This window comes from Neltuma alba, unplaced genomic scaffold, assembly GCF_004799145.2.
Source record: "Neltuma alba isolate B1F8T4 unplaced genomic scaffold, ASM479914v2 tig00011322_pilon, whole genome shotgun sequence".
Taxonomy (NCBI): Eukaryota; Viridiplantae; Streptophyta; class Magnoliopsida; order Fabales; family Fabaceae; genus Neltuma; species Neltuma alba.
Genome location: NW_021636029.1, coordinates 4,511 through 128,474, shown reverse-complemented (window position 1 = coordinate 128,474; position 123,964 = coordinate 4,511). Strand labels below are relative to the sequence as shown.

The 123,964-nt window shown below is 33.2% G+C and overlaps 11 protein-coding genes, 1 long non-coding RNA gene and 1 pseudogene across 14 annotated transcripts in view; 8 read left to right on the top strand and 5 right to left on the bottom strand.

The window, feature by feature from the left end:
• Nucleotides 1–10,103: 10,103 nt before the first annotated feature.
• Nucleotides 10,104–17,941, bottom strand: LOC114711913 (uncharacterized). Of its 3 annotated transcripts, XM_028896343.1 has the most exons (11): nt 17,573–17,939; nt 16,240–16,283; nt 16,006–16,138; nt 15,587–15,710; nt 14,750–15,180; nt 14,582–14,650; nt 13,600–13,933; nt 13,016–13,283; nt 12,156–12,248; nt 11,436–11,879; nt 10,104–11,076 (listed from the first exon to the last, which is right to left on the bottom strand). In XM_028896343.1, exons 1-11 carry the CDS (start codon nt 17,748–17,750, stop codon nt 10,729–10,731), a joined length of 2,466 nt encoding a protein of 821 aa, XP_028752176.1. In that variant the 5' UTR covers nt 17,751–17,939; the 3' UTR covers nt 10,104–10,728. The 3 variants fall into 3 exon arrangements, with proteins under 3 accessions (XP_028752176.1, XP_028752175.1, XP_028752177.1); XM_028896342.1 differs by having other exon boundaries at nt 14,582–15,180; nt 17,573–17,941; XM_028896344.1 differs by having other exon boundaries at nt 14,582–15,180; nt 16,006–16,151; nt 17,573–17,940.
• Nucleotides 17,942–21,624: 3,683 nt separating this feature from the next.
• LOC114711854 (protein Brevis radix-like 2) lies at nt 21,625–25,740 on the bottom strand. The gene is made up of 5 exons (XM_028896281.1): nt 25,265–25,740; nt 24,680–25,056; nt 23,144–23,279; nt 22,441–22,841; nt 21,625–22,056 (listed from the first exon to the last, which is right to left on the bottom strand). Exons 1-5 carry the CDS (start codon nt 25,388–25,390, stop codon nt 21,978–21,980), a joined length of 1,119 nt encoding a protein of 372 aa, XP_028752114.1. The 5' UTR covers nt 25,391–25,740; the 3' UTR covers nt 21,625–21,977.
• An 18,875-nt stretch (nt 25,741–44,615) lies between these two features.
• LOC114711875 (disease resistance protein RML1B-like) lies at nt 44,616–48,297 on the top strand. Its single transcript, XM_028896305.1, has 4 exons — nt 44,616–45,112; nt 45,379–46,453; nt 46,561–46,860; nt 46,951–48,297. The coding sequence occupies exons 1-4, from the start codon at nt 44,616–44,618 to the stop codon at nt 48,295–48,297; spliced, it is 3,219 nt and encodes a 1,072-aa protein (XP_028752138.1).
• Nucleotides 48,298–50,511: 2,214 nt separating this feature from the next.
• On the bottom strand, nt 50,512–69,409 carry LOC114711874 (phosphoglycolate phosphatase 1B, chloroplastic-like). The gene is made up of 6 exons (XM_028896304.1): nt 69,385–69,409; nt 68,698–68,768; nt 67,238–67,242; nt 51,604–51,701; nt 51,154–51,253; nt 50,512–50,793 (listed from the first exon to the last, which is right to left on the bottom strand). The coding sequence occupies exons 1-6, from the start codon at nt 69,407–69,409 to the stop codon at nt 50,583–50,585; spliced, it is 510 nt and encodes a 169-aa protein (XP_028752137.1). The 3' UTR covers nt 50,512–50,582.
• Nucleotides 69,410–72,147: 2,738 nt separating this feature from the next.
• Nucleotides 72,148–75,908, top strand: LOC114711873 (disease resistance protein RML1B-like). The gene is made up of 4 exons (XM_028896302.1): nt 72,148–72,649; nt 72,909–73,983; nt 74,103–74,405; nt 74,496–75,908. The coding sequence occupies exons 1-4, from the start codon at nt 72,153–72,155 to the stop codon at nt 75,906–75,908; spliced, it is 3,288 nt and encodes a 1,095-aa protein (XP_028752135.1). The 5' UTR covers nt 72,148–72,152.
• Nucleotides 75,909–83,617: 7,709 nt separating this feature from the next.
• On the bottom strand, nt 83,618–84,163 carry LOC114711872 (protein Brevis radix-like 3). The gene is made up of 2 exons (XM_028896301.1): nt 84,029–84,163; nt 83,618–83,815 (listed from the first exon to the last, which is right to left on the bottom strand). The coding sequence occupies exons 1-2, from the start codon at nt 84,152–84,154 to the stop codon at nt 83,618–83,620; spliced, it is 324 nt and encodes a 107-aa protein (XP_028752134.1). The 5' UTR covers nt 84,155–84,163.
• Nucleotides 84,164–90,001: 5,838 nt separating this feature from the next.
• LOC114711871 (disease resistance protein RLM3-like) lies at nt 90,002–90,843 on the top strand. Its single transcript, XM_028896300.1, has 2 exons — nt 90,002–90,498; nt 90,765–90,843. Exons 1-2 carry the CDS (start codon nt 90,002–90,004, stop codon nt 90,841–90,843), a joined length of 576 nt encoding a protein of 191 aa, XP_028752133.1.
• Nucleotides 90,844–90,929: 86 nt separating this feature from the next.
• Nucleotides 90,930–93,761, top strand: LOC114711869 (TMV resistance protein N-like). Its single transcript, XM_028896299.1, has 3 exons — nt 90,930–91,832; nt 92,349–92,460; nt 92,593–93,761. Exons 1-3 carry the CDS (start codon nt 90,930–90,932, stop codon nt 93,759–93,761), a joined length of 2,184 nt encoding a protein of 727 aa, XP_028752132.1.
• Nucleotides 93,762–94,723: 962 nt separating this feature from the next.
• Nucleotides 94,724–95,704, top strand: LOC114711905 (uncharacterized). The gene is made up of 2 exons (XR_003737177.1): nt 94,724–95,231; nt 95,321–95,704. It is a non-coding gene; the product is annotated as an uncharacterized LOC114711905 (long non-coding RNA).
• A 7,477-nt stretch (nt 95,705–103,181) lies between these two features.
• On the top strand, nt 103,182–106,283 carry LOC114711868 (putative disease resistance protein At4g11170; the record flags this gene model as incomplete). Its single annotated transcript, XM_028896298.1, has 5 exons — nt 103,182–103,732; nt 103,999–104,067; nt 104,250–105,063; nt 105,176–105,469; nt 105,564–106,283. Coding segments are annotated over exons 1-5 (2,394 nt in total), but the record flags the coding sequence as incomplete, so codon positions are not given.
• Nucleotides 106,284–113,659: 7,376 nt separating this feature from the next.
• LOC114711867 (phosphoglycolate phosphatase 1B, chloroplastic-like) lies at nt 113,660–114,722 on the bottom strand. The gene is made up of 3 exons (XM_028896297.1): nt 114,596–114,722; nt 113,958–114,058; nt 113,660–113,848 (listed from the first exon to the last, which is right to left on the bottom strand). The coding sequence occupies exons 1-3, from the start codon at nt 114,720–114,722 to the stop codon at nt 113,660–113,662; spliced, it is 417 nt and encodes a 138-aa protein (XP_028752130.1).
• Nucleotides 114,723–114,791: 69 nt separating this feature from the next.
• On the top strand, nt 114,792–118,485 carry LOC114711866 (disease resistance protein RPP4-like; annotated as a pseudogene).
• A 2,767-nt stretch (nt 118,486–121,252) lies between these two features.
• Nucleotides 121,253–123,964, top strand: part of LOC114711938 (disease resistance protein RML1B-like) — a 3,129-nt gene continuing 417 nt past the window's right edge. The window contains 8 exon segments of the mRNA XM_028896373.1: nt 121,253–121,547; nt 121,549–121,752; nt 122,005–122,096; nt 122,232–122,708; nt 122,991–123,067; nt 123,180–123,327; nt 123,444–123,474; nt 123,566–123,925. Of these exon segments, the coding sequence (XP_028752206.1) occupies nt 121,267–121,547; nt 121,549–121,752; nt 122,005–122,096; nt 122,232–122,708; nt 122,991–123,067; nt 123,180–123,327; nt 123,444–123,474; nt 123,566–123,925 (1,670 nt within the window). The 5' untranslated portion in view covers nt 121,253–121,266.

Sequence of the window (123,964 nt, the reverse complement as noted above, 5' to 3'; positions counted from 1 at the left end):
TGGATCAATATGAAAGATCTATTACCAATTGGAAAAGAGTTCAATTTTTAATTCGTTGGCATGAGAAAAAATCTTCTCAAAAATACATAAACAAATGAACACAAAATTTGAGATGGAATAAATTGGGAGGCATCACTAGGGGGAAAAAGGGCAATAATGAAAAAATAGAGAGTGGGCATACATAATTGAGAAACTTTATGACGTGGCATGCGTTAATTCAAAACTTTATGAATTGGCCAGTAATGACAACAGAAACTCCAATTGCTCCATTCATGTTTCTATCAATTAACCAGATCAATAACCATTTTTATTCCACGTGTCACTCAACCATGCCTCCATCTTATGAGACCCCTCCCTCTTTAATTATATTTTTTTTGTGACAAAATATATATAAAGTATATAAAAAGGGCATTTTTCAAAAATATAATAAAGCAATAAATAATGCCCCGACAAACCCTCACAGAGTGACTTACATATATAGTCACATTTATTTTAAATCATAAAACTCTTTTAGAAGGTAACTTGCCTGAAGTACAATAGGTAGTGCTAATGAGAAAAAGGGAAAATGAGAGAAAATACATATTGAAATTTAAAAAGATAAATAAGTCATACTGACTACTCTTGTAATAGTTTTTAATAAGTCAAAAATTGTCAAAATCTTTATTTGTCATTTTAAAACTTAAGAGGTATTTTTCTGTCATTTTTAATCTTGCTAATCAATAATAAAAACCATTATGCAAGTACTCTTGACTTGTAAAGTCTACCTTTAGTTTTCTTATTTAGTATATATAGAAAAAATGAATTATTTAGTCTATACAATTACAACTTGGTAACAACTCAGTTATAGTTATAACCCAATCTCTCAAGTTTTAGTCATTAATTAAACACCCAGTTCTTACACTTTTAAAAAACTAATCTAATCCTTCAAGGACTGATTAATTGTAGTCAAATCGTAAAAGTTTAGAAAGTAACAATAAATTAAGCAGCTAAATTTTAGAAGTTAAGTTGTATTGAGTTAAACTTTATAAATTAAGTTGTAACTGACGTAAAAGTAAATGGACAAAATGATTAACTTTTCCTTTTTCATATTTCAATTCACCTAGGCATTTTTTGAATAAATGAAAAAAGAAAAAAAGAGGGACTGGATGCATGTATGTGCTTATTTCCACAATGATTGTTCTCGTTGATGTTAATGGAGTTTTATTAGCTGCCACATGAAAGAGCACAAGAGATTATGAAATCACATACCCATATCGAACAAAGCACAAAAGGAATAATAAATTAATAATATATGTGAGAGATTTGGTTAACCCTAACAAGGAAAATCGATCACAACAAAACAATCACAGTACTAAATCCAGATTACGAGATCCATTTATTGACCTTCTAAGGTCTAACCTTCAGATAAAAGCCATTGCCTTCTACCACTCCTCCTCTTTTGACTTCCTCCTTATCTCTTTCCTTCGCCCTCAAGTTTATATTTCATAATAATAACGATATATATATATATATATATATATGCGTGTGTGTGTGTGTGTGTGTTATAGCACATCGATCCGAAAGTGTCTATGACAATCATGGCATGCCATGATGACGCACGAGGGTTCTTAGGCTTCATTGGATTAGCTTCATGTAAGAAATATTAATTAATAATAATTACGTCTATATATATGTATGAGGATGAAGCACTTATAGGCAGGGTTAATAATGATTTTTAATAATTTTTTTCTTGTCAAACAAGATGAGAGATTACCATTTAAGATAGGAACTGATGGTAAAGTATAAGTGCGTTATCACTTCGAGCATTAATTGATTCTTCATTATATCGAGCATAGATGTGGATCATATGAGTGCGTTAATTATAATTGATCAAATCTTATCAAGTATAAACCCTAGCATATGAAAATTAATTAATAGAGAGAGAGAGAGAGTCGATAGAGATTGGCAGCTAATGAAGTAATTATTAGAGTAATATTGGTAACTAAGTTAGAGTAATACGTTTTGACAAGGGAAGCCCACAATCGATATATGGTGGCCGTTATTATTATTTGATTTAGACAATTCATATCATTCTGTACAAATTTGTGGCCAATTTATATTGGAAGGCTCTCTTTTTTAGGAGTAACATTATTCTGTAAAAATCATTGTGTTTATTATCTCCCAATCTTTACTTGCGGCATCACACCATTTTTTCCAATTTGAAAACAAAGTTTTTTTTCTTAGCTGATTGTATATATGACCTTTAAAGATCCATACAGATTGATACATTCACTTCCACATGGATTAAGTGATGCTAATACTACTTCTAATTCTTAATATAAGACCTAATCAATTTAAAAAGATTAATGGAGCTAAATAAATTACTTTAAAGTATTTATATTTATCATTTTTTTAAATTAATTTATCTGACTTATAAACTCATATATACTTTAATGATACATATGAGTATTAAATATCAGAGGTACTGCTAGTTATTAATTTTTAATATTAATATAATCTTAAGTCCTTCAAGTTTGCTTTCATTTTGACTTTAATCTCTCAAGAGACAAAATGCCAAATTTTTATTGAATTATAGGACCAGTATTTTGAATGGAAAAAAACTTCAAAAACCAAAAGCCAAAATAGAAACAAACTTGAGGCATCAAAAATTGTAATAATCCATTTTTTATTTTTTTGTTAATCTTTCCAAATTAATCAACCAGCTCTTACATTAATGACCAAATTAATTAAGTAGCTGTGCGTATGTAAATTACTCTTGATATATCATAGGACAACTTGGCCAATTTAATTAACGAAAAAGGCTAAAGTTCGTTTCAGTGATAAAAGGTTCTTGTGACAAGAAAAATTTCTGGGGAATGAAAGATTCCATTCAAATCATTAGCGATCACACCGTTCCATGCACCAAAGAACCAGTTGTACATAGAATATTGTCACAATATATAATATTAAACGAAAATGAGAGGGGGGGAAAACCATGTTCATCATATATAATTCCCATACGATCATCATCCCTTCAAAGAATGATGTATCGAAGAAATATTCCATGGGCTTTCGAGGGTACAAATACTCCATCTCCATCAACTTTATGTAACCGATTCCACTAAATAAGATTAGACACTTCTCCACCATATACGGTCATGGACAATACTGCGTCGTGTGTGTGTGTGTGTGTGTGTGGGTGACCCATACAGGCATACCCGAAAAACATCACCATACGTTATGTTTTTTTTTTAAAATAGTGGTTCTTCAATATTAATCATGATAGCATTCTGTGCTTTCACTTAGTAATAATAATAATGGGAACTTGTTACTTCTTTTTATCTTAAATGTACAAGAGCTGGTTGAGAATTTTACTCTTCTTTGTCTTGAATATAAGACTTTAGTCAATGGCTTTATAAAATATAAGATCATAATTTATTTTGTTTTTCAAATTATGCGGCTAGTTTTAATGTAAATTCTTAGAAGGAGTATTTAAAAAAAAATCAACGTACATTTTTTGTAAATAATTAATTTAACTTTTTTTTTTGTTGGTATTTGTGAATTATTAACTAACTAACTTTTAAGGACTAAATTAAAGGAGCATGTTAGGAACACAGGTTTAAAAGAAAACCCAAATTCCAAAAGACTAGCCTAGAGAAAAAATCCCTAACTTGTAAACCACACCATACTTGCGAAAAGCTTTTCGATATAGAACTCATAACCTGGCACCATGGCACTTCCTGGTGATCAGAATCTTCCATGGTTGGCCCTTTCCATGAACACTACTAGGCTCTAGGTTCTCAAGAAAAGCACATTTGTTATGAACATAAATTTAAAATAGGGAGTACTCAATCTCAAAAAACTAACCTATTCAGGCAAAAGAGTTTCCCCACTTATAACAGACTATATGGTTTTGTTTTGTAGCTCATGAAAGAAACGAACTGTACATAGCCTGATCCTTGGAAGAAGCCAATAAAGTGATATAGACCCACGATAATACAGCTTGTCGTTGAATTTGATTAAAGCAATAAGCATATGGCATGACATTCATTTCAACATAAACATTATGAAACAAAGATATCTGCAAGGAGATTACATGTACCCAAGTTTCTGCAAAATTATGTTTCCGTTTTAAGATCATGACAGATACCTAAAAAGGTATGAGATAATTACATCTTAACTAATAATCCAAACAGCATCGATACTGAACAAATTAGGATTATTTACAACTACTTGTATCCAATTGACCAAGTTAAACGTACTAAAATCTCCATTGCGGATTCTGTATATATATATATTTGGTTTCATTATGAAATTAAATGGGTGCGAATTGAATTGCTAAAAACAGAAGAGACATATTGATGAGATTGCATGATTTGTTGCGTGTGTTTATCATCACGCTTTGATTTGAGGCCACCTTGTGTGTAGTACACAATGACAAATTTTGAGTGGCATCCACGTACATGTTAGTGGATGTGAAACTTTGATCGTATCATCATTAATCTTCTCCCTTTTTCAAAAGCTTGCATCCATTTTAACGTATCATACAAATTACATCCATCTTCTACCATACCATGCGATCACATGTCTCTCTCTCTCTCTCTCTATATATATATATATATAAAAGAAAAAATTAAGAGTTCCTATTAAAGATCAGCGAGAAGAACTGAATAAATTTTCATTTACAGAAATTACTGATACTTTACTAATTTTATCCAATGGAGTACCCATACTATGACTTAGGTCATTCTTACTTATAAAATTTTTATTGAGGGATTTTTTCCTAATTTTCATTTTAGACAAGGGATAAAACCTAGCTTCACTTATTATATCCATTGGGTCCAATTGTCCAGTCAAACCTTTTTTTTTTTGGGTTAAATTCTCCAATCAAACCTTAGCATCTGCACTTTTTTTAATGATAAAAATTAACATGAATAAGATTTGAAAATTCTGTTGCACCATTATTATTAATAAAAATCACGTTTGTCAAGATTCAATTCAAAATTAAAAATTGCACTTAGTCATTTGCGGAATATAAACAAATCGACCTAAATTTTATTCTTAAAAATAAGATTTTACGAGTTATTATATATATACCCATATATGTCTGGGTTTTTTTAAGCTCAATTATACTTCATACGAAACTTTTCTACTTCACTCCACATCGACTCAATACATCTTTTTAATTTATTTTGAATGGAATTCACCATACGCAATTTTTCAAAAAATTATAGGTAGCGAATTAATTCAAGTCTGAAAGTCGCGCCTACAAGACAATAGGTACATACAAGCACCGCAAGAGGATGGGCATAGTAGCCAAATTTAGGCAGGCCATGCTTCGACATTGGAAATGTCTGCTCAAATTTCTTTTCAAAATCGTGGGGGTCACGCCCCAGAAAATCAAAGATTGCTTTTGCCGATTTTCATGATCACTTCAAAATCAAAACTTTTTGTAAGGGAGATTATTTGCAAAACTTGATCAAATTAGCTACTCAAGCTATTATGTCGTCATTGAATTTTTCTCCTCTACTGATAATTCATTTATATTGAATCACAAATTGGAAAATGAGGTAAGACTTTTAACTAATTAAAAGTTAAGGTCTCCCTGTATATGACATTGGAATTTTGATAAATTATGCAAGAGTACTCAAGTATTCGCATGGAGACTTAAGTTATTATTGCATGAATGATTCAATATTAGGGTTATACACTTCTAGTTAAAAAGTCAAGTTTCTTTTTTTTTTTTTTTTTGCTGTCTTCAATTGTTTATAACTTTTTATCTCTAGATTTAATGGAAGAAGAGCACAACTAATTAATGGTTAAATGAACCGTGTATATTAGGTTTTAATCATTAGGAAGCAAAAGTAAATGGATAGAGATAGACCAGTCAATGATTGAGGCATTACATTATATCAAACTCAATGGGATTGCCCCTATTTCATATGAAGTAATTGTCATAAATATTTAAAACTGTGATTTTGTTGTATTTAATATCACTGTAGAAGATAATTTTATAAGGAGTTCCTTGCATATTCATAAGTTATAAGAAGTGTATTTGATCCAGTACAATTGAAATAATTTTTTTCTTCTTGTAAGATATCAATTATATTATAGATGAGACTTGATATCGGAAGAAAGTACTTATATAAAGCGTAGACTCTCAGCTAGTTATATATGTCTGTAAGTCTATTTAATTTTCTCTTTCGGTTAACAAATCAAAACCAAATTGGACAAATTAAATTTATTTCCTTGCAACTGCGGGGTCGGCATTTTTTTAAAATTAAGTGTCATATTTATTATCATATGCTTTTTTATGTTTTTTAATGGATATTACTTTTTTTACCATAATTATTAATATTTGAAAAAAATTAATTAGTTAATTTATAATTAATAACTTGTTAAAATCACGCCAATTGTTTTTGCTTTCTTTTTAAAATGAATGAAAGAAAAAACATACTCTAAACTTCCAAAACCAAAAAGTAGAACCCCTCAATTGTCAAATTCCATGAAGTAGGTAATTTTGTCTATTTTATTTGGATTTTTGAATCTTGTCTTGAAAAGCAAAGTATCCTGTTCATTCAAAGGATAGAATTGGTCACAACAACTCTAATAATTTTTATGTGTATTCTTTTTCGTCTTGTTGATCTCTTCGTTTTCTTTCTATTGAGGAGACATTATATTTTATCATTTTCTTAATTGAGTTTGTTTCCATTTGTTTTATTCCAAGTCGAAAAGGAAAAATTTCAATTAAGGACTATTGCAGCAAATTTATTTCAAACAGCCTCCAAAACAATATGAAACTTCACTGCAGGACTGAGAAGGGAAAGTAAAATTAATTGGACAAAAAAAAGAGACGCAAATGCCCCTGTTAGCTGTTGCTCCTAAAATTGAATAGAAGAGGACTGAAAATTAGGAGAAAGTTTCATCCTACTCTTTCCTCTTTCACTCTGAAATCTCTCTCCCATACTCTTCCCTTTCGCATCTCAAAACTCACCATCTATCTGTTGGCTATGGCATTCTGAAAAATCATAAAAGTCATCCAAAAGAGATTCATCGCTGTCCGTTGTGCTGGTTCTCTCATTCTCAAAACTTGCATATGGATCTATTATTAGGCTTGAATAAATCTATTATTTCTCAAATATGAAAAGTTTTAGTTCTATGAGATATTTAATTGTTGCTTATTATAGTAATAATAGGTATTTTGTTTGGCATAAGCTTGAGAATCTTGTTGCCTGAATAGGTTATATGAAAGCTAAATGTACAGAGAAATGGTAATTTAATGTTGTCAAAATATATATTTATATTGTAAATTTGTAAATTCGAGTTTTCTAAGAAAATGGCTATTTAGTGTTCTGAAAATTTGTATTTCTATTATTAGTTCATAAATTCCTATTGTAAACATATACAGTTAGGATGTTAACAATAATAATTAGTGTATTTACAAATAAAGTTAGTAATTTTACAGCCTGATGTTCTGGAATTTTTCTTGTCATCGATAAGGATGGTGCAGAAACATAGAGCATGGCAAGTGAAGAAACACCTGAACCAAGTTCTAGAATATGAAGTCAGTTGCTGTTACCAAACTACTTCAATAGATAAAGACACAACTAAAAAGAAAGCGATGACATAGCAAATTGTTATATTTTCTATTTATAACTGAAATTAGGGAATTTGCCACAAGAACACGTCTTTTTTTTTTTGGATTACTTGTGCAACTTTTTAGAGTACCACAACTAGCAGACAGATGGCAACTTCTGAGACGGGAAAGGGAAGAGCATGCGAGAGAGATTTCAGAGTAAGAGGGGGAAGAGTAGGATGAAACTTTCTCCTAATTTTTGGTCCTCTTCTATTCAATTTTAGGAGCAACAGTTAATTAGGGCATTTTGTCTTTTTTTTCCAATTAATTTCACTTTTCTCCCTTATTCCTACAGTAAATTTCAGATTGTTTTGAAAATTGTTTGAAATAAATTTACTATAATGGTCCTTAATTGAAATTTTTCCCATTAAAAATCGTGATAATATACTTAGAGTAGTGACTTTTTCGAAAAATCAATCTTCTGATTTGTGGGATCGCATCTTTTGTCCTTCTTGTTTGTTGTATATATATACAAGTTAAATTAAATGTCATCAGAATATGAAAATATATGAGGTGTCTAGATTTATTTCATACAAACTTTATAATTTATGTGTAGTATAAGTAACAAAGAAAGAATAAAACTTACGTCCATTTACTTATAATTGTTAGGTTGAAATCTCTAATCAAATCTATGTGTGATTTTTAATATTAATAATGGTTCAACAGAACCTTGAAATGTTATCATTGTGAACTTTATTATGAAGAAAAGTCTATATGCTAAGATTTGATTGGAGATCTTAGATTTAATGAAAATAAGCAAATGGACGTAAATTTTGTCCATAAAAAAAATAAAACTTTAATATATGTGAATTTCTATTTTTTATGATTACTTAATGCCACAAAACTTGTGGACTGTGATTGTATGCCTAAGTATAAAATTCTTTTATGCTTAGAACTCAAGTGAATTCTCGAAATTTTTGGAATTGTGCAAGTCGAAATAGTTTAAACATGGAATCATATACCAAAAATTATCTTAAAACTTTAAGCAATGTAATTCGAATGGCATAGCCCACGATAGACAAATCATAAATTACCTCAGGTTTTAATTATAAGACCTCATTTATAGTCTATAAATTAGGTTTTATAATTAAGATAGTGTGTAATATGAAAAGCTCAGGAGGCTTATTGCCCAATTTTGAACGTTAAGAAATTATTCGGGAAATTCTGTCCATTCTGAAATAGCATTTTAAAATAAACAAGATATTGGAGATGCCACAAAAAAAATACTCCTCCGGTCTTTAATATAAAACCCATTTAACTAATTTGATTAGATTAAGGAAATTAGGTAAATTAATTAATTACAAGAAATGTGACACGTTTTTCCTAAAATACCATAATCATCTTTCTTAATACCCCCTTCCTCTTCTACTTGATTATGGTTGAGGGAGTATATATAGAGGTAATTTAGAGAAAATTGATAAATATGATAAATAAGTTTCATATTTAGAATCAAAACCAACTCAATAATTAGGTCTTTTACTAAGAACCGGAAGAGTAATTGCCAAATATCAAACAAGTTCATACTAATTAATTACCTTTGCATTACCAACAAGAGTTTTTTTTTTTTTTTCCAAATCATAACTCACGCACTCATATCATCGTTTACAGAAGATTCAAACTTGCAACTTCATATTTAAAAAAGACTTAAATAAAGACGATTCACATCACTGTACTACAAAACCCCGACTTTTAACGAGAGCTAGAGGAATGATAAAAAGGCAGATATATACACACACGCACCTTGGTCCTTGTAGTGCATTGAGAATTAAGATAGATAGAGGAGAGCATAAATATCATTTTAACCTAACCATACTCACTGAATACCTGCATATAAAGAGAGATGATCCCCACCAACGAAAAAAATTCAATTGCTTATAGTCTTGATTTTGTCAGGATCGATTAAATGGTAAAGAATGAACTGTGATTATTGACGGTTAAAAGTATAAAAATGCTACTCATTGTAAAGAGTTCCAGTTTTTATAGAGTAAGACAAGATTAGAACTTTGTGCATAAAAAATTCTTATTAAAATTATCACTCTCAATTAAATCTGATAACGTTAGAATCTTATCTGCGGTTTTACAAAGACACAAATGATGTGTGTAGGAAAACGTTATGCTGCCGACTGAAGTTTTGATACGAGGAGCATTGAGCAGTCGGCGTGGGGGTGAATTGGGATTGGGACTTGAAAACTTTTTAAAGAGAATGATCAGATTCAGATCAGATCCCTACTCTCATTATTATTAATTTAATAAAATATTAAAAACTATGCAAAAAAAGAAAAAGCTACACCGATCCCAATGCACAACAAAGCTTCTTCTCAAGTGCCCCAATAAAGCTGCTCTTCTCTCTCTAATAAAGCCTCTTATACCATCTGCTTTATTTCTCTTTCTTTTGGGGCAGGCTCTTGAACAAACCCAGCAGGGTCTAACCTTTTTCAGAATATTGACAACAAAGCTAAATAGCCTTATGATTCATTGGATGAGTGGGAGACTAAGAGTTTGATTTTATTTACATCTTTGATCTGTTGATGTCTGTAGCTTTAATTGTTTTATTTCACCTTCTAAACTTCCAACCGACTGGGGTCCAATGCTTGTTTGCCTCCTTTTCCCATTTTTCTTGGGCAGAGAGGAACTGATTACATAAAAATTGCTGTTTGCAAAACCTAAGGTTTTCATAATTACAAATACCTTTTAAATAGCAGACATTTTTTAAAGACAGTAATTATGATATAGAAACGGGCACTCACAGTCAACACTCAAGCCGCTACCCATAACAGCATTAATTCATCTTTGTTGACCGTAAGGACTTATTCGATTTTGTGAAGCATTTTACGCCAGGAATTTGAGGGAGTTCTTCGAAGGCATGGTTACTTTCTCTTGTTTTTTCGTCTGAAGGCATGGGCACTTGAGAATATTTAAAACTTTACTTTCCCAAGTCAAACTCAACAATTCCAGAGCCACCGCAGATGGACAAGATCAATGAATGCATCATGATGCGGCGGAAAAAATTTCAGTAATACCCTGCCGTTTTTTTCTCTATCTACTTCAGCCCCTTACACGGAAAGGGTTAGGATTCCCATTTCTTTCTTTTTTTCCTTTTTCCTTCTCTCCTTTCAGAAACTTGTCGTCCAATTGAGGTGACCGATTTGGGGTTGCTGATATGCACCAACCTGAGCCCCCGGTGCGGCTGCAGCCACTCCCACTCCAACATTGTTGCCTATAGCAGGTCCTAAATGGTGATGAGGACTAGGCATGGCAGCAGGCTGCGGAGAAGCATGGTACATGCCAGGAAACTGCATGTGCGACGATTGTGTTGCTGCTCCATTGAAGGAGGCGTGGCTGGCTTGAGACGGCATATAAGCCGCATGATGCGGTGTTTGCCCCGGCATGTTGTAGTATTGAGGAGATTGCATGCTGGGAAGCTCCCTTGGATTCTGTATCCAGATTTCTGATGTCTCAGCCTGTGAAACGCAAAAAATGACTACTGAATTATAGTCCCAAAGAAAAGGCCACTATTGCCATATTCGAAATAAAATTGTCACGGTCAAGATTCAAATGTTAGGAGAAGGACGACATCTTTAATTGACAATTGAACAAGATCCTGAACTGGACAAGGGAGAGATATAAAAAGTAACGGGCAAGATTATCGAGAACCACAAGTCCATAACTTCATCGTGATTAGATATTAGGGTTTGTTGAGTAAACATTAAAAAGCATTGACAGTAAGAACTTGCTGACAATCTTGTTTAGCATTTTCTCTATTGACAACCCCAACAACATTTTCACGCAAAAGTCAAGATAATAAACAAAAGTGCATTACCTGAGGATTTGGGACGTAGAGATTATCTTTGTATTTGATACGAGATGAATCTTCTAGAGCAGTTGCACCTCCAACCATACCAGGGGCATTCATGGCATATCCAGTTGGGTTTGTAAAATTGCCAAACCCAGTAGGGCTGCCAGAAGGAACAGGTTTGAATTGCTGAACCCCGTATTTAATGCTGTTGGCATTAAGATGAGAACCACCTCCAGGCATCAACAAGTAACTGCTGCCGTTCGATGGATGTGGGTAAGGAGGATTGCTTGAATATCCAGGCATAGGCATTGGTGGAACGTATACTGGAGATAGAAACTGACGATATGGCATAAGATTAGAGAAATGCGAAACGTGAACTTGCGGATATATCTGTGCCACGGGAGGTTGTTGTTGCACCATCGGAATTGTGGAGGTAGAAATATTATTGGAATTATGAGAACCATAACCCTGCAATCATCCAAAAAATTTAAGCAAAGTCATGGCTAAAGAATGAATCTCTAAAAGTGAATAGGATCAAAATATAGTAACACTTGGGATTGAATGAGGAGGGAAAAACACACAAACAGTTGGAGCTGAAGGCATGAAAACATGTTATTATCCACAAGACCACAAAACAAGACCAGCTTGAACTAACATTTATATAACGCAGAAATATAGAGATTAGAGAAACATCCCTACTTTTTTCCAAAACTAAAAACCCGTGCTCTTATAATTCAAGCATACCTCCTGAGCAGATGGCAGACCCTGGCCTCGTACAGTTTCATCTGTTGTCTGTCTCAAATAGGGTATGTCATACCCAGTCGGTGGATCATATGCCTGTTTGCGAAGTCACTAGTGAGAATGCAAGCAAAACAGCATGCAGATATTTGTTACATCATAACGCAGATGTTTTATCCACGAACAGTGCTTAGTTACTGGACAGACACCAGTTATAGTAAAGAACATAAGATTGCCATTCTTAGGCCACTAAATATCATTTCAACGCAGCACAAGCTCATTATATCTTGCAGATTTATTCCTGATCTTTCACCTTTTTCCAAATGACATGAATCTGTCCATCGGTTTGTGTTAGGTACCACACAATTCTAATAGTCTAAATACATTAATTTTCTAATTTAATCAAAATTCAGTGCTTGCAATTTTCTCCCATGTTTACAATTTTAATGTCTTTCCCTATAATAGTCATCATTTCTCCTCCAGTACGTTTGCCAAAGTAATCTTAGAAACATGCTTCATAACAAATTTTCCACAAGATTTAATTCTAGACTTTATAACTATAATAGAAAATATAATACAGTGCAACAAAGATACCAAAAGGGGAAGGGAAAAGAAAAGGAAAAGAAAAGGCCCACCAGCATTTACTCGAAGAAGTCTTAATATTGAAGGCTTCCTAGTCACATTCAAAACCAATGTGCAAAAATCACAAGTTCTAATATTGAACTAGTTCCACACAACATAAATAGACGTATCATGTGTCAAGCACAGACCCCTTGTCGCAGACAATTAATAATTGATAACTTTAAATACAACACTACAGGGAATTTCATTGACCAATCAGAGAGAGAGAGAAAGAAAACACTCACTGAGAAGCCCGGCATATCATGTGAATCCTGCTGCCGCTGCAATTCTGAAGGTGCATATGACAATCTATTATCTTGTACCAACCCAATATCCGCATAATTGTCAAGATTGTGAGGTCTTGGAGATTCCTTGTTGTCTGGTAATTGTTGCTCAGCAGCAGCAGCAGACGCTGGTGAGTCAGACCCAGTGCTTTGAATGAGGTCATCCTGTAATTCCAACTGCTTGCTTCCAGAAACATCGCTGCTCAGCTCTGGCTCTGGTACTGACAAGCTGAGATCACAAGTCAAACCACATCATGACTAGCCATGGGAAATGCATAGACAAATTCATTTGTGCATGTTTTCCCACTATTTATCAAGATAAAATCTCATCCACCCAAAGATTCTTCAATTTTATTACTTGTTTTCTTAGTTGACATGCATCTCCCAAAATCTTTTTTCTCAACCACAATATAGCACAATAACAACATGAAGACTCAATCTCATGCTTCACAAATCCCAATCTACAGCTCTCCGACAAAGTGTCCTTTCAACACACCAGAATGATGAGATTAATTATAAAGCTATCCAATGACAAAAGATCAAACCTTGCTACAGGCTCCTCATTTGATTTTTCAGCAGTTCCTACCGGTTGGCAATCAGATTGATGCCTAGAAGAATCAACTCCGCTCCCAATGGTCCCAAAAGTCAACTGACAACGATCAGTCTCTGGAACACGAATGTGCTTTGCTATGATCACATTTTGGTTCTCAAATATATTTACTTGTGAAAGTTTATCATTAAGCTTTGCCATGTCTGATTCTATATCTTCAGATTTTTCAGCAGGTGAGGCTGGCTTTTTAGGTGCTCCAATCACTCCAGGACTGCTAACATTTAGTTTTTGGCTTGACTTGGGTTTCCACTCTTTATTGTGCTGTGATACTGCATTAAAACTCAAAACTAATACAAATCAGATGCATATCCTGGGATCTCATATTAAATTAAACATTTAGAACAAACAGTAAAAATGAAATGGTAAGGATACATCCGTAATAAATATAAAAACCATCTCATAGAAGAGAGTGAACAAAAGGCAACAAATAACATGTACAAACAAATTAAAAGCAATAACAATCAGTAGATAAACTGGAGTGATGTAGGACAGTAACCAAAGAATCAGCTATAAAAGCAACTGAAACAACAATAAAAATCACAACTTTTTCACTGAATATATCATATTCGTAATAGATGGCAATCTCCCAAGGCCAATAAGTCCTATTGTAAGTAAATCACAAGAAATCATTGCGAAACCTACACAAAAACTAGACTCCAAATTCTCAGATAACATTGCAAAGAGATGAAAAGTCACTAAACTCCAAGCCTTCATTGATAATCCATAATTATTGATTATTTGTGAGTACAATCACATCACAAAACCACAAGCCCCACTCCAAAATAGAAGAAATTTACAATTCAGAAGCATTCTAACAATCTAACAAAGCGATCTCTTGAAGATCTTTCCCATTAAAAAAAAGTCACAATCACAATAGAATGGGCACCATGACATGGTTGCTCCAAACAGAAATATACCTCTCTGATGCCCCACAGATTGCTGATGTTGCCTATTGTTATACTGATTGTTCAAGAATGATCTGCTAACTGGCATGCCGGGGAATGAAGGTTCAATTACATTAGTTTCACTAAACTGTTCAGTCTTTGAGATAGTATTAAATGATTGAAATGAATTTGTAGAGGTACCATCTTTTCCCACAAGTGAATTAGCAAAAGAACTACTAGGAACAGATGATTGTTTCAATGAGTTGTCTGAAGAATGTCGCCGAACACCAACAACCCCTACTTCACGCCCAATAGCTCCAACAGCACCTGATGCTCTGGAATCAGGAGAAGGAACATGAACTGGATCTGTGGAAGAGGAATATACTCCAACAGCAGAACTAGCTGATGCCACTGTCACAGAATTTTGATGGACATTGCTGGGCTTAACTGGTTGCGACTGCAGTGCTGTATTTGGAGTCATACCTTGCTTCTCCTCAGATGAACCTTGTCTGTCAATGGCATTAGAAACAGCATCATCTGAGTATCGAGTATGTGAATCAGAAGGACCATTTGGAACCTGAGATGACTTTCTAGCAACATATGACTTTCGATTGCTGGAATCTGCTGATGAGCTGTCAAAAATATAATACAGAATTAAGGCACAAATAACTTCCTTATAAAGTGAAATCATGTGGGCAAATGGATACATCAGAAAAGGATAAAAGAATATTGGCATCTAGACATTTAGTGATATAATAGTTAATTAAAAGCAGTTCAAGACAGTAATCCACTGTTAAATACAGCCCATGAAAAACATTGTTGTAGTCTTTCTTCAAAAGACCTTTCTTTGGTAAAAATTTTCCTCACAACTGAGGTGACACCACAAGCAGAGACGTAGCTCCGGACATCAAAAATCGTAAACCAGACATAATTGCCATGCGCAAGGCAAGGGATTCATTTATGCATTATTAATAAAATCAGATAGGCAATCAAGACAGTTAAACAACATAATCCAGCCCATTTAATATTAAAATGTACCCTTTCTCGGATGAATTTAATTGCTTGTTGGCGGATGTTGAAAGTTGAACTGAAGGAGGCTTCACTTCTTTATATACATGATTTGCTCTATTGTCTCTCACAACACGAAACTCTCTGCTGATGCCTGAACAGTTAGTAGGCATTTAATCATCAGCTAGAACACTGATGCTAATGATCACACAGATATAACATAACCAAGGATCCCTTATTTATTTAAGAAGTTATAAAGATGAAAATTTGCCGCGGGAGATTATATACACAAAATATGCAATGAAACTCAGTGATACATAATAAAAATATTTAACTAACTCATTAGATTTTAGCCTACAAAACTTCAGAAACACTCACATTTCCATGCATGTTCTATGAACTCAGATAGAATGATGATTACCTCCCAAAAAGTGAAATATGAAGATTACCAGGTAAAGTATTTCGAGAATAGTTTATTCTACGAGCACCACGTTCAGGAGGAGCATGAGACTTCATTCTGCGACCAATGTCATCAGTACGTCTTTGTGGTTCAGATGTAGCCTTGAATCCAACACTTTGAGGCTGCAAATAAATTCTTTTCAATAAACTATTCATCAAGAACCATACTCTCTACTGTGCATCCTAATATAGTAAGAAGCAAAAATAGGTAGAGGAGGTTATACCTCTTTCTTTCTGTCTCTTCTTCTCTTCACTTCATGGAATGTATCTGAACAATTAAGTCACAATGTACTTCAGACAACAAAATATCAACTTTTAATTTCTTTCAATCAATTATTACTCCAAGTCATAATCAAAAAACAACTTGAATAAATAGGAAGAGGCACATATGACATAACAAGTGCAGTGTTATAAAAAATGTTAAGAACAGGTGTCCAGTGTTATAAGAAACAGTTACAATGAGATACATAAATTGATACAGAGCAGAACTAGTGTAGCACAAGCTACTCACGATCATAACTTTGTATGAATACTGGTAAGAATTATATAACCACGAACAAATTGCATTAAATGCCATAACACCCAGACCTCATAGTAACATAATGGAAACCTAGTTCACTTACAATTACGAAACAAAACAGCCCCACATAATTATACCTATTGGTATATACGCATAAATGAATCACTAGAAATATTATACTATTTCAAACTTCAATACTGATCAACCTGAAACTTTTATACAAATTCAACAATTACTTTTGGTCTTCCCCATCCATAAGAATGTAAAAGCGTGACGACATCTTATAGTGATTATTGAAAACAAGCTTAGACCAACAGGGATATCCAGGCTGCAGCGCAGGGAGGTATAAGTATTAACTTACATGTCTGTTGGCATGAACAAGATAAAATGCAATATACAAATGTCTTTCAAAAGGTTCATATAGCATACTGGGAAATTTAAGCAATAGAAGTCAATGATTTTTTACCTCACAAACGTAATATAACTTAAAGCAGCATATTAATGATAAAATCAAAGGCTTGAAGTTCAAAAATTCAATCACATCAAACACATGCTAGGTTACAGAGGATTCTATCCTTTCCTTATCAAGTTTTTAGAAGGGAAGAATTGTGAGCAAACGATCAATCATTACTTAAAGAGGATAATGCATAGGCAATTTCAGCGCCCAGACTAAGTTACATATATATAAACATTCACATATGTACAATAATGAGCAATCAAAGAACATTGCTTTTGCAAAAGAAATACTTCGCCACAACAAAAGGATGTCAGATACCGAAAGATCAAACTCCACGGCATTATATAACTGTCAGATAATAGTTGTTGCGTCGCTAACTTCGATTGGAAAATGTGGCTGATATATGAATGTTTTTTAAACACGACAGCCCCTGTATCCATTAAAGTACTACTTGATAACCCCAAAAACCCGTCAGTCCAGAAAACTAAGGTAAACAAACAAACAAAAAAGACCCTCATTGACCTAAAATATTAATGAAAGACAAACCACTTGAAAGCTCAGCCAAAATCATCGTGCCCACCTTGGTTGAGCAGTTTCTGCGTGGTTTCATTAGGATCCATGTTGGCCTCCTTAAGGGCCACATAAATATCAGCATCAGAATGGTTACCCACAATTTCTTTAATGGATTGGATGGTTTTGCGCAGTCTGGCAGAAAAAGCTGGTGGTGTGCTACTATCCATTCTGGAGCTAGACACCATAGCAGGCAATACTGCGAAAACCTAGAGTAAAAAACTAGGCGCCTAGCTAAAAATCAAACCTTGAAACCGAAGAAGATAATATAGATAAGAAAGAAGAAATGGGTAGGGTTCGCATTCGAAGGCCAAAGACTGGAAAGCGGCTTCAGAATGGAAGAGAAGGGGTTTGGGAGCGAAGAGGGACGAGGGTTTTGAAACCGGTTTACCTCTCAGAGACTATCGAGGGAAAGTCTCGTGTTTAATAAGTTAATATGCCCTCGGGGTTTCATCGAAACCACGAAAATGCCATTGCTTTTTCCATTCATGAACTGAGTGAGTAACAAAAAGTGAAGGATTTGCTAAGAACTGGCCCATGATCTAAACAAAAGTACATGTGAATCTTACCCCGCGAATCCCTTCGGAGTTCGGAGATAGCAAATTTGGAATTTTATGGTATATACATTTGGTATCTACCACATTTTAGTATATCCTTCCACGCGAATAAAGGAAAAGATAAAAAAAAATTGAAACAATTTATAAAGTTGATAATTTTGCTCACTTAATTGTAATTATTTTTTTGCCAAGATTTAATTGTAATTATTTTTTTGCCAGCATTTAACTGTAATTATTATGTCCATAATTTTTGCCGGTGTGAGTATCAATAAAAGCGTTTAACTTGTTACTCCCTTGAATGCTATTTATAAGAGAATTTTTTATTGTTGGCAAAAAAGGAAACAAGAGATTGTATCTACAAATAACATGGTATTTTTAAGAGTTAATGTAAATTTTGGTCCCTCAAATTTAGACCTATTTTAGTATTGGTTCCTGAAATTTCAAACACGTGGTATTGGACTCTGAAATTATATCTATTTCAAACTATTGGTCCTTGGCCTCTTGAAACTTTTAAATTCTTCTGAGATGAGATGGCATTAACACCGTTATATGAATGAAAAATGAAGGACGACCTCCCATGTTTTGGCATTAAAAAAAAAAAGAGGCATTTCCACATCTTATTAAAACATTGTTTTGTAGCGTATGGAATTTTGTTGCAGACTAGTTTTAGGTGCCTCATATTATTCATTGTCATTCTTTATTTGTAGAAGCGTCCCAACAACCATTTACGCTGGCAATATGGTGACACCGTCGTCACCATCCATTACAGCAGTGTTTCTTTCTTTTAAACCAGTCAAGAAATAGGTCAGAATTCTCTACATATAATTTACTTTGTAGATTGTTTTATTAAGGTAGGAATAGCTCAGTATGAGAAGATCACCTAGTGTGGCTCCTTCGAGCTGCAATCCTATCTTCTTCTCAAGTGCATCTTTGCCGGATTTGGAAACATCCAATATATTGGTCATTCGCAATAATACAAAAAGATGCCTAGTTGTTGTAGAGGACCCAGGGCTCTTCTTCGGGGATAGACTGGAGAGTATAAACTCCATCAGCTCTTTTTGTTCTGCCTCTACAGCTACGGACAAGGACGAGAATGATTACGACATTACTGACCTTTGACTCAGTCTTAAAGCACTTGAAACGTAGTTGAAACGTAGTTCTTTGCATAATACATGAGGCAACTCTCTGTATATCTGGGGTGGCTTGAGCGAATAAGAGAGGAAAGCTTGCTTAGATATGGTGTTAAAAAACAGAACACAATTTAAACAAAGTAAGAGCCATACCCATTGTTCAGGAACAACATTATACCCACAGACGAAATCACTTGAACAAACAGCAACACAGAGAAATCATATACACAGTTTCTTAAACCTCATACCAATGGGTTCAACAAACAAATCAAAACAGAGCACCCGCAAAAACTGACCACAGAAGCATTTAAAATGAAATATTTACTCGGTTAAACTCAAATGCAGAATATAACCCTAATGTGATGACTTTTTCGAACAGGATGCCAGATGAAGACGAGGGAACTTTCAATCAATATTATTTACAGGCTCATCTTTCTTTGAAAATTGTAGCACTTACCTTTCAACACAAATGGTTCGAACACAATGCTAAACAACGGTTTACGGAATCTTCGTCACCTTTCAAGGGAGAGAAGTAAACAAAAATTACTCGTACAACTTCTTCCCACGATAGCCGTTGGTTAACCCACTCGTTTGACGACGGCCACGTTAGTAATCACCAGCACCAAGGGAGTCCTCTTGACTTAGCCCTTTCCCTTATGTTTTTTCTTCAAGCATCTGTGCGCGTGGGTGTGTTTGGCTCTATTGTCAGTGCATTTAGCATCTTTTGGTGGTTTTTTTTTTTTTCCTTTCAACTTTAATACGTACAGGTCATCAAGACACATATGAGCGCCCTATGTGCCCACCTCATCAATTTATCAGCGTTAATGTCATCTCATAAGAATTTAACAGTGTCAAGAAGCTAATAACCAACAGTATGAAACGGACATAATTTCATAAACCAATATCACATGTTTGAAATTCTACAAACTAGTATCAAAATAGACCTAAATTTAGGGGACTAAAATTTGTATTAACCCTATTTTTAATAGACACTTTGTAACTTTGTTTTTTAATAAGTGCATCTATCATGGGATTCTAACCTTAGAATATTATATTATGAGAGACTAGTCTCTTTTACAAAACCTAACTTATTGATAATGCCGGTAGTTTATTTGAAATTTTTAATTTTTTTATTTTTCCCCCAGAAAAATTGTATGCTTAGTGCTTTAACTCGAGACCATTAATTTAGGCCACATCCTTCTCTTAGTCGTGTAACCTAGTTTTTAGCTTACATAATAGATTTTAAATTTGATATTATCTATAAGATTATTTTTATAATATTTATTTTAACCCTTCGATAATTATGCAATTTTACACACATATAATCAAATTTGCATATTAAAAGAGAAGAACAAAACAGTCCAAATCCCTTCCAACAAGTAAAAAAATAGGAAAAATCCCAAAAAAAGTTCTTGGAATATGGGAAATTCCAGATTGGGTCCTGGAATTTCAGAAATGACAGAATGGGTCAGTGACCCAATGTGTCATTTGTCAAATTAAGAGGAATTGACAACTTTACCCTCATTTGCATTCATTCACTACAATGATTTAAGGAATCACCATAAGGGTTTAAGTGTTACCTAGATTCGTGTAACGAATAACTACTCACTTTTTCATAGTCAGGTGTTTTGTTATTAATTACAACTAATTTTGTAATCACTAGAACAATATAAGCATTACCTAGATTTGTATAGAGAATAACTACTCATTTTTCATATATAGTCAGGTATCTTATTATTGTCAGGTACCTTATTATTAACTACAACTAATCTTGTAATCACTAGAACAGTGTAAGCGTTACCTAGATTTGTTTAGAGAATAACTACTCATTTTTACTTAGTCAGGGGCAAAATTGTCATTCGCCTTAATTTCACAAATGACAGATTGGGTTAATGACCCATTCTGTCATTTTCGAAATTTAAAGACCCAATCTAGGATTTTGTATATTTCAAGAGCTTTTTCTGAGATTTTCCCAAATAAATATACCTTGCTGTAAAATTTATAAGAAATCATATTATTTACAATTATATTGTTCAATTATTTTGACATCCGACTTTGATTTTATGATGAGAAATTTATTGGATGTGACAAGCTAATCAGCACAGTTATGTTTGTTATTACTTTGTATGCGCTGAGAAGCTTCTCTATGGGTGAATTGGAGAAAGCACAGGTTTGTATTTTCCTAGCGACAACAAAATCGCACTTATCTTAAACTTATCTTTCGGTCTTATAAATGAATGATTAAAACATCCCTATATGATATTAGAGTCAAATCTTTCTCATACCATGTTCATACTATTAGCAGATTTCGCAGCATTAAGTGCTTCTCCGAAAGACCAATATTTTGGATGAACATATTTTTCACCAAATGAAAATGAATATACCAGAACGACAAAGATTAAAGTTGATGATATATGATGAAGAGAAAGCATTTAACCATACCCACACAAGTTCCACTATTGGCTAAAATTTCACTGTGCTGCAAGTTATTTTTCCTGCTATCAGCATCTTGTCATAGCCACAGTGAAGTACAGATTCCACTGTTAACTAAGTTACAGCGACTAAGTCACTTGCTCAACATTTTTTATCCACCGAAGAATATAAAAAGAAAAAGTAACAGGACCTAAGAATACACAATACGCCTCTATCCATCCCCCCAACATCTATATGTATTTGGTTTCTTGCTGTACTTCCTCATCCTGTTAGCCTGCTGAAACTGCCTGTATGATCACAAATATTGCTCCTGTATCCTTGCCCGGTTCTCCTCCCACCACAACCTCGCGTGCATTTCTCCAAACCTTTCTCGGCTGCATCAAAATAATGTACAAAGCTAACTAAAGTTTAAATTATCATGATTATGCATGATGCTGATTACTTTTAAAGATATTAATGTGATCACTGCTATGATGATTCTTAATTGTTCTGCCAAATACAAGTAATATGCCATGGAAAGAACAGCCAAAACGACAAAAAATGTTTAAGGTGGAGTCACTATTTACATCCCAAGGAAGGAATGTAATCATCCAAAAGCACTAATAACAAGTCCACAACATGGACCTGTTGCCATTTTGTGTACAGGAACTTGTCATTGCATTATGCTCTTGTGGGACTTTTTAATAATTACATTCCTTTCTTGGGACCTCAAAGTTATTCTCCCAGTGTTTAACCACCCAGGTAATGGATTTGTATACCTGAACCGGACACGCCTGAGTTCTCTGGCACCCCCTGGCAGTGCTCTGATGGTGATGTATACTCCTGGTTCATCCTGTTCAACCCATTCAGTCTCCATATCACTGGCATTGCTGAGTGAAAGCTCACCCGACTGGTCTCCCTCTCTTGATGAACTAGTCCTCACAGAACCATCTAAGGATGATGTTTCAGTCTTTGCTCCACTGATGCCAGAAAGTTTAGGTGTCGAAGCTAAGCCACTTGTTTCATAGCATGGGCGTTGTAGCATTGTGTGGTGAAGATCCAGTGAATCCGATGAAGAGTATCCCATTCCCATTTGGCGGTGAAGAAGATGATGGGGTGGACGCTCTTTGTTAAGAGGAGGCGTGACAGGGCTGTCCCTAACAGATTCAATCTTCGAGCTCTGGGGGAAAAATGGAGGTTCTTTAATTACAATGTAAACATTATCATTCTAGCTAATTCCCTAACATACAAGATTTCCCACCAACCGCTAGAGTAAACACATAAGGCAACAATCTAGTACCACAATTAACAGGGTCTGTTACAGGAAGCTGAAGTTCACTCACTTCCCAATCATTCAAGATCGAGGTACTATCCTTTTTTATGGATATCACAATTAGAAATGGCTTCGAGCTTTGCATGAAACTAAATGCCTTAAGGCATTTGTTTACTCATTCATCAAAATACAGAATGGTGAATGCTCACCTCATCCTCGGATCTCGGTGGGGTTGGCAGAGGACCTACTTGTTCATTGAACCTTTGAACGTTGTATAACTCCATGACCTTGTCATAATTCTCAGCCCACCACCTCTGAGCTTGCCATTTATTAAACATTTCCCGGCTGATCAAATTTATAAAATGATAATTAGTAATCCACCACTGAACAAAAAAAAAAAAATCAACTGAGATTAGGTATTTCTTTGCATAAATTTCTAAGCCTCATTAATCAGCTTGAAGACCCACTACCTAGGGTCAATAGATGACCAATACTCAATAAAAGTTACCACTTAAATCATCGTTATGGATCATGTCATACCCTAAAACTTTCAAGGAGGATAGAAGAGCCAAAAGGTAAAACAACAAACTTCTAGATGTTGATCCTTTAAAAGCACCCCAAAAAAGAAAAATTGCTTGCTCTTCCAAATCATTCAAACAGTACTTGAATTAAGTTCTCATCTCTATTCAATTATTTCACGCCATGAGTGCTACTGTGGTACAAAACCAACCAGGCCTCTCTCTCTTTTTTTTCTTTTTGCATAGCTTCCTTTACTTTTTCTTGTCCTCTTTCTTTTCTTCTTTACTTTTTCTTTTCGTGGGCAGAAAAGAGTGAGTTTAAATCACCACGGCTAGAAGATAACAAAGCTTTTTGCTTTTTCCCATTTCTACTACAATAATTCTAGAATGACTTACTGATAATTGAACAAAGCCAAAGCCACACCAAGAAGTTACTATGCAAACAAGACAGCTTCTGCTAGTGCAGAATCTGAACAGGCTTTAAAAGCATGTGATCATCACTCTCAAACAAACTTGTCCTCAATCGCAAGATCAACAAGAGAAAGTTTATAAAGTACCGCAAAGGACAAAGTTACACTACTTATTAAAAGCTAGTTCGCCTCTAAGGGATCCCAAGGCATGTGATAAGCCAATAAAAACACTTCACAGATATTGGACACGTAGAACATCAAAACATAAGCAAATGTAGATGTTGAGTAAATATCAGTCCCTCAAAAAATTTCACCAGGCACTACCATCAATTTAGTACTTCAAATTAATTACCAACATATCAATCGACATTTTAAGACGTACATCAAATAGATCATTCGTTAACTTAACAGAGTTGCCTATGTAACCCAACATGCCCTCAGATGGAATATCAGTGACTGACTTGGTCATTTGCCATAGCTTTGAGTCTGCTCCTAACAAGCTCTGCTTCAAAATGGTAAGCTTCTTATGCTAATAAATAAACTCGTTTTTTATTTTTCCGCGTGAAAACTCGCCAAGTCAGCCATATATTTCCAAACAGGTCGAGATACTGAATCATGCTGTCAATTCTAATAAAATTTTGCTCTCAGAACTGACATCAACATCTTTTTGATATACTTCCTCAAAAATCAGTTAATGATAATTGGGAACTGATACGGATAGATTGTTTATGATATAAAGTTTAATTTGAAGTACAGGACGTTGGCCCAAAAAAAAAAAAATTTTAAGCCTAGGACAACAAACAGCAAGACAATGTACCTGAACCGTATTCGTTTCAGATCATTCCCACCTTGAGGCAACGAAACGAAAGTGATAAGCACACCAGGCTCTACTTGAGCAACCCATTCCTTGGGCTCATCCTCCTCCATGAACACCACCGACTCAGTCCGGCCACTCACCGACGCCGGCGTTCCTTCCCCACTAGAGAGCCCCTTCAGTCTCGCCTCCATCTCCTTTCCCCAAAGCCTGGGGGTTGAGTTGGAGCTACCAGTCCTTTTGTACGCCCAGTGAAATCTCGCTGATTCTGAAGCCATATCAGAATCAGCATAGTTATGGTTCCTGTTACCATTTGAAGATCCTGAACAAGGCTTGCAATTTCTATATGCCCCAGAAGCCTTCACCGCCATGTCCTTGATCTAAACATCAAATTTGTATAAAATCGCCAACAAAAATATATATTGGGTTCAGCACTAGATTGAAATTTCAAGAACTAGAGAATGGAACAGAAACCACTAGCTCCGAAAGTGTGTTTTCGGGTGCCATTAAGAGCTTCAAGAAAAATTAAAAAAACGAAAAAATACATGATTCAAGAGTTGAAATTTTCGGACCACTTAAGAGAATTACCTGCGCTGTGAGGGCCTTAATGGCCTGCTTGGTGCTGGGTGTATCCACAGCTTCTTCGTGCTCATCTTGTTGGGGAAGAGATCTCTTGTCATTAAGCTGCTTGGAACACGCAATGCAGGTCAACATTTCTGATCTCCTTTCTAGAAAAAGATTTTGATATCACCCTTCAGATATCAAAATGATGATTAATGGGTTGCCACGAAGCCAGCTCTCAGTCAAAAAAGGAAAACACTTTAGCAGAGCCAAACAAATTGAAGATCTGGGTCAACTTGATCGAATCGAGAAAACTCCATGGCTGCTCTGAACCAAAGCACTATGCCATTGAAGTTGAAACCAGCAAACCAAAGAGAGAGATGCTGATGAGGGAAAGAGTAATATGATCTATGAAATATTAAAATATACTAATCAAAGGAGTTAAAACTGAAGCATAAAACAGCAATGTCAAAACTTTTCAACGGAGTAGAGGGAGAGAGAGGGACAAGGAGGGACGGAAGACGAACGTTAGGACTTGGGGAATAAAAGATGTAGCAAGTTTCAAGGCGAGATTTGTGAGGGATTTCGGATCGAAACGCCGTAAAAATCAAATTTTCCCCCCTTTCCTTTAGCTGTAGCAGTAAAAATCTCTCTCCTCTTGCTCCTCTCAAATGGCTAACCCCCTATTCAGATTTTGGTTCTCCACAATTTCACTCTAGTGGCTTCCATTTATAGTGCAGGCTGGCTAGGGTGGCCTAGGAGCATGACACTTCAAAAGAATGGAGCTACTGTGCAAATTTGCTTATGTGATGGACTTTGTGAAATGAAAGGAAAAGGAAGGAAGAAAAGAAAAAGACAAGATGTGAGTGAGGTTCTGCATTCCCTCGGCTGATCATTTACATTCTTTCATCTTTATCTTTTATAGGTCACGCAGAGGTCTGCACAGAATCCAAATCCGTAAATTAGGATTAGGCGCATTCTGTATTTACTGGCTTTCTCATGGAAAGGATTAGTATGAATTGAATGGTTTGGATATTGAGTCAGATAAGTTCATGCATGTATTTAATTTTAATTGAAGGTGCTAATAAAATTAATATATTTGTTATTTTATACATTAAAATTTTATATTGAATTTTTTAAAAAAATTGTTACTAAGAAGTGTTATAATTTAACATTTAGATATTTTTTATTATAACTAAGGTATGTGTATGGTGTTTGTTTGGCTAGAAGTTCCGACAATTTAACACTAATATTCAATCTTAATGAGTATTGAATTTAAATTAATTAACTATAAATATATCACCATAGTATTTATTAAGCAAATATATAATTGTTAATAATAATGTGTCAGGATAATGGTTGTACTCCATAATATTTAAAGAAAAAACTATCCCTCAATGATGTTATTTTGTATTGACAATTAAAAAATTAAAAAAAATCTTTGAACTGGACGACTAAGCGCTGGTTCTTCCAATATGATGGGTGAAATTATACACATCTAACATTTCAAAATTTCAAATACTGCAAAAATATGTTATCATTTATTTTTTAAATGTTGTCAATTATTATTAAAATATAATAAATAATACTGATTTGAAATTTTAAAATTTAAAGATATTTTTAAAATTCTCCCTTGTACATAACTCCCCACTTTATGTTATATATAAACTTTGAAACTTTAGAATAAATTTCCTAAATTTTTATATGTATGCGGATACTTTTTTTACTAGTAAATTTGTTGATCATTTATCCGCGCATATATTAAAGTTTAGGAAATTTATATACACAAATCAAAGTACGAAGAGATTATGTACACATAAAAATATAATATTAAAGGGCACATTATTGAATGTTAGGATTTATCCACATAAATTTAAAAGGTCATGTAAATTTATTATTACGTTTTAAAGATCAGAGAAATTATTTGTATATGATTTAAAGTTGAGAGAGGCGTGATGTAATTTGACCTTTTGATAATCATGTAAAGTTCAGAGCAATTTTAACAGTCAAGGTAAAAAAGAAAAGAAGAGCAATTTTAACAGTAGGCCACAAATTGAGTTCGATTTCACTAGTTAATAAAAAATATTTTAAAAAAAGATTATAAAAAATTATACAAAAATATACTCCTCTGGTCCTATTTATAAGACATTTTTTACATATTTTATATAAATCAAGAAAAACCTTAAATTTCAATAACTCTCATTTAAAATACTACTATAACAACTTTCCAATTTTATTCATATTTAATATACATTATATCTCATCTAAACAAAGTCAATATAATAATAAATGAGAGATAAAATTATATATTTATATAAAAAGTTTTTATAAATAGAATTAAAAAACATCTTCACTCTATTTTATAAATAGCACCAGATGGGTATTTATTTACAGATAATGCTGCTGTGTTCTCACACTCCACAATATACATACACCTCTCATTAATAGGCCCACTCCTTTTTAAATGCTCATTATTTCTGTTTTTTTTAATCACTTTCTTAGTTATTCTTTTTATCTTTCTCTTCAGCAGGTCTTGAAATTGTTGTAAAGAATATGTATGGTATGAAAGTTAGATTTTTTTTTTTTTTTAATGTTCTTGCCCTTCACAAGAGAAAGCAATATTGATATTAATATAATATATAAAATTCATTTAAAGTTATAATATCTGAAAAATTATAAATGGTAAACAGAAATATTAATTACAAACTAAAAGTTATATGTAGAACCCAAACGTCTCATTTGCAATGAAAACTCTTAAGTATTTAATTATTCAATTGGTTCTTTTCCATAAGAGACAATTAACTGAATCATGTTAATTACAAAATTGATTAAAATCAATTGAAAACAGTGAGAAACTAAAAAAAAAAAATGGAGACAACCTCAAAATATCTCTCACGAATACAGACAAGTCATAATTGCGACTAATTTTTCAAAATACAATTGTGGAAAACTTAATTAACATTAATTCACTCTGTTTTTTTTTTTTTCCGGGCCAACAACGTTAATTCAGTCTTTTAAAACCATATGACTATTGTTATTCATTTCTTTTCATACTTCACACCCACACTCCCTTCCCTTCCCTTCCCTTCCCTTGTTTCATTATACCTGTCATTTAAGACTCTGCACACAAATTAAGAGATGCAATAAAAATAAGATATTATCGCAAAAATTGTCCCTCATTCAATGCCTCTAAAAATATTATTACCTCCTATCTTTAATATAAGATCTTATTTGATTTTGATTTTAAATATAAGATTCCAATCCACTTTATCTTTCATATTTATGTATTTTTTATAAGATAGTCCTTCTAATAATAGTAATTTAACCAATACATTTAATTAGTAAGAATATTTTAGGAAAGATACTACCTATTTATGACAAATAACTAACTTAGCTTCTTTTGTTAATTTCTTCAAATTAGTCAAATAGCTCTTATAATTAGGACCGGAAGTAGTACAATAATAATAGTAAATTATTCCAAAAATACTTTCCTTAAAAAAGAAGGAGTACTATAATGTGCATGAATGGCATGGTGAGCTTAGTAAGAATAACTCGAGCAGAACTGATTTCAATAACGCGATACGTGCGCCTGGCGAAAAATGGCACTAGCAGAGAAAATGGAGGGGAAGGTGTGGTTGCGTAGGAGCGCCACCCGCGCCACCCTATGAGTGGGCTACAAACAAGGCGCCGCAAAAGGCATTCACATGACAAACATTAAACAGAGACAGATAATAGCACAGACTTGTTTTCGCTTTAGCTCCTTCCATTCCTTCATTCCCTTTCTTCCTTCAGCCCCCCGTGTGCTTCTTTTCTTCCCTTCTTTTTCCTTTTTGTGTTTTTCCTCCAGTTCTCCTTTTATTTTCCTCTAATTTTTATTTATATATCAATATATATTTTCCTGAATCCTCACTTTCCTTTTCTGTCTTTTTCTCACGTAAAAGTAATTTCTCAATTTACTAAAAAGTGAGAATATATCTAACATGCTGAAATATTTTTTTTTAAGTACATTCAACACTTCAAAATATTTTGTGATGCATTTAATACTCTGAGATATTTTTTGCGTGTGTTCAGCATCGTAAAATATTTTTTTCCCTTGGTATTAAATGCACCAAAAAATTATTGTTAGATATTAGATGCAACTAAAAAGAAGATTCTCCGAGTGAATGTGGGGTTTATTTATGCAAAACAGACACCTAAACATGCGCACTATAGGAATATGTTGACTTTGATGGTTTATAATTATAATTAAGGAATGGAATTATTAGTATTAACTGGATTTACGGCAAATGAATCAATTTCTCCTGAACAAGGTTGATGAATCAAACTTTATGGATTAAAAAGAGACTGTGAGAGAGCTGCTCTCAATTGAACTTGATATGATTCATATATTATGATAATATTATATACTACCTCCGGTCCTAATTATAAGACCCAGTTGACCTATTTGAGGAGATTAAGGAAGTAAGTTAAGTTAGTTATTTGTAATAAATAAGTGTTGTCATTCCTAAAATATCCTTGCTAATTAAGTATATTGGCTAGAACTATCATTATTAGAATGATTATCTTGGAAAAAAATGCATAAATATGAGAGACAAAATGGATAGGGGTCTTATAATTAGGACCAAACAAAAAGTCAAACGGGGTCTTATAATAAGGACCGGAGGTAGTATCAAATAAACACATAGAAAGGGAAAAATAACTCATAAATAACTGTTTGGAGAATTAATTACCCAATGATCCTTTAAATTTGAAAACTTTACGACATAAAAATATATAATGATGAATTCAAGGGCGGTGAACAATTAATTCTCTAAACAGCCATATGTGGGCAATTTTTCTTTAAAAAAATTGGATTTGTCTTAAAATTTCAAGGCCCAGCGTCTTAACATTCTAAATTAAATTATGGTGTAAAATTTACAATAAATCTGAAAATTGTATGAAATTTGCGAGGAAAACATTTTATCGTAGAGCAAAAATTCTGTGACATGTTTATTGTAAAATACATTATGAATTTTATTTGGAACAAGTTTTTCCTTTTCGTCTGTTAAAAATCTAAAGAAAAAACTCCAATAGAGTTTCTTCTTAATTAGTATTTGGCATTGTGGAAAAATGACAGAAAAATAATTCATAAATTTTAAAATTTCTAAATGATCACTTAAATAAGTAGAATTTCAGTTTAGATATAAGTGACTAAATTGGGATATATAAATATGCTAAAATAATAATATTGCCCTTTTTTAAAACAAAAAAAAAAAACCAAGCACCTTCACCGGCTAGCCAACAGCTGGTAATTATTTTTTGGGGATTTTTGCAATCATAGTAATAAAATTAACAAGTTCTTTAATACTGCTAACAAGTTTAACATATAGTAGTTAACAACACTTTTTTTTTTTTAAATTCAAAAAGTGATATCTTTAAAACTTCAATAATATAGTTAACAAATTCTGTAATACTATTAATAAGTTGATATAGTAGTTAATAACAATTTTTTTAGGAAATTTAAAAAGTGGTACTACTTTCGGTCCTAATTATAAGACCCAGTTGACTAATTTGAAGAGATTAAGGAAGTAAGTTAAGTTAGTTATTTGTAATAAATAAGTGTTGTCATTCCTAAAATATCCTTACTAATTAAATGTGTTAGCTAGAATTATCATTATTAGAAGGACTATTTTGGAAACAAATGCCTAAATATGAGAGACAAAATGGATTGGGGTCTTATAATTAGGACCAAACTAAAAGTCAAACGGGGTCTTATATTAAGGACCGGAGATAGTATTTTTATAACTTTAGTAACATGGTTAATAAGTTCTTTAATGCTATTAACAAGTTCGATGTAGGAGTTAATAACAGATTTTTCAGGAAATTCAAAAAGTGATATGTTCGCAACTTCAGTAATACAATAAGTCATGTAGCAATATTAACGAGTCTCGTAGTGCTATTAAAAAAATTTCCCTACGAAGGTTAATGTTTTTAATTTAGCTCCCTATAAAAACTGCACATCAAAATTTGTTTCATTTATTAGGCCATTATTATTGTTATGAGAGTTGTTAATGTTAATACATGACTTGTTATTAGAGTTGTTAATGGTATTATAAGAATTGTTAATATCGTTATATAACTTGTTAACAGAACTAATGAAGCTGTAAAAACATTACTTTCTGAAATTCTTAAAAAACTTGTTACCAACTGATATATCAAATTTGTTAATAGCATTATAAAACTTGTTAACTGTGTTATTAAAGTTGTAAAAATGTCATTTTTGATTTTTTTAAAAAACTTGTTTTTAACTGTTATACCGAACTTGTTAATAGCATTAAAAAAATATATTAACTACGTTACTGAATTTATAAAAATTCAAAAAAGAAAAGTGGATCCACTTGGATTTTAGCAGCCGTCAGTGTCATCGGTGCTCTGAGGACTGGCCAAGATGCTTGGTTTTTATTAAAAAAATAAATGACCATATAATTATTTTACTAAATTTTCTTATTTAAATGATCATCTAGGAATTTTGAAATTTAGGAATATTTTTTTGTCTACAAGCATTTTTTTTTAATTATTGTTACCATTATAATAGGGTGCTAATAAGCGGCAAATAAGAACAAGAGAAAAAGGAGCGGTGTGTCCGTCACGTGCGGAGTCAAACAAGTTGTCTCTATTTATTTTGAACTGAACCGAACCCAAAGCCCCAGGCCCCCTGTGTGTTTGCGCGGCTTCTTGTGGCGGCTTCTGATCCTTTTCATGTCACACAGTCATATTTCTTTCAATTATTTCTCTTTCGTACAATTAGGGGCTCACCCACCTATTTATTTCCCCACATGCTCCTTCTTTTTCCTTTAATTTAATTTAAATTCTTTCCAATATTTAACAAAAAAAAAAGTAAATCCATGCCACTTGTTTGGTTATAAGAACATCTCCAAAAGGCCAAAGGCAGGAGTCATTTTGAATTTAAAAGTTAAAAAAAAAAATGAATGACCTTATATTATTTGAAAAGGAAAAAACAGTAATATTTGTCTGATTTCATTGATTGATATCAAGGTCTTCCGAATCTCCATACACGAAATCCTGTGTAAATTATTAGTAAACTCTGATGTGATCCTATAATAAGCCAAGTGGTTATTATTAATTTATTATCATACCATTGTTTCGTTATAATACTAATCCAAATCGTTGAGATCTTACAAATGCAAGTTGTCGTGTAGTACTCTTTCAATCTTTAATATAAGACTCATTTAACTAATTTAATTAGATTAAGAAAGTTAAGTAAGTTAGTTAATTATAAAAAAAGTGACATATTTTTCCTAAAACACTATAATCATCCTTTTTAATACCCTCTCTCCCTCTTTTACTTGATTATAGTTGAGGGAGTATCTATAAGGGTGATTTAGAGAAAATTGATAAATATGAAAAATGGGTCTTGTATTTAGGACTAAAATCAACTCAATAATTAGGTTCTATATTAAGGACCGGAGGAGTATTGTTTTAATTAAAAAATAGTCAATATGAAATAAAATGATGTTTTAGATATTTAATTTGCATTAAAAAATTTAAATGGATGGGGATCTTTTCCTCGCTGAATGTCCGGTGACAAGACGAGATGAGGACATATCTGACCAGCATAAAATATACATGATTACAGTGATTTTAGTATATCAAATTCTATTTTGGAATCAATCAATATCAAATGACGTTATATTTTAAATATTAAATCAACAGTTAAAAATATTTTAGACACATGTAAAACATATATTTGGAATAATATTTATATGTTGATTATATCCCCGGACCTGGATCCTTAAATTGAATTAGAGCTATAACCTTGCTAGCAGGGATTTAGAAAAAATTGGAAATAAATTCGTTATTACAAATTTAATTGATAAATAATTTATAGGATGATTGATTGTATAAGGGAAGACTAATTGCATACAAAGAAAAGTAAGTTGCACAAAAGAAAAATTATTTGGACAAAACATTATTTAGATATAAGAGATTAGTTTGCACATAGGAAAAATAACTTGCATGTAAAAGAATTTTATTTGTATAAAAAAATTGAGTTGCATATCTCACAAAAAACATTATTGTACACAAAAAAAGATATATTGCACATGAAAAAAGTTAAATTACACACAATAGAAACTAAGTTATACAGAATTCTTATGTCTCATTTGCTAATTAAATTTTTAGTGATAGATTTTTCCTCAATTTTTTCCAAGAATTTATAAGCAAGACTGATGAGAGTAGTAAAAAGAGATAGAAGGATACGTGCGAATTGAGAATATTGATGGGAAAAATCCCTCATAAATTTAATCAAAATTCTCACTCTAAATTATTCTTATTGTCTGATTAAAAATCTAAAAATATTCTACTATTTTTCACCAACTGAAAAGATCGTACAAGAAAACATTTGTAAATTGACTTTGTGAGATGCGTCGGTACAAGTTATTCAAAACAAAACTTAAAATGAACCACCTCGCCTGATTATATGCTATTTACAAAGTTACTTCTAATATGTTTTATTAGAATAAAAAATCTTAAATTTTATTAACTTTATTCTAAAATTTAACTATAAACTTTTCCAAAAAAATCTACACAATAGTAAAATAATATATTTATACTAAAAATTTAATGATATAACCTATACATAAGACAAAAAAATCTTACGTCTCCTTCCTCTAAGTATGACCAAGCAAGTAGTATTTTTTTTATTTCCAAATAATGAGTTTCAATTGGAGCTCTTCAAAAATTTGTTCAGTATGCATCTCTTTTGAAAGGATATATCCTCATACCCAAAGATTAAGCCCTTGCTTTTCTGGGATGCCTCGTGTTCCTATCATTTGCATCGCTGAAAAAGAGGAGAAAAGAAAAGGTTAGGGAAAAACAAAGTACTCAACTTCAAAGCATGAAATTGTGAAAATTATATATTATAAAATATTATTTCTTGTTTTCGTATGGTCAATAGAAAACAACAGATACAAGTAACTTGACTTAAATTTTTTTTTTCCCTTCATAATATACAATGTTTTATATGAAGTTGTGGACTGTGGAGCATTAATTTTTTCACCGCGTATTTCTATTTAATCCTTACCCTTTCTAACTAATTAGCCTCTTCTGAATTCTGATGGATGCTTTTATGCTTTTTATTGAAGGTAATTTTGATATTTTACAAAACAAAAACTAATTTTATTAAGTCATGTAAAACTATTATTACTTACTTATAATATAACCTCTTCTTTCTTTTTTCTTTTGCCGGCACGTACTTATAATAGAACTGGAGGAAGCAAGATGCAATAATTAGGAAAACGTGGGGACATTCGTGTACCAAGGAAGGCTTTATAGTTTATATTGGCATGTTTTGTGGTGCGTTTACGTACAATTACGATCCGTGCATTTGTACCTAAAAGTAGGGATTACTTAAGAGTTAATCTTTCTTTTTTGAAAAACAGTAACAAAGATCTTAATTTAATGATGAAGATTGTGAAGAGAAAGCCAAAAAGACGAAAAGTTTTTGTACTGTGGATCTGAGTTCCACAAGGGCCTCAAATTCTGCGATTTTGTCACATTTTGCAAAGGAAGTTCTGATCCAATTTTGCTAATAAAAAAGCCAGCACTTAACTCTTTCCTAAAAGAACCATAATCCCCCTTAATCTTATGCCAAAGCTTTGCATCTATATCCGATTTAAACAGGACAGGTTTACTTTTTCTAAAGTATAATATTCCAACTTTTGTAGAATCTAATTGAGATTGTGTGATTCTTTTCTATTTTCCTAAAGATATACAAATATTCTCTAATATAAAAAAGATGCTGTAAAATTTATTTTCATTTTTTAAAGTTTTTGTAACCAATATATCCAACATTAAAGCATATTAGACTTTGATCAGTTTAGATTCAAGTCAGGTTGGAGCCAAAATAAAGATAATTTTAAACTAAGTCAAACCACAAATAGAAGTAATTTTGTCAAAAATATTTTCTATTTTCGTATAAATTTAAACACGAGATCTTATGTTTAAACAATCATAATTATTTTTATTGGGACCGATATGTGATAATAAAGTTTTTTCCCCTTCTTTAACGAAAATAAAGCCATCTATGATGTGCATTAAAATATGCGCCTGCCTTCAACTTCAATAGGACAACATGGGATGATAGACTAGGGCTTACTTAAGGCACTTTAAGTTCTTGTGAAGAAGAAGGGAAGAATAAAGTGAAAAACAACCCTTTATTTCTTTTTCATGGTGAAAAACACTTTCTTTCTTTGTTTTTTAAAAATTATTTTCATACCAAGCTTTGCTTTGCTTGATTCCATACTTAAATATTTTATGAGAATTCTTACATCCTAAGGCATATTAATATCTTTTAAATCAGATACATCTCAGAATTTGAAGTTATATATAACGCTATTGTTTGGTGATGACTAAACGTGTCACCCTTTTTGTTGATTTGAAACTTACATACAACTCTTAAGGCATTTGCTCTAAATGAAAAAGAAGGATAATCGAAAAATTTTAATTTTTTATCTTTTTAATTGTTTAAATATGCCAGGTTTATTTTCTATCCGCATGTCCCTTCCTCTCGTGTTTAAATATGACAGTATAACTTAATTCAAAAGGCATATTATAGTATTGTCCCAAAAAAGGCATGTTAAAGTAATAAAGTCGGACTTGACTCTACATTTAATCATCCTTTAGCTTTCTTTTTGGTTCATATAGAAATGATTAAATTAATGATTCCATTACTTCATCAAAAAAAAAATAATGATTCCATTTTTAATTATTTGTTATGCCCTGGCTTAATTTTCTTCCAAGGGATAAGTTTCATCCGATCCCCTCAGCTTTAAACTATGCCGATAATTTTTTAAATTTTCAGAATTTGACAATGGACATCCATAATGAATTAATTGATAATAATAGAATATCTTCCTATATAAGTAAAAAATATATTATCAAAAATATTATATTTTCATGCATAAGTTATAACAAAAAAAATTTATAGACAACTTTCAAAAATTAAAAAGTTGTTTGCATATCTTTGTCTTTACTTTATCCTTTTCTTTTTTTTTTTTTCAAAAAACCAAAATGTCAGGCATGAGAATTCTGGCTAGCTTAGAGGGAGGAAAACTCAAACATACGTGTTGGTTTTAAAAGAAATGTATTTATCAACGAGATTAGTTCCAGCAGAAAAAGCTAATTTCTGTTAGAAAGAATATCCATATTTAGTACTCAATACTTATGTCTAGCCTTAAAAAAATGGATTCATGTGAAATAATTGACAAGTATTCTGTTTGGTGGGCTTACTTACTTATCAAAACTTGAAAGTGAGGCAATCATTATAGGGAGATCGAACTGAAGAAGCATATAAATGTAAGCAATTGACCAATTAAGTTAGCGTAGAAGAAAGATTAATTAATAATGATAATAATTTAAATTAATTTGGGTATGAGTGAGGATGAATAAATTGATGAGTAATGATAGCAGTGGACCATAAGGCACATGCCTTGAACCAAAAAGGGGTGGAAAGATATGTGATTGCTTTATGTTATGTACATTTAAGTCTCGAGGATAATTTACATTAAAATTACATTACATAATATATACATATATATATGTATATATTTATATATATAGGAAGAGCATGTGAATGCACGTTGATGTGAGAGCAAAAGAATGATGATAGTACTTTAATTGGGAGCTTCTATCATTTCTGCTCATGATTCAACAAGGAATGAAATTTCCCGAACTAATGATCCAAGATAGGTAAATGATTAATGTTACGTTCGGTTTGGGAAGAAATCATCAAACAAATCATTTAATTTTTCTCAATTTATTACCCTTTCCAAGGATGGTTTCTTTCGTGGATAAGGATGAGCAAAATAGGATTTTTTTAGGGTAAAAATACTGTTAAATGAGCTGACTTCATATTCGTCTAATTACACAAAAGCTGCTTTGTTTATGGTTAAATTTTGGTTCCCGACTCAAATGTTAGGTCTAAATGATTGGTAATGATAACTAAATTGTATACACAACTCAAGTCTCACAAAACGGGTCGTAAAAACCTTCAGTGAATAGTCAAACCGTTCAGTTTAGCTGAACTTTCAAATCACTATATATGTGTGTGTTTTAGTTTTCATGCATTTGCATATTTTTCAGTTCAAGTTCGTATTAATATAAATACTTTCATTTTTAACTCATCCTTGTCAAGGATAGGCCTTGCATTAGTTTTGTTTCCAGAGATATTATTTTAGCCACGAAAATGGAATTAGATTTAAACATGAGTTTTCAGCACATACTTCATTATTGTTCTTCCAAGTCTTATCAATGGATTAACCGTTGAAGTTTCCCCTTTTTTTAAAAAGCCTAAAAAAACAAGTTAATGTGGCGGAGGCAAGTCGTGAACTCTTGGGCAAGAGATGTGGTATCATTATATCAATGGGCCGGACCCAGAAGGCCCACATAATCCTTTCCGGGCTTTAAAGTCGGCTGCGCTTGTATATTGGAATTGAGACCATTAATATAATCCATGTTCGGAGAAGCATTTATATCTAATGACAGTGTCTTGAATAAAATTGTTTTTAATAAGAAGATATTGTCTCTAAAAAAATTGAGATTTTTCATTCAAGTTGGTGATGATAGCGGGGGATTACAATACACACGCCCCAAAAGGAAAAGATAAGCAACGGGTTCTGGCTAGCTTTAATATGAAAAACTGATCTTTTTTCGTTAGATTTAACCCCAATAGTGATATGCGTCTAATTTTATTTAGATACAGGAGATTCTGAGAGAGGAAATGAAAAATAATGCTACCTTGGGAGATTCATTCATTCTCTTGGTTGAGAAGCATACCAGGAGAATTCAATATTGCTTTTGGCAGTTGTCTTTGAATTTTGTGAAAATATTATTTTATATCATATACTGTGCAATAGAGTGGACAGTTTTTGCCTATGTATCCATACGCATCAAGTTATTCATAAGAAATTTTAACTTCTTCGGTCTTCTTTATAAATAGGACTAAAGATGGTATAAATGTAGACTTTTTGAAATTCTTGTATACTTTGGCATGTCAAAATGATGCAATAATATGATTCTGTATGGCCTTAAATCTATTATTTTTATTGATAATTTCATATGTTATTAGTTGATAATATAAATAGAGACAGATTTTGTCAAATCCTCAAAGTGCATGTTTTCATTTGATAAAAAGAATGTTTTTAAATGATGATGTTTTGGACACATATATTTATCTTATGGTTATTATTATCAGCAAAGCTTTCTGCTTGCATTTGATTGGAAAAAAAGATATTACCTCCGGTCCTAATTATAAGAGCTAATTGACTAATTTGAAGAGACTAAAGAAAGAAGTTAAATTAGTTATTTATAATAAATAGGGTTGTCTTTTCTAAAATATCCTTACTAATTAAGTGTAGTGGTTAGAACTACCATTATTAGAAAGACTACTTTGAAAAGAATGAATAAATATGATAAGCAAAGTGGATTAGGATCTTATATTTAGGATTAAAATAAAAGTCAAACAAGGTCTTATATTAAGGACCGGAGGTAGTATAATACTTACTATATATCTCGTTATATTATAATAATTCAATTCTAGCTATTATTTTTATACTATTTTTTATTGGGGAAATCACAAATAAAGACCCTCGAATTAGCAAAATCACTCTATGGTCACCTGAATATGCTAAATTATTATGAGGGACCCGGTCTCAAATTGTAATTATGAAATCATGGCCAAATTACCAAAATACCCCTCTTTAATTTTTTTTTTTAAAAAGAAAGCCACTGCCTCACCGGAATCCGGCCACCGGCGCCAGAGCTCCGGCGGCCGCTTCCGGCCACTGTCGGCGGCCGGACCCCAGCGTCTGGCCGCCGGAGCTCCGGCTCCGGCGCCGGCGGCCGCTTCCGGCGGTCTTCCTTTGTTTTTTTTTGAAACTGTTTTTTTTTTAAAATTGGGGGAAGTGAGGTTGGGGGGATTTGATCCCCCAACTTAATGCTTCCCAAAATAAGGAATGACCATTGAGCCAACAGATTTTTGTTAACATTATGATGCAAAAAAAAAAAAGTTAACTCATTTACTCTTGTTCCAGGTGATAACAACAATACATTTGGAAATAACAAGTTCTGATTGTAAAATAACACGTCTGGAATAAAAATTTAACAATATGTTTTTTTTATAACAATAAATTTTGTTGCAGGCAATAACAACAATACATTTAAAAATAACAAGTTCTGATTATAAAATAACAAGTTTGGGATTAAAATTTAACAACACGTTTTTTTTTATAACAACACACTTTATTTCAAGTGATAACAACAATACATTTAAAAATAACAAGTTCTGATTATAAGATAATAAGTCTGGAATTAAAATTTAACAACATGTTTTTTTATAACAACACACTTTGTTTCAAGTGATAACAACAATACATTTGGAAATAACAAGTTCTGATTATAAAATAACAAGTCTGGAATTAAAATTCAACAGCACCTTTTTTTTATAACAATTAATTATTTTATACTTTTGGAAAATAAATTATTTATAACTTATAAAAAGTACTTGTAATCTATTTAATTTGCTAAAAAAATAATTTTTATCTCCAATTTATAATCAGAACTTGAAGTATAATTTTTTATAGATTAAAAATACTTTTTTATTGTTCAAATTTATAAATAAAATTTAGGGAAAATGGCAACACACTTTTTTAATTTTTTTAAAAATTTTTTTAATCTATATATCTATACAACTTATTATAAATCAAACTACTTCTTATAAATTATAAATAGTACAATTTATTGTGGATTAAAAATACTTTTTGACTGCTTAAATTTATAAATGAAATTTATCTCTAATTTATAATTAAAAATACTATTTTATTCTTTAAATATAAAAACTATTTTTAATATTTAAAGAATGAAATAATATAAAATTTATACTATGATTAGTAAATCAAAAATGCCTTATTATAAATACTTTATAATTTATAAGAAGTAGTTTGATTTATAATGAGTTGTATAGATATACAGACTAAAAAGTATTTTTTTAGAGAAATAAATATATTAAAAATATTTTTTATAAGTTATAAATAATTTATTTTTTAAAAGTATAAAATAATTAATTGTTATAAAAAAACGTGTTGTTAAATTTTAATCCTAGACTTATTATCTTATAATCAGAACTTGTTATTTTTAAATGTATTGTTGTTATCACTTGAAACAAAGTGTATTGTTATAAAAAAAACGTGTTATTAAATTTTAATCCCAAACTTGTTATTTTATAATCAAAACTTGTTATTTTTAAATGTATTGTTGTTATTACCTGCAACAAAATTTATTGTTATAAAAAAAACATATTGTTAAATTTTTATTCCAAACGTGTTATTTTACAATCAGAACTTGTTATTTCCAAATGTATTGTTGTTATCACCTGGAACAAGAGTAAATGAGTTAACTTATATTTTTTTTGCATCATAATGTTAACAAAAATTTGTTGGTTCAATGGTCATTCCTTATTTTGGGAAGCATTAGGTTGGGGGATCAAATCCCCCCAACCTCACTTCCCCCCAATTTAAAGAAAAAAACAGTTTAAAAAAAAAAAACAAAGGAAGACCGCCGGAAGCGGGCGCCGGAGCTCCGACGGCCGGACCCCGGCGTCCGGCCACCGATAGTGGCCGGAAGCGGCCGCCGGAGCTCCGGCGCCGGTGGCCGGATTCCGGTGAGGCAATGGCTTTCTTTTTTAAAAAAAAAATTAAAGAGGGGTATTTTGGTAATTTGGCCATGATTTCATAATTACAATTTGAGACCAGGTCCCTCATAGTAATTTAGCATATTCAGGTGACCATAGAGTGATTTTGCTAATTCGAGGGTCTTTATTTGTGATTTCCCCTTTTTTATTTTAAGGACATGAAAGATATCTTTTCAACTTATATAAAATTAACTTTTTCTGTCTATTTTTCCTCCGTTTCATTCCATTTGTACGTCAAAGGTTGAGAAGTTTTCTTGTTTTTGCTCCCCCCCCCCAAAAAGGGGAAAAAAAAAAACAGACGTTTCTTGTTAGCTTCTTACCTTCCTCAATAGAAATTTCGCGTGAAAAAGAACTGCTTTAAATGAGCCGACATAATATATTGAAATCTGAAATACTTATCTCAAAAATAATTTAAAAAATTATAAAATTTCAAGCAAGCCTTGCTCTTATCTAATTTTTCCAATAGTTATTAATGTTTTTCTAAGTAATTCTTTCTTAGCTTGGATTTATTGTTGTAAGGCAGGGGAATTAAACTCAAGGAAACTGTAAATTAACTTGAAGTCATCAGTCACTAACCCCAGTTTAACGTTTCAGATAAGAGAATAACAACGTATCTTCTTGACTATCAAGTCATAAAGTTGCCCTCTTTTGATGATGAAGACCATCAATCCCTCCTTCCTGGAAATTGCATGGCATCCACAGACATGCCTACTCGTTAATTAGCCTCACTTTTTGACTGAAACTCATAAAGTGGCACACTTTTAACTGAAGAATTAATTACATCCTTCCAGGAAATTACTAAGCCTGTCAAAACATAACCGCGTAGCCTGTTTCTTCTGCCACTCATCTGCGTAGTATATTACTCGTTTTCGTATGATCATTAAAAAACTTAATATATTAAGTAACTTGATCTAAATTTTTTTTCTTCATACTAGACTATGTTTTATGTGGACTGTGGATCATTAATTTTTTCACCAAGTATTTCGCGTTAATCCCAACCCTTCCTAACTAATTAACCTCTTCTTATGGATGCTTTTGTGCTTTTTATTGAAGGTAATTTTGATATTTTACTAAAAAAAAAGCTAATTTTATGAACTCATGTAAAACCATTGTTACGTACTTATAATTAAAATCAAAAGTTGTTACCCTTTTTGTTAATTTGAAACTTATATACAACTCTAAGGCATTTGCTATAAATAAATAAAAATCACAATAAAAAATATTTATTTTTTTAATAGTTTAAATATGCTAAGTTTATTTTCTAACTGCATGTCCCTTCCTCTCGTGTTTATATATGACAATATAACTTAAATCAAGTATTTCCCAGAAAAGGCATGTTAAAGTAGTAAAGTCGGACTTGATTCTACATTTAATCATCATTTAGCTTTCTTTTTAGTTCATATAGAAATGATTAAATTAATGATTCCATTACTTCATAAAAAAATGATTCCATTTTTTTTTTATACCCTGGCTTAATTTTCTTCCAAGGGGCAACTTTCATCGGATCCCCTCAAGTTTAAACTACGCCAATAATTTTTTAAATTTTCAAAGTTTGAAAATAGACACCGATAATGAATTAATTGATAACAAATAACGTATCTTCCTATATAAGTAAAAAAATATATTATCACAAGTATTATATTTTTCACAAGTTATAAAAAAAATTTAAAAAAAAAATTTATAGACAACATTCAAAAATTAAAAAGTTGTTTGCATATCTGTGTCTTTTTTTTTTTTTTTTTTTTGAGTAAAGCATATCTGTGTCTTTACTTTATCTTTTTTCCCGCAAAAACCAAAAAGTTAAGCATAAGAATTCTGGCTAGTTTCGAGGGAGGAAAACTCAAACATACGTGCGTTAGTCTTAAAGGAAGTGTATTTATTAATGAGATTAGGTTTAGTAGAGAGAGTTGATTTCTGTTAGAAGAAATGTCCATATTTAGTATCCAATACCTATGTCTAGCCTGAAAAAAAAAGGATTCATGTGAAATAATTGACAAGTATCCTGTTTGGTGGGCTTACTTAATGATCAAAACTTGAAAGCGGGGCAATCATTACAGGGAGATCAAGCTGAAGAAGCATATAAACGTAAGCAATTGACCAATTAAGTTAGCATAGAAGAGAGATTAATTAATAATGATAATTAGTTAAATTAATTTGGGTATGAGTGAGGATGAATAAATTGATGGATAATTATGGCAGTGGACCATAAGTCACATGCCACAAACGAAAAAGGAATGGAAAGATGTGTGATTGCTTTATGTTGTGTAAGTAAGTCTCGAGGAGAATTTACATTATATACATATATATACATATATATGTATACATATATGTATAGGAAGAGCATGTGAATGCACTTTAATTTGATGTGAGAGCAAAAGAACGATGATAGTACTTTAATTGGGACCGTCAATCATTTCTGCCCATGATTCAACAAGGAATGAAATTTCCTTAACTAATGATCCGAGATAGGTAAATGATTAATATTACGTTCGGTTTGGGAAGAAATCATCAAACAAATCATTTAATTTTTCTTAATTAATTACCCTTTCCAAGGATGGTTTCGTTCATGGATAAGGATGAGCAAAATAGGAATTTTCAGGGTAAAAATACTGTTAAATGAGCTGACTTCATATTCGTCCAATTACATAAAAGTTGCTTTGTTTATGGTTAAGTTTTGGTTCCCGACTCAAATGTGAGGTTTAAATGATTCAAAATGATAACTAAATTATACACACAATTCAAACCTCACGAAACGCGTCGTAAAACTTCCATTGAATAATCAAATTGTTCGGTTTAGCTGAACTTTCAAATCATTATATATGTGTGTGTGTTTTAGTTTCCATGCATTTGCATATTTTTCAGTTCAACTTTGTATTAATATAAATTCTTTCATTTTTAACTCATACTTGTCAATGATAGGCCGTGCATTAATTTGTTTCCAGAGATATTATTTTAGCCACGAAAATGGAATGAGATTTAAACATGAGGCTTCAGCACATACTTCATTATTGTCCTTCCAAGTCTTATCAATAGATTACTCGTTGAAGTGTCCCCTTTTTTCAAAAGAGGGGGAAAAAAAAGTTAATTTGTCGGGGGCAAGTCGTGAGCTCTTGGGCAGGCGATGTGGAATCATTATATCAATGTGGAATCATTATTCTTTCTTAGCTTGGATTTATTGTTGTAATGCAGGGGAATTAAACTCAAGGAAACTGGAAATTAACTTGAAGTTCATCAGTAACTAACCCCAGTTTAACGTTTCAGATCAGAGAATAACAACCTATCTGCTTGATCACTAAGTCATAAAGTTGCACTCTTTTGATGATGACGACCATCAATCCCTCCTTCCTGGAAATTGCATGGCATCCACATACGTGCCTACTCGTTAATTAGCCTCGCTTTTTGACTCAAAATCATAAAGTGGCACACTTTTGACTCAAAGTCATAAAGTGGCACGCTTTTGATTAAAGAATCAATAACATCCTTCAAGGAAATTACTAAGCCTATCAAAACATAACCGCGTAGCCTATTTCCTCTTCCACTCATCTGCATCTTCTGATACTCCGTCTCTGATTCATTTCCAAAAAGTTTTCAATACTACACATTGCTCTCCCTGCTGCTCAATTAGATAGAGATATGGCCCTTCTTGCTGCTTCATCCTCTTCCTCTGCTCAATCCGTTCCGAAGAAGAATGATGTGTTCATCAGCTTTAGGGGTGAGGACACTCGCTCCAACTTCACCAGCCATCTTTATGATGCTTTCTGCAGAAAACAAATTAGAACCTACATAGACTACCAACTCGTGAAAGGAGATGAGATCTCACCATCACTTCTGCAAGCTATCAAGGATTCATATGTATCAGTGGTGGTGTTCTCTGCAAATTATCCTTCTTCAAGATGGTGCTTGGATGAACTCGTCCATATACTCCATTGCAAAAGGGTTCAAGGACAGATTGTTATTCCTGTCTTCTATAGAGTCGACCCATCTCATGTACGCAATCAGACTGGGGTTTACAAGCAAGCATTTGAGAATTATGAGAGAGATGTCAAGTTTGACCAACACAAGATGCAAATGTGGAAGCAAGCTCTTCATGAAGCTGCAAACTTAGCTGGTTATGACTCTGACACGTTCAGGTAATTAATAAAATCATTAATTTTCTTCTATTCACAAATGATGGCGTTTGCAGAGATTTACGTGATGGATCAAATGATTAAGACATTATGTTCAATTTTTAGTGAACATTTTTAGGTCTTTATCATTTATCATTTATATTTATACACTCTATACAATTTTTTCTCTGTTTACTTATCGCTTATCACTTATCATTTGTCTTTAATAAATCAATTTTTTCTGCTTAATTGCGCTTTTCCTTTTTCGCCTTTTATTTTTCTTATGTTAGGGATGAATCCGAATTGATTCAAAAGATTGCCAAAGACATATTGCAGAAACTGAATCACAAGTACCCCCCAGCTGAAATAAAAGGACTCATAGGCATTGAGGACAACTGCGCAGAGATTGAATTATTGTTGAAAGATGCCAAAACAAAAACCATTGGAATATGGGGCATGGGGGGTATCGGCAAGTCAACCATTGCCCAAACTATATTTTTAAAACATTCTTCCCATTATGATTATTCTTGCTTCTTTGAAGCTGTAAGAGAAGAGTCTAAAAATGGAAATACTGAATTACGCCGTAAATTTCTCTCCCGTCTGCTAGGGGATGATTCCGTTATTGATACTTCAACCTCTTTTCTTGAGTCGAGGCTTAGTCGTATGAGGGTTTTTGTTGTTCTTGATGATATCAGTACAGTGGAGCAATTAGAATGTTTGGTTGGAAAACCTTTTTGCTTTGGGCAAGGAAGTAAAATTCTCATCACAACAAGGGACAAGCATGCGCTCAGCAAAGGAGTTGACGCATTATATGAGGTTAAGAAATTGGACTTCCATCAATCCCTTGAACTTTTCAGCTTGAATGCCTTCAGCACTAGCTTGCCTATAATGGGATATGGAGAACTAACAAAAACGGCAGTTGTTTATGCACAAGGAATTCCATTGGCTTTAAAAGTTTTGGGTTCATATCTTCGTGGTAGAAATCAAGTTGAGTGGGAGAGTGCTTTGAAAAAACTGAAGAAGAATCCTTATCAAGAAATTCAGAATGTGTTGAGATTGAGTTACGATGAGCTGGATGACGAGGAGAAGAAAATATTTCTAGACATTGCTTGCTTTTTAAAGGGAGAGTTGACAGAGTTGGTAATCAGCTTATTAGATAGCTTTGGCTTCTGCGGAGCTATCGGCATAAGAACACTCCATGACAAGGCCCTCATAAATGTGGATGGCAGTATCCATGTGGAAATGCATGATTTGATCCAAGAAATGGGTTTGCAAATAGCTCGTGAAGAGTCCATCAATGAACCAGGAGGACGTAGACGTTTATGTGATTCAGAGGAAATTTATGATGTATTAGCTAATAATATGGTAAGAAATTCATGCTTGCTTTTCTAACCTATATACTTGTAACTTTATGAATAATGCGATCGTAATATGCAGTGATTTACTTACTATGGTTTCTTTTGTTGTTTAAGGGATCAAAGCAAGTTGAAGGAATAAAGTTGAATGTTTCTCAAATTAGAGATCTACATTTGGAAGCCGAGGTTTTCGAGAGAATGCCAAATATAAGACTCGTCAAATTTTATTCAACTTCCTATCGTGGCTCAAGTCATGTGCACCTTCCAGAAGGTCTCAAATTTCTTCCCAATCAGATGAGGTATCTAGAGTGGTATGGATTCCCACTTAAATCTCTGCCCTCCACTTTTTGTCCTAAAAAGCTTGTTAAGCTCTGCATGCCCGATAGCCATATTCAAAAGCTTTGGAGCGGAGTGCAAGTATGTATAACCTTATTTGTGCTTCATGTTTTTCATTCGGTTGAAACGTCTTGATGTCCTCATTTGAACTGTCCATCTTTGTTGGTATAGGAGTTTGTGAGCTTACAAGAGATAGACCTTAGTGGTTCCAAACAACTACAAGAGCTGCCCAATCTCTCTAAATGCTTGAATCTCAAAGCGGTACAACTTGCGCGATGCGAAAGTTTGTGCTCTGTTCATTCCTCAATCTTGTCTCTCCACTCGCTTGTTGAGTTGAACTTATTTAAGTGCAAGAAACTTGGGAGTCTAAAAAGTTTACATTTAAGATCTCTACAACATATCGAGGTGATGGGGTGCTGGAATCTCAAGGAGTTCTCAGTGTCATCGGATCAACTGAGAATATTGAATTTAGAATCAACAGGAATTGAAATCTTGCACTCGTCTGTAGCGAGTTCAAGTAAATTGGAAGAGATGATTCTTGGTGGATCAAGACTTGTGAACCTTCCTAACCAATTATCTTGCTTGACAAGTTTGACGACTCTTGCGCTTCAGAACTGTGAAATCATTGATGATTTGAAGCTACATATCTTTTTTGATAGCATGTTGTCTTTAAGAGAAGTGGAGCTGGTTGGGTGCGGTAACATAATTGACCTGCCCAGTAACTCTAAGCATCTTTCAGGATTGGAAATGCTTATTGTACGGGATTGTAAGAGGCTTCGTTCTTTACCAGAACTCCCTCCATCCATTGCAACCCTGTGTGCCGATTATTGCAAGTCATTGGAAATTGTGTCAACTTGTAGACCATCAAGTGGTGGCCCACTAGACTTCTCATTCCAGAACTGTGGGCAACTGAATGAACAATCGCTTCGCAATATCATGGAGGCTGCTGTCTATTCTATGACTTATCATTTATTGCCTAAAAATAAGAACTACAGAGCTTGTCGTTCGATTCGTGTTTCCGGAAGCAGAGTACCAGAGTGGATCAAATACAGGGCAGCACAAAGCTCCATAACTATTGAACTCTCTCAAATTTCAGACTTAACGAGTTTCTTCTTCTGCATTGTACTTGATGTTCACTCAGAAATTAACTGTGAAAGTCAATACTTGACGTGCAAATGCTACGTGGAAGGTTTGCATACGGTAGATTCAGGGTTTGTAGCGCTTTTTGGAGATATGAAATCTGATGATGTTTTTATATGGAATGATGGCTTAGCAGATAAAAGGATAGTGAATGAAATTAGAAGAAGAAATCAACAGTTGTTCACTAACATAAAGCTTCGCTTCGAATTCTCTGTTGGACCCAAGTTAATGATCAAAGAATGCGGGGTGGGGCCAGTATCTGTCTCAGCATGTCAGAAATTTGTTCAGGAAATGGAAACAGGGAGGAAAAGGAAGAGGCCTCCCGGTGTTGAAGAGCAGCAACCAACCATCGCCTCACTTGAAAAAAATGGAGTTTGATGAGGGTGCACATGCCAGCACTTAAAGAGTGGATATAATCTGAACTCCCTTCTTTATTCTTTAGGCAAGTAATCTCTCTCTCTCTTTCTCTGTGTGTGTGTGTGATTGCTTTATCTATTAGGCTTCTTTTTTTTGCATTTTCCCCGTGAACGGTGTTCATATAAAGAAGGATTTGAAAATCTATTTTGAAAAAGAAAAACTAATAAAGCCAGTGAGATTGTCTTTTACACGCTAAGCTATTTTTTTATACCTGAACAATCTAATTCTAATTAAACTAGGCTTTAACGTAAGATTCCTAAAATTCTAGATAAGTTTAATTGAGGGAGACTAGTTAAAGTTGTTCATAGGTATTTTTGAAGGAATTTGAAAGATGAAAGAAGAAGAAATAACGAGAAATACGTTAAAAATAGAGTATTATATAATTAAATAGCTTAGCTAGCATTGGTCAAAGCATTGTCCTACAACATGCATTGGTCAACATTGTAAGTGGCGTTAAAATTAGGGGAAGAAAATTGAACATAACTTAGGGTTTGAGGATATTTTTTGAAGCTTGCTTGCAAAAGCTCATTTCTCTGGATGTTTTCCAATTTTTGTGGTCTCCTTACCGGGTTCCTATTTTTGCATTTTATTTTTCTCATAAATTAAGAATAAGTGTATATCATTTAATTTGTTTGTCTATTGGGCTAGACATGATAGTGTGTGCTATATGGTTTGAAATCACAAGCAGATGGAACCTGCAACCTCCTACTTGTAAAAACATATTTCTGCCACTAGGTTACAATGTAATCGGCATTGTTTTTCGCATATGATATTAAGAAAATTGAACTTTTTCTACATCAAATGAAGAATCTCATTCTTAGAAGCACCTGGTTTAGATTCCTCTTAAAGTTTTGCAAGTGCAATTTGTTATCGCATATTAAATTTTGATTATAAAATTCACTCAGTGAATTTTATTCTTCTTTTTTCCCCCCTCTCTTGATGGAAGTGATTCTTGATTCTTTGAAAGCAGATTGTCTTCAATTGTAAATTCTGATTAAAAAAACAGAAATACATTTATACTATCTATGCACTACAATTATTAATTATAACATGCAAATTGCAATGTAGGAATCAAAATAATCAATCGTAAAGCCCGGCTAACATTGTTCTTTCTCAATTTCTTTTAATACTCCATCCAACTCTCTTGTTTGCAGGATTTGTGGGTGGCGGCATGACTGAGGATCTCCAGCAATTTTAATGGAGTGATGATTAGCAGGTTATCATTATAATCGAGAATATTAATCTTCTTCTTCTTCTTCTTCTTCTATCATGCTCTCAGTTTATTTAGGGGTCACACTCTTACAGGTGAATTGTTAGTCAGATAAGGGAAAAGAGAAGCACAAGGAGTAACTGAGAATTGAATATGGCTTTTGCTGGTTAGAAAGAGTATTTTGAATTGTGTGAAAAGAGCAATGCGTATGTGCTGGTACTAGCATGCTTTATGTACATAATCTTGTGTGGTTGGGTTATTGATAATTTGAAGTACCACATATTTGTATGATTTTACACGAGTATCTTAAGGATGTAAACGACTCAATTGAGGATGTTGTAGACTTGGTCTTCGGATTTTGTCAAGTTGACCAGCGTGTTTTCGGTTGAAGATGTTGCAGACATAAGTAGTATCTGATGTTACTATTATTAGCAAAGCTTTCTATTTTAATTTGATAAAAAGAGAGATATATAATGTTTATTTTATCTCTCAGCACATTAAAATTTCATTCTTGTTTTTATTTTTATATTATTTTTTAAGGACACGGGATATTTCCAAGACTATAAAATCAACAGTTGTAAGCTGTGAGTTTAACCGCATCCTCTCGCCACTTTAGATTCTTCTCCATATTTTTCTCGTCATTCTAGATTTTTATCCCCTCTAATAGAAGCTACGATGGCGGAAAAATAGGAAATTTTCAGAGCAATGGAGAAACTAATTAAATGGTGCTGATATGAGACTAGAATCAGCTACTAGGATGCTACAATATTTCCTCAAATAAATAACTGATTGTTATCATATGATGCAGAACTCAACATGGAATCCTAAGTAGTCTGAACCCTTTTATTATCATCTGCTAGTACCAACTCACGGTTTGAAGGGAGATATAAATATATAACCATGATTTTGAATACACAAATAATCATGCTATTATTTTAAAAATTAGAACAAAACGTGGAAACAAGTAAGTGAAGATAATAAATATTTGTTAAAAAATCGTTTGCCGCATGGAACAGGAGACAATTCCATGAAACGATCATACAGGTGCAGCTTTCAGGGAAAGAAAATCTGAAATTTTGTTCGTATAGAAGTCTGGTTGTATGTTGTTGTTAGGATTTTGAAGCATGGCCAATGAGGTTACCCCTGACAGCACAAGAAGAGTTTTGCAGCCACCATTTTGTCCAAACAAAATATCGGTGTCTAATCTGTCCCCAACCATGCAAATCTGTGACTTCTGAATTCCAAATCTGTCATTTGGGGATATCAGACCAGATTCAGGGCAAACTTCTTGAGCAAAATGCCAAGTTCTTTCATCCACACATCAAGTGGGAAAACCATATTTGAGGTACTTATACTTTCTCTCAATTTTTAATTTGATACTCATGTGTTTTTTTCCTCTTAATTAAATCATTTAATTTTTCTTTTTTAGCAAGATTTGCTCTTGTAATTTTGTTCTATTAGTATTTTCAGTCTATATGCAAGAGTTAACGATATTAATAAAACAAAATTAAAGATTTAATTAAGAAAAAGTACCAAATTGAAAATTGAAAAAAAAAATATAAGTACCTCCAAAATGGTTTTTCCTATTGGGAAATATAAAAGCTTACTTGTTAGCTAAGTAGTCCATCATGAAAGTGGAGGGCTTTCCAACCACCAGCGGCTCACGTTGTGCAGATCCACTAAGAGCACCAACCATAGATCCCCCACCTAAAATCAATCAGACATCATATACAATTTATTGGAGCATTAGATAGATTATTAACTTTGGCGAAAAATATCAGGCAATTTCATATTTATAAGGAAGTTTTAATGATTTCTACACTGAAACTTAAAAGTACTGCTCAACATGATAAGTGACACATAACAAATATGCCATGCAATTGAATCATTTGAAACTTTCTCTATCTCGTAGTCTATTGGCCAGCTCAGAACCAGTTATTTCGCCGTTTGGTCAACATGAATTTCGCTTGGTGTTGTTAAAAGGAAAATCCAAGACGCTGCATAATTAAGATTTGCAATATCATTTGTAAACACAGTAAGAGGAAAGGTGGTTTAACGTGCCCATTCTTGAGCATCCGTGAGATGAGTAACAGCATCGCGGTTTGTTGCAATGAACAGACATCCAGGATTTTCACGCATGCAAAGTGTTCCGTACCTTTAATCATGACGAAAGTGCTTTTATTATGAGGATAAAAAAATATCTATTAAGTACTACCATTGCATAATGGCACAATGCTCAATTCTACAATACTTTGTTAAACACTCCAACTCACATAATGGTCCCTAAGGTGACTGATGCTCCTTACCTTCATGTAAGAAAAACATATCACAAATGTCTTGTATAAACTAACACCACCCCAAACAACCCCCCCCCCCCAAAAAAAAAAGAAGAAGCATCCATGCAGTCAAGGATGAGAGGTGCATTAGAGTTAAAACCGAGGAACCGCTGGCACGTAGCTTCCAGTGATTTCAAATGAGCATCGTCTGGATTAGAGTGCTGCCATTCAATAAGCATCTATATCAGTGGCTCATTTTCCTTCCTCACAACCTTCATTTCCGACATAGCTTCTGGTTCCATAGAGAAGTAGCCATAATCTCCCACTGTCGAGGCATATTAGGACCTATCGATGTCCTTCTACATAAATGTAGGGTGGCCACATGATTCAGCAGCCAACTCCAACCAATAAGAAACTCACCCCACCTCCTTTAAGACCTTGGGATCCATAATGCTTGGCTGCTAACTTATATGCAATGATTTACAGTTGACAGTATTTCTTCTGGATGGGTGCAACTTGATAAACCATTTTGCCTTCTTAAAAGCTTCTTTTAGTTCTTTTAATTTGCCACCAGCTGGATTTTTTTTTCAGCCCTCTCAAATGATACCTCAGCAACTACCCTGTAGCATCCTTATCCCTTGAACTCCTATCTGCAACAGCTTATCCCTGGCCCCATTTAGATACAGTGAATGATTACGGGGTGGCATAAACAGCCTCACATTAAATCATTCCTATTGAAGAATGGACTAAGATGTACCATAATTATATAGAGAGCAACTATTTACTTCGCTCCTCAGGTTGCATTCCACTCATACATCTTAGATAGCACTCAAGGCATCTGTTTGAGGACCGTAGGATGAGGAATACAAAAACTTAATTTTGCGTGCCTTAAAAAGTGCCCTCCATAGCGTGCCAGAGAAGACAGGGTCCCTGTTTTTTACCTCTGACAGAGGAAAGCATTGGAGCTCAATGACTTTATCCATGAAGGCTTGTACCACGTGAATAACTGCAAAAGGAATATACGGAGCAATAAAACGAGCCGTCTTCTTAACTGTATCCACTACATCTGTTTCACTGAAGCACTCGATGTGCAGCTACTTTCTAATTTTTGTATCCTAAGAAAATATCACAACTTCACAGATACCTCCTAACACCCCTGGCCATTCATTTCCAATAATACATGGCAAGCAAAGAACACAGATTTGACGTGCACAATCTACTTGGAAGGTTTTGATGCGGCAGTTTCACAATGTCTAAAGTTGTTACCAGATATGAAATCTGATTATGTTTTTATATGGAATGGTGCCTGGCCATATATAGGGATAATGGATGAAATTAGAAGAAGAAATCAACAGTTGTTCACTAATATAAAGCTTCGCTTTGAATTCTCTGCTGTACCTCGTATACCTGGCAAAAGCATGTCAATGATCAAAGAATGCGGGGTGTGGCCTGTATCTGTCTCAGAATGTCAGAAATTTGTTGAGCAAATGGAAATAGGGAGGAAAAGCAAGAGGCCTCACGATGTTGAAGAGCACCAACCACTGCCTCACTTGAAAAAAATCGAGTTTGATGAGGGTACACATGCCAACACTTAGCGTGGATATAATCTGAACTCCCTTCTTTATTCTTTAGGCAAGTAATCTATCTCTCTCTCTCTCTCTCTCTCTCTCTCTCTCTCTGTGATTGTTTTATCTCTCCATTAGGCTTCTATTTTTGCATTTTCCTCGTGAACGGTGTTTATATAAAGAAGGATTTGAAAATCTATTTTTAAAAAAAAAACTAATAAAGCAAGTGACATTGTCTTTAATACACTAAGCTATTTTTTTTATACTTGAACAATCTAATTCTAATTAAACTAGGCTTTAATGTAAGACTCTTAAAATTTGTAGATAAGTTTAATTGAGGGAGATTAGTTAAGGTAGTTCATTGGTATTTTTGAAGGAATTTAAAAGATGAAAGAAGAAGAAATAAGGAGAAATAGGTTAAAAATAAAGTATGTAATTAAATAGCTTAGCTAGCATTGGTCAAACCATTGTCTCACAACCGGCATCAGTCAACATTGTCAGTGGCGTTAAAATTAGGGGAAGAAAATTGAACATAATTTAGGGTTTGAGGAAATTATTTGAAGCTTTCTTGCATAAGTTCACTTTTTCGGATGTTTTCCAATTGTTGTGTCTCTTTACCAGGTTTCTATTTTTGCATTTTATTTTTCACATAAATTAAGAACAAGTGTTTATCATTTAATTCGTTTTACCTATTTGGTTAGACTAGGACAGAGCAACGGACAGATTAGGCAGCTTGTGCGCTAACTCGTAGCCCACCCGTTTAAAGTTACGAGGGTACGGGCTGGCCCGTACCCGTAATAAACCCGTTTAACAACGGGTTGAAAATAAATGAACAGGTTAAATGGGTTACGAAGAACCCGTGTAAAAAAATCACCTAATCAACCACATAACTTCTATCATCATTAAAGCCACATTTTCAAAGTCAGTACCAATAGCTTATCATCAATATTTCATTTAATTATTAACATTATTATTTATCAATTTTTTATTCATCATTACGTTGCTTTGCCTAAATTCATATTATCAACACTAATGTCTACTAAGTACTAACATCTTTTCACTAAAACAAAAACCAAACTTAGTTTATATCTTGTCAGAATTATCTATGTAAACTTATGTGACAATATAAGAGGAAATATTAAAGATTTAAGGAAGATGAAAGAAATTATATTTCACTTACAAGAATAACAAGGGAGCATGCCCCTAAAAAATTTAACCTGTAAGCAAAGAATAGACTAATGTAGAAGATGTTAAATTTTCTACCTAATATGTATCTTAATAATGAGTATATCAACATGTTAAAAAAGCATTTTTTTTGCTTATACACAAGTATTTTCTAAATTCTAACGGAGGTAATCAAAATTTCACATGAAAGATATATATAGATTATTTGTTTTCTATTTTATTGAAATTATATGTATTTTTTATTTTTTTTAAACTTACATAATTTCTTCTAAAATAAAAATAAACTATACAAACTTTCTTTGATTTATTTAAAGTTACTTAAATTTTCATTTTACTTTGCAGAAATATATAACCTTTTTTTAACACATATAATAAGTTATAAAAGAATTGCAAGTTTTACTAAAATTGGCTAACTTTTGATTTTAATTGAAATTTGTGCTGATTCTAAAAATAAAATTCTAATTTTTTTGTAACTGAATAATACAATAGATATTTAACTAAGTGGCAAATTTTGACAGAAACACTTTTTAATTTAATAAAGTTTATAAATTCGTAGTAGTTTTAGTTTATAACCAGAATGTGGGAGAGAAATGAAGAATGTGGAAGGAAATTTAGGAGGTCTGGTTAGGGGTAATTGTGTAGTTTTAAATTTATATGTTATTATCTGGTTCTTTTAAATAATAATTATAATTTTTATGATTCTTTAAAATAAATATTATATTTTCTAGGTCCTTCTCACTAATTTTCCCAAATTTAAATGGTATATTAAAAGTAATTAAAAAAATAAGAATTTTTATAGGCGCTGGGAATCGAATCTAGAAGTGTGTGAAAGAAATCAGCAAACCACATTTGCCACTGAACCAAGAACATTGTTGCCGAGTGGGAAAGAAAATTAATATAGTATAATAAAATTTATACACAAAAAAATTAAAACATATATACGGGCTGGCATGGGCAGCCCCTGCCCATTTATTATATTAAGCTGCCCATTTGAGCCCATTTGTTTTATATGTTTTTTAGGCGGGTCTAAACGGGTAAAATTTCATCGGGTCATGAATGAGTATAACAGGCTACGGTTTCCTTGCTTAGCCCTGGGTTAGACATAAAAGCGTGTGCTTGAAATCACAAACAGATCAAACCTGCAACCTCCTACTTGTAAAAAAATATTTATGCCACGAGGTTACAATGTAATTGGCGTTATTTTACTTGTATGATATTAAGAAAATTGAACTTTTTCTACATCAAATGAAGAATCTCATTCTTAGAAGAAGCACCTTGTTTAGATTCCTCTTCAAGGTTTGCAAGTGTAATTTGTCATCGCCTGGTAAATTTTAATGGAGTGATGACTAGTAGCTTATCATTATAACTGAGAATGTTAATCTTCTTCTTCTATCATCCTCTCACTTTATTCAAGGGTCACACTCTTACAGGTGAAGTGTCAGTTAAAGAAGGGAAAAGAGAAGAATGAGGAGTAACTGAGAATTGAATATGGCTTCTGCTGGTTATTAAGAGTATTTTGAATTGTGTGAAGAGAGCAGTGTATATGTGCTTGTTCTAGCATGCTTTATGGACATAATCTTGTGTGGTTGGGTCGTTTTATTGATAATTTGAAGTACCACATTTTTCTGATTTTACAGGGGTATCTTAAGGATTCAAACAACTCAATTGAGGATGTTCGAGACTTTGTCTTCGGATTTTGTCAAGTTGCCAGAGTATTTACATTTGACAAAAAGAGTGTTTTGAATTGAAAATGTTGCAGACATCAATAGGATCTTATGGTTATTATTATTAGCAAAGCTTTCTATTTTTATTTTAACTTGATAAAAAAAAGAGAGAGATATATAATGTTTATTTTATCTGTCATCATATCACAGTTCCAATTTGACTTTGTCAATGGTATTGAAATGGGCAAGCCACGTGGGAGGTAGGAAATTACAAGAAGAAATCAACAGTAGTTCACTGACAAAGGCTTTTTTTTTTTTTTTAAAAAAAAGTGCTTGAACATAAAGCTTTGCTTTGAATTCACCGTTAAGGCTTATATTTGACCGCCCAGGTTTAATATGAAATTTCGTTGGAACAAAAGTCTGGTTGTATTTGTGTTGTTGGGATTCAGAAGCATGGCCAACGAGGTAACCCTTTGACTTTTAATAAAAAATCAAGTTAGTTAATTTGAGGAGTTTAAAAAAGTTATTAACTTACTTTAAAATATTTATATTTATTGTTTTTCTCCTCATTAATTTTTCTCACTTATAAATTGATATATTTTTCTGGTCATATTTATAGGGTAGAGAGAGAAGGTATTTTTTAGTCCTATTTATAAGATACTAAGACAAATTTGTTGTATGGATGTACAATTTTACCCCTTATTTATTATTATGTTGACTTTATTTACATGAGATATAATGTATATTAAATAGAGATAAAGTTAGAAAGTTGTTGAATTTTCAATGAGAGTTAATAAAATTTAAGGTTTTTCTTGGTCTATATAAAACACACTGAAAGTAACTTATAAATAGAATCAGAAGAGTATAATCTAATCTGTTTCTCATTATCTGGTCCTCTTATCTCAGCCTCCTCTGCTTGCATCATCATAAGTGTGTGTTGCATCATTGTCCTTTTATTGAGCGATCATCTTTTCACCGGTGGAGTCTTGAAATAAGGGGAAAAAGAAGCTTGAAGAGAATTGAATATTGCTTTTGCTAGTTATAAATAAAGTGCATTTTGAATTATTTGAAAATATTATTATACTACCTTCGTTCATTAATATAAAAATTAGTATTATCATATTTAAAAAAAACGAAGAATTACATGATTCAAGAGTTGAAATTTTCGGACCACTTAAGAGAATTACCTGCGCTGTGAGGGCCTTAATGGCCTGCTTGGTGCTGGGTGTATCCACGGCTTCTTTGTGCTCATCTTGTTGGGGAAGAGATCTCTTGTCATTAAGCTGCTTGGAAGACGCAATGCAGGTCAACATTTCTCATCTCCTTTCTAGAAAAAGATTTTGATATCACCTTTCAGATATCAAAATGATGATTACTGGGTTGCCACGAAGCCAGCTCTCAGTCAAAAAAGGAAAACACTTTAGCAGAGCCAAACAAATTGAAGATCTGGGTCAACTTGATCGAATCGAGAAAACTCCATGGCTGCTGTGAACCAAAGCACTATGCCATTGAATTTGAAACCAGCGAACCAAAGAGAGAGATGCTGATGAGGGAAAGACTAACATGATCTATGAAATATTAAAATATACTAATCAAAGGAGTTAAAACTGAAGCATAAAACAGCAATGTCAAAACTTTTCAACGGAGTAGAGAGGGAGAGAGGGACAAGGGAGGGACGGAAGATGAACGTTAGGACTTGGGGAATAAAAGATGTAGCAAGTTTCAAGGCGAGATTTGTGAGGGATTTCGGATCGAAACGCCGTAAAAATCAAATCCCCCCCCCCCCGCTTTTAGCTGTAGCAGTAAAAATCTCTCTCCTCTCGCTCCTCTCAAATGGCTAGTCCCCTATTCGGATTTTGGTTCTCCACCATTTCACTCTAGTGGCTTCCATTTATAGTGCAGGCTGGCTAGGGTGGCCTAGAAGCATGACACTTCAAAAGAATGGAGCTACTGTGCAAATTTGATTATGTGATGGACTTTGTGAAAATGAAAGGAAAGGGAAGGAAGAAAAGAAAAAGACAAGATGTGAGTGAGGTTCTGTATTCCCTCGCCTGATCAGCTGCATTCTTTCGTCTTTATCTTTTATAGGTCATGCAGAGGTCTGCACAGAATCCAAATCCGTAAATTAGGATGAGGTGCGTTCTGTATTTACTGGCTTTCTCAAGGAAAGGATTAGTATGAATTGAATGGTTTTGATATTGAGTCGGATAAGTTCATGCATGTATTTAATTGAAGGTGCTAATAAAATTAATATATTTGTTATTTTATACATTAAAATTTTATATTGAAATTTTTTTAAAAAAATTGTTACTAATAAGTATTATAATTTAACATTTAAATATTTTTTTATTATAAGGTATGTGTATGGTGTTTGTTTGGCTAGAAGTTCCGACAATTTAACACTAATATTCAATCTTAATGAGTATTGAATTTAAATTAATTAACTATAAATATATCGCCATAGTATTTATTAAGCAAATATATAATTGTTAATAATAATGTGTCAGGATAACGGTTGTACTCCATAATATTTAAAGAAAAAACTATCCTTCAATGATGTTATTTTGTATTAACAATTAAAAAATTAAAAAAAATTATTGAGCTGGACGACTAAGCGTTGGTTTTTCCAATATGATAGGGTGAAATTATACACATCTAACATTTCAAAATTTCAAATACTGCAAAAATATGTTATCGTTTATTTTTTAAATATTGTCAATTATTATTAAAGTATAATAAACAATACTCATTTGAAATTTTAAAATTTAAAGATATTTTTTTAAATTCTCCCCCGTACATAACTCCCCACTTTATGTTATATGTAAACGTTGAAACTTTAAAATCAATTTCCTAAATTTTTATATGTATGCGGATACTTTTTTCACTAGTAAATTTGTTGATAATTTATCCACGCATATATTAAAGTTTAGGAAATTTATATACACAAATAAAAGTCTGAAGCGATTGTGTACACACATAAAAATATAATATTAAAGGGCACATTAGTTTATGTAAATTTATTATTACGTTTTAAATATCAGAGAAATTATTTGTATATGATTTAAAGTTGAGAGACGTTTGATGTAATTTGACCTTTTGATAATCATGTAAAGTTCAGAGCAATTTTATCAGTCAAGGTAAGAAAGAAAAAAAGAGCAATTTTAACAGTAGACCACTAATTGAGTTCGATTTCACTAGTTAATAAAAAAAATTAAAAAAAAGCTTATAAAAAATAAAAATAAAAAATTATACAAAAGTGTACTCCTCTGATCCTATTTATAAGATATTTTCAGTATATTTTATACAAACCAAGAAAAATCTTAAATTTTATTAACTCTTATTTAAAATACTACTATAACTTTTGAATTTTATCCCTATTTAATATACATTATACCTCATGTAAACAAAGTCAACATAATAATAAATGAGAGATAAAATTGTACATTTATATAAAAAGTTTCTATAAATAGGATTAAAAAATATCTTCTCTCTATTCTATAAATAGTACTAGATGTATTTATTTATAGATAATGCTGCTGTGTTATCACACTCCACAATATACCAGATGTATTTATTTATTTATTTATTTATCTTCTCACAAATTTTATCCCTATTTAATATATATTATATCTCATGTAAATAAAGTCAATATAATAATAAACGAGAGATAAAATTGTACATTTATATAAAAAGTTTCTATAAATAGGATTAAAAAATATCTTCTTTCTATGGGATTTTTACCAAAATGCTATGAATAGTGAAATAAAATACCAAAATGCTACAGCGTGGGAAGATATTATCCAAATGCTACACTTGAAATTCATCACCAGGAGATGAATTTATAAAATTCATCTTGCCCAAAACGAGTTCTTCAATAAAGTGGAAAAATTTGCAAATTCATCTGGTAGAGATGAATTTGTAAAGTTCATCTTCAAGTGATGAACTTCAAAAAAAGTACTTTTGTCATTTTCTTCCCATTTCCATGCGTATGAGCATCCTCTCCCGTACGAATCTCTTAGAACCATTTTTTCTAAGTAAAAAAAGCAACTGAGCTCTTTGCATGCGTCTGAAGCTGGGAAGAATATTAAGTCATCTCATCTCCCTTGCCCGTGAAGCTACAGTAGCGTCGTGGCTTGCTATATATTTTGCATCTCCTCTTATGCCTATGAATGCGTCTGAATCGTCCGAGCTTTACTTATACATTTTGCATCTCCTCTTATGCTAGTAGCCCATGAATGCGTTTGAGTCCTTCGCATGTTGAGCTTGTGTTCCCACTTCATGTATTCAGACTTCTCTCTTCTGTCTCATCATCTTACTCTCTCGTTTTATTAGTTGCTCCAACCTCCTCCATTCTTTTGCTGTCTTGTTTTTTTACTCTTACTTCCAAACATTCGACACATACTTTTACTACTGCTAAGAGTATGTTATTTCTCTTTTGTATTTTTTATTTTGTCATTATAATATTTAATTTGATTTTCTTCTTTATTTTTTTATTTGATAAACTATTATTTTAAATCTCCAGGTGCTAAGTGGTGGGTTGAACAATTTCAAAAATCTATACTCTTAGGTGCCTCTTATTTTGCCGGTAAGAATCCTCTATTGTATAGTTTTAAGATCTCAAGATTTTGTTTTGATCTCTATTACCCATTTAGTCCTATTTATAAGACACTTTTAGTATATTTCACACAGATTAAAAAACCGTTAAAATAATTTCACATCCACTATCTCATAATTTGATTATAAAAGTAACACTAATCAAGCACAAAAATGTATATTTTCATCAAGTATTTTTTTTCCAAGAGTCAGATCTGTTATACATGAAAAGAACTAATGGCATAGGAAAAAAAGAGAGTAGAAGAGGTGAATAACAAAAGGAATGAGTAGAGGAGAGTGGAAAAGATGAATAGAGAGAGAGAGAGAAGAAGAAGTGGAACATGCGGGAATAATAGCATAAGAAGAAGACAGAATTGAAGGACATTTAGCACTGGATAAAGGAGTGAAGAAAATGTACCAACTGTGCAAATAACTTAATAAGGATAATTAGGTATGTTTGTATTAAAAATTATATCAAGTGCCTTATATATAGGATTAAAATTTACACTCTCTATCTTATAAATAAAACTAGAGGAGTATCTTTTAAGTGAACATGCAGCAACAACAACGGCCACAACGTATGCGAAGGAGAACAAGGTGTGGTACTGGGAGTCACCTTTTATAAGGTAGATTATTATTATTTTTCATTCATGTAAATTTAACTATTATTTGTTATTAATTATTTTTTACAAAATCTATTCATTACTTTTTTTATTTTAAATTGATACATCTTATTAGTTCATCCTAATTTCATAATCATTATTAGTATTATTAATATTATATAATATCCTCTAGTTAATAGTTATGATTTTTCATTCCAATAATTGTTTACTCATTATATTGAAATTTGAAATTGTTCCTTAAAAAATGAATTTTTGATATTGATTTCTAAAAGATGAACTTCCACTGCAAGTATGATGAAAGATATTGAACAAATTATTCTTTTGTGGATGAATTTTGGAATTTTTTCACTTAAAGATGAATTTCGAATATAACATTTTAGTAAATCTTTTTAAAGTATAGCGTTTTAACAAATTTTTTTTTACTATTTATAGGTTAATAGTAAAAAAGCTTGCATTCTTGGGAAGGATGATTGAGACATATGGGTAAGGTAGAAAATGTTTTTTTTTAAATGTGTTATCAGTCTTGGAAAGAATGGATCATTTTGAAAATTTCTTTTTAATTTTAAAAAAATTTTCAGATATTCATACGGAATGGAGGCAGAAGAGGACAAAAGTGGCCTAGGGACTCTAAAATTCATCTGTCAAAGATGAATTTCTAAAATTCACCTCTACCAGATGAACTTCTAAAATTCATCTCCACTAAATGAATTTGTAAATGTCTCAGTTTATTGAAGAAGTCGATTAGGGCAAGATGAAGTTTATAATTCATCTCCTGGTGATGAATTTCAAGTGTAGCATTTCGGTAATATCTTTCACGCCGTAGCATTTAGGTATTTTATTTCACTGTTCATAGCATTTTGGTAAAAATCCCTCTTTCTATTCTATAAATAGTACCAGATGTATTTATTTACAGATAATGCTGCCGTGTTCTCACACTCCACAATATACAACACCTCTCATTAATAGGCCCACTCCTTTTTAAATGCTCATTATTTCTGTTTTTTCAACAGGTCTTGAAATTGTTGTAAAGAATTTATATGTATGGTATGAAAGTTAGAATTTTTTTTTTTAATGTTCTTGCCCTTCACAAGAGAAAGCAATATTGATATTAATATAATATATAAAATTCATTTAAAGTTATAGTATCTAAAAAATTATAAATGGTAAACAGAAATATTAATTACAAACTAAAAGTTATATGTAGAACTCAAATGTCTTATTTGCAATGAAAACTCTTAAGTATTTAATTATTCAATTGGTTCTTTTTCATAAGAGACAAATTAACTGAATCATGTTAATTACAAAATTGATTAAAATTAATTGAAAACAGTGAGAAATTAACCCCAAAAAAAAAATGGAGACAATCTGAAAATATCTCTCATGAATAGAGACAAGCCATGATTGCGACTAATTTTTCAAAATACAATTGTGGAAAACTTAATTAACATTAATTCACTCTTTTTTCTTTTTTTCCGGCCAACAACGTTAATTCAGTCTTTTAAAACCATATGACTATTGTTATTCATTTCCTTTCATACTATACACCCACACTCCCTTCCCTTCCCTTGTTTCATTGTACCTGTCATTTAAGACTTTTTGCATACAAATTAAGAAATGCAGTAAATATAAGATATTATCGCAAAAATTGCCCCTCATTCAATGCCTCTAAAAATATCACTACCTGTTGTCTTTAAGATAAGATCTTATTTGATTTTTATTTTGATCTTAAATATAAGATTCTAATCCACTTCATCTCTCATATTTATATATTTTTTTCTAAGATAGTCCTTCTAATAATAGTAATCTAAACAATACACTTAATTAGTAAGGATGTTTTACAAAAGACACTACCTATTTATTACAAATAACTAACTTAACTTCTTTCCTTTATTTTTTCAAATTAGTCAACTAACTCTTATAATTAGGATCGGAGGTAATACAATAATAATAGGGCACCGAATGGGGACCCTTCTTCCACTCCTTCCTTCGTTCCCTTTCTTCCTTCAGCCCCCATGTGTTTCTTTTCTTCCCTTCTTTTTTCTTTTTGTGTTTTTCTTCTCATTCTCTTTAATTTTCCTCTAATTTTTATTTATATATCAATATACATTTTCCTAAATTCTCACTTTCCTTTTCTGTCTTTTCCTCACGTAAAAGTAATTTCTCAATTTGTTAAAAAGTGATAGTGCATCTAGTACCCTGAAATATTTTTTCAAATACATTCAACATTTCAAAATATTTTGTGATGCATTCAACACTTTGAGATATTTTTTAAGTGCGTTTAGCACCTTGAAATATTCTTTTGTCTTGGTATTGAATGCACCAAAAAAATATTGTTAGATACTAGACACATCTAAAAAGAATACTTTGGGATGCATTTAACATCCTAAAATATTTTGAAGGTACTAAATACACTCAAGAAAATATTTTAAAGTGCTTAATGCACCTTAACTCTCCAGTGAACGTGGGGTTTATTCATCCAAAACAGACACCTAAGCATGCACACTATATGAATATGTTGACTTTGATGGCTTATAATTATAATTAAGGAATGGAATTATTAGTATTAACTGGATTTACGGCAAATGAATCAATTTCTCCTGAACAACGTTGATGATTCAAACTTTATGGATTAAAAAGATACTCTGTGAGAGCTACTCTCAATTGAACTTGATATGATTCAAGCTTATCATGATAATACTATATATCAAATAAACATATAGAAAGGGAAAATTAATCTTAAATAACTTGTTGGAGAATTAATTACCCAATGACCCTTTAAATTTGAAAACTTTACGAGATAAAAACATATAATGATGAATTCAAGGCCGGTGAACAATTAATTCTCTAACCAGCCATATACAGGCAATTTTTCTTTAAAAAAATTGGATTTGTCTAAAAATTTCAAGACCCAGTGTCTTAACATTCTAAATTAAGGTATGGTGTAAAATTTACAATAAATCTGAAAATTGTATGAAATTTGCGAGGAAAACATTTTATCATAGAGCAAAAATTCTGTGACATGTTTATTGTAAAATCCATTATGAATTTCATTTGCAACAATTTTTTCCTTTTCGTCTGTTGAAAATCTAATGAAAAAACTCCAATAGAGTTTCTTCTTAATTAGTATTTGGCATTGTCCCAAGAAAAAATGACAGAAAAATAATTCATAAATTTCAAAATTTCGAAATGATCACTTAAATAAGTAGAATTTCAGTTTAGATATAATTGACTAAATTGGAATATGTAAATTTGCTAAAATAATAATATTGCCCTTTAAAAAAAAAAATACCAAGCACGGCCAGTAATTGTTTTTTGAGGATTTTTACAATTATAGTAATAAGGTTAACAAGTTCTTTAACGCTGCTAACAAGTTCAACATATAATAGTTAACAACAGGTTTTTTTTTTAAAAAAAATAAAAAAGTGACATCTTTAAAACTTTAATAATGTGGTTAACAAGTTCTGTAATGCTATTAACAAGTTGATATAGTAGTTAATAATAAGTTTTTCAAGAAATTCAAAAAGTGGTATTTTTACAACTTTAATAATGTGGTTAACAAGTTCTTTAACGCTATTAATAAGTTCGATGTAGGAGTTAATAAGAGATTTTTTAGGAAATTCAAAAAGTGACATGTTTGCAACTTCAGTAATACAATAAGTCATGTAGCGATATTAACAAGTCTCGTAGTGCCATTAACAAAATTTCCCTACGAAAGTTAATGTTTTTAATATTAGCTCCTTATGAAAATTGTACATCAAAATTTTTTTTCATTTATTAGGCCATCACTATTATTATGAGAGTTGTTAATATTATTATATGACTTGTTATTAGAATTGTTAATGGTATTACGAGAATTGTTAATATCATTATATAACTTGTTAACCGAACTAATGAAGCTGTAAAAATATTACTTTTTGAATTTCTTAGAAAATTTGTTACTAACTGATATATCAAATTTGTTAGTAGCATTATAAAATTTGTTAACTTTGTTACTGAAATTGTAAAAGCGTCACTTTTTGATTTTTTTTTTAAACTTGTTTTTAACAGTTATACCGATCTTGTTAATAGCATTAAAAAAATCTATTAACCACGTTACTGAATTTATAAAAAAATTCAAAAAAAGAAAGTTGGTCCACCTAGATTTTGGCAACTGTCACTATCATCGGTGCTCTGGTGACTAGCTGGCAGGTGAGGATGCTTGGTTTCTATTAAAAAAAATAAATGACCATATAATTATTTTAATATATTTGCTTATTTAAATGATCATTTAGGAATTTTGAAATTTAGGAATTTTTTTTTTGTCTACAATCATTTCTTTTTTTAAAATTATTGTTACCATTATAATCTGGTGCTAACAAGTAGCCGTTAAAATAAGAACAAGAGAAAAAGGAGAGGTGTGTCCGTCACGTGCGGAGTCAAACAAGTTGTCTCTGTTTATTTTCAACTGAACCGAACCCAAAGCCCCAAGCGGCGCGTGTTTTGTGCGTCTTCTTGTGGTGGCTTCTGATCCTTTTCATGTCACACGGTCATATTTCTTTCAATTATTTGCCTTTCGCTCGGCCACCTATTTATTTCCCCACATGCTCCTTCTTTTTCCTTTAATTTTAATTTAAATTCTTTCCAATATTTTAAAAAAATAGTAAATCCATGCCACTTGTTTGGTTATAAGAACATCTCCAAAAGGCTAAAGGTAGGAGGTCATTTTGAATTTAAAAGTTAAAAAAAAAATGAATGACCTTATATTATTTGAAAAGGAAAAAAACAGTATTGTTTGGCTGATTTCATTGATTAATATCGAGGTCTTCCGAATCTCCATATACGTGATCCTGTGTAAATTATTAGTAAACTCTGATGTGATCATATAATAAGCCAAGTGGTTATTATTAATTTATTATCATACCATTGTTTGGTTATAATAATAATCCAAATCGTTGAGATCTTACAAATGCAATTTGTCGTATGGTTTTTTTTAAAAAAAAATTAATCAATATGAAATAAAATGATATTTTAGATATTTAATTTGTATTAAAAAATTTAAATGTATGAAGATCTTTTCCTCGCTAAATGTCCGGAGACAAGACGAGATGAAGGCATATTTGACCAGAATAAAATATACATGATCATAGTGATTTTAGTATATCAAATTCTATTTTAGAATCAATCAATATCAGATGACGTTATATTTTAGAAATTAAAGCAAGATTTAAGAATTGATGCGATTTACAAGCAAGATTGATGGGAGCAGGAAAAAGATAAAGATAGAAGGATACGTGCGAATTGAGAATATTGATGGGAAAAGTTCCTCATAAATTTAATCAAAATTCTCACTCTAAATTATTCTTATTGTCTGATTAAAAATCTAAAAATATTCTACTATTTTTCCCCAGTAGAAAAGATGGCATAAGAAAACATTTGTAAAATGACATAGTGAGATACATTAGCACAAATTGTTCAAAACAAAACTTAAAACAAAGCATCTCGCCTGTTTATATTCTATTTATAACGTTATTTCTAATATGTTTTTTGGGAATCAAGAAAAATCTTAAATTTTACTACCTCTGGTCCTTAATATAAGACCATGTTTGACTTTTATTTTGGCATTAAATATAAGACCCCAATTCACTTTTTCTCTCATATTTATACATTTTTTTTCAAAGTAACTCTTCTAACAATGATAGTTTTCGTCAATACACTTGATTAGTAAAGATATTTTAGGAAAGACAACACCTATTTAAAACAAATAACTAACTCAAGTTACTTCCTTAATCTCCTCAAATTAGTCAACTGACTCTTATAATTAGGACCGGAGGTAGTATTAACTTTATTTTAAAATTTAACTATAAACTTTTCAAGAAAAATCTACACAATAATAAGTTAATACTACCTCCAGTTCTTAATATAAAACCTCATTTGACTTTTATTTTAATTCTAAATATAAGATCCAGTTCACTTTGTCTCTTATATTTGTACAATTTTTTCTAACACAATCTTTCTCATAATAATAGTTGTAACTAATACACTTGATTAGTAAGGATATTTTAGGAAAGGTAATAACTGTTTATTACAAATAACTAATTTAATTTATTTTCTTAATTTTTTTAAATTAGTCAACTAACTCTTACAATTAGGACAAGAGGTAGTAGTAAAATAATACATGCATATTAAAAATTTAATTATATGATTTATAAATAAGGAAAAACCTCATGTCTTCGTCCAATAAATATGACTAAGGAAGCAATTTTTTAAATTTCCAAATAAAGAGTTTCAATTGGAGCTTTTCAAAAATTGTTCAGTATGCATCCCTTTTAAAAGGATACATCCTTGTGTCCAAAGATTAAGCCCTTGCTTTTTTGGAATGCCTCGTGTTCCTATCATTTGCATCACTGAAAAGGAGGAGAAAAGAAAAGGTAAAGGAAAAACAAAGTTCTCAAATTCGAAGCATGACATTGTGAAAATTATATATTATAAAAAAAGATAATTAAATCTACTACAGTTACTAGTGTAAATCATAGGAGCTCTCGTCTATAAATAAGTGATTAAAGTCTGATTCTCACTATTTTCATATGAAGCAAAATTAGATGAGATATCAATATTTCAAGAGAGATTTCTCCTAAGTCAACAAATATTATTTCTTGTTTTCGTATGGTCAATAGAAAATAATAACAGATATAAGTAACTTGATCTAAATGTTTTCCTTCATAATATACTATGTTTTATGTGGACTGTGAAGTATTTCTAGTTAATCCTAACACTTCCTAACTAATTAACCTCTTCTGATGGATGCTTTTCTGCTTTTTATTAAAAGTAATTTTGATGTTTTACCAAAAAAAAACTAATTTTATGAACTCATGTAAAACTATTATTACGTACTTATAATATAACTTCTTTTTTTTTGCCCGGGACGTACTTATAATAATACTGGAGGAAGTAAGATGCAATAATTAGGAAAACGTGGGAGACATTCATGTACCAAGGAAAGCTTTATACTGAGATTGGCATGTTTTGTGGTGCATTTACGTACAATTACGATCTGTGCATTTGTACCTAAAAGTAGGGATTACTTAAGAGTTAATCTTTCTTTTTTGAAAAATAGTAACAAAGATCTTAATTTAATGATGAAGATTATGAAGAGAAAAGCCAAAAAGATGAGAAGTTTTTGTACTGTGGATCTGAGTTCCATGAGGCCCTCAAATTCTGCGATTTTGTCACATTTTGCAAAGTAAGTTCTGATCCAATTTTGCTAACCAAAAAGCCAGCACTTAACTCTTTACTAAAAGGACCATAATCCCTCTTAATCTTATGCCAAAGCTTTGCATCTATATCCAATTTAAACAGGGCAGATATACTTTTTCTAAAGTATAATATTCCAACTTTTGTAGAATCTAATTGAGATTGTGTGATTCTTTTCTATTTTTCATAAGATATACAAATAATCTCTAATATAAAAAAAGATACTGTAAAATTTATTTTCATTTTTTAAAGTTTTTGTAACCAATATATCGTACATTAAAGCATATTAGACTTTGATCAGTTTAGATTCAAGTCAGGTTGGAGCCAAAATAAAGATAATTTTAAACTAAGTCAAACCACAAATAGAAGTAATTTTGTCAAAAATATTTTCTATTTTCGTATAAATTTAAACACGAGATCTTATGTTTAAACAATCATAATTATTTTTATTGGGATCGATATGTGATTATAAAGTTTTTTTCCCCTTCTTTAACGAAAATAAAGCCATCTATGATGTGCATTAAAATATGCGCCTGCCTTCAACTTCAATAGGACAACATGGGATGATAGACTAGGGCTTACTTAAGGCACTTTAAGTTCTTGTGAAGAAGAAGGGAAGAATAAAGTGAAAAACAACCCTTTATTTCTTTTTCATGGTGAAAAACACTTTCTTTCTTTGTTTTTAAAAAATTATTCTCATACCAAGCTTTGCTTTGCTTGATTCCATACTTGAATATTTTATGAGAATTCTTACATCGTAAGGCATATTAATATCTTTTAAATCAGATACATCTCAGAATTTGAAGTTATATATAACACTATTGTTTGGTGATGACTAAACGTGTTACCCTTTTTGTTAATTTGAAACTTACGTACAACTCTAAGGCATTTGTTATAAATGAAAAAAAAAGGATAATAAAAAACATTTAATTTTTTTATCTTTTTAATTGTTTAAATATCCCAAGTTTATTTTCTATCCGCATGTCCCTTCCTCTCGTGTTTAAATATGACAGTATAACTTAATTCAAAAGGCATATTAGAGTATTGTCCCAAAAAAGGCATGTTAAAGTAACAAAGTCGGACTTGATTCTACATTTAATCATCCTTTAGCTTTCTTTTTGGTTCATATAGAAATGATTAGATTAATGATTCCATTTTTAATTATTTTTTATGCCCGGGCTTAATTTTCTTCCAAGGGATAAGTTTCATCCGATCCCCTCAACTTTAAACTAGGCCGATAAATTTTAAAATTTTCAGAATTTGACAATGGACACCCATAATGAATTAATCGATAATAATAGAATATCTTCCTCTATAAGCAAAAAATATATTATCACAAATATTATATTTTTCATGCATAAGTTATAACCAAAAAAATTTATAGACAACTCTCAAAAATTAAAAAGTTGTTTGCATATCTTTGTCTTTACTTTATCTTTTTCCCCGCAAAAACCAAAAGGTTAAGCATAAGAATTCTGGCTAGTTTGGAGGGAGGAAAACTCAAACATACGCGCGTTAGTCTTAAAAGAAGTGTTTTTTTTTTATGAAACATCAGGGTATCCATCGGCGGACCTGGTAACTAATCTCTCCGCTGGCTTGTAGGGACCTCGATGGGTGGGATAGCTGGTCCGGGGTTTTAAAGTTTTTCCATACCCAAAACAAGGATCGAACCCTCGACACTTGGTTAAGGGAGGATGAGCCCCCTGCTCAACCACACGCCCCAGGTTTAAAAAAAAAAAAATTTAAAAGAAGTGTATTTATTAATGAGATCAGGTCTAATAGAGAGAGTTGATTTCTGTTTGAAGAAATGTCCACGTTTAGTATACCTATGTCTAGCCTGAAAAAAATGGACTCACGTGAAATAATTGACAAGTATCCTGTTTCGTGGGCTTACTTAATAATCAAAACTTGAAAGCGGGGCAATCATTACAGGAAGATCAAACTGAAGAAGCATATAAACGTAAGCAATTGACCAATTAAGTTAGCATAGAAGAGAGATTAATTAATAATCATAATAAGTTAAATTAATCTGGGTATGAGTGAGGATGAATAAATTGATGGATAATGATGGCAGTGGACCATAAGTCACATGCCTCAAACGAAAAAGGAATGGAAAGATGTGTGATTGCTTTATGTTGTGTATGTAAGTCTCGAGGAGAATTTACATTACATTATATACATATATATATATGTATATATATAGGAAGAGCATGTGAATGCACTTTAGTTTGATGTGAGAGCAAAAGAGCGATGATAGTACTTTAATTGGGAGCGTCAATCATTTCTGCCCATGATTCAACAAGGAATGAAATTTCCTTAACTAATGATCCAAGATAGGTAAATGATTAATATTACGTTCGGTTTGGGAAGAAATCATCAAACAAATCATTTAATTTTTCTTAATTAAATACCCTTTGCAAGGATGGTTTCGTTCATGGATAAGGATGAGCAAAACAGGAATTTTCAGGGTAAAAATACTGTTAAATGAGCTAACTTCATATTCGTCCAATTACATAAAAGTTGCTTTGTTTATGGTTAAGTTTTGGTTCCCGACTCAAATGTTAGGTCTAAATGATTCGAAATGATAACTAAATTATATACACAATTCAAGCCTCACGAAACGCGTCGTAAAAACTTCCATTGAATAATCAAACTGTTCGGTTTAGCTGAACTTTCAAATCATTACATATGTGTGTGTGTTTTAGTTTCCATGCATTTGCATATTTTTCAGTTCAACTTTGTATTAATATAAATTCTTTCATTTTTAACTCATGCTTGTCAAGGATAGGCCGTGCATTAGTTTGTTTCCAGAGATATTATTTTAGCCACGAAAAAGGAATTAGATTTAAACATGAGGCTTCAGCACATACTTCATTATCGTTCCTCCAAGTCTTATCAATAGATTAATCGTTAAAGTGTCCCCTTTTTTCAAAAGAGGGGAAAAAAGTTAATTTGTCGGGGGCAAGTCGTGAGCTCTTGGGCAGGAGATGTGAAATCATTATATCAATGTGGAATCATTATTCTTTCTTAGCTTGGATTTATTGTTGTAAGGCAGGGGAATTAAACCCAAGGAAGCTGGAAATTAACTTGAAGTTCATCAGTAACTAACGTCAGTTTAACGTTTTAGATTAGAGAATAACAACCTATCTTCTTGACTACCAAGTCATAAAGTTGCACTCTTTTGATGATGAAGACCATCAATCCCTCCTTCCTGGAAATTGCATGGCATCCACATACGTGCCTACTCGTTAATTAGCCTCACTTTTTGACTCAAAGTCATAAAGTGGCACACTTTTGACTAAAGAATTAATTACATCCTTCAAGGAAATTACTAAGCCTATCAAAACATAACCGCGTAGCCTGTTTCTTCTTCCACTCATCTGCATCTTCTGATACTCCGTCTCTGATTCATTTCCAAAAAGTTCTCAATACTACACAGTGCTCTCCCTGCTGCTCAATCAGATAGAGATATGGCCCTTCTTGCTGCTTCATCCTCTTCCTCTGCTCAATCCGTCCCCAAGAAGAATGATGTTTTCATCAGCTTTAGGGGTGAGGACACTCGCTCCAACTTCACCAGCCATCTTTATGATGCTTTCTGCAGAAAACAAATCAGAACCTACATAGACTACCAACTCGTGAAAGGAGATGAGATCTCACCATCACTTCTGCAAGCTATCGAGGATTCATATGTATCAGTGGTGGTGTTATCTGAAAATTATGCTTCTTCAAGATGGTGCTTGGATGAACTCATCCATATACTCCATTGCAAAAGAGTTCAAGGACAGATTGTTATTCCTGTCTTCTATAAAGTCGACCCATCTCATGTACGCAAGCAGACTGGCCTTTACAAGCAAGCATTTGAGAGATATGAGGGAGATCTCAAGGTTGACCACCACAAGATGCAAATGTGGAAGCAAGCTCTTAATGAAACTGCAAACTTAGCTGGTTATGACTCTCACACATTTAGGTAATTAATAAATTCATTAATTTTCTTCTATTTACAAATGATGGCGTTTGTAGAGATTTACGTGATGGATCAAATGATTAAGACATTCTATTCAATTTTTGGTAAACATTTTGAGGTCTTTATCATTTGTCATTTATATTTATACACTTTATACAATTTTTTCTCTGTTTACTTATCACTTATCATTTGTCTTTAATAAATCAGTTTTTTCTGCTTAATTGCACTTTTCCTTTTTTGCCTTTTATTTTTCTTATGTTAGGGATGAATCCGAATTGATTCAAAAGATTGCCAAAGACATACTGCAGAAACTGAATCACAAGTACCCCCCAGCTGAAATAAAAGGACTCATAGGCATTGAGGACAACTGCGCAGAGATTGAATTATTGTTGAAAGATGCCAAAACAAAAACCATTGGAATATGGGGCATGGGGGGTATCGGCAAGTCAACCATTGCCAAAACTATATTTTTAAAATATTCTTCCCATTATGATTATTCTTGCTTCTTGGAAAATGTAAGAGGAAGGTCTAACAATGAACTTACTAAATTACGCGCTGAATTTTTCTCTTGTTTGCTAAGGGATGATTTCTCTCTCGATACTTCAACCTCTTTTCTTGCGTCAAGGCTTAGTCATACGAAGGTTTTTGTTGTTCTTGATGATATCAGTACGGTGGGGCAATTAGAAGATTTGGTTGGAGAACCTTTTTGCTTTGGGTTAGGAAGTAAAATTCTCATCACAACAAGGGACAAGCATGTGCTCAGCAAAGGAGTTGACGCAATATATGAGGTTAAGAAATTGGACTTCCATCAATCCCTTGAACTTTTCAGCTTGAATGCCTTCAGCACTAGCCTGCCTATAATGGGATATGAAGAACTAACAAAAACGGCAGTTTTTTATGCACAAGGAATTCCATTGGCTTTAAAAGTTTTGGGTTCATATCTTCGTGGTAAAAGTGAAGTTGAATGGAAGAGTTCTTTAAAAAAACTGAAGAAGAGTCCTCATAAAGAGATTCAAAATGTGTTGAGATTGAGTTATGATGAATTGGATGACAAGGAGAAAAACATACTTCTAGACATTGCTTGCTTTTTAAATGGAGAGTTGACGGAATTGGTAATCAATTTATTAGACAACTTTGGCTTCTATGGAGCTATCGGCATAAGAACACTCCATGACAAGGCCCTCATAAATGCGGGTGACGGTTTGCGTGTGGAAATGCATGATTTGATCCAAGAAATGGGTTTGCAAATAGCTCGTGAAGAGTCTACTGAAGAACCAGAAAGACGTAGACGTTTATGGGATTCAGAGGAAATTTATGATGTATTGACTAGTAATATGGTAAGAAATTCACACTTGCTTTTCTGACCTCTATACTTGTAACTTCATGAATAAGGTGAATGCAATTATGATATAGTTTACTTACTATGGTTTCTTTATTCTTTTTTTTTTTCCCCAAGGGATCAAAGAAAGTTGAAGCAATAAAGTTAGATGTTTCTCAAGTTAAAGATCTATATTTGAAAACTGACGTTTTTAGGAAGATGCCTAATATGAGATTTCTTAGATTTTATTCTTCTTCTTGGTGGTCTAGCTCAAGCCATGTGCACCTTCCAGAAGGTCTCAATTTTCTTCCTAATAAGATGAGGTATCTAGAGTGGCATGGATTCGCTCTTAAATCTCCGAGGTCCACTTTTTGTCCTGAAAAACTTGTTAAGCTGTACCTACCCTGTAGCCATTTGCAAAAGCTTTGGAACGGAGTGCAGGTATGTATAAAATTACTTGTGTTTCATGTTTTTCCTTGAATTGAAACTTGTTGGTGATCTCATTTGAACTGTCTATCTTTGTTGGTATAGGATTTGGTGAGCTTACAAGAGATAGACCTTAGTTGGTCTGTACAACTACAAGAGCTGCCAAATCTCTCCAAATGCTTGAATCTCAAAGTGGTACAACTTCGTGGATGCCGGAGTTTGTGCTCTGTTCATTCCTCAATCTTGTCTCTCCACTCGCTTGTTGAGTTGGACTTAAGTCGGTGCGTGAAACTTAGAAGTCTAAAAAATGAGTTACATTTAAGATCTCTACAACATATCTATGTGTTAGGGTGCTCGAATCTCAAGGAGTTCTCAGTGTCATCGGATGAACTGAGAGAATTGGATTTAATTGACACAGGAATTGAAACCTTGCGCTCGTCTGTAGCGCGTTCAAGTAAATTGGAACATCTCGGTTTTAGGGGCTCAAGACTTGTGAAACTTCCTGACCAATTATCTTGCTTGACAAGTTTGACGGTTCTTCATCTTCAAAACTGCGAAACCATTGATGATTTGAAGCTACATAACTTTTTTGATGGCATGTTGTCTTTAAAACACGTGGACCTGATTAAGTGCCGTAACATAACTGAACTACCTAATAATACTAAGCGTCTTTTAGGATTGGAATGGCTTAGAGTATGGAATTGTAGAAGGCTTCGTTCTTTACCAGAACTCCCACCATCCATTGACTGCCTAATTGCTCGTGGTTGCAAGTCGTTGGAAATTGTGTCAACTTGTAGACCATCAAGTGGTCGCCCGATATGCTTCTTTTTCGACAATTGTGTGCAACTGAATGAACAATCGTTTCACAATATCATGGAGGCTGCTGCCTATTCTATACCTTATTATTTATTGTATAAAAATAAGGATGACTGGCGTCGTTATAGGATTTGTGTTCCCGGTAGCAGAGTACCAGAGTGGATCAAATACTGGGCAGCACAAAGCTCCGTAACTGTTGAACTCTCTCAAATTTCAGGCTTAGCGGATTTCTTCTTCTGCATTGTACTTGATGTTCACTCAGAAATTAACTGTCTAGCTCAAGGTTTGATGTGCACATGCCACTCGGAAGGTTTTGATGTGACATATTCATTACTTGGCAATGTGGTTCTTCGAGATAGGAAATCTGATTATGTTTTTATATGGAATGGTGATGGTGACTTAACAAGTAAAAGGATAGTTGATGAAATTAGAAGAAGAAATCAACAGTCGTTCACTAACATAAAGCTTTGCTTTGAATTCTCTGCTGGACCTCGTTGGTCTCACGAGTCAATGACCGGTGAAAGCAAGTTAATGATCAAAGAATGCGGGGTGTGGCCAGTATATGTCTCAGAATGTCAGAAATTTGTTGAGCAAATGGAAATAGGGAGGAAAAGGAAGAGGCCTCACGATGTTGAAGAGCAACAACCACCGCCTCACTTAAAAAAAAAGGAGTTTGATGAGGGTACACATCCCAGCACTTAAGGTGGATATAATCTGAACTCCGTTCTTCATTCTTTAGGCAAGTAGTCTCCTCTCTCTCTCTCTCTCCGTGTGTGATTGTTTTATCTCCCTATTAGGCTCCTATTTCTGCATTTTCCTCATGAATGGTGTTTATATAAAGAAGGATTTGAAAATCTATTTTGAAAAAAAGAAAAAACTAATAAAGCAAGTGAGATTGTCTTTTATACAGTTAAGCTATTTTTTTTATACTTGAACAATCTGATTCTAATTAAACTAGGCTTTAACGTAAGATTCCTAAAATTTGTGGATTAGTTTAATTGAAGGAGACTAGTTAAAGTGTTTCACTGGCATTTTCAAAGGAATTTAAAATATGAAAGAAGAAGGAGAAGAAATAAGGAGAAATAGGTTAAAAATAAAGTATTATATAATTAAATAGGTTAGCCAGCTTTGGTCAAAGCACCATGTTACAACCGGCATCCATCAACATTGTCAGTGGCGTTAAAATTAGGGGAAGAAAATTGAACATAATTTAGGGTTTGAGGATATTTTTTGAAGCTTGCTTGTATAAGCTCACTGCTCCAGATGTTTTCTAATTGTTCTGTCTCTATCGGGTTTCTATTTTTGCATCTTATTTTTCTCCTGAATTAAGAACAAATATTTATCATTTAATTTGTTTGTCTATTGAGTTACATATGTTAAATGGTTTGAAATCACAAGCAGATAGAACCCACAACTTTCTACTTGTAAGAAAATATTTATGCCACTAGATTACAATGTGATTGACATTATTTTACTTATATGATATTAGGAGAATTGAACTATTTCTACATCAAGAACCTCATGCTCAGAAGCACCTTGTTTAGATTCCTCTTAAAGGTTTGCTTGTGCAACTTGTTAACGCATATTAAATTTTGACGTTAAAATTCATTCAGTGATTTTTATTTTTCTTTTTTTCTTCTATTGATGGAAGTGATTCTTGATTTTTTGAAAGCACATTGTCTTCACTTATAGATTTTGATTTAAGAAAAGGGAAATAAATTTAGACTATTTACGCATTACAATTATTATAACAACATGCAAATTGCAATGTAGGATTCACAATAATCAATCGCAAAGCCTCCCTAACATTGTTCTTTTTCAGCTTCTTTTAATAACCCATCCAACTCTCGTTAGTAGGATTTGTCCTGTGGTACACCACTCTTGTCCTTTTTAATTATTACTTGTAGTAGTTTCTCACAAACTTAAGAAATTATTGAATACATAAATTTTTTTATTTTTACTCTTATTAAATAGCTAATATATTTTTTCTTACTCATCCTCTCTTCCTTCACCTTTACATTTATCTCTCTTAATTAATAGGGACAGAATTGGAAATGAAGCATTAAAAACAGATAAAAATGACAAATAAAAAGGATCAAAACCCCTTCCTATAAGAGCCAATTAAAAAGGACCAGAGTGGTAAGACTCAGATCCAGCAGTTTTAATGGAGTGATGATTAGCAGGTTATCATTATAATTGAGAATATTAATTTTCATTTTTCCCTTCTTCTTCTTTTGTCACCCTCTCACTTTGTTTAGTGGTCGCATTCTTACAGGTGAAGTGTCAGATAAGGAAAAAGAGAGGCATAAGGAGAAGTTGAGAATTGAAAATGGCTTTTGCTGGTTATAAAGAGTATTTTGAATTCTGAGAAAAGAGCAATGTATATTTGCTGGTTACTAGCATGCTTTAGGGACATAATCTTGCGTAGCTGGGTTGTTTTATTGATAGTTTGAAATACCATATTTGTATGATTTTACCCAAGCATGTTAAGGATGTAAACGACTCGGTTGACGATGTTATAGACTTGTTCTTCGGATTTTGTCAAGTTCTCAGAGTGTTTTCATTTGATAAAAAGAGTGTTTTGAATTGAAGATGTTGCAGACATAAGTGGTATCTCATGGTTGTTGTTATTATTAGCAAAGCGTTCTATTTTAATTTGATAAAAAGAGATATAGTAGTACAGTGTTTATTTTATCTCTCATCATATTATAGTTTCAAATTGACTTTGTAGACGGTATTGAAATGGGCATGCTACTTGGAAAGCAGGAAATTACAAGAAGGAATCAACAGCAGTTCACTGACATAAAGCTTTGTTTTGTTTTTTGTTTTTTGTTTTTTTTGGTGGGCATGAACATAAAGCTTTGCTTTGAATTCACCGTTGAGGCTTATATTTGCCTGTCTAGGTTTAATAGGAAATTTTGTTGGAACAAAAGTCTGGTTGTATTTGTGTTGTTGGGATACAGAAGCATGGCCAATGAGGTTGCCTCTGACAGCTTGAGTAAGAGTTTTGCGGCCACCGTTTTGTCCAAAAAAAGTACTACCTCCAGCTCTTAATAGAATATCAAGTTAATTAATTTGAAAAGATTAAAAACATTGCTAAATTAATTTAAATATATATTTATTAATTTTTTCAACTAATTTTTTTCTCTTATAAATTGATCCATTGCTCACTGTCTCATACTCTGATCTCCATTTTTGTGACCATCTCCCAGACTCTCCTCTGGTTGCATCGTAAGAAGTGTGTGTTGCATCATTGTTTCTCTGTTTGGGGGTCACTTTTTTACCGGTGGAGCCTTGAATAAGGAAAAAAAAAGGAGCATGAGGAGAATTGAATATTGCTTTTGCTAGTTGTAAAGAGGATTTTGAATTATTTGAAAATATTATTGTATATCATATGTTGTATAATAGAGTGGGCAGTTTTTGCTTATCTATAAATGTCTGGTACAAGGAATTTGCGATTTGGTACTTCCTATATATTTTTTTTGGCCCACATGCACACCCAGAGCGCATGTCTTCATTTAATAAAAAGAATGTATCTGCTTACCCAAAAAACAAACTCACTATATTATAATGATTTAATTCTAGATATTATTTTTATATATTTCTACTGTTCTTAATATAAAATTTAATTGTTGAGTTGATTTTGGTCTTAAATATAAGACTTATTTCTCATGTTTATCAATTTTTCTTAAATTACTCCCATGGATACTCTCTCAACCATAATCAAGTGAAAGAGGGAGGGAGGATATTAACGAAGATGATTATGTTATTTTAGGAAAAACATGTTATATTTCTTATAATTAACTAATTTACCTAACTTTCTTAATCTAATTAAATTAATTAAATACGTTTTATATTCAAGACCAGAGGACTACTATTTTTCACTTTGAGGATATGAGAGATGTATGTTTAACGTATATTTTTCTTCTAATTATATTCCATTTTCTTGTTAACATTCGCGTAGAAAAGAAGAAGGTTAAAGTGCATTTTGTTATTTTGGTTCTTTAAATTTATATTAATTTTTAGTTTAATCCATCAATAATTGAATACCCATCTTTTTGACTATCAAGTCAAAAGGCCAGACTCTTTTGATGCTGAAAACTATCACTCCCTCCTCCCTGGGAATTACATGGCGGATACAGACGCGCACACTCATTAATTTAATCAACGCCTCACTTTTTGACTGAAGTCATAAAGCGGCAGACTTTACCTGAAGAATCAATCCCGCGCTTCAAGGAGACTGCTAAGCCTATCAAAACACAACTGTGTGGCCTCTTTCTTCTTTCCACCGATTATCTGCAGCTTCTGATGCTTCATCTCTGATTTATTTTCAAAGTTCTCAATAAAGCACAGTGCTCTCCCTGCTGCTCGGTCGCATAGATATGGCCTTTGAAGCTGCTTCATCCCCTTCTTCTGCTCAGTTGGAAGAGATCAGTCTTACTGGTTCAAGTAAATTGGAAGAGATCAGTCTTAGTGGCTCAAGACTTGTGAACCTTCCCAACCAATTATCTTGCTTGACAAGTTTGACGGTTCTTAGGCTTTCCGACTGTGAAATCATTGATGATTTGAAGCTACATATCCTTTTCGATAGCATGTTGTCTCTAAGTCAAGTGGTGCTGGATAGGTGCAGTGACATAATTGACCTCCCCAGTAATACTAAGCATCTTTTGGGATTGAAATTGCTTAGCGTAAGGGATTTGCAGGAGGCTTCTCTGTTTACCAGAACTACCACCATCCATTGCAAACCTAAATGCCAGTGATTGCAAGTCGTTGGAAATTTTGTCAACTCGTAGACCATCAGGTGGTCACCCAGCATACTTCTCATTCAAGAATTGTGCGCAACTGAAAGAACAATCGCTTCCCAATATCATGGAGGCTGCTGCCTGTTCTATACCTTATTTTTTATTGCATAAAAACAAGAATTACCTGGTACCTTTTTTTATTTGTGTTGCCCGAAACAGAGTACCAGCGTGGTTCAGATACAGGGTGGCACAAAGCTCTGTGATTGTTGAACTCCGTCCAATTTCAGACTCAGCAGATTTCTTCTCCTGCGTTGTACTTGGTGGTCACTCAAAATTATTTTAAGATTTATTTGAAACGCACATGCAACTTGGAAGGTTTTGATGCGGCACATTCAAAACTTGAAGTGACTTTTCGAGATATGAAATCCGATCATGTTTTGATATGGAATGCTGCCTTCGCATATAAAGGGATATTGGCTGAAATTAGACGAAGAAATCAACAGTTGTTCACTAACATAAAGCTTTGCTTTGAATTCTCTAAAATAACTCATGGGTTAATAATCCCTGGCAAAGGAAAAACAAGCAAGTTAACGATCAAAGAATGCGGGGTGAGGCCAGTATCTGTCTCAGAATGTCAGAAAGTTGATGAGCAAATGGAAATGGAGAGGAGAAGGAAGAGAGGAGAAGGAAGAGGCCTCACGATGTTGAAGAGCAACAACCACCATTTCAGTTAAAAAAATGGAGCTTGATGAGGGTACTCATGCCAACACATGTCCTCGTATTGATAAAATGGATACCCTCCTTTGAGAGTGGACATAACCTGAACTCCCTTCTTTATTCTTTAGCCAAGTAAGCTCTCTCTCTCTCTCTCTCTCTCTCTCTCTGTGTATGATTGTTTTAAGGGTTCTATTTCTGCATTTTTCTCATGAATTAAGGGTGTTTATTCTTGAGTCTTGTCCATTTCTTGCGCTTGACATGAAACAGTGCGGACCGGACTAGCAAACATGATAAAAAAGGGAAAAAAGGACAAATTCAATTGAACTTTAATTACATGGAAGAAGAGAAGACTGAGTTATATAAAGAAGGATTTGAAAATCTATTTTTTTTTAAAAAAACTAATAAAGCAAGTTAGATAGTCTTTTATACGCTAAGCTATTTTTTATACTTGAACAATCTAATTCTAATTAAATTAGGCTCGAGTGTAAGATTCCTAAAATTTGTAGATTAGTTTAATTGAGGGAGACTAATTAAAGTGGTTCATTGGTATTTTTGAACGAATTTGGAAGATGAAAGAAGGAGGAGAAATAAGTTTTTTGGGTTAAAAATAATTATTATATAATTAAATATCTTAGCCATCATATGTCAAAGCATTGTGTTACGACTGGTGTCGATCAAAATTGTTAGTGGCGTTAAAACTGGGGGGAGAAAATTGAACATAATTTAGGGTTTGGGGATATTTTTTGAAGCTTGCTCACATAAGCTCATTTTTCTGGATGTTTTCCTTTTTTTTTTTGTCTCTTTATGAGGTTTCTATTTTTACATTTTCTTTTCCTCATAAATTTAGAACAAGTGTTTATCCTTTAACTTGTTTGTCTATTGAGTTAGGCATGAAAACATGTGCTAAATATTAATTTTCTTCTTTTTCTTCTGTCACCCTTTCACTTGGTTTAGGGGTAAAACTCTTACATATGACGTTTCAGACAAGGGAAAGGAGAAGCATGAGGAGAAGTTGAGAATTTAATATGGCTTTTGCTGGTTTTAAAGCGTACTTTGAATTGTGTGAAAAGATTAATGCATATTTGCTAGTTACTAGCATGCTTTATGGACATAATCTTGTACAATTGGGTTGTGTTGTTGATAATTTGAAGTACCATATTTGCATCTTTAGGATGTAAGCAACTCAATTGAGATTGGTCTAGACTTGATCTTTGGATTTTGCAAGTTCTCTGTGTTTTCAATTTAAGATGTTGCTGACGTAAGTAGTATCTTATGGTTATTATTAGCAAAACTTTCTATTTCCATTGGACTAAAAAAAAAGAAAAAAAAGAGGGGTATATAATGTTTATTTTATCTCTCATTATATCATAATTTCATCCCATTTATCATTTTTATATTATTTTTTTAAGGACACGATAGATAATTCCAAGACTATAAAATCAACAGTTGTAAGCTGTGAGTTTAGTCGCATCCCCCCGCCCCCCTAATTTCCACATTTTTTCTCTCATTAATTTCTCTAGAATTTTCTCCATATTTTTCTCTTCGTTCTAGATTTTTATCCCCTCTAACAGAAGCTAGAATGGCGGTAAAATAGGAAATTTTCAGAGCAAAGAAGAAACTAATTAAATGGTGGTGATAAGATGATTAGTATTACCTCCCGTCCTAATTATAAGAGCTAGTTGACTAATTTGAGAAGATTAAGAAAATAAGTTAAGTTAGTTATCTGTAATAAATATGTGTTGTCTTTCCTAAAATATCATTGCTAATCAATGCATTAGTTAGAAGTTAGAACTATCTTCTATCATTAGAAGGATTTCTTTAGAAAAAAATACATAAATATTAAAAACAAAGTGGATTGGGATCTTATATTTAAGATCAAAATAAAAATCCAACAAGATCTTATATTAAGAACCAGAGATAGTATATCACCTACTCGGATACTACAACTTTTCCTCATCAAATGAACAACCGATTATCATATGGCGCAGAACTCAACATGGAATCCTAACTAGTTTGATCACTTTTATCATCATCTACTAGCATTAAATTACGGTTTTAAGGGAGAAAAAAAAATATAACAACGATTTTGAATACTCAAAATAATTATCATAATCTTATTTTAAAAATTATAACAAGACATGGAAACAAGTAATTGAAACATAATTTGTTATTTAAAAAAAAAAAAAAAAGCCATGAGTGCTACTGTGGTACAAAACCAAGCAGGCCTCTCTCTCTTATTTCTTTTGCATAGCTTCTTTTACTTTTTCGTGTCCCTCTTTCTGTTCTTTTTTATTTTTTCTTTTCGTGGGCAGAAAAGAGTGAGTTTAAATCACCGCGGCTAGAAGATAACAAAGGTTTTTGCTTTTTCCCATTTCTGCTACAATAATTCTAGGATGACTTACTGATAATTGAACAAAGCTAAAGCCACACCAAGAAGTTACCATGCAAAGAGGACAGCTTCTGCTGGTGCAGAATCTGAACAGCCTTTAAAAGCATGTGATCATCACTCTCAAACAAACTTGTCCTCAATCGCAAGATCAACAAGATAAAGTTTAAAGTACCACAAAGGACAAAGTTACACTACTTATTAAAAGTTAGTCAGCCACTAAGGGATCCCAAGGCATGTGATAAGCCAATAAAAACACCACAGACGCACATTGGACACGAAGAACATCAAAACATAAGCAAACGTAGATGTTGAGTAAATATCAGTCCCTCAAAAAATTTCACCAGGCACTAACATCAATTCAGTACTTCAAATTAATTACCAACATATCAATCAACATTTTAAGACGTACATCATTCATTAACCTAAAAGAGTTGCCTATGCAACCCAACATGCCCTCAGATGGAATATCAGAGACTGACTTGGTAATTTGCCATAGCTTTAAGTCTGCTCCTAACAAGCTCTGCTTCGAAATGGTAAACTTCTTATGCTAATAAATAAACTTCTTATGCCTCCATCTCCTTTCCCCAAAGCCTGGGGGTTGAGTTGGAGCTACCAGTCCTTTTGTAAGCCCAGTGAAATCTCGCTGATTCTGAAGCCATATCAGAATCAGCATGGTTATGGTTCCTGTTACCATTTGAAGATCCTGAGCAAGGCTTGCAATTTCTATATGGCCCAGAAGCCTTCACCGCCATGTCCTTGATCTAAACATCAAATTTGTATAAAATCGCCAACAAAAATATATATTGGGTTCAGCACTAGATTGAAATTTCAAGAACTAGAGAATGGAACAGAAACCACTAGCTCCGAAATTGTGTTTTTCGGGTGCCATTAAGAGCTTCAAGAAAAATTAAAAAAAAAAAAAAAGAATTACATGATTCAAGAGTTGAAATTTTCGGACCACCTACGAGAATTACCTGCGCGGTGAGGGCCTTAATGGCCTGCTTGGTGCTGGGTGTATTCCCAGCTTCTTCGTGCTCATCTTGTTGGGGAAGAGATCTCTTGTCATTAAGCTGCTTGGAACACGCAATGCAGGTCAACATTTCTGATCTCCTTTCCAGAAAAAGATTGGATATCACCCTTCAGATATCAAAATGATGATTACAGGGTTACCACGAAGCCAGCTCTCAGTCAAAAAAGGAGAACACTTCAGCAGAGCCAAACAAATTGAAGATCTGGGTCAACTTGATCGAATCGAGAAAACTCCATGGCTGCTCTGAACCAAAGCACTATGCCATTGAATTTGAAACCAGCGAACCAAAGAGAGAGATGCTGATGAGGGAAAGACTAATATGATCTGTGAAATATTAAAATATACTAATCAAAGGAGTTAAAACTGAAGCATAAAACAGCAATGTCAAAACTTTTCAACGGAGTAGAGCGGGAGAGAGGGACAAGGGAGGGACGGAAGATGAACGTTAGGACTTGGGGAATAAAAGATGTAGCAAGTTTCAAGGCGAGATTTGTGAGGGATTTCGGATCGAAACGCTGTAAAAATCAAATCCCCCCCCCCCTCCTTTAGGGTTTGTTTGGTTTGAGGGGAGGGAAGGGGAGGGAGGGGAGGGGAGGTTTTATCCTCACCTTGTTTGGTTTGATTAAAAAGGAGGGGAGGGGAGGGTATTTAATGATCCCTTGTTTGGTTCAAGGAGGGGAGGGGAGGGATAGTAATAATCAATTTACCATTTTACCCTTACATATTAGTTTATGTTTTTTATTGATATATTATATAAATTAATTTACATCTTAATTTAAATTATATAATTTAATAAAAATTCAGTCTTATCATGTTAATATGTGTATTAAAAAATTGGTATAGTAATTTTTTATTCTAATTAATATAATAATATATTTAAAATAATCAAATTAACAAATTTTATATGCTCTAAGAAAAATGAAATTTTATTTTCTTTAGGCTATCTTTTTTTCCAACTTTAAAATATATTTAATAAATAATATATTTATAAAAAACAATTAATTTTATATATTATAATTTTTTATTTAAATAATTTTTTATTTTTAAATAATTTTTATAATATATTTTTAATTATAATAATGTATATATTTTTTATTTTTTTACTTAGGATAATATATTTTTTATTTGAAATAAATATTATAATAATATATTTTATGGGTAGAAGTGGAATATTAAAAAAACCATAAGGGCATAATGGTCCAAAATTTTGGCTCCCTTCCAAAAATACCCAATTTGGAGGGGAGCCAAAATGGGGGAGGGGAGGGTATGTCCCCTCCCCTCCAAAATTTTTAACCAAATGAGGGGAGGGGCTCATTTTCCCTCCCCTCCCCTCCAACCAAACATACCCTTAGCTGCAGCAGTAAAAATCTCTCTCCTCTCGCTCCTCTCAAATGGCTAACCCCCTATTCAGATTTTGGTTCTCCACCATTTCACTCTTGTGACTAGCATTTATAGTGCAGGCTGGCTAAGGTGGCCTAGAAGCATGACACTTCAAAAGAATGGAGCTGCTGTGCAAATTGGATTTGGATTCTCTCCACTTCTTCTTCCATCCTCTTCCTTTCCACTGTTCTCTTTTTCCCTTCACAACCGTTGGATCAAAATTCCAATAGTTCAGATTTGACATCTTATAAAAATAATATTATTAAAAAAATATATAAATAAATTTAAACTGTTAAAATATAGTCTAAACAGTTAATAATTGTAATAAAAAAAAGTTGAAAAAAATTTGCTCTGTGATAATAATCTGTAGATATAAGCTGTTCAAATTAGATTTTAATAGTTTAAATTTATTTATTTATTTTTATAATTATATTTATTTTTATAAAATGTTGTAAAATATTAAATCTGGACCATTGAAGTTTTGATCCAATTGTTGTAAAGGGCCAAAGAGAGTAGTGGAGGAGAAGAGGATGGGAGAAGAAATGGAGAGAATCCAAATCCGTGCAAATTTGATTATGTCATGGACTTTGTGAAAATGAAAGGAAAAGGAAGGAAGAAAAGAAAAAGACAAGATGAGAGTGAGGTTCTGTATTCCCTCGGTTGATCAGCTGCATTCTTTCCTCTCTATCTTTTATAGGTCATGCAGAGGTTTGCACAGAATCCAAATCCGTAGATTTGGATCAGGCGCATTCTGTATTTACTGGCTTTCTCATGGCAAGGATTAGTATGGATTTTTTTTTTGGGCCAAAAAGATTAGTATGAATTGAATGGCTTAGATATTGAGTTAGATAAGTTCATGCATGTATTTAATTGAAGTTGCTAATAAAATTAATATATTTGTTATTTTATACATTAAAATTTTATTTTTTAAAAAAATTGTTACTAATAAGTATTATAACTTGATGTTTAAATATTTTTTCTACAAGGCATGTGTATGGTGTTTGTTTGGCTAGAAGTTCCGACAATTTAACATTTAAATATAAATACACTAATATTCCATCTTAATGAGTATTGAATTTAAATTAATTAACGATAAATATATCGCCATAATATTTATTAAGCAAACATATAATTGTTAAAAATAATGTGTCAGGATAAGGATTATACTGCATAATATTTAAAGAAAAAACTATCCTACAATGATGTTATTTTGTGTTAACAATTTTAAAATTTTAAAAAATGTTTGAACTGGACGACTAAGGGTTGGTTTTTCCAATATGATAGGGTGAAATTATACACATCTAGCATTTCAAAATTTCAAATACTGCAAAAATACAATATCATTTGTTTTTCAAATGTTGTCAATTATTATTAAAGTTTAATTTAAGCAATTGACCAATTAAGTTAGCATAGGAGAGAGATTAATTAATAATGATAATAAGTTAAATTAATTTGGGTATGAGTGAGGATGAATAAATTGATGGATAATGATAGCAGTGGACCATAAGTCACATGCCTCAAACGAAAAAGGAATGGAAAGATGTGTGATTGCTTTATGTTATGTATATGTAAGTCTCGAGGATAATTTACGTTAAAATTACATTACATAATATATATATTTATATACTTCTCCGATCCTTAATATAAGACCCATTTAACTAATTTGATTAGATTAAGGAAGTTAGGTAAGTTAGTTAATTATAAGAAAAGTGACACATTTTTCCTAAAACACCATAATCATCTTTCTTAATACCTCCTCTTCCTCTTCTACTTGACTATGGTTGAGGGGGTCTCCATAGGGGTAATTTAGAAAAAATTGATAAATATGAGAAATGGGTCTTATATTTAGGACTAAAACCAACTCAAGAATTGGGTCTTCTATTAAGGACCGGAGGAGTATATAGGAAGAGCATGTGAATGCACGTTGATGTGAGAGTAAAAGAATGATGATAGTACTTTAATTGGGAGCTTCAATCATTTCTGCTCGTGATTCAACAAGGAGTGAAACTTCATTAACTGATGATCCTAGAGAGGTAAATGATTAATACCGTTAAATGAACTGACTTCATATTCAACAAGAAGGATGGTTTTGTTCATGGATAAGGATGAGCAAAATAGGATTTTTAGGGTAAAAATACTGTTAAATGAGCTGACTTCATATTCCTCCAATTACACAAAAACTGCTTGTTTATGGTTAAATTTTGGTTCCCGACTCAAATGTTAGGTCTAAATGATTTGAAATGATAACTAAATTATGCAATTCAGGTCTGACGAAACACATTGTAAAAAGCTCCACTGAATAGTCAAACTCTCCAGTTTAGCTAAACTTTCAAATCAGCATATGCGTGTGTGTTTTGGTTTTCATGCATTTGCATATTTTTCAGTTCAACTTTGTATTAATATAAATACTCTCATTTTAACTCATACTTGTCAAGGATGGGCCTTGCATTAGTTTTGTTTCCAGAGATTTTATTTTAGCCACGAAAATGGAATTAGATTTAAACATGAGGTTTCAGCACATACTTCATTATTGTTCTTCCAAGTCTTATCAATAGATTAATCGTTGAAGTGCCCCCTTCCCCCCCCCCCCCCCAAAAAAAGTTAATGTGTCAGAGGCAAGTCGTGAGCTCTTCGGCAAGTGATGTGGTATCATTATATCAATGGGCCAGACCCAAAAGGCCCACATCATCCTTTCCGGGCTTTGACGTTGGCTGCGCTTATATACTGGAATTGAGACCATTAATATAATCCATGTTCGGAGAAGCATTTATATCTAATGCATGATAGTATCTTGAATAGGATTGTTTCTAATAAGAAGATATTTGTGTCTAGAAAAAAATTGAGATTTTTCATTCAAAATCAAGTTGATGATGATAACGGGGGATTACAATACACGTGCCTCAAAAGGAAAAGATAAGCAACGGGTTCTGACTGGCTTTTATGTGAAGAACTGATCTTTTTTCATTAGATTTAATCCCAGTAGTGACATGCGTCTAATTTTATTTAGATACAGGAGATTCTCTTAGTTGAGTATTGTATATGATACGCTGTGCAATAGAGTGGACAGTTTTTGCCTGTATATCCATGCGCATCAAATTATTTATAAGAAATTTTAACTTTTTAAATGTTCTTTATAAATAGGACTAGAGATAATATAAATGTACACTCTTTGAAGTTCTTGTATATTTTGGGATGTCAAAATGATGCAATAATATGATTCTATGTGGCCTTAAATCTATTGTTTTTATTGATAATTTCATGTGTTATTAGTTGATAATATAAATATGGGCAGATTTTGTCAAATCCTCAAAGTGTATTTTTTCATTTGATAAAAAGAATGTTTTTAAATGATGATGTTGTGGACACATTTCTCTTATGGTTATTATTATTAGCAAAGCTTTCTATTTGCATTCGCTTGGAAAAAAGGATATAATACTTACTATATATCTCGTTATATTATAATAATTCAGTTCTAGCTACTATTTATATACTATTTTTTATTTTAAGGACATGAAAGATATCTTTTCAACTTATATAAAATTAACTTTCTCTCTGTCTATTTTTCCTCCGTTTTATTCCTTTTCTATGTCAAAGGTCGACATGTTTCTTGTTTTTGCTTGTGTTTTTTACCATCAGATGTTTCTTGTTAGTTTGTTACCTTCTTCAAAAGAAATTTCGTGTAAAAAGAACTATTTTAAATGAGCCTACATAATATATTGAAATATGAAATACTTATCTCAAAAATAATTTAAAAAATTATAAAAATTTCAAGCAAGTCTTACTCTTGTCAAATATATGTGGCGTAACCAACAAATATTTCCCGATAGTTATTAATGTTTTTCTAAGTAATTCCTTCTTAGCTTGGATTTATTGTTGTAAGGCAGGGGAATTAAACTCAGGGATACTAGAAATTAACCTGAAGTTCATCAGTAACTGACCCTAGTTTAACATTTTAGATTAGAGAATAGCAACCTATCTTTTTGACTACCAAGTCATAAAGTTGCGCTCTTTTGAGGATGAAGACCATCAATCCCTCCTTCCTGGAAATTGCATGGCACCCACAGGCACGCCTACGCGTTAATTAGCGTCACTTTTTCACTGAAAGTCATAAAGTGGCACACTTTTGACTAAAGAATTAATTACATAACCCCGCGGGGTTAGATCGACTGGCTGGGATCGTCCTAGTCCTAGCTTAACCACAGATCTCAGGGTCGAGACGTGGGAACGCAGCACTCTAAGGGGTTAGGGGGCGCCGTCCGTATGGATCCTTGTAAGCCCTCGAATCCGGATTAGTCTTGAGACGTTGTCACGGCTGAAAGACGCCTATTTTCCTGGGATAGCGGATGGAGTAATCCAAAAAAAAAAAAAAAGAATTAATTACATCCTTCGAGGAAATTACCAAACCTACCAAAACAAAACCGCGTAGCGTGTTTTTTCTTCCACTCATCTGCATCTTTTGACACTCCATGTCTGATTTATTTCCAAAAAGTTCTCAATGCTACACAGTGCTCTCCCTGCTGCTCAATCAGATAGAGATATGGCCCTTGTTGCTGCTTCATCCTCTTCCTCTGCTCAATCCCTCCGCAAGAAGTATGACGTTTTCATCAGCTTTAGGGGTGAGGACACTCGCTTCGGCTTCACTAGCCATCTTTATCATGCTTTCGACAGAAAAGGTATCACAACCTACATAGACTACCAGCTCGTGAGAGGAGATGAGATCGCACCATCACTTCTGCAAGCTATCGAGGATTCATATGTATCTCTGGTGGTGTTCTCTGAAAATTATGCTTCTTCAAGATGGTGCTTGGATGAACTTGCCCATATACGCCATTGCAAAAGAGATCAAGGACAGATTGTTATTCCTGTCTTCTTTAAAGTCGACCCGTCTCATGTACGCAATCAGACTGGCCTTTACCAGCAAGCATTTGAGAGATATGAGAGAGATCTCAAGGTTGACCAGCACAAGATGCAAATGTGGAAGCAAGCTCTTAATGAAACTGCAAACTTAGCTGGTCACGACTCTCGCACATTTAGGTAATTAATAGATTCATTAATTTTCTTCTATTCACAAATGATGGAGTTTGCAGAGATTTACGTGATGGATCAAATGATTAAGACATTTTATTCAATTTTTCGTAAACATTTTTAGGTCTTTATCATTTATCATTTATATTTATACACTTTATACAATTTATTCTCTATTTATTTATCACTTATCGTTTATCATTTGTCTTTAATAAATCAATTTTTTCTGCTTAATTGCGCTTTTCCTTTTTTGCCTTTTATTTTTCTTATGTCAGGGATGAATTTGAATTGATTCAAAAGATTATCAAAGACATACTGCAGAAACTGAATCACAAGTACCCCCAGCTGAACTAAAAGGACTCATAGGCATTGAGGACAACTGCGCAGAGATTGAACTATTGTTGAAAGATGCCAAAACAAAAACCATTGGAATATGGGGCATGGGGGGTATCGGCAAGTCAACCATTGCCAAAACTATATTTTTCAAACATTCTTCCCATTATGACAGTACTTGCTTCTTGGAAAATGTAAGGGAAAAATCTCAAAATGGAATTGATGAATTACGGCGCAAATTTCTCTCTTGTCTGCTAAAGGAAGATCTCTTTATTGATGCTTCAACCTCTTTTCTTGAGTCTAGGCTTAGTCGTATGCAATTTTTCATTGTTCTTGATGATATCAGCAGTGTGGAGCAATTGGAATATTTGGTTGGAGGACGCTTTTGCTTTGGGAAAGGAAGTAAAATTCTCATCACAACCAGAGACAAGCATGTTCTTAGCAAAGGAGTTGATGTAATATATGAGGTTAAGAAATTGAAGTTTGATCAATCCCTTAAACTTTTCTGCTTGAATGCCTTCGACGCTAGCCAGCCTTTGACGGGATATGAAAAACGAACTGACAGGGCAGTTTTTTATGCACAAGGAATTCCATTGGCTTTAAAAGTTTTGGGTTTATATCTTCATAGAAGAAGTGAAGCTGAATGGGATAGTGCTTTGAGAAAACTTGAGAAGAGTCCTCATAAAGATATCCAAAAGGTGTTAAGGTTGAGTTATGATGAACTGGATGATGAGGAGAAGAAAATATTTCTAGACATCGTGTGCTTTTTGAAGGGAGAATCGACAGAATTTGTAATCAGTTTATTAGATAGCTTTGACTTCTCTGGAGCAATTGGGATAAGAACACTTCATGACAAGGCTCTCATAAATGTGCATTATGGTATTGTACAAATGCATGATTTGATACATGAAATGGGGCTGCAAATAGTTCGTGAAGATAATGGTGAACTAGGAAAATGTAGCCGATTATGCGATTCTGAAGAAATTTACGAAGTTTTAGCTAACAATATGGTAACAAATCCCTTTTTTTATATCATACGTAACTTTATGAATGATGTGATATGAACGTAATATGATGTGATTTACTTAATATGGTTTCTTTGTTATTTTATTTTTGTTTATAAGGGAACAAGCAAAGTTGAAGGCATAAAATTGGATGTTTCTCAAATTAAACATCTACATTTGGAAGCTGACATTTTCAAGAAGATGCCTAATATAAGATATCTCAAATTTTATTCTAATTGTTATTCTCCTTTCCACACTCCCTCAAGTCATGTGCACCTTCCAGAAGGTCTCAAATTTCTTCCTAATAAGATGAGGTATCTAGAGTGGTATGGATTCCCACTTAAATCTCTGCCCTCCACTTTTTGTCCTGAAAATCTTGTTAAGCTCCGCATGCGCCATAGCCATCTTCAAAAGCTTTGGAGCGGAGTGCAAGTATGTATAGCCTTATTTGTGCTTCATGTTTTTCATTTAGTTGAAACATCTTGATGTCCTCATTTGAACTGTCTCTCTTTGTTGGTATAGGATTTTGTGAGCTTACAAGAGATAGACCTTTGTGGTTCGAAACAACTACTGGAGCTGCCCGATCTCTCCAAATGCTTCAATCTCAAAGTGGTACGACTTGATGAATGCGAAAGTTTGTGCTCTGTTCATTCCTCAATCTTGTCTCTCCACTCGCTTGTTGAGTTGTCCTTACAGCGGTGCGTGAAACTTACGAGTCTAAAAAATGAGTTACATTTAAGATCTCTACAAGATATCTATGTGTTAGGGTGCTCGAATCTCAAGGAGTTCTCAGTATCATCTGATGAACTTAGAGAATTGGATTTAGCTGACACAGGAATTGAAATCTTGCACTCGTCTGTAGCGCGTTCAAGTAAACTGGAAGAGCTCAGGCTTGGGGGCCAAAGATTTGTGAACCTTCCCGACCAATTATCTTGCTTGACAAGTTTGACAGTTCTTTATCTTGGACACTGTGAAATTATTGATGATTCGAAGCTACATATCTTTTTTGATGGCATGTTGTCTTTAAAAGAGGTGAACCTGAATGAGTGCGGTAACATAACTGAACTCCCTAATAATACTAAGCATCTTTTAGGATTGGAATCACTTGGAATATGGAATTGTAGGAGGCTTCGTTCTTTACCAGAACTACCACCATCCATTGCACGCATAGTTGCCTTTGGTTGCCAGTCATTGGAAATTGTGTCAACTTGTAGACCATCAAGTGGTCGCCCGATATTCTTCTTTGTCGAGAATTGTGTGCAACTGAATGAACAATCGTTTCACAATATCATGGAGGCTGCTGCCTATTCTATACCTTATTATTTATTGTATAGAAATGAGGATGACTGGTGTGATTATATGATTGGTGTTCCCGGAAGCAGAGTACCAGAGTGGATCAAATACAGGGCAACAAAAAGCTCCTTAACTATTGAACTCTCTCAAATTTCAGGCTTAGCGGATTTCTTCTTCTGCATTGTTCTTGATATTCACTCAGAAATTAACTGTCCAGTTCGAGGTTTGATGTGCACATGCTACTTGGAAGATTTTGATGTGACATATTCAGTTCTTGGTAATGTGGATCTTCAAGATAGGAAATCTGATTATGTTTTTATATGGAATGGTGATGATCACTTCGGAAGTAAAAGCATAGTGGATGAAATCAGAAGAAGAAATCAACAGTTGTTCACTAACATAAAGCTTCGCTTTGAATTCTCTGCTCGATCTCGTTGGTCTCATAAGCCAATGATCGGCGAAAGCAAGTTAATGATCAAAGAATGCGGGGTGTGGCCAGTATATGTCTCAGAATGTCAGAAATTTATTGAGCAAATGGAAATAGGGAGGAAAAGGAAGAGGCCTCACGATGTTGAAGAGCAGCAACCACCGCCTCACTTTAAAAAAATGGAGTTTGATGAGGGTACACATGCCAGCAGTTAGAGAGTGGATATAATCTGAACTCCCTTCTTCATTCTTTAGGCAAGTAATCTCCCCCCCAGGGGCGGGTGTGTGATTGTTTTATCTCCCTATTAGGCTCCTATTTCTGCATTTCCCTCATGAATGGTATTTATATAAAGAAGGATTTGAAAATCTATTTTGAAAAAAGAAAAAACTAATAAAGCAAGTGAGATTGTCTTTTATACACTTAAGGTATTTTTTTATACTTGAACAATCTAATTCCTAATTAAACTAGGCTTTAACGTAAGATTCCTAAAATTTGTGGATTAGTTTAATTGAAGGAGACTAGTTAAAGTGTTTCACTGGTATTTTTAAAGGAATTTAAAATATGAAAGAAGCAGAAGAAGAAATAAGGAGAAATAGGTTAAAAATAAAGTATTATATAATTAAATATGTTAGCCAGCTTTGGTCAAAGCACTATGTTACAGCCGGCATCAATCAACATTGTCAGTGGCGTTAAAATTAGGGGAAGAAAATTGAACATAATTGAGGGTTTGAGGACATTTTTTGAAGCTTGCTTGTATAAGCTCGCTGCTCTGGATGTTTTCCAATTGTTCTGTCTCTATTGGGTTTCTATTTTTGCATTTTATTTTTCTCCTAACTTAAGAGCAAATGTTTATCATTTAATTTGTTTGTCTATTGAGTTAGACAAGAAAGTGTATGTTAAATGGTTTGAAATCACAAGCAGATAGAACCCACAACTTTCTAGTTGTAAGAAAATATTTATGCCACTAGATTACAATTTGATTGACATTATTTTACTTATATGATATTAGGAGAATTGAACTATTTCTACATGAAGAACCTCATGCTTAGAAGCACCTTGTTTAGATTCCTCTTAAAGGTTTGCCTGTGCAACTTGTTAATGCATATTAAATTTTGACGTTAAAATTCATTCAGTGAATTTTATTTTTCTTTTTTTCTTCTATAGATGGAAGTGATTCTTGATTTTTTGAAAGCAGATTGTCTTCAATTGTAGATTTTGATTTAAGAAAAGGGAAATAAATTTATACTATCTACGCATTACAATTATTATAACAACATGCAAATTGCAATGTAGGATTCAAAATAATCAATCGTAAAGCCTACCTAACATTGTTGTTTTTCAGCTTCTTTTAATACCCCATCCAACTCTCTTGTTAGCAGGATTTCTCTTGTAGTATATCACTTATAGTAGTTTCTCACATACGAAAGAAATTATTGAATACATAAAATCTTTCACTTTTACTCTTATAAAATAGCTAGTATATTTTTTTTCTCACTGATTCTCTCTTTCTCCACCTTTACATTTATCTCCCTTAATTAATAAGGACAGGATTGGAAATGAAGCATTAAGAAGAGATAAAAGTGACAAATAAAAAGGATCAACATCCCTTCCTATAAGTGCCAATTAAAAAGAACGAGAGTGGTAAGACTCAGATCCAGCAATTTTAATGGAGCGATGATTAGCAGGTTATCATTATAATTGAGAATATTAATTTTCTTTTTTCCCTTCTTCTTTTGTCACCCTCTCACTTTGTTTAGTGGTTGCATTCTTACAGGTGAAGTGTCAGCTGAGAAAAAAGAGAAGCATAAGGAGAAGTTGAGCATTGAATATGGCTTTTGTTGGTTATAAAGAGTAATTTGAATTATGAGAAAACAGCAATGTACATTGCTGGTTACTAGCATGCTCCAGGGACATAATCTTGCGTAGCTGGGTTGTTTTATTGATAATTTGAAATACCATATTTGTATGATTTTACCCAAGTATCTTAAGGATGTAAATGACTCGGTTGAAGATGTTATAGACTTGTTCTTCGGATTTTGTCAAGTTCTCAGAGTGTTTTCATTTGATAAAAAGAGTGTTTTGAATTGAAGATGTTGCAGACATAAATAGTATCTCATGGTTGTTATTATTATTGGCAAAGCGTTCTATTTTAATTTGATAAAAAGAGATAGAGTAGTATAGTGTTTATTTTATCTCTCATCATATTATAGTTTCAAATTGACTTTGTAGACGGTATTGAAATGGGCATGCTACTTGGAAGGCAGGAAATTACAAGAAGGAATCAACAGCAGTTCACTGACATAAAGCTCTGTTTTGTTTTTTGTTTTTGTTTTTGTCGGCATGAACTTAAAGCTTTGCTTTGAATTCACCATTGAGGCTTTATATTTGGCTGTCTAGGTTTAATAGGAAATTTTGTTGGAACAAAAGTCTTGTTGTATTTGTGTTGTTGGGATACAGAAGCATGGCCAATGAGGTTGCCTCTGACAGCTTGAGTAAGAGCTTTGCGGCCACCGTTTTGTCCAAGCAAAGTACTACCTCCAGCTCTTAATAGAATATCAAGTTAATTAATTTGAAAAGATTAAAAAAGTTACTAAATTAATTTAAAATATTTAAATTGATATATAATCTAATCTGTTTATCACCGTCTCGTTTTCTGATCTCTATTTCTGTGACCATCCCCCAGACTCTCCCCTGGTTGCATCGTAAGAAGTGTGTGTTGCGTCATTGTTCCTCTGTTTGGGGATCACTTTTTTACAAGTGGAGCCTCGAATAAGGAAAAAAAGAAGCATGAGGAGAATTGAATATTGCTTTTGCTAGTTATAAAGAGCATTTTGAATTATTTGAAAATATTATTGTACTACCTCCGGTTATCATTATAAGACCTCATTTATAGTTTACAAATAAAGTCTTATAATTATGATTGGTATAAATAAGATTTTATAATTAAGATCAGAGGTAGTATATCATATGTTGTATAATAGAGTGGGCAGTTTTTCCTTATATATAAATGTCTAGTGCAGGGAATTTGCGATTTGGCACTACGTACATGTTTTTTGGCTCACATGTACACTCAGAGCGCATGTCTTCATCTGATAAAAAGAATGTTTCTGTTTGCCAAAAAAATATCTCGCTATATTATAATGATTTAATTCTAGATACTACATTTGATAAAGCACAGTGCTCTCCCCGCTGCTCGGTCGCATAGATATGGCCTTTGAAGCTGCTTCATCCTCTTCTTCTGCTCAGTTGGAAGAGATCAGTCTTATTGGTTCAAGTAAATTGGAAGAGATCAGTCTTAGTGGCTCAAGACTTGTGAACCTTCCCAACCAATTATCTTGCTTGACAAGTTTGACGGTTCTTAGGCTTTCCGACTGTGAAATCATTGATGATTTGAAGCTACATATCTTTTTCGATAGCATGTTGTCTCTAAGTCATGTGGTGCTGGATAGGAGCGGCAACATAATTGACCTCCCCAGTAATCCTAAGCATCTTTTAGGATTGAAATTGCTTAGCGTGAGGGATTGTAGGAGGCTTCGTTCTTTACCAGAACTACCACCATCCATTGCAAACCTAAATGCCAATGATTGCAAGTCGTTGGAAAATGTGTCAACTTGCAGACCATCAGGTGGTCACCCAGTATACTTCTCATTCAAGAATTGTGTGCAACTGAATGAACAATCGCTTCCAAATATCATGGAGGCTGCTGTCTATTCTATACCTTATTTTTTATTGCATAAAAACAAGAATTACCTGGTTCGTTTTTTGATTTGTGTTGCCGAAACAGAGTACCAGAGTGGTTCAAATACAGGGCAGCGCAAAGCTCCGTGACTTTTGAACTCCCTCGAATTTCAGACTTAGCAGATTTTTTCTTCTGCGTTGTACTTGGTGGTCACTCAGAAAATTATAAGAAGACATGGAAACAAGTAATTGAAACATGATGAATATTTATTCAAAAAAAAAAAAATCGTTCGACTCCTGGAACAGAAGACAATGCCATGAAAGCGATCATACAGGTGCAGCTTTCAGGGAAAGAAAATCCGAAATTTTTTTGGTATAGAAGTCTGGTTGTATGTTGTTGTTGGGATTTTGAAGCATGGTCAATGAGGTTAGCCCTGACAGCACAATAAGAGTTTTGCAGCCACCATTTTGTCCAAACAAAACATCAGCGTCTAATCTGTCCCCAACCATGCAAATCTGAGACTTCTGAATTCCAAATCTGTCATCTGGGGATATCAGACCAGATTCAGGGCAAACTTATTGACCAAAATGTCAAGTTCTTTCATTTACACGTCAATAATGCAAAATAGGGAAATATAAAAGCTTACTTGTTTAGCTAAGTAGTCCATCATAAAAGTTGAGGGCTTTCCAACCACTAGCGGCTCACGTTGTGCAGATCCACTAATAGCACCAACCAGAGATCCCCCACCTAAAACAATTAGATATCGTACTAATTATTGGCGCATTACATAGATTATTGACTTCAGGGAAAAAGTATCAGGAAATTTCATATTGATAAGAAAGTTTTGATGATGTCTATACCGAAACTTGAAGTATTTGAATCATTTGAAACTTTCTCCATCTTGTGATCTAGTGGCCAGCTCAGAACCAGTTATTTTGCTGTTTGGTCAACATGAATTTAGCTTGATGTTACTTAAAGGAAAATCCAAAATTTTGCATAATTGAGATTCGCAATATCAGTTTCAAACACAGCAAGAGGACAGAAGGTTTAATCTGCCCATTCCTGAGCATCGGTGAGATGAGTAACAGCATCACGATTTGTTGCAATGAAAAGACATCCAGGGTTTTCACGTATGCAAAGCATTCCATACCTTTTGTCATGACGAAAATACCTTTTATTATGAGGATAAGAAAAATATCTATTAAATAATACTAATATACTATTGCATGCTGGCACAAGGCTCAATTCTACAGTATTTTATTATTACTAATAGCCACAGTTCATAGAAGAAAAACATGGTTACAAATGTCTGGTGTAAACTAACCCCCCTCCTTTCCCAAAAAAAAAAAAGGAAGCAAGCATCCATGTAGTCCAGATTGAGAGGTGTCGTAGTGTCAAAATCAAGGGACCACTGATCTGTAGCTTCCAGTGATTCCGAAGGAGCATAATCTGGATTAGAGTGCTTCCATTAAATAGGCACCTATATCAGTGGTTTACTTTCCTTCCTTGCAACCTTCCTTACCAACATACCTTCTGGTTCCATGGAGAAGTAGCCATAATCTCCCGCTGTTGAGGCAATTAGTACCTACTGGCGTCCGTCCTCTACACAAACGTTCAGAAACGATACGTAAAATATAGCATCCCTATCCCGTAAACTCCTATCTACCACTGCATAATCACTATTCCCAGTTACACGGTAAATGATTACGGGGTGCCATAAACTGCTTCATATGAAGTCATTCCTGTTGAAGAATGGAATGAAATGTTGTACCATAATTATGCAAATAGCAACTATTTACTCCACTCCTTAGGTTGCATTCCACGCACACATCTTAGATAATAGATAGCGCTCAAGGCATCTGTTTGAGGACTGCAGGCTTCATACGAAGTCATTCCTGTTGAAGCTTGATGACAGTATCCATAACAGCTTGTGCCACATGAATAACTGTAAAAGGATTATACAGAGCAATAAAATGAGCTGCCTTTTGTTAACTTTATTCACTAGCACTGGTATCATTGAAGCATTCCACATGCTGCCACTGTCTAATTTTTGTACCATGGGCAAATAACACAGCTTCACGGATACCTTCCAACATCCGTGGCCATTCATTTCCATTAAAAAATTGGCTGGCAAACATCACATCTTTGCGCATGCCTCCTAACGTCTGTGGCCATTCCTTTCCAATAAAAAATGGCAGATAAATATCACAACTTTGCTCCTACCTCTTAACAAAAACTCTTCACAAAGCTTCCTCTTTGCTCACCAACTTCTTCCCATTTCATATTAGTAAGAGGAAGCTGTTCAAAAATTGTTCGGTTTAGCGGAAGTTTAAAATCACTATATATATGTGTGTGTTTTACCTTTCATGCATTTGCATATTTTTCAGTTCAACTTTGTATTTTTTTTTTTTGGCTAAAGCATAGCTATTCTCTTATTGGAGGCAATTCTATTCGAGGTACTGTCAGACACTAAATGTGGGTACCTCTCCCAATAGGGATTCGAACCTTGGTTCGCTATATTGTGAGGGACTAACCCCTTCCGCTAGACTCAACCCCAGTTGGTGTTCAACTTTGTATTAATATAAATATTTTCACCCATTTTAACTTCTACCTGTTAAGGATAGGTCCTGCATTAGTTTTGTTTCCAAAGATTTTGGACCTATTTGGCAATTATTTTCACTTGACTGTTTTTTTTAAAAATAGAAATTTGTTTTAAAAAACTAAAAACAGAAAACAACTTTTAGATGTTTTTTAATTTTTTTGTTTTGGATTTCTAATTCCCAATCGACGACTTTTCTCTACTTGATGGATTGAAAAATCGAGACCTTGTCTAGCTCTTTTTCTTCACTCCCCCAACGGCCATTGGAGGGCAGGAGTGATCACCGACTCCTCACCTGTGTGCTCGCCTTCTCCTCTCCCTCCGATCTCGATGCTCGGTGCTCGCCGTCTTCCTTCCTCAGTCCTCAATCAGTGAATCATCAGTCTCTAGTCTCTCCTTGTCTGATTATTTTAATGGGATTTTTATCTAAAACTTGATCTGCATCATTTAATGGATTTTTGTGTAGCATTTAAGGTCTAAACATGAATGCCTCTAGACCAAAATGTGTAGTTCTTTCATTCATACGTCAAGAATGCAAAATAGGGAAATATAAAAGCTTACTTCTTTGGCTAAGTAGTCCATCGTCAAAGTTGAGGGCTTTCCAACCACTAGCGGCTCACGTTGTGTAGATCTAGTAATATCACCAACCCGAGATCCCCCACCTAAAATCAGTTGGACATCGTACTAATTATTGGGGCATTAGATAGATTATTAACTTCAGGGGAAAAATATCAGGAAATTTCATATTGATAAGAAAGTTTTCATGATGTCTATGCTGAAACTGAAAATACAGCTTAACATGATGAGTGAAACATAAAAAATATTCCATGTAATTGAGTCATTTGGAACTTTCTCCATCTTGTGGTCTAGTGGCAAGCTCAGAACCAGTTATTTCGCTGTTGGTCAACGCGAATTTAGTTTGATGTTATTTAAAGGAAAATCCAAAATTTTGCATAATTAAGATTTGCAATATCAATTGCAAAGACGGTAAGAGGACAGAAGGTTTAATTCCGTTGCTATTTGTAAGGGATTAGCGACGGATTAGCGACGAAATTTTATTCGGTCACGAAATTCTGTCACAAGTCTGTCGTTAATTCTATTTTAAATGATGAGTGATCGAAATTAGTGATAGAAAGGAAATTAGTGACAGAATTTTTCCGTCACTAATTTTCGTCCCAATTCTGTCACAAAAAAATATAATATAAATATATAATAATAATTTTTTAAACTTATTATTAAAATAAAAATATAATATATCATAATTTTTAAATAATATATTATATAAAAATTAAAAATAGAAATATTATAAAAGAAAATAAAAATAAAAAGATACAATATACTTATTATTTTGTTAAATATATGAATAAAAATATAAGTCACTAGAAATTTTTTACTAAAATAGAAAAATAAAATTCAAATAAATAATAATATATTAAATTATATAATATATATTAAATTATGTATACAATATTCATTATTTATATTTGTATTTGTTATTAGAAATATTATATATATTTATTTTTGCATAAAAATTTCATAGATGCTTCTTAGTTCAACTGGCAAAGGTTTTAGCACGTACACTCCTTCACAAAATGGAGCCAATTTGTGATTTGGCGATGATGTGGACAAGGCAATGACGTGGTAGCTCATAATGATGGACACGTGGCGATGGTAGTTGCATTTGACTTATGTGAAAATATTATCGTTATGTCATATGTAATAGGGTGAGCAGTTTTTGCATATGTACCTACGCATTAAATTATTTATAAGAACTTTTAACCTTTTAAGTGCTTTTTTTTTAATCTTAAATGGGACTAAAAATAGGATAAATGTTGACTTTCTGAATTTCTTGTATATTTTGTCCTGTCAAAATGATGTAATAATATGCTTCTATGGCCAGAAATCTAGTGTTATTATGGATAATTTCATATATTATTAGTTGATAATATAAAGATAGACAGATTTTGTCAGGTCCTCAGTGCATGTTTTCATTTGATGAAAAGAATGTTTTAAAAGTTTCACAAAAGAAAAAAGAATGTTTTTAAATGAAGATGTTGTGGACACGTTTATCTTATGGTTATTATTATTAGCAAAGCTTTCTATTTTCATTTGATTAAAAAAACTGATATATAATACTTACTATATATCTTGTTGTATTATAATAATTTAATTCTAGGTTCTTGTTATTATTTTTATACTATTTTTTTTATTTTAATGACATGAAAGATATATTTTCAATTTTTATAAAATTAACTTTTTCTTTGGCTATTTTTTTCCTCTGTTCTATTCCACTTGCATGTCAAAGGGTTAGCTGTTTCTTGTTAACTTGTTGCGTTTTGAAGAAATTTAGTGTAATAAAACGAAGTATTTCAAGACCATTGTGCGCATTGTTGTCGGCCGAAAAAAGAGTCTACATAGCTTTGAACAGAAAAAGGAAAAAGAGTCTGCATAACATATTGAAATCCGAAATACTTTTTTAATTTTTAATGTGAGACCTAATTAACTAATTTGATTAGATTAAAAATATTAGTTAAAATAGCTAATATGATATATTTTTTCTAAAACACTATAATCATTTTTTTTAATTCTCTTCCTCTTTTTTCCACTTGATTATTGTTGGAGAAATATCAATATGATTAATTTGAGAAAAATTAATAAACATGTGAAATATGTTATATATATAACTAATATTAACTCTCTAATTAACTCCTATATTAAGAACTAAGGAGTACTAATTTAAATGTCTTTATTTTATTCCTGCAAAAATAATTTTAGAAAATTATAAAAAATTCACGCAAGGCATATCTAATATATATGGTCATGGCATGCCCAGAAAATATTCTACAACATTTCTTTCATAAATAAATGCATCTAACATAGTTATTCATGTTTTTCTAAGTAACTCTTTCATAGTTTGGATTTATTGTTGTAAGGTTGGGGAATTAAACTCCAGGGAAACTGGAAATCTCGCTGTATATTTTCTAAAACAAACAAATTGAAGTTTGTACTTTGTAATTTTTTTTTTTGGGCAAAAAGTTTGTACTTTGTAATTAACTTGAAGGTCGTCAGTACCTAACCTTAGTTTAACATTTTTTTCTTTTATCAAATCAATCCCTCCTTCTGTTTGGCCAAAAAAAAAAAAATCAATCCCTCCTTCCTAGAAATTGCATGGCGTGCACTGACGCGCCTACTCGTCAACCTCACTTTTTGAGTCAAAGTCATAAAGTTGGCGACTTTACCGAACGAACCAATTCCATCCTTCAAGAAAATTGCTAAGCCAATCAAAACAAAACCGCGTGGGCTCTTTCTTCTTCCCACTAATCATCTGCAGCCTCTCATCCTCCATCTCTGATTTATTTCCAGAGTTCTCAAGACAACAAAGTGCTCTTCCTGCTTCTCCATTGCATAGATATGGCCCTTGTTGCTGCTTCATCCTCTTCCTCTGCTCAATCCCTTCCCAAGAAGAATGATGTTTTCATCAGCTTCAGGGGTGAGGACACTCGCTCCAACTTCACTAGCCATCTTTATCATGCTTTCTGCGGAAAACAAATCAGAACCTACATAGACTACCAACTTGTGAAAGGGGATGAGATCTCACCATCACTTGTGCAAGCTATCGAGGATTCATATGTATCTGTGGCGGTGTTCTCTGAAAATTATGCTGCTTCAAGATGGTGCTTGGATGAACTCACCCATATACTCCATTGCAAAAGAGTTCAAGGACAGATTGTTATTCCTGTCTTCTATAAAGTCGACCCATCTCATGTACGCAAGCAGACTGGCCTTTACGAGCAAGCATTTGAGAGATATGAGAGAGATCTCAAGGTTGACCAACACAAGATGCAAATGTGGAAGCAAGCTCTTAATGAAACTGCAAATTTAGCTGGTTATGACTCTCACACATTTAGGTAATTAATAAATTCATTAATTTTTTTCTGTTCACAAAAGATGGAGTTTGCAGAGATTTACGTGATGGATCAAATGATTAAGACATTCTATTCAATTTTTAGTAAACATTTTTAGGTCTTCATCATTTATCATTTATATTTATACACTCTATACAATTTATTCTTTGTTTATTTATCACTTATCATTTATCATTTGCTTTTAATAAATCAATTTTTTCTGCTTAATTGCGCTTTTCTTTTTTTGCCTTTTATTTTTCTTATGTCAGGGATGAATCCGAATTGATTCAAAAGATCGTCAAAGACATATTGCAGAAACTGAATCACAAGTACCCCCAGCTGAACTAAAAGGACTCATAGGCATTGAGGACAACTGCGCAGAGATTGAATTATTGTTGACAGATTTCCAAACCATTGGAATATGGGGCATGGGGGGCATCGGCAAGTCAACCATTGCCAAAACCATATTTTTAAGATATTCTTCTGATTATGATTATTCTTGGTTCTTGGAAAATGTAAGAGAAGGGTCTAAAAATGGACTTACTGAATTACGCCGTAAATTTCTCTCTCGTCTGCTAAGGGATGATTCCCTTATTGATACTTCAACCTCTTTTCTTGAGTCAAGGCTTAGTCATATGAAGGTTTTTGTTGTTCTTGATGATATCAGTACGGAGGCGCAATTAGAAGAGTTGATTGGAGAACCTTTTTGCTTTGGGCCAGGAAGTAAAATTCTCATCACAACAAGGGACAAGCATGTGCTTAGCAAAGGAGTTGATGTAATATATAAGGTTAAGGAATTGAAGTTCCATCAATCCCTTGAACTTTTCAGCTTAAATGCCTTCAGCACTAGCTTGCCGATAATGGGATATGAAGAACTGACAGACAGGGCAGTTGTTTATGCACAAGGAATTCCATTGGCTTTAAAAGTCCTGGGTTCATATCTTCGTGGCAGAAGTGAGGTTGAATGGAAGAGTGCTTTAAGCAAACTTAAGAAGAGTCCTCATCCAGGTATTCAAAAGGTGTTAAGGTTGAGTTATGATGGATTGGATGATGAGGAGAAGAAAATATTTCTAGACATCGTGTGCTTTTTTAAGGGAGAACCGACAGAATTTGTAATCAGTTTATTAGATAGCTTTGGCTTCTCTGGAGCAATTGGGATAAGAATACTTCATGACAAGGCTCTTATAGAAGTCTATGATGGTTCATGTGTTGAAATGCATGATTTAATACAAGAAATGGGTTTACAAATAGTTCGTGAAGAGTCTAATGAACCTGGAAGACGTAGTCGATTATGCAATCTTGAAGAAATTTATGATGTTTTAGCTAATAACATGGTAAGAAATTCATACTTTCTTTTCTAACCTATATACTTGTTACTTTATGAATAATGTGAATGTAGTTACAATATAATTTACTTACTATGGTTTCTTTACTCTCTTTTTTAAGGGATCAAAGAAAGTTGAAGGAATAATGTTGGATGTTTCTCAAATTAAAGATGTACATTTGGAAGCTGACATTTTCAAGAAGATGCCTAATATGAGATTTCTCCAATTTTATTCTGGCAGCAGCTCAGGTCATGTGCACCTTCCAGAAGGTCTCAAATTTCTTCCTAATAAGATGAGGTATCTAGAGTGGCATGGATTCCCTCTTAAATCTCTGAGGTCCACTTTTTGTCCTGAAAAACTTGTTGAGCTCTACCTACCCCATAGCCATTTACAAAAGCTTTGGAACGGAGTGCAGGTATGTATAAAATTATTTGTGTTTCATGTTTTTCATTTAATTGAAACTTGTTGGTGATCTCATTTGAACTTTCTACCTATCTTTGTTGGTATAGGATTTTGTGAGCTTAGAAGTGATAGACCTCAGTCGTTCCAAACAACTACAAAAGCTGCCGAATCTCTCCAAATGCTTGAATCTCAAAGTGGTAAAACTTGAGAATTGCAAAAGTTTGTGCTCTGTTCATTCCTCAATTTTGTCTCTCCACTCGCTTGTTGAGTTGAACTTATATAAGTGCAAGAAACTTGAGAGGCTAAAAAGTGAGTTACATTTAAGATCTCTACAAGATATCAATGTGATGGGGTGCTGGAATCTCAAGGAGTTCTCAGTGTCCTCGGATGAACTGAGAGAATTGGATTTAGAATCAACAGGAATTGAAATCTTGCACTCGTCTGAAGCGCGTTCAAGTAAATTGGAAGAGCTCAATCTTAGAGGCTCAAGACTTGTGAACCTTCCTGACCAGTTATCTTGCTTGACAAGTTTGACGGTTCTTAATCTTGAACACTGTGAAATCATTGATGATTTGAAGCTACATATCTTTTTTGATGGCATGTTGTCTTTAAAAGCAGTGTACCTGCTTGAGTGCGGTAACATAATTGAACTCCCTAATAATACTAAGCATCTTCTAGGATTGAAGTTGCTTAGGGTATGGAATTGTAGGAGGCTTCGTTCTTTACCGGAACTGCCACCATCCATTAACTGCCTAATTGCCATTAGTTGCAAGTCGTTGGAAATTGTGTCAACTTGTAAACCATCAAGTGGTGACCCAATAGACTTCTCATTCAGGAACTGTATGCAACTGAATGAACAATCGCTTCACAATATCATGGAGGCAGCTGCCTATTCTATGACTTACTATTTATTGCATAAAAGTAAGAATTACTGGGGTCATTGTTTGGTTTGTGTTCCCGGAAGCAGAGTACCGGAGTGGATCAAATACAGGGCAGCACAAAGCTCTATAACTGTTGAACTCCCTCAAATTTCAGACTCAATGGGTTTCTTCTTCTGCATTGTACTTGATGTTCACTCAGAAATTTACTGTGATAGTCAAAGATTGATCTGCTCATGCTGCTGGGAAGGTTTTCCGACGGGACATTCAGTACTTGTAGATGCTTTTGGAGCTATGAACTCTGATGATGTTTTTATATGGGCTGCCGTAGCAGATGAAACAATAGTGAATGAAATTAGAAGAAGAAATCAACAGTTGTTCACTAACATAAAGACTCGTTTTGAATTCTCTGCTGTACCTTTTGGGGATAACCCACTGATCTCTGGCAAAAGCAAGTCAATGATCAAAGAATGCGGGGTGTGGCCAGTATCTGTCGCAGAATGTCAGAAATTTGTTGAGCAAATGGAAATAGAGAGGAAAAGGAAGAGACCTCACGATGTTGAAGAGCAACAACCACCGCCTCACTTAAAAAAAAATGGAGTTTGATGAGGGTACACATGCCAGCACTTAAAGAGTAGATATAATCTGAACTCCCTTCTTTATTCTTTAGGCAAGTAATCTCCCCCCCCCCCCCCCAAAACTGCTTTATTTATTAGGCCTCTATTTTTGCATTTTCCTCATGAACAGTGTTTATATAAAGAAGGATTTGAAAATCTATTTTGAAGAAGAAAAACTAATAAAGCAAGTTAGATTGTCTTTTACACACTAAGCTATTTTTTTTATACCTGAACAATCTAATTCTAGATAAGTTTAATTGAGGGAGACTAGTTAAAGTGGTTCATAGGTATTTTTGAAGGAATTTGAAAGATGAAAGAAGAAGAAATAAGGAAAAATACGTTAAAAATAGACTATTATATAATTAAATAGCTTAGCTAGCATTGGTCAAAGCATTGTTTCACAACATGCATTGGTCAACATTGTAGGTGGCGTTAAAATTATGGGAAGAAAATTGAACATAATTTAGGGTTTGAGGAAATGTTTTGAAGCTTGCTCGCATAAGCCCATTTCTCTGGATGCTTCCCAATTTTTGTTGTCTCTTTACCTGGTTTCTATTTTTGCATTTTATTTTTCACATAAATTAAGAACAAGTGTTTATCATTTAATTTGTCTGTCTACTGGGTTAGGCATGAAAATGTGTGCTAGATGGTTTGAAATCACAAGCAGATCGAATCTACAACCTCCTACTTGTAAAAAAATGTTTATATCACTAGGTTACAATGTAATTGGTGTTATTTTACTTATATGATATTAAGAAAATTGAACTTTTTCTGCATTAAATGAAGAATCTCATTCTTAGAGGCACCTTGTTTAGATTCCTCTTAAAGTTTTGCAAGTGCAATTTGTCATCGCATATTAAAATTTTTTCCCCTTCTCTTGATGGAAGTGATTCTTGATTCTTTGAAAGCAGGTTGTCTTCAACTGTAAATTCTGATTCAAACAACGGAAATACATTTATACTATTTATGCACTACAATTATTAATTATAACAACATGCAAATTGCAATGTAGGAATCAAAATAATCAATCGTAAAGCCCACCTAACATTTTTCTTTCTCAATTTCTTTCAATACTTCATCCAACTCTCTTGTTTGCAGGATTTGTGAGTTGTGGCATATGACTCAGGATCTCCAGAAATCTTAATGGAGTGATGATTAGCAGCTTATCATTATAATTGAGAATATTAATCTTCTTCTTCTTCTATCATCCTCTCACTTTATTTAGGGATCACACTCTTACAAGTGAAGTGTCAGTCAGGTAAGGGAAAAGATAAGAACAAGGATAACTGAGAATTGAATATGGCTTTTGCTGGTTAGAAAGAGTATTTTGAATTGTGTGAAAAGAGCAATGTATATGTGCTGGTACTAGCATGCTTTATGGACATAATCTTGTGTGGTTGGGTTGTTTTATTGATAATTTGAAGTACCACATTTGTCTGATTTTACACGGGTATCTTAAGGATTCAAACAACTCAATTGAGGATGTTCGAGACTTGGTCTTCGGATTTTGTCAAGTTCCCAGCGTGTTTTCATTTGACAAAAAGTGTTTTGAATTGTCAATGTTGCAGACATAAATAGTATCTTATGGCTATTATTATTAGCGAAGCTTTCTATTTTAATTTTAATTTTAATTTGATAAAAAGAGATATATATATATATATATATAATGTTTATTTTATCTCTCATCATATTACAGTTTCAATTTAACTTTGTAGATGGTATTCCAATGGGCAAGCTACTTGGAGGGTAGGAAACTACAAGAAGGAATCAACAGTAGTTCACTGACATAAAGCTTTTTTCCTTTTTTTCCAAACGGCTTGAACATAAAGCTTTGCTTTGAATTCACCGTTGAGGCTTATATTTGACCGCCTAGGTTTAATAGGAAATTTTGTTGCAACAAAAGTCTGGTTGTCTGTGTGTTGGGATTTAGAAGCATGGCCAGCGAGGTTACCCCTGACAGCTTAAGAAGAGTGTTGCGGCCGCCATTTTGTCCAACAAAAGTACTGCCTTTGACTTTTAACAGAAAATCAAGTTGGCTAATTTAAGAAGATTAAAAAAATTATTAAATTATTTTAAAATATTTATATTTATTGTTTTTCCCCACACTAATAATTCTTGTTTATAAAGTTTGTGCTCTGTTCATTCTTCAATCTTGTCTCCCCACTCACTTGTTGAGTTGAACTTATTTGGGTGCGTGAAACTTGGGAGTTTAAAAAGCGAGTTACATTTAAAATCTCTAAAGCATATCAATGTGATAAATTGCTGGAATCTCAAGGAGTTCTCAGCGTCATCGGATGAACTGAGAGGATTGGATTTAGGTAACGGAGGAATTGAAATCTTGCACTCGTCTGTGGGGTGTTCAAGTAAATTGGAAGAGCTCTGTCTCAGTGGCTCAAGGATTGTGAACCTTCCCAACCAATTATCTTGCCTGACAAATTTGATGATTTAAAGCTACAAGTCTTAGTTGATGGCATGTTGTCTTTAAGAAAAGTGGAACTGATTGATTGTTGGAATTTAATTGAACTCCCCAGTAATACTAAACACTTTTTAGGATTGAAATCTCTTAGCATAAGGGGCTGTAGGAGGCTTCGTTCTTTACCAGAACTACCAGCATCCATTGCAAACCTACAATGCGATGATTGCAAGTCGTTGGAAATTGTGTCAACTTGTAGACCATCAAGTGGTGATCCAGTAGACTTGTCATTCAAGAATTGTGTGCAACTGAACGAACAATCGCTTCACAATATCATAGAGGCTGCTGTTTGTTCCATACCTTATTATTTATCGCATAAAAATAAGAATTACAGGGATCGTTGTTCGATTTGTGTTCCGAGAAGCAGAGTACCAGAGTGGTTAAAATGCAGGGCAGCACAAAGCTCCGTGATTTTTGAATTCCCTCGAATTTCAGACTCAGCGGATTTCTTCTTCTGCGTTGTGCTCGGTGGTCATTCAGAAATTAATTTTAGGATTTCTTTGAAATGCACATGCTACTTGGAAGGTTTTGATACGGCACATTCAGAACTTGAACTGGTTTTTCGAGAAATGAAACCCGATCATGTTTTGATATGGAATGCTGCCTTGGCATATAAAGGGATAATGGATGAAATTAGAAGAAGAAATCAACAGTTGTTCACTAACATAAAGCTTCGCTTTGAATTCTCTGCTGTAATTTATGGGTTTAGGAAGTTAATGATCTCTGGCAAAAGGACAAGAAGAAAGTTAATGCTCAAAGAATGGGGGGTGTGCCCAGCCTATGTCTCAAAATGTGAGAAATTTGTTGAGTAAATGGAAATAGAGAGGAAAAGGAAGAGGCCTCAAGATGTTGAAGAGCAACAACTACCACTTTAGTTAAAAAAAAAAGAAGAAAAAAGATCGACTTTGATGAGGGTACCCATGGCAACAAATGTCCTCTCCCCCCCCCGCACACGTGTATTCTAGTGGAGATTTAAAAGTTTGTTAGGTATACTCTCAAATTAATGAAATGGGTACCCTACTTTGAGAGTGGATATAACTTGAACTACTTTCTCTAGGCAAGCACTCTCTCTCTCTCTCTGTATGATTATTTTTTCCCTCTGTTAAGCTTCTATTTCTGCATTTTCCTCATTAATTTAGGATGTCTATTCTTGACTATCTCTTCAGCTCGGCCTAAAAGCGTGGCCAGACCATCAAACATGGTGGGGGGGGGGGGAAGAAGAAGAAAGACAAAGTCAATTGAATTTTAATTAGATGGAAAAAGAGAAGACTGAGTTATATAAAAAAGGAATTGAAAATATATTTTGGAAAAAAAATACTAATAAAGCAAGTGAGATTGTCTTATATGCACTAAGCTATTTTTCATACTCGAACAATCTAATTCTAATGAAACTATGCTTTAGTGTAAGATTTCTAAAATTTGCAGATTAATTTAATTGAGGGAGACTAGTTAAATTGATTCACTGGTATTTTTGAAGGAATTTAGAAAATGAATGGAGAAGAAATAAGGAGAAATAGGTTAAAAATAAATTATTATATAATTAAATAGCTTAGCTAGTATAGGTTAAAACATCGGGTTAAGACAACATTAAAATAGGGGGGATAAAACTGAACATAACTTAAGGTTTAAGGATTTATTTTGACGCTTGCTCATATAAGCTCATTTCTTCAGATGTTTTCTAATTGTTCTGTCTCTTTACCAGGTTTCTATTTTTGCATTTTATTTTCCTCATAAATTAAGAAAAATTGTTTATTCTTTAATTTGTTTGTCTATTGAGTTAGGCATGAAAGCGCATGCTAAATGGTTTGAAATTACAAACGGATCAAACCTGCAGCCTCCTACTTGTCAAAAAAAAATTTATGCCACTAGGTTGCAGTGTTATGGGCATTATTCACTACAAAAAAACAGCTGATTAGCGACGGAATTTGCGACGGAAACAAATTCGGTCGCTAATTTCTGACGGAATTATGACGGAAATTCCGTCGCTAATTTTTTCGACGGATTAGTGACGGATCACCGACGGAATTTTTGTCCGTCGCTAATTCGTCAGAAAATCCGTCAATAAATATTTAGCAACGGAATTAGCGATGGAATCTTTTTCCGTTAGAAAATTCCATCACTAATCCGTCAAAAAAATTAGCGACGGAAATTCCATCGCAATTCCGTTAGAAATTAGCGATGGAATTTGTTTCCGTCACAAATTTTAAGAAAATAAATTATATAGGATATATATACAAGTAGGAGAATACTGTTTATCATAATCTATTTAAATTATTTAATTTTTTATATAGAATAATTTATTAGATTTTATTATAATAGTTATTTTTTGAATAACAAGATTTTTTGACTAATTGTAAATGATTTTCTTCAAATATATAAAACACATATACATAATATAATATATGTAATTAAATTGTATATCTTGTCAATGTTAATTAAAAATAAATTTAAAAATATTTATAAAAAATATTTATGATTTAAAATTCAAAATTAGTGTCGTTAGAAATTAAAATTATATTAAAAATATTTTTTTAAAAAATAAAACATTATAAAAAATAGTAAAACAAATATTTAAAAATTATTTTTTCATTAAAATAGTTATGATTAAAATTATCATATAGTATATTTTTAGTTTTTAATAATATATATGTATATATAATTGTTCGAGTAAAATAATATAATATATATTTAATTTTACATAATAAGTCAACAGGTTCATTGCAGCTCAACTGGTAAAGCCGTACGTGCACATGGAGGAGGTCCTAGGTTCAAACCATGGAGAAGTCACTTTGAGGAAGGAATTATGTGGTGATAACACGTGGCGCACACATGGTAGGTAGAGGTGAGGTGGCAGGCACATGTGGTAGGCAGAGGTGTGACACGTGGCAGGTGGAGGTGAGGTGGCAGCGACACATACTGGTGATCCCCAGTGATGGCGTGGCAATTGGTAGAGATGCCATGTGGCATTTTATTTTATTTTTTAAAAAATCGAGTTAGTGACGGAATTTTTCCGTCGCTAATTTGTGATAGAAATTTCTATCAAGAATTAGCGACGGAAAAATTCCGTCGGTAATTAGCGACGGAATTGAAATTCCGTCATTAATCAATTAGCAACAAAGGAATTAGCGACGAAACAAATTCCGTCGCTAATTCCGTCATTAAATAAAAAATTTCGTCGCTAAATTCCGTCACTAAAAGCATATTTTTTTGTAGTGATTTTACTCATATGATATTAGGAAAATTAAACTTATTTTATCTCACTTTGTTTAGGGGTCACCCTCTAACAGGCAAAGTCTCAGGTAAGGAAAAAGAGAAGTGTGAGGAGAAATTGAGAATTGAATATGGCTTTTGCTGGTTATAAATTGCATTTTGAATTGTGTGAAAGAGAATGTATATTTGCTGGTTACTAGCATGCTTTATGGACATATTCTGGTGTGGTTGGTTTGTTTTATTGATAATTTGAAGTACCACATATTTGTATGATTTTACACAAGTATCTTGAGGATGTTGTAGACTTGGTCTTCGAATTTTGTCAAGTTGACCAGAGTGTTTCCTGTTGAAGATGTTGTAGACATAAGTAGTATCTGATGGTTATTATTATTAGCAAAGCTTTTTATTTTAATTTGATAAAAAGAGAGATACATTGTGTTTATTTTATCTCTCATCACATTATAATTTCATTCTTGTTTTTATTTTTATATTATTTTTTAAGGACTAGGGATATTTCCAAGACTGTAAAATCACCAGTTGTAAGCTGTGGGTTTAATTGCATCCTCTGCCCACTATTTCCGCATAATTTAGATTCTTCTCCATATTTTTCTCGTCATTCTAGATTTTTATCCCCTCTAATAGAAGTTACGATAGTGGAAAAAAAACGAAATTTTCAGAGCAAAGGAGAAACTAATTAAATGGTGCTGATATGAGATTAGTATCAACTACTAGGATACTCCAATATTTCCTCAAATGAATAACTGATTGTTATCATATGATGCAGAACTCAACATGGAATCCCAACTAGTTTGATCCCTTTTATCATCATCTACTAGTATTAAATTATGGTTTCAAGGGAGACAAAAATATATAACAATGATTTTGAATACACAATATAACAGGACATATCATGTTCTTATTTTAAAAATTATAACAAGACACGGAAACAAGTAATTGAAACATGATAAATATTTGTTAAGAAAAATCGTTTGACACCTGGAACAGAAGACAATGCCATGAAAGGATCATGCAGGTGCAGCTTTCAGGGAAAGAAAATCCGAAATTTTGTTGGTATAGAAGTCTGGTTGTATGTTGTTGTTAGGATTCTGAAGCATGGCCAATGGGGTTACCCCTGGCAGCACAAGAAGAGTTTTGCGGCCGCCATTTTGTCCGAACAAAATATCAGTGTCTAGTCTGACCCCAACCATGCAAATCTGTCATTTGGGGATATCAGACCAGATTCAGGGCAAGCTTCTTGACCAAAATGTCAAGTTCTTTCATTCATACGTCAAGAATGCAAAATAGGGAAATGTAAAAGCTTACTTGCTTAGCTAAGTAGTCTATCATAGAAGTTGAGGGCTTTCCAACCACTAGGGTCTCACGTTGTGTAGATCCACTAATAGCACCAACCAGAGATCCCCCACCTAAAATCAATTAGATATCGTACTAATTATTGGAGCATTAGATAGATTATTAACTTCAGGGGGGAAGTATGAGGAAATTTCATATTGATAAGAAAGTTTTAATGATGTCTATACTGAAACTTGAAGTACAGCTCAACAGGATGAAATCTGAAATACTTTAAATGAGCCTACATAATATATTAAAATCTGAAATACTTATCTCAAAAATAATTTAAATGATTATAAAAATTTCAAGCAAGCCTTACTCTTATCTAATTTTCCCAATAGTTATTAATGTTTTTCTAAGTAATTCTTTCTTAGCTTGGATTTATTGTTGTAAGGCAGGGGAATTAAACTCAAGGAAACTGGAAATTAATTTGAAGTTCATCAGTAACTAACCCCAGTTTAACGTTTCAGATTAGAGAATAACAACTTATCTTCTTGACTACCAAGTCACAAAGTTGTACTCTTTTGATGATGAAGGCTAATCAAATCAATCCCTCCTTCCTGGAAATTGCATGGCATCCACAGACGCGCCTCCTCATTAATTAGCCTCACTTGTTGACTGAAAGTCATAAAGTGGCACACTGTTAATTACATTCTTCAAGGAAATTACTAAGCCTATCAAAACAAAACCGCGCAGCCTGTTTCTTTTTCCACTCGTCTGCATCTTCTGATACTCCATCTTTGATTTATTTTCAAAAAGTTCCCAATACTATACAGTGCTCTTCCTGCTGCTCGATCAGATAGAGATATGGCCCTGGTCGCTGCCTCATCCTCTTCCTCTGCTCAATCCCTCCCCAAGAGGAATGATGTTTTCATCAGCTTTAGGGGTGAGGACACTCGCTCCAACTTCACACTAGCCATCTTTATGATGCTTTTTGCAGAAAACAAATCAGAACCTACATAGACTACCAACTCGTGAAAGGAGATGAGATCTCACCATCACTTCTGCAAGCTATCGAGGATTCATATGTATCAGTGGTGGTGTTCTCTGAAAATTATGCTTCTTCAAGATGGTGCTTGGATGAACTCGCCCATATACTCCATTGCAAAAGGGTTCAAGGACAGATTGTCATTCCTGTCTTCTATAAAGTCGACCCATCTCATGTACGCAAGCAGACTGGCATTTACAAGCAAGCATTTGAGAGATATGAGAGAGATCTCAAGGTTGACCAACACAAGATGCAAATGTGGAAGCAAGCTCTCAATGAAACTGCAAACTTAGCTGGTTATGACTCTCACACGTTCAGGTAATTAATAAACTCATTAATTTTCTTCTATTCATAAATGATGGCGTTTGCAGAGATTTACGTGATGGATCAAATGATTAAGACATTCTATTCAATTTTTGGTAAACATTTTTAGGTCTTTATCATTTATCATTTATATTTATACACTCTACAATTTACTGTCTGTTTATTTATCACTTATCATTTATCATTTGTCTTTAATAAATCAATTTCTTGAGCTTAATTGCGATTTTTCCTCTTTGGCCTTTTATTTTTCTTATGTTAGGGATGAATCCGAATTGATTCAAAAGATTGTCAAAGACATATTGCAGAAACTGAATCACAAGTACCCCACAGCTGAACTAAAAAGACTCATAGGCATTGAGGACAACTGCGCAGAGATTGAATTATTGTTGAAAGATGCCAAAACAAAAACCATTGGAATATGGGGCATGGGGGGTATCGGCAAGTCAACCATTGCCAAAACTATATTTTTAAAATATTCTTCCCATTATGATTATTCTTGGTTCTTGGAAAATATAAGAGCAAAGTCTAAAAATGGACTTACTGAATTACGCCGTAAATTTCTCTCTCGTCTACTAAGGGATGATTCCCTTATTGATACTTCAACCTCTTTTCTTGAGTCGAGGCTTAGTCGTATGAAGGTTTTTGTTGTTCTTGATGATATCAGTACGGAGGGGCAATTAGAAGACTTGGTTGGAGAACCTTTTTGCTTTGGGCCAGGAAGTAAAATTCTCATCACAACAAGAGACAAGCACGTGCTTAGCAAAGGAGTTGACATAATATATAAGGTTAAGGAATTGGAGTTCCATCAATCCCTCGAACTTTTCAGCTTGAATGCCTTCAGCACTAGCCTACCCATAATGGGGTATGAAGAACTAACAAAAACGGCAGTTGTTTACGCACAAGGAATTCCGTTGGCTTTAAAAGTTTTGGGTTCATATCTTCGTGGTAGAAGTGAAATTGAATGGAAGAGTGATTTAAGGAAACTTGAGAAGAGTCCTCATCAAGATATTCAAAAGGTGTTAAGGTTGAGTTATGATGGATTGGATGAGGAGGAGAAGGCAATATTTCTAGACATTGCTTGCTTTTTGGTGGGACAGCTGACAGAATTTGTAATCAGTTTATTAGATAGCTTTGGCTTCTGTGGAGCAATTGGGGTAAGAACGCTTCATGACAAAGCTCTCATAGACGTCTGTGATGGTTCACGTGTTGAAATGCATGATTTAATACAACAAATGGGTTTGCAAATAGTCCGTGAAGAGTGTATTGATGAACCTGGAAGACGTAGTAGATTATACAATTTTGAAGAAATTTATGATGTTTTGGCTAATAACATGGTAAGAAATTCATACTTTCTTTTCTAACCTATATACTTGTTACTTTATGAATAATGTGAATGTAATTACTATATAATTTACTTCCTATGTTTTCTTTACTCTCTTTTTTAAGGGATCAAAGAAAGTTGAAGGAATAATGTTGGATGTTTCTCAAATTAAAGATGTACATTTGGAAGCTGACATTTTCAAGAAGATGCCTAATATAAGATATCTCAAATTTTATTCTAATAGTTATTCTCCTTTCCACACTTCCTCAAGTCATGTGCACCTTCCAGAAGGTCTCAAATTTCTTCCTAATAAGTTGAGGTATCTAGAGTGGTATGGATTCCCCCTTAAATCTCTGCCGTCCACTTTTTGTCCCGAAAAACTTGTTGAGCTCCGCATGCGCGATAGCCATCTACAAAAGCTTTGGAACGGAGTTCATGTATGTATAACCTTATTTGTGTTTCATGTTTTTCATTCAGTTGAAACGTCTCGGTGTCCTCATTTGAACTGTCTCTCTTTGCTGGTATAGGATTTTGTGAGCTTACAAGAGATAGACCTTAGTGGTTCCAAACAACTACAAGAGCTGCCTAATCTCTCCAAATGCTTGAATCTCAAAGTGGTGGAACTTGAGCAATGCGAAAGTTTGTGCTCTCTTCATTCCTCAATCTTGTCCCTCTACTCGCTTGTTGAGTTGAACTTACGCGACTGCAAGAAACTTGAGAGTCTAAAAAGTGAGTTACATTTAAGATCTCTAGAATATATCGACGTGTTCAGGTGCTGGAATCTCAAGGAGTTCTCAGTGTCATCGGATGAACTGAGAGACTTGGAATTAGACGAAACAGGAATTGAAATCTTGCACTCGTCTGTAGCGCGTTCAAGTAACTCGAAAAGTATCGGTCTTAGAGGCTTAAGACTTGTGAACCTTCCCGACCAATTATCCTGCTTGACAAGTTTGAATGCTCTTAGGCTTTACGACTGTGAAATCATTGATGATTTGAAGCTACATATCTTTTTCGATGGCATGTTGTCTTTGAGAGAAGTGACGCTGAAGAGGTGCGGTAACATAATTGACCTCCCCAGTAACACTAAGCATCTTTTAGGATTGAGATATCTTGACGTAATGGGTTGTAGGAGGCTTCGTTCTTTACCAGAACTACCACCATCCATTGCAACCCTAATTGCCGATGATTGCAAGTCGTTGGAAATTGTGTCAACTTGGAGATCAAGTGGTGATCAAATGTACTTCAGATTCAATAACTGTGTGCAACTGATTGAACAATCGCTTCACAATATCATGGAGGCTGCTGCTTATTCTATACCTTATTGTTTATTGCATAAATATAAGTACATGGGTGATTGTTCGATTCATAAATATAACTCCATCCATCGTTATACGATTTGTGTTACCGGAAGCAAAGTACCAGAGTGGATCAAATACAGGGCAGCACAAAGCTCCGTAACTATTGAACTCCCTCAAATTTCAGACCTGACGAGTTTCTTCTTCTGCATTGTAGTTGATGTTCATTCAGAAATTAACGGTGGAAGTCAAGCTTTTGGGTGCACATGCTACTTGGAAGGTTTTAAAGCGGCAGATTCAACACATGGCACGGTTCTTCCAGATATGAAATCTGATGATGTTTTTATATGGACTGATGACTCAGCAAGTCAAATGATTGTGGATGAAATTCGAAGCAGAAATCAACAGTCTTTCGCTAACGTAAAGCTTCGCTTCGAATTCTCTGCGTATAACCATGCAATGATCCCTAGCAAACGAGAAACAAGCAAGTTAATGATCAAAGAATGCGGGGTGTGGCCAGTATCTGTCTCAGAATGTCAGAAATTTGTTGAGCAAATGGAAATAGAGAGGTAAAGGAAGAGGCCTCACAATGTTGAAGACCAACAACCACCGCCTCACTTAAAAAGAAATCAAGTTTGATGGGGGTACGCATGCCAACACCTAGAGAGTGGATATAATCTGAACTCACTTCTTTATTCTTGAGGCAAGTAATCTCTCTCTCTCGTTGTTTTATCTCTCTATTAGGCTTCTATTTTTGCATTTTCCTCGTGAATGGTGTTTATATAAAGAAGGATATGAAAATTTATTTTCCGGAAAAAAAAAAACTAATAAACCAAGTGAGATTGTCTTTTATAGTGTAAGCTTTTTTCTTTTTTCTTTTTTTTTACACTTGAACAATCTAATACTAATTAAACTAGGCTTTAATGTAAGATTCCTGAAATTTGTAGATAAGTTTAATTGAGGGAGACTAGTTAAGATGGTTCATTGGTATTTTTGAAGGAATTTAAAAGATGAAAGAAGAAGAAATAAGGAGAAATAGGTTAAAAATAAAATATATAATTAAATAGCTTAGCTAGCATTGATCAGAGCATTGTCTTACAACTGATATCGGTCAACATTGTCAGTGGCATTAAAATCAGGGGAAGAAAATTGAACATAATTTAGGGTTTGAGGAAATTTTTTGAAGCTTTCTTGCATAAGCTCACTTCTTCAGATGTTTTCCAATTGTTGTGTCCCTTTACCGGGTTTCTATTTTTACATTTTATTTTTCACATAAATTAAGAACAAGTGTTTATCATTTAATTTGTTTTGCCTATTGGGTTAGACATGAAAGTGCGTGCTAAAGGGTTTGAAATCACAAGCAGATGGAACCTACAACCTCCTACTTGTAAAAAAATATTTATGCCACTAGGTTACAATGTAATTCATGTTATTTTACTTATATGGTATTAAGAAAATTGAACTTTTTTACATCAAATGAAGAATCTCATTCTTAGAAGCGCCTTGTTCAGATTCCTCTTAAAGGTTTGCACGTGCAATTTGTTATCGCATATTAAATTTTAATGGAGTGATGATTAGTGGCTTATCATTATAATTGAGAATGTTAATCTTCTTCTTCTATCATCCTCTCACTTTATTGAGGGGTCACACTCTTACAGGTGAAGTGTCAGTTAGAGAAAGGAAAAGAGAAGAATAAGGAGTAACTGAGAATTGAATATGGCTTTTGCTGGTTATAAAAAGTATTTTGAATTGTGTGAAAAGAGTAATGTATATGTGCTGGTACTGGCATGCTTTATAGACATAATCTTGTGTGGTTGGGTTGTTTTATTGATAATTTGAAGTACCACATTTTTCTGATTTTACACAGGTATCTTAAGGATTCAAACAACTCAATTGAGGATGTTCGAGAGTTGGTCTCCGGATTTTGTCAGGTTCCCAGAGTGTTTTCATTTGATAGAAAGAGTGTTCTGAATTGAAAATGTTGCAGACATAAACAGTATCTTATGGTTATTATTATTAGCAAAGCTTTCTATTTTAATTTGATAATAAAAAAGAGATATATATAATGTTTATTTTATCTCTCATCATATTACAGTTTCAATCTGACTTTGTAGATGGTATTGAAATGAGCAAGCTACTTGGAATATAGGAAATTACAAGAAGGAATCAACAGCAGCTCACTGACATAAAGCTCCCCTCTCCCCCCCCCCCAAAAAAAAAAAAAAAACAGCTTGAACATAAAGCTTTGCTTTGAATTCACCGTTGAGGCTTATATTTGACCGCCCAGGTTTAATAGGAAATTTTGTTGGAACAAAAATCTGGTTGTATTTGTGTTGTTGGGATTCAGAAGCATGGCCAAAAAGGTTACCCCTGACACTTGAGAAGAGTTTTGCAGCCACCATTTTGTCCAAACAAAGTACTACGTTTAGCTCTTAATAGAAGATCAAATTAACTAATTTAAAAATATTAGGAAAGTTATTAAATTACTTTAAATATTTATATTTATCGTTTTTTCTAGATTGTTCTCATTTATACATTTATAAATTGATGTATAATCTAATCTGTTTCTTACTATCTCGTCCTCTGATCTCTATTTCTATAACCATTCTCCAGACTCTTCTCTGTTTGCATCAGAAGAAGTGTGTGTTGCATCATTGTTCCTTTGTTCAGGTATCACTTTTTACTGGTGGAGCCTCGAATAAGGAAACAAAGAAGCATGAGGAGAATTGAATATTGCGTGTGCTAGTTACACAGTGCATTTTGAACTATTTGAAAATATTGTTATACTACCTCCGGTCATTATATAAGAATTAGTTTGACTTTTAATTATTTTTAAAAATAAGATCTCAATTTACTTTGTCTTTTATATTTATCTATTTTTTTAAAGTAGTCTTTATAATAATTGCACATGTCAAATGTTCAATTAAATAGTAGTTTTAACTAATATATGATTAGTAAAAATTTTTGTAAAGATAATATCTAAATAATTAACTTAACAAATTTTTCTAATCTATTTAAATTAGTTAACTAATTTTTATATTAAGAAGACGAGCTAGTATATATGTTACGTATGTCATATTTAGTGTAATAGAGTGGGCCCTTTTTGCGCATGGCAGTCCTTAAACAAAATTTTCCCTTCAATTAACGTGTCACTTTTTGACTGAAGTCATAAAGTGGCAGACTTTACATGAAGAATCAATCCCATCCTTCAAGGAAATTGCTGGCCTATCAAAACAGAACCGTGTGGCCTCTTTCTTTCCACTAATTATCTGCAGCTTCTGATACTTATCTCTGATTTATTTTCAAAGTTCTCGATAAAACACAGCGCTCTCCCTGCTGCTCGGTCGCATAGACATGGCCTTTGAAGCTGCTTCATCCCCTTCTTCTGCTCAATCCCTCCCCAAGAAGAATGATGTTTTCATCAGCTTCAGGGGTGAGGACACTCGCTCCAACTTCACTAGCCATCTTTATGATGCTTTTTGCAGAAAACACATCAGAACCTACATAGACTACCAACTCGACAAAGGAGATGAGATCGCACCATCACTTCTGCAAGCTATCGAGGATTCGTATGTGTCTGTGGTGGTGTTCTCTAAAAATTATGCTTCTTCAAGATGGTGCTTGGATGAGCTCACCCATACTCCATTGCAGAAGGGTTCAAGGACAGACTGTTGTTCCTGTCTTCTATAAAGTTGAGCCATCTCATGTACGCAATCAGACTGGGGTTTACAAGCAAGCATTTGAGAGTGATCTCAAGGTTGACCAACACAAGATGGACATGTGGAAGCAAGCTCTTAATGAAGCTGCAAACTTAGCGGGTCATGACTCTCACACGTTCAGGTAATTAACAAATGATTATTTTTTTCCTGTTCACAAATGATGGCGTTGGCAGTGAGTTACGTGATGGATCAAATGATCAAGACATTCTAGTCAATTTTCTGATAACTAGTTTGATGTGTTCCTGGGACACACACACACTATTCAATTTATCCTTCGTTTATTTATCACTTATCTTTTTGTCTTTCATAAATCTTTTTTTCCGCTTAATATTGCTTTTCCTTTTGGCCTTTTATTTTTTGTATTTTAATTTAGGGATGAATCTGAATTGATTCAAAATATAGTCAAAGGGATATTGCAGAAATTGAATCACAAGTACCCCCCTACTGAACTAAAAGGACTCGTAGGTATCGATGACAACTGCAAAAAGATTGAATTATTGTTGAGAGACACTAAAACCATTGGAATATGGGTATGGGAGGCATCGGCAAATCAACCATTGCCAAAACTATATTTTTAAAAATATTCTTTCCATTATGAAGGTTCCTGCTTCTTGGAAAACGTAAGAGAAAAGTCTAGAAACGGACTTACTGAATTACGCCATAAATTTCTCTCCCGTCTCCTAAAGGAAGATCTCTCTATTGATACTTCAACCACTTTTATTGAGTCTAGGCTAAGTCGTATGAAAGTTTTTGTTGTTCTTGATGATATTAGTACGGTGGAGCAATTAGAATGTTTGGTTGGAGAGCCTTTTTCCTTTGGGCTAGGAAGTAAAGTTCTCATCACAACAAGGGACAAGCATGTGCTTAGCAAAGGAGTTGATGCAATATATAAGGTTAAGGAATTGCAGTTCCACCAATGCCTTGAACTTTTCAGCTTGAATGCCTTCAACAAAAGCTTGCCTATAATGGGATATGAAGAACTAACAAGAAGGGCAGTTGTTTATGCAAAAGGAATTCCATTGGCTTCAAAAATTCTGGGTTCATATCTTCGTGGTAGAAGTGAAGTTGAATGGAATAGTGCCTTAAAAAACTTAAGAAGAGCCTCATGAAGATATTCAAAAGGTGTTGAGATTGAGTTATGACGGACTGAATCATGAAGAGAAGAAAATATTTCTAGACATTGCTTGCTTTTTTAAGGGAGAGTTGACCAAATCTGTAATTAGCTTATTAGATAGCTTTGGCTTCGATGGAGATATTGGTATAAGAACACTTCATGACAAGGCTCTCATAGAAGTCTATGGTTTATGTGTAAAAATGCATGATTTGATACAAGAAATGGGTTTACAATTGTTCGTGAAGAGTCTATTGATGAACCTGAAAGACGTAGCAGATTATGTAATTTTGAAGAAATTTACGATATTTTAGCTAATAACATGGTAAGAAATTCATACTTTCTTTTCTAACCTATATACTTGTTACTTTATGAATAATGTGAATGTAATTATGATATAATTTACTTACTATGGTTTCTTTATTCTCTTTTTTAAGGGATCGAAGAGAGTTGAAGGAATAAAGTTGGATGTCTCTCAAATTAGAGATCTATATTTGGAAGCGGACATTTTCAAGAAGATGCCTAATATGAGATTTCTCAAACTTTATTCTGACAGTGGCTCAAGTCATGTGCACCTTCCAGAAGGTCTCAAATTTCTTTTCTAATAAGATGAGGTATCTAGAGTGGTGTGGATTCCCACTTAAATCTCTGCCGTCCACTCTTTGTCCTGAAAAACTTGTTAAGCTCTGCATGCCCAATAGCCATCTACAAAAGCTTTGGAACGGAGTGTGTGTATGTATATAACCTTGTTTGTGTTTCATATTTTTCATTCAATTGAAACTTGGTGGTGATCTCATTTGAATTGTCTATTTTGTTGGTATAGGATTTGTGAGCTTAAAGAAATAGACCTTAGTGGTTCCAAACAACTACAAGAGCTGCCCAATCTCTCCAAATGCTTGAATCTCAAAGTGGTACAACTGAGGCAGTGCGAAAGTTTGTGCTTTATTCATTCCTCGATCTTGTCTCTCCACTCAATTGTTGTGTTGAACTTATTTGGATGCACGAAACTTAAGGGTCTAAAAAGTGAATTACTTTTAAGATCTCTGCGACATATTAATGTGATTGAGTGCAAGAATCTCAAGGAGTTCTCGGTGTCATCTGATGAACTGAGAGAATTGGATTTAGTTAACACAGGAATCGAAATCTTGCACCCCTCTGTATGGCATTCAAGAAGATTGGAAATGCTCTCTCTTGGTAGACTTGTGAACCTTCCAACCAATTA

Coding starts and splice junctions, on each gene's coding strand:
- LOC114711913 (XM_028896342.1), bottom strand. CDS start 17,750: ATGGTGTCTAGCTCCAGAATGGATAGTAGCACACCACCAGCTTTTTCT. Junction 15,181..15,586: donor TTAAATTCATCCGAGAAAGG/GTACATTTTAAT, acceptor TATTTTTGACAG/CTCATCAGCAGATTCCAGCA. Junction 13,284..13,599: donor AATGAGGAGCCTGTAGCAAG/GTTTGATCTTTT, acceptor TTGTGATCTCAG/CTTGTCAGTACCAGAGCCAG.
- LOC114711854 (XM_028896281.1), bottom strand. CDS start 25,390: ATGTTGACCTGCATTGCGTGTTCCAAGCAGCTTAATGACAAGAGATCT. Junction 25,057..25,264: donor TTAAGGCCCTCACAGCGCAG/GTAATTCTCTTA, acceptor TTTGATGTTTAG/ATCAAGGACATGGCGGTGAA. Junction 22,057..22,440: donor CTCAGGCGTGTCCGGTTCAG/GTATACAAATCC, acceptor ATTTTGATGCAG/CCGAGAAAGGTTTGGAGAAA.
- LOC114711875 (XM_028896305.1), top strand. CDS start 44,616: ATGGCCCTTCTTGCTGCTTCATCCTCTTCCTCTGCTCAATCCGTTCCG. Junction 45,113..45,378: donor TATGACTCTGACACGTTCAG/GTAATTAATAAA, acceptor TTCTTATGTTAG/GGATGAATCCGAATTGATTC. Junction 46,861..46,950: donor AGCTTTGGAGCGGAGTGCAA/GTATGTATAACC, acceptor TTGTTGGTATAG/GAGTTTGTGAGCTTACAAGA.
- LOC114711874 (XM_028896304.1), bottom strand. CDS start 69,409: ATGGAATCAAGCAAAGCAAAGCTTG. Junction 68,769..69,384: donor ATCAAGCAAAGCAAAGCTTG/GTATGAGAATAA, acceptor AATTGGATATAG/ATGCAAAGCTTTGGCATAAG. Junction 50,794..51,153: donor ATGGACTACTTAGCTAACAA/GTAAGCTTTTAT, acceptor CCCAAATGACAG/ATTTGGAATTCAGAAGTCAC.
- LOC114711873 (XM_028896302.1), top strand. CDS start 72,153: ATGGCCCTTCTTGCTGCTTCATCCTCTTCCTCTGCTCAATCCGTCCCC. Junction 72,650..72,908: donor TATGACTCTCACACATTTAG/GTAATTAATAAA, acceptor TTCTTATGTTAG/GGATGAATCCGAATTGATTC. Junction 73,984..74,102: donor ATGTATTGACTAGTAATATG/GTAAGAAATTCA, acceptor TTTTTCCCCAAG/GGATCAAAGAAAGTTGAAGC.
- LOC114711872 (XM_028896301.1), bottom strand. CDS start 84,154: ATGTTGACCTGCATTGCGTGTTCCAAGCAGCTTAATGACAAGAGATCT. Junction 83,816..84,028: donor TTAAGGCCCTCACCGCGCAG/GTAATTCTCGTA, acceptor TTTGATGTTTAG/ATCAAGGACATGGCGGTGAA.
- LOC114711871 (XM_028896300.1), top strand. CDS start 90,002: ATGGCCCTTGTTGCTGCTTCATCCTCTTCCTCTGCTCAATCCCTCCGC. Junction 90,499..90,764: donor CACGACTCTCGCACATTTAG/GTAATTAATAGA, acceptor TTCTTATGTCAG/GGATGAATTTGAATTGATTC.
- LOC114711869 (XM_028896299.1), top strand. CDS start 90,930: ATGGGGGGTATCGGCAAGTCAACCATTGCCAAAACTATATTTTTCAAA. Junction 91,833..92,348: donor AAGTTTTAGCTAACAATATG/GTAACAAATCCC, acceptor TTGTTGGTATAG/GATTTTGTGAGCTTACAAGA. Junction 92,461..92,592: donor ACGACTTGATGAATGCGAAA/GTTTGTGCTCTG, acceptor TCTATGTGTTAG/GGTGCTCGAATCTCAAGGAG.
- LOC114711867 (XM_028896297.1), bottom strand. CDS start 114,722: ATGGAGTATCAGAAGATGCAGACGAGTGGAAAAAGAAACAGGCTGCGC. Junction 114,059..114,595: donor TTATGACTTTCAGTCAACAA/GTGAGGCTAATT, acceptor AATTGATTTTAG/GTGGGGGATCTCTGGTTGGT. Junction 113,849..113,957: donor TAGACTACTTAGCTAAGCAA/GTAAGCTTTTAC, acceptor CCCAAATGACAG/ATTTGCATGGTTGGGGTCAG.